Source organism: Pristiophorus japonicus, chromosome 13 (genome assembly GCF_044704955.1).
Source record: "Pristiophorus japonicus isolate sPriJap1 chromosome 13, sPriJap1.hap1, whole genome shotgun sequence".
Lineage (NCBI taxonomy): Eukaryota > Metazoa > Chordata > Chondrichthyes > Pristiophoridae > Pristiophorus > Pristiophorus japonicus.
The window spans coordinates 119,539,733-119,683,911 of record NC_091989.1 but is presented as its reverse complement, the minus strand read 5'-3'; the positions used below and the strand labels follow the sequence as shown (position 1 = coordinate 119,683,911).

The 144,179-nt window shown below is 42.5% G+C and overlaps 1 protein-coding gene, 1 long non-coding RNA gene and 1 pseudogene across 4 annotated transcripts; 1 reads left to right on the top strand and 2 right to left on the bottom strand.

Moving 5' to 3' along the window:
- The first annotated feature begins 41,403 nt into the window (after positions 1-41,403).
- edc4 (enhancer of mRNA decapping 4) lies at positions 41,404-125,657 on the top strand. 3 transcript variants are annotated; one of them, XM_070897936.1, is made up of 30 exons: positions 41,404-41,558; positions 44,886-45,042; positions 45,460-45,568; positions 46,592-46,691; positions 47,401-47,584; positions 52,419-52,563; positions 54,058-54,162; positions 56,682-56,791; positions 58,596-58,679; positions 62,514-62,609; positions 66,033-66,132; positions 69,692-69,872; positions 79,827-79,890; positions 85,161-85,252; positions 85,667-85,863; positions 86,680-86,768; positions 90,853-91,006; positions 93,676-94,133; positions 94,675-94,731; positions 96,899-97,000; positions 98,864-99,016; positions 106,313-106,346; positions 109,492-109,675; positions 111,213-111,368; positions 113,775-113,890; positions 115,346-115,511; positions 116,039-116,225; positions 118,848-119,067; positions 123,595-123,758; positions 124,451-125,657. In XM_070897936.1, the coding sequence occupies exons 1-30, from the start codon at positions 41,465-41,467 to the stop codon at positions 124,638-124,640; spliced, it is 4,248 nt and encodes a 1,415-aa protein (XP_070754037.1). In that variant the 5' UTR covers positions 41,404-41,464; the 3' UTR covers positions 124,641-125,657. The 3 variants fall into 3 exon arrangements, with proteins under 3 accessions (XP_070754037.1, XP_070754036.1, XP_070754038.1); XM_070897935.1 differs by having other exon boundaries at positions 109,489-109,675; XM_070897937.1 differs by lacking the exon at positions 94,675-94,731 and having other exon boundaries at positions 109,489-109,675.
- On the bottom strand, positions 71,301-78,557 carry LOC139278799 (uncharacterized). Its single transcript, XR_011596351.1, has 2 exons — positions 77,991-78,557; positions 71,301-72,671 (listed from the first exon to the last, which is right to left on the bottom strand). It is a non-coding gene; the product is annotated as an uncharacterized lncRNA (long non-coding RNA).
- LOC139279165 (U2 spliceosomal RNA) lies at positions 108,852-109,090 on the bottom strand (annotated as a pseudogene).
- Positions 125,658-144,179: the final 18,522 nt, after the last annotated feature.

Below are 144,179 nucleotides of genomic sequence, written 5' to 3'. Positions count from 1 at the left end.
AAAGATACTGAAGGATTCAGTGTATTGCCTGAAACATATTTCTACTTCGCTGTACCTGCACCAACAGATGTGGCATTGCTCAGTGAGTCAGAGGTTATGTTGTTTTGTCACATGTTATGCAATGTAAGGCAGAACATCAGGGCCACTGATTAAAGGTGACTGAATAAATCACATTATGTTTGTATAATGTGGTATTCTGGGTTTTAGTATTGGTGCTTTGGAAATTGAATTCTATGACCATCCATTATTTTGAGAAAACTATAAATGAGAGCTGCATTCCTTTACCGATATATTTCATTTTTTTTTAATCCTTTACCATTTTAAAATCAAAGGATACACAGCAAGGTGTATATCAGTTGGAGGTAGGTACCTGATATTTAGCAGTACTGGGTAGGGGGAGTGGGGTTTAGCAGCACTGGTGGGGGTGGGGTGTGATCCTGTGCTTTGAATGTACTGGGAGATGGTCTTAGGGTTTGGCTGAATTGGGCGGAGATCCTGCAGCCTGAGACTTCTGTGGGGGGGGAAATCTACAAGTTGGCAGAACAGTGGAGTGAAGTATGTAGTTTGGCTGCTTGGTCAACTCCTACAGTTTGTCAGAAGGGAGGGGAGGATATGGATCTGACAGCAAAAGAGGGGGAGGGTGACTTTGCCTCCCAAAAAATGTCAAGCAGCACTGTGTCTTACATTTTCTAGGAGTTCTCAACAAACGTTGGCACACTTTCTAAAGTAAAACTTTTATCATCCAATCTGATTGCTTTCAAAAACAAACTAAAGTACTGTTATAGAAAGACACATGCTAAAACAAATAATTATTTTAATTCAACATTCGCAAAAGCTACAACATATTCGAATCTGACAAACCAAATATGGTTGCAACGTATTCCTTTTATTGTGTTCTACCAAGTCTTTGACACATGTAATGTCTCTGAACAGCAGAGAAATGAACAATATTACCCGGTATCCCCTCTGGCTAGAGACATAGCCTTTGTCGATTCTGACTACAAATTGTTATGGAAAGCTCAAGATCTTTATAGGCCTCTTGTCATGCACACTGTCCTTGCTTATTCATTGCGATATGACAAGTTTTATTGTGAACAAGACCCCCAGAAATGAGATACTTTCTACAAAACACCAAATGCCAAATTGTTTACCATCCTAGCCTGTTGTCCCACTTCTGATCAAGACTGACTTTTCATAGAATATACAGCACAAAAACAAGCCATTCGGCCCAACTGGTCTGTGCTGGTGTTTACTCCACATGAGTCTCTTCCCATTCCATCTATCTCATCTCAGTCTTTCAGCTTGTCTTTCTGTTTTCTTAATCTTAAAGACTTCTATTGGGTCGCTCCCAAGTCTTCTCTTTTCTAAATAGAAAAAGGCCCAACCTGTTCAATCTTTCCCAATAGCTGTAATTTCCATTCTGGTACCATCCATGTAAATCTTTTTTGCACTTTCTCCAGTGCTTCGATGCCCTTTTGATAGTATGAAGATCAGAACTGTGCTCTGTACTCAAGTGCAGCCTGACCAGAGTTCTATACAGGTTTAACGTAATAAGAACATAAGAAATAGGAGGTAGGAGTAGGCCATTTGGCCCCTCGAGCCTACTTCGCCATTCAGTAAGATCATGGCTGATCTGATCTTGGCCTCAACTCTACTTTCCTGCACGTTCCCCATAACCCTTGACTCCCTTATTCAAAAATCTATCTCTACCTTAAATATATTCAACAACCCAGCCTCAATAGCTTTCTGGGGTAGAGAATTCTAAAGATTCACAATCCTCAGAGAAGAAATTCCTCCTCATCTCAGTTTTAAATGGGCGACCCCTAATTCTGAAACTATGCCCCCTAGTTCTAGATTCCCACACAAGGGGAAACATCATTTCTGCATCAATCCTGTCCTGTCCCCTCAGAATCTTATACATTTCAGTAAGATCACCTTTCATTCTTCTAAACTCCAATGAATATAGGCCCAACCTGCTCAACCTTTCTTCATAAGACAACCTCTTCATCTCAAGAACCTTCTCTGAACTGCCTCCAATGCAATTATATCCCTCCTTAAATAAGGAGACCAAAACTGTACGCAGTACTCCAGGTGTGGTCTCACCAACAGTTGTAGCAAGACTTCCCTACTTTTATATTCCATCCCCCTTGCAATAAAGGCCAACATTCCACTTGCCTTCCTAACTGCACTACTTTTGAATTCTATACCCGTACAAATTAAACGCAGTGCTTTGTTAGCATTTTTAATTGCTTTGCTGACCTGCAATGCTGCTTTTAATTTTTTTAAATCTTTATCCTTGGATCCCTTTGCTCATCTATCTCATTCACTTTCTTATTTTCTAAGGCATAGCGGATGTTTCTGTTTTTCATACCAAAGTGCATCACAAATTTATCTACAGTATGGTAGGTTTATTTGCCACTTAACTGCTCAGTCTGCAAGTTTTCTAATTTATTTTTTGTATTATGTTGCATTCTTCCACAGTGTTAGCAATACCGCCCCCCCCCCCCCCCCAAGGTTGGTATCATCTGCAAGCTTTGACATTGACTTATTTATTTCTAAGTTCAAATCATTAATGTAAATTATGAATAGCAATGTTCCCAGCACTGATCCTTGTGGAACAGCACTTTCTACTTTCTTCCAAGTGGGAACATCTTCTCTATGTCTACCCTATCAAACCCTTTCAAAATCTTAAAGGTCTCTATCAGGTCAACCCCCAGTCTTTCTAGAGAAAAGAGCCCCAACCTGTCCAATCTTTCCTAAGAGGCATAACCTCTCGGTGCTGGAATCATTCCAGTAAATCTTTTTTGGATCTTCTCTAGTGCCTTAATATCCATTTTATAATATGGAGACCAGAAACCGTTCGCAGTACTCCAAGTGTGATCTAACCAAGTTCTGTAGAAGTTTAATGTAACTTCTCTGCTTTTCAATTCTATCCATCTGGAAATTAACCTCAAATCTTTTTATAGCCTTATTAACCTGCATCGCTACTTTTAGTGATTTGTGTATCTGTACCCCCAGATCCTTCTGTACCCCATTTGGACACATTTTCCAAGGGGTATGTGGCCTCATTATTCCTACCAAAATGTACCACTCGCACTTATCTATATTGAAGTTCATTTGCCAATTATATACCCATTCTGCAACTTTATTAAGGTCGTACAATTTGTCACAGTCGTCCTCCTGTATTATTTATACCACCCAATTTGGTATCGTCTGCAAATTTCGAAATTATACTTCTGAGTCCAAATCATTTACGTAAATGGTGAACAATGGTCCCAGCATCAATCCTTGTGGAACACCACATCCCACCATTTGCCTGTATGAGTAATTACCTTTAACGCCTAGTCTCTGTTTTCTGTTTTGGAGGCAGTTGATTACTCAATCTGCTACTTGTTCCCTGACTCCACACGTTCTGAACTTAGTCATGCGTCTACTATGTGGTACCTTATCGAAAGCCTTTTGAAAATCCAAATATATTATGTCTACTGCATTACCCTTGCCTACTCTTTCTGTGACTTCTTCAAAGAATTCAATAAGTTTGGTCAAGTCTTTTGAAGTCCATGCTGACTATATTTTCAGTTTCTAGATTTTTCAATTGCATCTATGAGTAAGGAGTCCATTATATTTCTGGCCACTGACATTAGACTAATTGGTCTTGTTCTATCTCTGGTTTTCAATATAGGAATCACATTAGCTATCCACCAGTCCTCTGGCACTATTGTCCCTTCTGATGAATTTTTGAATATATATAATGGTGCCTCTGCTATCTCTTCCATAACTTCTTCCTTAGTTTATGCGATGGCAATCCATCTGGACCAGGTTTTATCCTCTCTAAATTTTGATTAGTTTATCAATTATCTCCCTCCTTTCTATCTTATATATCTTCTTATCATTTTGATCTCTTCCAGTGTCGTACTCACCATGTTAGTCTCTCTGGTAAATGCTGAGGAAAAGTAATTATTTAATATTTCTACCATTGTGCAGTCATTATCTGTAAATTTATAGTGTGCATCCTGGCTATCTGTTTCACAATGTGCTCACAAAAAGTAGTCAACATGCATGAATCGCATATCCTGCACTTTCAGCAGAAGCTAAACAGCACAGTCAACTAAATTCTATCCTGACATTAAACACTAAAGCATCCTGGTAATGAACAACTTTAACCATTTCATTATTTCTAGTCACAGTGCAAATCCACAATGTATAAGTAAAAAGAAAGCAAAAACCTTAATCCTATTAGAGAATTTTAGCTATGAGGAACTATTATAGGCTGGGGTTGTTTTCTTTGGAACAGAGGCTGAGGGGAGATTTAATTGAGGTGTACAAAATTGAGGGCCTAGATGGAGTGGGTAGGAAGGACCTATTTCCTTTAGCAGAGAGATCAATAACTAGGGGCATAGATTTAAAGTAATTAGTAGAAGGATTCGAGGGGAGTTGAGAACTGTTTTTCACCCAGAGGGTAGTGGGGGTCTGGAACTCTGCCTGAAAGTGTGGTAGAGGCAGAAACACTCATCGCATTTAAAAAGTACTTGGATATGTATTTGAAGTGCCATAATTTACAAGGCTACGGACCAAATGCTGGGATTGGCTAGATAGCTCTTTGGGCCAGCACAGACACGATCGGCCAAATGGCGCCTCTCTGTGCTGTAAATTTATGATCCTCTATCAGATTAAACCAAATCTTAAACCTACGTATATATGTATATATGACTAGGATATCTGACAGTCCCATCTTTGAAGGTGAAGAACTAATTTCCCTTGCTTACGTTTCAATAACCCCACCATTTTTAATTGCACATACTAGAGTTTTTAAGCTCATCACTTGCCTTCAAAACCACCAATCAACATAGCTACACTTGCGACAACAACCTCACCCAAGCAAGTTTTCAGTAATCTGCTTTCTTTTTACTTCCTCTGTGAACCATTTAAGTACACCTAATGCTTTTAAGGCCAAAACTTACAACCACCTGTAAGGCTTCCGTTTAGAGGGTAATCTTTACTTGAATTTCTGTGACATTGTGGCCCTACCGGGCACTAATGTTTTATCCTCAAATTTAGTCATCCCTGTCTTTGTTTTTGTTGGTGCAAGGCAAAACCAAACCATACAATTGGTGTTTAATGCAATATTTTCATTGCTTCGAACATTAATTCTCTGCATTCCATCAATAGACTTGTATAGTGCAGTTGGAAAGTCCTTCATCCAGTATGAAACCACATACGGATGATGAACTCTACCATACATCACAGGCAGGTACCTCTTATCCTGAAACTACATGAAGTGTCTGGTGCAATCCAGAACTCTACTCTTTTTTTGTCTCACTAATATCTTCAGATAGTACACAAATTTCATGAGTATATCATCCTCCAACAAACATTGATTCCACTTTAAATACTCCATCAGTATTGCCATTTTCACAGGAAAAATCACAAGACACCACTTTACTTGCAAGGCAACTAAATTTAAGAAAAGGAGAGGTCTTTCAATAGTCTGTGTCCCTGAAAAGATTCAGTGACGATGTTTTTTTTTTAACACTAGTCACTGAGGCAGCATAGGGCATCTCCAAAATATCTCATTCATGAACGGTTATGCCATTAAAATTCAAGCAACGTTGGTATTTTTAAACACAGTTCTTCTAATTACCATCAAAATACAAGGTACTTTAAGATCTCAGTCTCATTAGTTTAACAATTCTATTTGTTCCTAGTGCACATTTCTTTCGAGCTAGTCCACAAATCATACTTTACTATCACTTGATCACCCAAAATAATAGTTCCACAAGTACTTTTGCAGTAATAAGCATGCTGCTATCACTTTAAGCTAATACTTAAGCAATGTAATGTGAAATGAGAAGTAAAGGTTAATTACTCCTTCATTGAGGAAAAACAATATTGGTATTGGGGAGGAGTTAGCTAGCACATTAACAGTTTCAGAAGTGCTGCTAAAATCAATTTTAAAAACTTTGAAATGTTCAAACTGTAACTTTGTAATTCTGTAAAGCTGCTTTTACCTTTTCCAAAAAACCTTTGTGCATTTGAACAATGGTATAATGTAAAATACATTCAAAATAAATCCATACCTAAAAAGTATACAAAAACACTTTATGAAAGCACAAAGGCTGTCCTTAACTCTTCTCCTGCTTGGGCGACGCAATCTTAAATTAAAATGAAGATACAATATGTTTAACAACGATATTCACACTCTCAATGCTAGGTATCTTAATCACACTCAATCATTCAAGCCTTATTTGTGCTCGTCCACCTGAAAATATTAATTCAATGTTATGCGTTGATTAACTCACAAGTACCAAATTTTATGCAACAATTCCAAGTCATGTGCACAAGGAATATCAACATCGTTTAAGTAACTAGCTGTGTGTAGTGACCACCCACAGAAAACCAGTATTCATAATTTCATTAGACACTGGGTCTATTAATTTCAGTTTTCAAAGCTAAAACCAGAAAAGCTCAATATCTCAAACAGATTTGTATACATAGAGAAAACAATTAGCAAATGTAAGTTAACATTTGCTCATAGAAAAGACACTGATCAAAATGCTTACATTACTGTTAATAGCAACAGGGACGAAAGGGTTGAAAACAGCTTTTAGTTCTGTAAAACGTTACATTTAACAGGACGAACATGCATTTAAAAAGACAGTAGGATCAAAGTACATGCAACACAAAAAGAAAGGCCATGAAATTGGAGCTTTTAGCACCGGCCATTAAGGTTGCTTTGGAAGAAAAAATGGTGGCCATCCCACTGCCACCCACTTCCCATGAGTTCCACGGCGGTCGCCATTTTGGGCAGGTTGACACTGCTGCCGTTGTTTGCGCTTGTTCCAGATATTTAAATGAGTCCCATCGTGACAATGAGTGTGCAACGCTGATTTGACGCACAATCTGCCATTTTTTGACATCGCTGCTTCATTCAACACCCTCGCCTAATCACGACCAGCTGACCATGCGTTTAGCAGCAGGCAGGACCCCCAGCAGCGTTATTTAAAGAGATCAACAACTTGCAGTTGACTTGTTTTTTTCAGTTCTCCTGTCTCTGTGTAAGTTTGTGCAACTGTATAGAACTTTCTAAACTAAATTAAAGTTGCTGAGGTGACTGGGAGTATTGCTACAAGTGGAGAACTCCTTGCTTCTCATTTAAAGGCTTCTGCTCACACCACTTGCTTCCAGTCATGGGGACAGTACTTGCAGTTCCCCTTGTACTTGAGTATGACCGGGAGAACGAGCGGAGGCAGCGAAGAAGAGGACAAGATGCTTTCAGAGGGAGGAGGAGAGGTGCTGGAAGGCTGACCAACCTTGGGTCTTCAGGGAGCACTTCTCCAAGGATCATAGAGTGGTTACTGTACAGAAGGAAGCCATTCGGCCCATCGAGCCCATGCCGGCTCTCTGCCTACCTACACTTAAGCCAGGAGCAGTATTTTAGAAGGCTCTGCTTCACCAAGGAGATGGTCACAGAACTCTGCCACATCCTACAGTCAGACCTGCAACTACATAGCAGGCCGACGATGGCTCTCCAGTGGCTTTTAAGGTCTCCGTGGCCCTGAATTTTTATGCCAGTGGATCCTTCCAGTCTGGAGCAGGAGACAAAGCTAAGATCTCCCAGTTTGCCATCCATTGATGCATCTGGGAGGTTACAGAGGCTCTACTCCAGGAGAAGGGACTTCATTGTCTTCTTTCTAAACGGGGGGAAGCATGAGGAGCGCGCATGTGGCTTTGCTGGGATATCGGGCTTCCCCATGGAGCAAGGCACCATTGACTGCATACATGTGGCTTTGCAGGCACCACATATCAATCCTGAGATGTTCTGTAACCGCAAAGGCTACCATTCACTTAATGGGCAGTTGTGCAACCACTCCCAGTGCATCATGATGGTGAATGCCTGGTATCCTGGCAGCAGTCATGATGCCTTCATCCTGCACCAGTCTGTGCCATCAATCTTCCAACCACCATGTCTAGCCCAAGGGTGGTTGCTCCTAGACAAGGGATCTACATGACTCCCCTTCGCAACCCCACCATTCACGGCCAGCAATCATATAATGACAGCCATGCTGCCACGTGAAACATCATCGAGCAGACCATCGGGGTGCTAAAGCAACAGTTCCACTGCCTTGACCGCTAGAGAGGAGACCTCCAGTACACGGTGGAGTGGATGTTCCATTTTGTGGTCTGCTGCATGCTCCACAACTTGCCCATTATGAATGCGCAGCCCTTGCCACCACTGGTTCTCGAACAACCTGAGGAAAAGGAGCAGAAAGGAGGAAACAGGCAGCAGATCCCCATTCTGGATGGGCTGTCCTTGAGTGCCGCATTGGACTCCGGTTCTAGTTAATGAAACTCCAGATCCCTGTTGCTTACCACTTCCCTATCTTACCATCCCTCTGTCATGGAACATCACAGCATTCACCTGGGCACAAAGCTGAAATGAAAACCACCACAAAATCTTTTCCTTCTCAAGTGCCCCTACGCAGTGCTCCCCCTGCATTTCTGGTGGAAGGCTGCTGACTTTTAGTGGGGGAGTCCTCGAGCAGCTCTGGGCCAAGAAGGCCCAGCTGTAGACTGCACCACACCGTATGGGCGGCAGCAAGTTGGGCTGGCTGGATGACTGGTGGAGTGGCAGTGGTGGGAGTAGGAATGTTGTCATCCTGAGAAGGCAGCAGGTTCTTGCTCCACTGAGCCAATGCCACTCCCCCAGGGTGGCAACTCAGCATTCCTAATCATCAATTGGGGGACAGATTGCTGGAGTGCTGTAAGACCCTCCAAGCCTCTTTACACACTTGTAAATCCAGCCACGATGGCAGCTGTCTGAGCTTCCACTTCAGCACTGAGACATTGGGGCGCTTCCGCCTGTGCTGCAATGGAAGTTGCGACTTTGCGTGCAGCTTGAAGCCTGTGATTTCCAGGATGGAAATGATGGGCAATGGCTGGGTCCACTAGGTCTTTTATGGATTTGCCCATCATTTCCATCCTGGAAATCACAGGCTTCAAGTTGCACACAAAGCCCCATCCAATGTTGGAGCCAGGCTCCTCCATGATCCTTGAAACTCACAAGGCTCTCTGGCAAGCGTGCCATTGCACCAAGCATTTCTGTGCATGCCCTGTGCAGCATTCTGAAGACTGCCCAATCGAGGTTGTCATCTGAGTCTTGTGCAGCAGAATTCGTGCGCGATCTCGCCCTCTGGGGAGCTGGCACCCAGGTTACCTTGTCCTCCTGGCCTGGCTGCAGCCCACTCATGCCCAGAGACTCGCCACGTGCAGATCGTGCCTCTACACAACCCTCTAAAGTACGCACAGTGCTATTTTATGAGATGGTGTCTGCGAGTGTCAAATGCAGTGCCGGTGTGTTTTCTCCTCCATCACTTCAGGGATGGGCTGGGCTGCTGGCAATTCTTGGGTATTTGAAAGGAGAAATGCACAAGGGTTGGGTTGTGGTGAGGGGAGTGGGGGGGAAAGCAAGATATCCACATCAGCAGCTTGTAAGTGAGACGAGATTGTGGGATGGTGAGAAGTGGGATGTGAGAAGATGGATTAGGTATGAGTATACCATCATCATCAGCAATGGTTTCCACTTACCCACTCACCACGGACTCGGTGACTGCCCCTCCAATTATTTCGAGAACTGCTTCCTCCAACTTTGTGAAGTTCTGAAATCTGGCTTGCTCTCTACCTATCTGCTGGTACTCTTGGTGGTGGTGTACCACCTTTGCCTGCAAGAGAAAGGGAAGTGTGTTGGTGAATGTGGTGCACAGGACTTTTGCCATTAAACATTTCGACAGCCCCTTATTTAGAACATTCTCTTGCGTATACATGGCTTTTGATCTGGTTATTCCTGTTAAGTAAATGCCAAGACAAAGTAGCTATTAATCTGAAGAGAAAAAGAAATAACTGGAAATGGTGGGAATCAAATAAAATCAGAAAATCTTGGAAATACACTACAGGCATCTTAAAAAAAAAGTTAATGTTTTGGGTGGAGTGTCCTTCATTGGAAATTGCTTTCACCAAAATGTTAACCTGTCTTTTCTCTTTGTAAAGGTAATCTATCCCTTCTCATTCTTCTCAACCTGTCTTAACACAGTTGACCACAAAAAATTCTGCTCCAACGTCTCTCCACCGTCATCCAGTTGGATGGGACTGCACTCGCCTGTTGCATTCCTATCTATCCAGCCGTTACCATAGAATCACCTGCAATGTCTTCTCTTCCTGATCCCGCGCTGTCAGCTCTGGTGTCCCCCAAGGATCTATGCTTGGCCCCCTCCTATTTCTCATCTACATGCTGCTCCTCGGTGACATTACTCAGCAACACAATGTGAGTTTTCACATGTACACTGATGATACCCAGCTCTACCTCTCCTCCACCTCTCTTAAACCCTTCACCATCTCTATACTATCAGACTGCTTGAGCGACATCCAGCGCTGGTTGAGTATAAATTTCCTCCAATTAAATATTGGGAAGACCGAAGCGATTGTCTTTGGGTCACGTCACGAGCTCCGTTCCCTTTCCACTGGTTTGATCTCTCCGACAACTGTCTAAGGCTAACCAAATCTGTTCCCAAACTTGGTGTTATATTTGATCACAAATTGAGCTTCCTACCTCATCCGTTCGAACACTAAGACCGTCCATTTCCACCAATATCGCCCATCTCCACCCTTGCCTCAACTTATCTGCTGCCGAAACCTTATCCATGTCTTTATCACCTCTAGACTTGACTATTCCAACGAATTCCTGGCAGGCCTCCCTAGTTTGACCCTCCATAAACTTGAAGTCATCCAAAACTCTGCTGCCTGTGTAGTTGTTCCTGTTCACCAATATCTCCTGTGCTTGCTGATCTACATTGGCTTCCAATTAAGCAACCCCTCAATTTTAAAATTCTCGTCCTTAATCTCAAATCCCTCCATGGCCTCGCCCCTCCTTATCACTCTAATCTCCTCCAGTCCTATAATCTCCCTAGACCTCTGCACTCCTGCCTATTCTGGCCTTTTGAGCATTCCCGATTTTTAAACGTTCCACCATTGGCGGTCGTGTCTTTCAGCTGCCTAGGTCCTAAGCTCTGGATTTCCCTCTCATAGGGCCGAAGTTTCCACATGATTTGCGCCTGATTTTTAGGAGCAACTGGTGGAGAACGGACTATCTTAGAAATCGCAATTCTCCACATTTTTTTTTCTGCAGTTCTAGTCAGTTAGAACAGTTTCACTTTGGAACAGAATTTTTTCTTCAAAAGGGGGCGTGTCCGGCCACTGACGCCTGATTTGAAAGTTTCCACAGTGAAAACGTACTCCAAACTAACGTAGAATGGAGCAAGTGAAGATTTTTGTAGAACTGAAAAAACCTTGTCTACGCATTAAAAAATCAGGCGCAGGTTACAAATTAGGCGTCCAGAACGAGGTGGGGGGTGGGGGGGGGAAGGAAAGTCATTAAATTCTAGAATAAATCCTTATTTATACTTATACAAATATTATACAAATAAATCCAACCTGAATAAACATTTATAAGCAAAGAAAAGATTAAATAAACCATCTTCCTACCTGTGTGAAAGTGCTTCAGCCAGGGAGAATTGAGGCAGCCATTCGTTCCCGCGGGGAGAGGGAAGGAGGCAGCCGTTCGTTCCCGCGGGGGGGGGGAAAGGAGGCAACCGTTCATTCCCGCGGGGGGGGGGGGGGGAGGAGGAAGCCGTTCGTTCCCACGGGGGGGGGGAGGGGAGGAGGAAGCCGTTCGTTCCCACGGGGAGAGGGAAGGGGGCAGCCGTTCGTTCCCGCGGGGGGGTGGGGGGGTGTGAAGGAGGCAGCCGTTCGTTCCCGCGGGGGGTGGAGGGGAGGAGGAAGCCGTTCCCGACGGGGGGGGGGGGGGGGGGGGGGGGAGGGAAACGGCTGCCTCAACTTTCTGAGGCTTCCTGTAGCCTTCTCACTGCTGCTAGAAGCCTCAGTGCTGATGTGCTGATGGCAATGTGCTTTTATTAAAAAATGTTACAGCTACAAAGAACTACAAAAATGGCCGAGTGCCAATGATTCCTTCACACTGCGCGTGCGCGAACGCTCCAACGCGCACGCGCAGGGTTGCCGGCAGGAAAAAAACTAATTTAAATGGTACCTGCCCCCTCCCACTTACAAAATCGGCGCGAGTGGTAGGCTCCGCCCTCGGGCGCCGCGCCAAGCAGACATGGAGGTGCAGGGCGCTCCAGAATCGAGCGGTTTTTTTCCGGCGCCGTTTTCGGCGCAAAAAACGGGCGCCCAGCTCGGAGGGGCGCCCGTTTTTTTATCGTGTGGAAACTTGTGCCCTAAATCTCTCCGCCTCTTCACTTCTCTTTTCTCCTTTTAAGATGCTCCTTAAAACCTATGGGCTAGACTTTCCACCTGAGATTGCTGGGCTATCACTCATTTATCGCTCAAAAAGGCAGACTATCACCCATTTCACCTTAAGACATCGCCCAAAGATCGTCGGCCCAACTTTTGTTTCACATCGCCGAGGTGATTGCCCACACATCGCGAAAAGCAACTTTCGGCACATCGCCGGGCTGATCGCTCGCCGAGAACATCACTGGAGAAGAGCTGCTCTTACCTGGCACTCTTCACAGAAACTCAGCAGTACAGACGCCATTTTGAACGTCGGAGGAAGTGAGGCTGCTTAAAGAAGGGGCTTATAATTTGTGAGTTATTTAAGGGCCGTAGTTACTGATTGATCCACTCGCATTTATATTTATATTTATTTTAATACAAAGGGCATTTATAACAATAATGATGGGGTCTGTAACTTCTCTACTATTATTTGTGAATGCTCACATGCTGGAGTCTGAAGTTGGGTTTAGTGAAGGGCCTAATCAAAGAGATGGCAAATTAATGTGGAGGAGGAGACCATACACCCGACGAACTTACAGGGACCAGCAATCATACCTGAACTTGTCTGATAATATGTCTTAGGAGGCTGTGCTTCCGCAAGGAGGTCATCGCTGAGATATGCCAGTTCATCAAGGGAGATCTGCAGCCTACCAGCACCATCAGGACCGCAATGCCTGTTGAGGTAGAAACATAGAAAAATAGGTGCAGGAGTAGGCCATTCGGCCCTGCACTACCATTCAATAAGATCACGGCTGATCATTCACCTCAATACCCTTTTCCTGCTTTCTCTCCATACCCCTTGATCCCTTTAGCCATAAGGGCCATATCTAACTCCCTCTTGAATATATCCATGAACTGGCATCAACAACTCTCTGCGGTAGAGAATTCCACAGGTTAACAACTCTCTGAGTGAAGACGTTTCTCCTCATCTCAGCCTTAAATGGCTTACCCCTTATCCTTAGACTGTGTCCCCTGGTTCTGGACTTCTCCAACATCGGGAACATTCTTCCTGCATCTAACCTGTCCAGTCCCGTCAGAATTTTATATGTTTCTATGCGATCCCCTCTCATCCTTCTAAACTCCAGTGAATACAGGCCCAGGCGATCCAGTCTCTCCTCATATGTCAGTCCGGCCATCCCGGGAATTAGTCTGGTGAACCTTTGCTGCATTCCCTCAATAGCAAAAACGTCCTTCCTCAGGTTAGGAGACCAAAACTGAACACAATATTCCAGGTGAGGCCTCACCAAGGCCCTGTACAACTGCAGTAAGACCTCCCTGCTCCTCTACTCAAAGGTAAAGCTTACTGCGGCACTATCCTTCTACGCATCAGGCTCCTTTCAGGCTTCAGCTGGCGATATCCATGATATCTCTCAACACGCCACACGTTGCTCCATTCGACAGGTGACTCAAGCCCTTTACGCTCGCAGGATGGACTTTATAAGCTTCCCTATAACCAGGGAGGCACAGACCTGGAGGGCATTGGGTTTCTCGAGAATAGCAAACTTCCCCAAAGTGCAGGGAGCAATAGACTGCATGCACATCGCCCTGAAAGCACCTTTACAGGATGCGGAGGTGTTTCGTAACTGAAAGGGATTCCACTCCCTGAATGTGCAGCTCGTTGTCGACCACAACCAAATAATCATGGCAGTAAATTTCTGGACAGCATCCATGATGCGCACATCCTGCATGAGAGCGCTGTCTCTGACCTGTTTAAGAGTCAGCCACAAGGTCATGGTTTAATGCTGGGGGATAAAGGATATGGCCTTGCCAGCTGGCTCATGACCCCTCTGCATAATCCTCAGATAGAAGCCAAGAAGCGTTACAACGAAAGCCATATAGCAATATCGTCGAAAAGAAAATTGAAGTGCTGAAGCAGCGCTTCAGATGCCTGGACTACTCTGGAGACAGCCTACAATACCACCCTGGCCAGGTCACTGAGTTTATTGTGCTGTGCTGCATGTTGCATAACCTACCTATAAGGAGAGGACAACAATTGCCAGATGGGGCTGCCGGTCCACTTCAGGAAGGAGTGGAGGTGGAAGAGGCAGAGGAGGAGGAGGGGGAGGCTGGTGAGGACCTCGGGGAGGACAGTCAGCCTGGCGATGAATCTATGCTCCCATGCCCCGCCACACCCCTCCCCCCACCCCCCCCGCAAGACTGGAAAAACCCCGTGGGAGTTACGCGGCTGCAAAACTATTGCATCAGCAGCTCATTAATGAACGCTTTGCATGAACTTACATTGGGGCAGTCACAGTTACAGTTATGGAAAGACAACAGTTGCAGTTGTGTTGTTTCATCCTTGCCTGGTCTGGCCTTGCCATTGTTTTCCAACAATTGTATTCATGTTTTACCTTACCTTACGTTACTAGAAGAAACTGCACAACAATTGTAAAATTCAATAATTTTTTTTAAAATTTAACAATTCCGCAAAAAATTATTTAAGAAATGTAACAACCCCCACCTCCCCACAATCACCCAACAGCAATAAAAAAAGAACAACAATAACAGTAACAATAAAATACCCTCCATCCCTACCTGCGGCCACGTTTCCCTCCAGGTTCTTTAACCCCCTCCCCCCATGTCTTAACCTCCGACCCCCCCCCGCCGTTTTGGTCCCCAGGTAGCGAGACGAGTCGGGTGTGCAGTGGGCGACGGCAAGACCTCCTGCTCTGGAGGTGTGTGACGTTGGCTCGATCAGTTCTAGGGGTGTTGGAGGGAAAGACGTTCCTGCGGAAACGTATCTGAGCCAGAAGGAAGTGCTTCCTCCTGACTCGCTTGTGTGCTGGTACTGGTGGTTTGTGCGACGGCACTTTGGAGTGCAGTGCTGTGTCCCGCCACTATCGCATGCCGCAAGGCATCGACGGAGGCAGTCTGCGCACGCATCGCCTGGATCATCATCTGCATATCCACCGAATTGCGAGCAGACATCCATGATATGTTCCTCGTGTAAACCACGAGCGCCTGGAGGAGCTCGCGACTTATCACGACGTTCTCCATGCACAGTTTGGTCAAGCCCTCGATGCGATTGGCCAGAGGAGGCGTGTGCTGACCTCGCTGACTCGACCTCTGTGGGGTCGGCGTGAGCATCAAGATGCGCCTTGGTGTCGCCAGCTGCAATCCGCTTGGTCCCGCTACTACTTCTGTCGAATATGACGTTATGGCCGCAGGTCCCACAGGTGAAAGATGAGTCAGAGGGATGCTAGGGGCATCCTCCTCCATTTCAACGATATCCTCCTCAGGCTCAGTTGTCTGTTCATCATCATCTTCCTGCTCCCCACCCGTGGTAAGGACCACCTGCAATGGTACAGGTTTAGGTCCCGCCTCGCTGCACATTGGTGTTGTTGGACCTGCAAAACACTATTGAGCTTATTAGAACGGAAGGGTACACATTCTTGCGCTGCACTGGTATACGAAAGAAGGGCAGCACTGCTGCAACAAATGAGACCAAGAGAGGTTACATAATAATGCATCATATGGTAGTACATCCAAGTTGAAATTCAGTGACCCAGAGAGCTGTGGAGGCTAGATCAGTCGGAGATAGACAGAATGATAAGGGAGTAAAGGTTTATGGGAAGCAGACAGAGAAAGGGACAGATGGCCTGCTCCTGCTCTTATTTCTTATGTTGTCAACCCGTGAGTAGCAGAGGCTGCATGCATAACATGACATCATTCGTATATTATAATTATAATTAAATTACGTTACATTACTTTAACACTGTTTGACACATTACTCAGGTGACACAAGGGAGGGCTCTGCCTCACCACGGGTGGCCGAGCGACTGTGGCTGCCGACCAGTGCCGCAGCGAGTTCCTCTTGGTCGGTCAGTGGTACGAGCTGTGCGGGCCCTCCTCCGGTGCGCCTACGCTCTGAGCGATTCTTAGATAGCTTCCTCTGCAAACGTGACAAGGGCATGGCATAAGCTAATTGACTCGGTACTATCATGGAAAGACAACAGTTTCAAACGTTATATGCTAATAGGGCTTGTATCCACAATTAATGCATGGTTATAACAAAGATCATGTTTAGGATCTAATGCTTGACACAAATATCTTGACTACAATCTCCATTCAAGGGCCCCCAGGTGGTGGTGAGAATCAGGATAGCTGGTGAACTCGGCAATGACAGGAGCTAATGTTCCAAAGTGTCCCAGGGCAGACCGTGAGCAAGGGCAGCTCTCCCCCAGTCCAGGCTGGGTCACTGTAAGTGACAACAGCCAGAGAGACTAACACAGAGAGACTTAAAAAGGGTGCAGGTTCCGAGCCCGATCCAGATCTTAGCAGGGAATATATGCAAGAATAACAAACTTAATTTCAATCCGGGAGATTTATAATTACAATTTGCATCATTACAATTTAAAATCTATACTTACTCTTGCCGAAGCAACCAGGCTGTTCCAGCGCTTCCGGCACTGGTCGGATCCCCTCGCCTCGTGTGACATTGACCACACCACGTTGGCGATCTCGCCTCAGGTTTTACGGTATGCTCGGGGTGGAGGTTTCCCACGGCCACCCCGGGTTAATTATGCCCACTGCAAGTGCACCTCCCCGACGAGGGCCTCGTTGGCTTCATCAGAGAAGGGTTTGGCCCTCCTCCACCTCCCCCCCACCCCCTCCACCTCTTGCACACTGATCAATCAGACATTTTTCTCTCTCTCTCTGCCAGTAATATTCTCTTTCTCTTTTCTCTCTCTTCTCTGACTCTGCTCTGTCTCTCTGTCTCTCTCTCTGTCTCTCTCTCCCCCACCCTTTGCCTTCTGCACATGCGTGGATGACCCCTGATCTCCTGAATCGCAGGAAAACCTGTTCGCCAAAAAGAAAACGCATGCGCAGAAGGCCGTTGTCAGGGAAGCCTTGCCTTCCACATCGTTGAGGCCCATTTCACATCGTTGGGCTATCGCCGCCTCCCCCCCCCCCCAAAAAAAGCCGAAACTAGCGATCCCAAAAATGGGCGATGTTCCAGCGATCCTGAAGGCTGAAACATCGCTCAGGCTGAAACATCGCCCATTTTTGGGCCCTAGCGATCTAAGTGGAAAGTCCAGTCCTTCTCTTCTACCAAGCTTTTTGTAATCTGCCCAAACATCTCCTTAGATGGCTCGGTGTCAAATTTTAAATTTTTTTATATAACACTCCTATGAAGCATCTTCGGACGTTTTATAATGTTAAAGGCGCTATTGGCTAGACTTTCGGCACATATTCGCCCATTTAACGTCCATATAAGCGCCGAGATTCAGTTTATTGGCCATCTTTGATGATAAATGGAAACTAGCGCCCAATTATCACTCATTTATCGCCGGCGCAAGTTTTGGCATACAGGAATGAGCTGAATCGCCCGGCCAAATAAAATCTGATGTCATCACTCGTGCAAGGACCAGAATACTGTTTATAATGGAAACTAGCGCCCAAATAATGCCCAGATTATCGCCGAATGCTACTTTTGGCATTTTGCCTATATTGCGTCCAGATGATCGCTCACCCAAAAAGACGCTCAAGAAAAGCTGCACTCACCTGACCTTAACCCGTCAGTATGGAGGAAGTTTAATAAAAGGCTGCTTGAAGTGGATGGGAGCATTGAAGTAATTCATGGGTGATTTTAAGACCATTTTAGAATCTTGCCAATCATCTAATCACAATGTGGTTAATTTCGAGTTTATATTGTGTTTGTTGAGGACAATTTAAGAATTTTGAAGCCCGATTAGGGCATTTATAGTGATTTATAGTGATGGGGCCTGTAATTTCTCAACCAGTATTGATGACTACTCACATGCTGCAGAATAGAGATGGGAGACGATTCATTGAAGAGCATTATATGCCCAATCAAAGAGGTGGCAGACTGCTGAGGAGGAGGAGATGTTACACCCAACACATTTATAGGGATAAGCGATCAAACTTGGACTTGTCCGATAACATATGCACGCAGGATGAACTTTATAAACTTCCCTATGACTCGGGAAGTACAGAGTGAGAGGGCTTTGGGGTTCTCGCGAATAGCAAACTTCCCCAAGGTGCAGGGAGCAATAGACTGCGAGCACCTTTACAGGATGCAGAGGTGTTTCGGAACCGAAAAGGATTCCACTCCCTGAATTTGCAGCTCGTTGTCGACCACAAGCAAATAATCATGGCAGTAAATGCATTCATGATGCGCACATCTTGCTTGAGAGCACTTTCTCTGACCTGTTTAAGAGTCAGCCACAAGGTCACGGTTGGATGCTGGGGGTTAAAGGACATGGCCTTGCCAGCGGCTCATGGCCCCCTGTGTAAGCCCCAGCTGGATGCCGAAAAGCACTACAACAAAAGCCATATAGCCACACGCAATATCATCGAAAAGACAATTGGAGTTCTGAAGTGCTTGGACTAGGAGTAGGCCATTCGGCCCTTCGATCCTGCACCACTATTTAATAAGATCATGGCTGATCATTCACCTCAGTACCCCATTCCTGCTTTCTCTCCATACTCCTTGATCCCTTTAGCCGTAAGGGCCATATCTAATTCCCTCTTGAATATATCCAATGAACTGGCATCAACAACTCTCTGCGGTTGGGAATTCCACAGGTTAACAACTGTCTGAGTGAAGAAGTCTCTCCTCATCTCAGATGGGATGCCAGATGGGACTGCCGGTTCACCTCAGGAGAGAGGGGAGGAGGACGAGGACTTCTGGGAGATGATCAGCCTGGCGATGAACCCATGAACCCCCTCCCTCCCCACCCCCACCCCCCCCCCCCGCACCATTGGAAAAGCCAGTAGTTACATAGCTGCAAGACTGTTGCGTCAGCAGCTCATAAATGAACGCGATGTGTGAAGTTACGCTGGTGACTGTTACAGTTACCTGGCCTTGCCATTGTTTGCAACCCTTGTATTGACATTTAACCGTACGTTATTAGAAGACACTGCACAACAATTGCAAAGTTCAATAAAAAATTTTAATAATGTAATAATTGATGTAACATTTAAAAAACAAACTATAACACCCATCTCCCCACCACCCCCCCCACCCCTAACAGTCAACAAAATGTTTCAACCAACAATACATTCAAAATAACGATAACACTACAAAAACACTCTCCCACTACCCTTAACATTCAACAAATTTTTAATAACAACAAGCACAGTCAACAATTTTAATAAAAATAGATTAGGCCCCTCCCTGCCTGCAGCAATGCTTCCCTCCTTTATCTTTACCACCCCTCATCATAACTCCCATTTCCCACTTACGCCCCTAGTAATGGGGTCAAGTCATCTTGCAGTAGAGCACCTCGAGGTCTGCTGCCGTGGGGGGGGGGGGGGGGGGGGCGGTAGGGTGACGTTGGCAGATTGACTTCAAGGGGCCGAGGAGAAGAAGCTTCTTATGAGTCAGAAGCAACTCTTTCCTCCTGACCCGCATCTGTCGAAGGTGATGGTGGTACGGTACCTTGGGGTGCATTGCCATATCCCCAAACCATCGCCGGCCGCATGACATTGACGGATTCGGCTGCTCGCTGCATTGCCGGTCGACCCACCAATTGCTTGGAGGAGCTCTCGCCCAATGTCAACACTCACCCTCGACAGAGACACCTAATTCACATCTGCCTGTCGCTGCGCGTGCCTACCTCACCGACCTAACCTCCACGGGGTCGGTGTGGGCACTGAATGACTCAGAGTGCCCTGCTGCAAGTCGCTTGGCCCCTCTACTTTATCCATTGAGGATGATGTGGCCACAGGTACTAACAACGACCCTTCAGGCTCATCATCCTCCTTCTCAGTCGTAACTTGTTCTTCCCCCGTGGTCAACACGGCCTTCAGTGATTGGGGTAATGTTCCAGGGGCCACCCATTGTGCCTGGGGAGCTGGAAAACATAATTGAGGTTAGTAGAAGAGAAGGGGAGATGAGAATGCTTGCGCTGCATAGGCATATGTACGAGGAGCAACACTACTGCAATAAATGTGAATGAGAGACATTAAATATAATTAACATGAGAGTACAGAAGCTGCATGCATAACATTACATCATTCATATATTATAATCAAATGGCATTAAATAAATTACCACTGCTTTACACATTACTCATGTGGCGCAACAACGGGATCTGCAGCACCACGGGTGGCCAAACGATTATGCCTGCCCACTAAGGCTGCGGCACGCTCCAAGATCAGTCAGAGGATGCAGGTCAGCAGGCCCTCCTCCGGTCCACCTCCGCTCCGCCTGATTCTTAGATATCTTCCTCTGCAAACGTGACAAGAGCATGGCATAAGCTAATTGCCTAGGTACTATTACTGAAACACAACAGATATTGTAATCCATAATTAGTCACCCCACATTTATCGTTAACGTTATATGCTAATATGGTTTGTATCCACAATGGATGCATGGTTATAACATCTACGTTCAGAGAAAATATTTAATAAGATCGTGTTTAGGAACTAATGCTTGACACCAAACATCTTGCGTACAATCTCCAGGAAAGGCCCCATCTAAGGGCCGCGCCGTTTGCCGCTTGAGGGGAGGGAGGTGGTTTATTGGAATCGATGGAGGTGCTGGGGGGGAATCAGGACCGCTGGTGAGCTCGGCAATGACAGGACCATAATGGGAGGGGGCACCTTGTCCCTGGGCTGTGCTCGGAGACCTCTGTGTGGCCGGAGCTAATGCCCCAAAGTGTCCCAGGGCAGATAGTGAGCCAGGGCAGCTCTCCCCAGTCCAGGCTGGGTCACTATGTGACTGATAGCAGTCGGAGAGACTCACACAGTCTGGGCAAAGCTGACCGACCCCTCAGTGCTCAGTCGTGCCCCCATCCATCAACCTAACCAGAAAGGAGACGGTGCCCAAGTTAAAGAGTTGCTCACAGCACATAAGCAGCGATATAATTTAATAATTCTTCTTCTAAACTAAAATGGTAGAAATGCCGAGTGTTTGCGGTCTGTCTGTTTCCAGTCATTCCTTTGGCCCCAAGATTACCCAGCTTAATTACAATCCGGCAGATTTACATTCTAATTAATGAGTCAGTGCATCATTATAATTATAAATTATAAATGTAATAATTTAATACTTACTCTTGCCGATGCAACAAGACTGTTCCAGCGCTTGTGGCACTGGTATGCGTCGCGTCTATCGTGGGCCACAGAAGAGACAAGAGCGGCGATAATCCGCCCATATTTTTTGGTAAATCCGGGGTGGAGGTTTCCCATACTTACCCCGGGTTAATTGGCCCCACCGAGTCTCGATCTCGTTCACTAGGGCCTCATTAGTTTCTTCTGAGATGGCTTTCGCCCTCCTTCTCCCTGCAACCCCCTCCAGACTCTCTCCCAAATCCTCGTGGGTCATCTCCATCATGTAAATTGTTCAGCGCTCCTTCAAAATATACCTCGTCGAAAAGCTTCCTTCTCTCTCTCTCTCCCTCCCTCCCTTTGCCATCTGAGGATGCACAGATGACCGCTGACCTCCCGAATCGCGGGAAAAGTTCTTTGCCTGAAAAAAACGAGTCTACGCAGAACGGTCGTTGCTATGGACAGCAGCCCTGCACGACTGAATACATCGCTATCGCCCATTTCACATTGCTAAGGCTATCGCCCAAATTAAAAAGGCGAAACTAGCGGTTTTTAAAATGGGTGATATCCCAGCGATCCTGAAAAATAAAAAAAGCATTAAGGCCAGAAATATCGGTCAAAGGATCATAGTGGAAAGTGTAGCCCCTGGAGTTAGTCAGTTCCCGCCCCGTCAGTCCTGCTGGTTCCGATTGAATCATGCTGCTGCCAATGCAGAAATGATTGAACATGGCTACATACTGATGGGGAAAAGAACACAGTGTCAGTGTGGACTGGAGGTTGGCGGGTTGGGGGGAATGATGGACATGGTGCCACCGTTGATGGGCAGGCGGGGAACAGGGTTCCAGCGTAGACTGGGGGTGGGGAAGCAAAAGAGGGCTTGCTTGCTCTGTCCTGGTTCCCACAGCCTCTCTTTGCAGGATCTCTTTATTGTTTCATGGGATACATTCAACTGATGGTGCAACTGTGCACTCTCTGTTCTAGTCATTGGCTATTGGTTATGGATAGATGGCTTCTGGTAGGTGCTGTTGGGCTGACTGTGGTTTGGTGGGTGGCTAGCCTTCCTGGTCTATATTTGTTAGTTACACATGAGATAAAATAACTGAATCATCAAGGGAGGATGTTTTGTGTATTTTAATCTTAGTTTATTTTTACATAGCAAGAATACATACCTCAGGTATATATGATAAGAAGTATTCTCCATATCACTGGAAAATGCACCAAATAAAGTGTCAAAAAAACACAATTTCTGGTGGCATGGGCCCAAAGCTCGTACACCCCACAGAAAAGAAGTGTGTCTATGATGTACAACAGACCCGTTTGACAGCAGTCACTGCCTGCAATGTTGCTCTTATAGACTCAGCAAGTTTAATTGACAGCCCTGGGACATGCACTCATTACTTTCTGGTTGGGAGTAGAAACATTGGCCGGAATTTTCTGTACCTGGGCGGGGTTGGGTGCAGGTGGTTGCCGTGGCAGGTCGCGACCCCGTTCCTGATCGCTTCCCGCTCCTGAGATTGTCTTTCCGTTAATGGGGCCTATTAAGGCTGCCATGAGTGTTACCCGACCCTATTAAATGGTGTGGGTCTGATGACGCTATCGATGACGTGTCTTCAGCCGGGATATTTAAAGTAGTCATGGCTACATTGCATTTGAAGGTTCATCTAGGATAGTGCAGGTACTGCACTGGACCATTGGAGTGTTACAAAGAGTTTTAAACATGACTGCGCAGAGACAGAGGGCTGCACCCAGCTTCACAGATGACACCCTCCGTATGCTTGTGGAGGGAGTGAAAGCACACAGGGAGGTCCTCTACTCTTCCGATGGGCAGAAGAGACCTCCCCAACGAACCAAAGGAGCCTGGCTCCAAATAGCAGAGGAGGTAAACCACAGAGATGTGGTCAGGAGAACCAGAGGTGGCCCTTCATCATTGGCCACCTTAACAGCAGCAGAGGAGGTTGCTTTGGAAGTGTCTGGAGTCGCAGAGCAGCTAGAGGTGTGAGACAGAGAGAGGGGGCATCTCAGCAACCTGGTGACAGAATTGCATCTGATACAGCATACAGCAGTCACTCATTTGGGGACTGATGACAACAGCCCGTGAATGTTCATTATGTGCATAATGGTATCGGTACTCTTTCTTGATATAAAGGAAGAAAAAAATAAGAAAGTCCGGCATTTCTATTGCGCCTTTCACAACCACCTGACGTCTCAAAGCACTTTACAGCCTATTAAGAACTGTTGGAATGTAGTCACTGTTGTAATGTGGAAAACGTGCCTGCCAACTTGTGCACAGCAAACTCCTACAAATAGCAACGTGATAATGAGCAGATAATCTGTTTTTGTTTTATTGATTGAGGGATGAATATTGGCTAGGTCACCGGCGATAACTCCCTACTCTTCTTCGAAATAGTGCCATGGGATCTTGTACATCCACCTGAACGGGCAGACAGGGCCTCAGTTTAAAACCTCATGCGAACGTCGGCACCTCCGACAGTGCAGCACTCCCTCAGCACTGCACTGGAGTGTCAGCCTAGATTTATGTGCTCATGTTCCTGGAGTGGGATTTGAACCTTTTGATTCAGAGACGAGTGTGCTACCCACTGAGCCACAGTTGACACTGACTGCTGTGACTGATACGACATATCAAACTCATCTTTACTTTCACACAGGTCCATTAAGAGCGCTGCCGCCCCCCCCCCCCCCCCCCCACCACCACTGTCAAGGAGGAGAGCGAGATGACTTCTCAGAGGAGCCTCCAGCCTCTGAGGGCGCACCGTCACCAGACATAAGCACACCCAGCACCAGTGCAGATATGCACACCTCGGCGGGTGCAACGCAAGATAGTGTAATGTGGTCACCTGGAAAGCCAGCCAGTGCAGCAGAGGCCAGCGCCCATTCAGTAACACTGTCTTCATCAGTTGATATAATTGGCTTACTTGTCAAAGAGGGCATCGGTGACCTGTATGATGCATCTGTGGGCAACCGACTGCAAGATGCCACAAATGTCTGCTGCAGATCCCTGGAAGGACTCTGAGGCGAAGAAGTTTAGGGTGATGGTGACTTTGACAGCTATTGGTAAGACGTGTCCTCTGGGCTGCAGGTCTTGCTCCCGCAATGTGGAAATGTCTGCGACGACCTGGCACTGGTATTGGGGTTTGTCGTGGCCCGAATCTGAGGACCAAGGTGAGAGAGTATAAACGGCACCTATTCTAATGTAATAGATGCCAGGTCAAGTCGAGATGACAGGAGATATCTGTGTGATTGGTTCTACCAATGAGGTGACAGTGGTTTCTGGCTTTGCTGGAAACACTTACAATCTCTAGAAAGCTAAATCTGTGCTGACAATGCCCTCAGCAACAGGAGCTGCTTTAGGATAGTAACCAGGTGTCAGCTGGGAGTATTTATTGTACTATTCATGCTGTGCATTAATGAGCTGCATCAATGGCCACTGAACTTCTGCCTCAGGTTCCGAGCTGCGTGATTCCCGTGGTCATCCAGGGAAATTTGAAAAAGACTCTTAAGGGTCTGACAAGAACCTCTTAATGATCTGAATTACCTCGGCTAACTCTGCTGTTCGGGTTGTTGACATGCTGGCAAACGCCGAACCGCTTCAAATTTCCCTGCCAATCCACCTAAAATCGCACCCGCACGCACCCCAGAAAATTCCGGCCTTTATGTCATTTGAGCCACAAGGCTGGCTGCACCAAATTATTGATGATTTGCTGCAAGTTCCTTATTGCCACAGAAGAACACAATTCTTCTGAACAATGCACAGACTATGAAGTCATCAACATGAAAGTCAGAGTCCATTATTTATCTTTCCTTACTTAGAAAATGCAAACAGAAAGAGAAACGGTTTTAACAATCTGAAATGCAAGGCTAAAATTTGGTCTGCAATGACCTATCAAGCTAAAGGTGTCCATCAGAAAATACCCCACTACTATAACTACCATTTGTATTTATACAGCTCCCTTTCATGCAAAAGAAACATTCTTGCATAGAAAGAAAAATGAGGCCTAACCAAAGAAGGATAGATTAAGAGGAGTGACTGAAAGCTTGGTCAGAGGTGGGTCTTAGGGAAAAAGAAAGACTTGGATTTATAGCGCGCCTTTCACGACCACTGGACGTATCAAAGCACTTTGCAGCCAATTAAGTACTTTTGGAGTGTGGTCAAATGCGGCAGTCAATTTGCGCACAGCAAGCTCCCACAAACAGCAATGTGATAATGACCAGGTCATCTGTTATTGTTATATTGATTGAGGTAGATAGAGATGAACTATTTCCTCTGGTGGGGAGAGTCCAGAACAAGAGGGAAAACTCTTAAAATTGTGGCAGGGGGTGGGGGTGGTTGGGGGAGACCAGAACTAGGGGCCATCATTATAAGATAGTCACAAATAAATCCAATTCTGGAGAAACTTCTTTACCCGGAGAGTGGTGAGAATGTGGAACTCGCTACCACAGGGAGTGCTTGAGGCGAATAGCACAGATGCATTTAAGGGGAAGATGGAAAAACACATGAGGGAGAAAGGAATAAAAGGATATGGTGATGGGGTGAGATGAAGTAGGGGTGGAAGGAGGCTCGTGTGGAGCATAAACACCAGCATGGAGCAGTTGGGCCGAATGGCCTGTTTCTGTGCTGTACATTCTGTGTAATTAATCGATAGATTGATTGTTATGAAGAGTCAACAACTCCATTATCGATGGTAGAGGGCAAGATAGAGACCAGCATGGCTATGGAGAGATTTACACATGATAAGAATTAGAAATTTGAGGCATTGGAGGACTGGGAGCCAATGTAGATCAGTGAGGAAAGTAGTGATGGATGGACAACTGGAACTTAGTGTGGGATAAGATACAATCACTATAGTTAGCAGAAGTTTCTGAATTTAGGACAGATGACGTCTGTGATTTACATGTTTGTCACTCAGAGGATAGCATATCTTCAGCCCACCCTGAAAATTGCCAGAATTTATGTTTGGGCGCTTCTGGGTGGATCTGGGGTCTGCCCCAAATTACCCCCCTCTAACCGCCCCTCCCCCCTCAGTCCCCCTGATTACGCCCTCTCCCAACCGAGGGATTCTATCTTCTGGTTCAGAGAGAGTGTGCGTGATCCATCCCAACTGTGCATCCAGTTATCAGACTGAGTATCAGTTGTTAGGGGTCACCTCCGAGTAGTGGACACAAGGCTGTTAACTGAACCCAGGTGACCAGAAGTGGCAACCTCTTGAGAATGGTGAAGATCTAGGCCCAATGTAATGCCACAAGGGAGGACAAGAAAAGAGACATAAATCTGCAATTTGTTCAAAAGTGTGAGTTAATTTTGTTACTACCTTGTTCTCACTTGGAAAATTACTGTTCAAACTTCATTACCATTTAATCCAATTTAATTGTTATATTAATTTGGGAGGTTGAATGTGAGATGTGCCTTATATTTATGTACTAACATTCAATTCCATTCACCAACAAAATATAAATTTTTCTCAGAATGCCTGGAATGTTTTTCAGTGGCCCGTAAGCCAACCGATCAAATCTTCTCTCACTAGGTGGCAGCCTGAGAATAGGATTGCAGCTCTTTCTTCCTCCTCAAGATCACTTTAACATTTCTAGTTTATGTTTCTAGTAACAGTTACAGCATTATTATATTGGATCAAGAACAAGAGGTTATAAGTAAACATTTCGGGATAAACAAAACCAAAACACCAAAAGGACAGGTTAAGTACCATAGACAAAGTAGAACCAAATAGAAATGACTTAAAATGAATATAACGTAGGTCATAGGTTTGGACCAATAATGTATTACAAGAAGAATATAATCTTCCAATTAATAATGGAGCTTGTTTCTGGAATCAAACTTAATTAATGGTACAATTGTACTTGTTATTAAATTACTGACAAAACATATTCTGCGGTGAAATTGCAATAATCTATAAATTATTCAGGTTTAGAAACATTGTATACTGTCGCGGATTTCGATGAGAATTGGCAAAAAGGAAGTTGTTATATACGTTGTAAATTTGTATTTAGACAGTACTCATAAAACTCATATCCCACTTCCTGTTGGTTATTCACTGCTTTTTCCAAAATATGTATGTTCGTGACTTTCTTCGTCTGAATTCATGAATTCAACAATGGCTCAGTCTCCCGCTCCCCAAGGATAAGTATCTCAAGTATTATTCCATTTATACTATCGGAATGCCTGAGCTGGTAAGGACCAGGTGATGACAAGATCTGTCTAAGCAATGTTTAACTACTTGGTTTGTGCAGCAGAGGAATCCAAAGTGCTTACAATCAGTCAGCATTAGACAAATTGAAGCTGATGGGCCATGCGGAAGTATTCAGCATTCAGAAAATACTGAAGACCAATTGTTTGTTTAAATCCAGAAATTCTAGGACTTGACGGAGATGCTTACATTGTAATATTTTTAGCATCCGAGTATGAATTGAACAATTAAGTTTGTACCATGATGCAATACCTGGAGACTCACCAATCATAACTAGCCTGAACTGCTACAGTGTAATCAATTTTAATTACAACTTTTTTTTTACCAGTTTCTAATATCTGTTGATAAAATTTCACAACATTGCACCACCTAGTTTGCTTTTCCACAACCCTACATATTTTAACGGTTACTCGATCTTCCTTGGCAGTACTAACATGGGGAGCTGGTGTAAATGGGATACAATGCACAATACAATCTTATTCGTATCAGTCGTGTCATACTTTCCCATAGCAGTAGTAGCGCTCTGGTTTCCTTCAAAACTCAAAACATTTGACTATTATGTCAGACACGTGTACAGTTGTGCTCCAAGCTTTAGAAGAAACTGACATACTGAGTACACACACTTCATCTATTTATCGATTTGAATCATTTGGTCTAAAGAGGTTTGGACTTTGTGCCAATGAGTAAATTGACAGATTTGAAGGCATGCCTGTTGGATTTTGGGCTGCTATGCTAGCCCAGCTGTTACACTGGAACTGGCACAAGATTCTAACATCAGGCCAGTTATTTGGGCAGCTCATTGGAACTGTGCTAATTTTGTAGAGTTACAAAATGGGAACACCCAATGAAGCTGGTGCCAAAATTATAATACTATAATAGTTTACTCAATGACCTGTTTAAAATCTTTTTTGTAGGACAGTAAGAAAGTTTCAAGCTGTGGTATGAGATGTGCAGCTGGGTGTCATTAATAAACATAGAAACATAGACAATAAGAGCAGTAGTAGGCCATTCGGCACTTCGAGTCTGCACCGCCATTCAATATGATCATGGCTGATCCTCTACCTCAACACCATATTCCCGCTTTTTCCCCATGCCCCTTGATGTCTTTTGTTTCTGGAAATCTATCTTTTTCCCTCTTAAATATATTCAGTGACTTGGCCTCCGCAGCCTTCTGTGGTAGAGAATTCCACAAATTCACCACCCTCTGAGTGAAAAAATTTCTCCTCATCTCGGTCCTAAATTTCCCACCCCGTATCCTGAGACTGTGACTCCTTGTCTAGACTTCCCAGCCAGAGGAAATATCCTCCCCGCATCCAGTCTATCCAACCCCTCTCATTCTTCTAAACTCTAGTGAATACAGGCCTAGTCGACCCAATCTCTCCTCATACGACAGTCCTGCCATCCCATGAATCAGTCTGGTGAAGCTTCGCTGCACTCCCTCTATGGCAAGTATATCCTTTCTTAGGTAAGGAGACCGAAACAGCACACAATACTTCAGGTGCAGTCTCACCAAGGCCCTATATAACTGTAGTAAGACATCCTTGATCCTGTACTCAAATCCTCTTGCAATGAAGGCCATCCTACCATTTGCCTTCCGAACTACTTGCTGCACCTGCATGTTTGCTTTCAATGACTGGTGTACAAGGACACCCAGATCTCTCTGTACATCGACACTTCCCAAGCCATCACCATTTTAATAATACTTTGTCCTTATGTTTTTCCTACCAAAGTGGATAACTTCACATTTATCCACGTTATACTGCATCTGCCATGTGTTTGCCCACTCACTCAACCTATCTAAATCACCTTGCAGCGTCTTTGCATCCTCCTCACAACTCACAATCCCACCTAGTTTTGTGTCATCAGCAAACTTGGAAATATTACATTTGGTTCCCTCATCCAAATCATTTATATATATTGTGAATAGCTGGGGCCCAAACCCTGATCCCTGTGGTACCCCACTAGTCACTGCCCGCCAACTTGAAAAAGACCCATTTATTCCTACTCTCTGTTTCCTATCAGTTAAACAATTTTCAATCCATGCCAAACATTACCCCCAATCCTATGTGTTTTAATTTTGCACACTAACCTCTTATGTGGGACTTTATCAAAGGCCTTCTGAAAATCCAAATACACTACATCCAATGGTTCTCCCTTATCTATTCTATCAGTTACATCCTCAAAAAACTGCAGTAGGTTTGTCAAACGTCATTTTCCTTTCATAAATCCATGTTGACTTTGTTGCTAGGCGTCAGCCGAGGCCACTCCTGCCAGGAGGCTGACAGGCACTGTAGCTGGGGCGATCCACAGGAAGGGCCCAGCACATGTCCAGAGTCGCCACTGACCCGGAGGGCAGGGCCCCTGTCCAGCCACGGCACGTGCCCAGCCCGCTTCACATCCCAGCCCGACCGACCCAGCCCTTAGAGCCACTCCTCATCCAGAAGTACTGGGGTTGAAAATCTATGGCATCCTGGTGTGAGTGCTGGGATGTTCCTTTCCGAGACCACTGGCATTGACCCCACCAAGGTGGCGAGATCCTTTCATTTCAGTGCCTTGGGCTGGCATGTACACCACTCGGGATACATCTGGGGTGCCTGCCCGCCTGTTAAAGGGGCTGCATACTTCAGTTGAAGTGGACTGGACTGGGTGGGGTGAGTGTCCCCTCAGAAAGCAGCCACCAATGTCTCCTCAGCCCCCTTTGCAAGGAGACTGAACCAAGAAAAGAAACCTCACCTCTTCTTGGGTCCAGGTCTTGGGTCCAGCAGATTGGAAAACTGCAAATGTAACGCCCCTATTCAAAAAAGGAGGCAGACAAAAAGCAGGAAACTATAGACCAGTTAGCCTAACATCTGTGGTTGGGAAAATGTTGGAGTCCATCATTAAAGAAGCAGTAACAGGACATTTGGAAAAGCAAAATTTGGTCAGGCAAAGTCAGCATGGATTTATGAAGGGGAAGTCATGTTTGAAAAATTTGCTGGAATTCTTTGAGGATGTAACAAACAGGGTGGATAAAGGGGAACCAGTGGATGTGGTGTATTTGGAATTCCAGAAGGCATTTGACAAGGTGCCACACATAAGGTTACTGCACAAGATAAAAGTTCACGGGGTTGGGGGTAATATATTAGCATGGATAGAAGATTGGCTGACAAACAGAAAACAGAGAGTCGGGATAAATGTTTCATTCTCTGGTTGGCAATCAGTAATGAGTGGGGTACCGCAGGGATCAGTGCTGGGACCCCAACTATTTACAATCTATATTAACGACTTGGAAGAGGGGACTGAGTGTAACATAGCCAAGTTTGCTGATGATACAATGATGGAAGGAAGGGTAATGTGTGAGGAGGACATAAAGAGGCTGCAGGAGGACATAGACAGGCTAAGTGAGTGGGCAAGAATTTGGCAGATGGAGTATAATGTTGGAAAATGTGAGGTCATGCACTTAGGCAGAAAAAAAATCAAAGAGCAAGTTATTATTTAAATGGAGAAAGATTGCAAAGTGCTGCAGTACAGCGGGACCTGGAGGTACTTGTGCATGAAACACGATAGGATATTATGCAGGTACAGCAAGTGATCAGGAAGGCCAATGGAATCTTGGCCTTTATTGCAAAGGGGATGGAGTATAAAAGCAGGGAAGTCTTGTTACAATTGTACAGGGTATTGGTGAGGCCACACCTGGAATACTGCATGCAGTTTTGGTTTCCATATTTACGAAAGGATATACTTGCTGTGGAGGCAGTTCAGAGAAGGTTCACTAGGTTGATCCCGATGATGAGTAGGTTGACTTATAAGGAAAGGTTGAGTAGGTTGGGCCTCTACTCATTGGAATTCAGAAGAATGAGAGGTGATCTTATAGAAACGTATAAGATTATGAGGGGGCTTGACAAGGTGGATGCAGAGAGGATGTTTCCACTGATAAGGGAGACTAGAACTAGAGGGCATGATCTTAGGATAAGGGGTCGCCCATTTAGAACTGAGATGAGGAGAAATTTCTTCTCTCAGAGGGTTGTGAACCTGTGGAATTTGTTGCCTTAGAGCTGGGACATTAAATTAATTTAAGATAGAAATAGACCGTTTCTTAAACAATAAGGGGATAAGGGGCTATGCGGAGCGGGCAGGGAAGTGGACCTGAGTCCATGATCATATCAGCCATGATCTTATTGAATGGTGGAGCAGGCTCGAGGGCCCTTATGGCCTACTCCTGCTCCTATTTCTTACGTTCTTATGTTGATCCAGGCTTGAACCCCCCAGCTAAGTGCCCATTCTTGCCGTTCGATGAGCTGGTATGCCAAGTCTCACAGTGTACTATCCACTGATGATCCACCAGCTGACTGAGGCCGGGGAAGTAGGAATTTCCGGCTTTGGAAGTCCCTAGGCCAATGACCTAATTTGGGGTGGGCAGAGGCTCTGCTGTCTGCCCTGATCTGCCATTAGGAATCTCCCACGCAAGACTGGGATTTGGATATGGCCTAATTTGCAGAAAATCCATTGCACTCCTGCTGGAGTTATGACAGGAATGTGACAAAACGGCTGTGAATTTTCAGCCCAAGTGATCATTGTTTCCTGTAAATTTGAGTTGCCAGTTAGCATAGTTAGGAACAGCAGTGAACCAATGATTCTGCCGTTCTTTGAAAATGTAATGAGCAGGGTGGATAAGGGGGAACCAATGGATGTGGTGTATTTGGATTTCCAGAAGGCATTCAATAAGGTACCACATAAGAGGTTACTGCACAAGATAAAAGCTCACGGGGTTGGGGTTAATATACTAGCATGGATAGAGGATTGGTTAACTAACAGAAAACAGAGAGTCGGGATAAATGGGTAATTTTCCGCAGGGAACGATGCTGGGTCCTCAACTATTTGCAATCTATATTAATGACTTGGATGAAGGGACCGAGTGTAATGTAGCCAAATGTGCTAATGATACAAAGATGGGTGGGAAAGAAAATTGTGAGGAAGACACAAAAAATCTACAAAGGGATATAGACAGGCTAAGTGAATGGGCAAAAATTTGGCAGATGGAGTATAATGTGAGAAAATGTGAGGTTATCCACTTTGGCAATAGATGGCCATTTGGGATTCGATCGGCCGCAGCTATTTTTCAAAGGAACATGGAGAGTCTGCTAAAGTCGGTTCCGCGCACCATGGTTTTCCAGGACGACACACTGGTCACAGGTCGGGACACCATCGAACACTTGCAGAACCTGGAAGAGGTTCTAAGTCGGCTAGATCGTGTGGGACTCAGGTTGAAATGCTCGAAGTTTGTTTTCCTGGCGCCAGAGGTCGAGTTCTTGGGGAGAAGAATCATGGCAGATGGCATCAGACCCACCGACGCCAAGATGGAGGCCATCAAGAACGTGCCGAGACCACAGAATGTGATGGAGCTGCGGTCGTTTCTGGAACTCCTCAATTATTTTGGTAATTTCCTACCCGGGTTAAGCACCTTGCTAGAACCTCTACATGTGTTGCTACGCAAGGAAGATGATTGGGTATGGGGGAAATCACAAGAGACAGCTTTTGAGAAAGAAAGCCCAACAAACTGCTTGTCCTGTATGGTCCTTGTAAACATTTCGTGCTAGCTTGCGATGTGTCTTCGTACAAGGTCGGGTGTGTGTTACAACAAGCAAACGAATCGGGAACATTGCAACCGGTCGCTTATGTGTCCAGGTGCTTGTCCAAGGCCGAAAGGGCCTGCAGCACGATTGAAAAAGAAGCTCTGGCATGCATTTACGGGGTGAAAAAAATGCACCAGTATCTGTTTGGGCTTAAGTTCAAGTTAGAAATTGACCATAAGCCGCTCATATCGCTATTCTCAGAGAGCAAAGGTATCAGTACCAATGTCTCTGCTCGCATCCAAAGATGACTGCTCATGCTGTCTGCATGTAACTATGTAATTCGCCACAGGCTAGGCACAGAGAACTGCGCTGACGCCCTCAGTCGGCTACCATTGCCCACCACCGGGGTGGAAATGGCACAGCCTGCAGACTTGCTCTTGGTGATGGATGCATTTGAAAATGAAAAGTCACCCATTACGGCCCGCCAGATCAGGACCTGGACCAACCAGGATCCTTTACTGTCCCGTATAAAAAAACTGTGTTCTCCATGGGAGCTAGTCCAGCGTCCCAGTGGAGATGCATGAAGAGATCAAGCCATTCCAGTGGCCTAAAGACGAACTGTCCATACAGGCGTACTGTCTTTTGTGGGGTAATCGTGTGGTTTTGCCCGAGAAAGGCAGGGAAATGTTCATACGCGACCTACACAGTACCCACCCAGGCATAGTAATGATGAAAGCTATAGCCAGATCCCATGTGTGGCAGCCCGGCATCGACTCAGGTTTGGAGTTTTGCGCTAATGCAACACTTGCTCTCAACTGAGCAATGCACCCAGGGAGGCACCGCTAAGTTTGTGGTCATGGCCCTCCAAACCGTGGACTAGGATCCACGTTGACTTCGCTGGCCCGTTTCTAGGCAAAATGTTGTTGGTTGTTGTGGATGCTTATTCTAAGTGGATTGAGTGTGTAATAATGTCTGTAAGCACGCCCACTGCCATCATCAAAAACCTACGAGCCATGTTTGCCATGCACGGCCTGCCTCATGTCCTTGTCAGTGACAACTGGCCGTGCTTCACCAGCGCTGAATTCAAGGAATTCATGACCCGCAATGGGATCAAGCACGTCACATCTGCCCCGTTCAAGCCCTCATCCAATGACCAGGCAGAACGAGCAGTCCAAACCATCAAGCAAAGCTTGAAACGCGTGTCGGAAGGCTCCCTGCAGACCCGCCTGTCTCGAGTCCTGCTCAGCTACCGCACAAGACCCCACTCGCTCACCGGGGTTCCCTCAGCCGAGCTGCTCATGAAAAGGGCACTCAAAACAAGGCTCTCTCTCGTCCACCCTGATCTCCATGATCAGTCGAGGACAGGCGACATCAACAAAGCATGTACCATGATCGCGCAAATTTGTCACGCGATACTGAAGTCACGCGACCCTGTATTTCTACTCAACTATGGACATGGTCTCAAATGGCTTGCTGGCACTGTCATAGCCAAAGAAGAGAGTAGGATGCTTCAGGTCAAACTTGCAAATGGACTAACTTGCAGGAAGCATTTGGACCAAACCAAACTGCAATTCACAGACAGCCACGAGCAACCTGAAGAGGACACCACCAACTTTGACCCTCCGACACACACACAAGTAGCAACCGACATCATGGTTGACACGAAGCTGAACTCATCATCCCCAACAGCCCAGTAAGGCCAGCTGCTCAGCAGCCCAGGGAAGAACCAACCAATGCACCTGCACCTGCATTTGTACTGAGACGATCGACTAGGGAGCGAAAAGCCCCAGATCGTCTCACCCTGTAAACAAGTGTACTATTGACTTTGGGAGGGAGTGATGTTATGTATGTAACCAGCATTCTATCACCACCAGAGGGCGTATCTGTTGGAGTCCCAAGGAATCCCAGCATTCCTTGGGAGCACTGCATATAAGCAGGCCTCCCATGCTGTACCACACTCTGGAGTTAGAATAAAGAGACAAAGGTCACACTTACTCACATCTACAGTACTCAATCACATTATTTTATTCTGGACATAACAAACCTCTTATATGGGACTTTATCAAAGGCCTTCTGAAAATCCAAATACACTACATGCACTGGTTCTCCCTTATCTATTCTATCAGTTACATCCTCAAAAAACTCCAGTAAGTTTGTCAAACATGATTTTCCTTTCATAAATCCATGTTGACTTTGTCTAATCCCGTTGATATTTTCTCAGTGTCCCGTTATCACATTTTTTATAATAGATTCTAGCATTTTCCCTACTGATCATCATAGGCACTCCCTTGAAACGAGGATGACTTGCTTCCATGTCGAAAAGGGATGAGTTCACAGGTGTTTCAATGAAGGGCCTAATATTCCAGATCCCGAACTACATCTTGAAGGGTGGAGGATGCCTATGCGTGATTTTTTTTAATGTGTGGTGGCCGTTGCACACCAGCCACCACATGGGCTTGACAGAGATGGGTCATGATCCAGTGGCAAGGATTAACCAAGGCAACTGGAGACCAGCTCTGTTGCACAGACTTAGTGCGCACACATATCACACTGTAGGCTGGCCCGTGCTGCCCCTGGCCCCTCGCCTCTCCTGGGCCCTGATCACATCCCTCTACGAACTCTTGCTGTTATGTATGTAACTATGCAATACTTGCCACCAGAGGGCGCGACTGTTGGAGTCCGAATGGTCACCTGCACAAACGTGCAGGTCCAGTATAAAAGGTTGGCTGCCATGTTGTTTAGGCACTCTGGAGTTGTAATAAAGAAGACTAAGGTCACACTAAGTTTAGCTCACAGTAATCAGCCTCGTGGAGTTCTTCTATACATAACAATTGGCGACGAGGAACAGAATACGAACCTTCATGCAACCATGGCTGCCATTGGAATATTAGAGAGATTCGTAGAGGGTGATGATTGGGAAGCCTTCGTCGAGTGTCTCGACCAGTACTTCGAGGCCAACGAACTAGAAGGAGATACTAATGCAGTCAAGCGCAGGGCGGTTCTCCTCTCCGTTTGTGGGCCTAAAATATACAGCCTCATCAAGAATCTGCTCGCACCGACAAAACCAATGGAGAAGGAATATACAGAGTTGTGCACGCTGGTTCGGGACCACCTCAAGCTGAAGGAGAGTATCCTCATGGCCAGGTATCGTTTTTACACGCACCATCACTCCGGGGGCCAGGACGTGGCGGATTATGTCGCTGATCTGAGACGCCTTGCGGGACCTTGCGATTTTGGAGTTGCGTTGGGGGGAATGCTGGGGAATATTTTGTGCTTGGCATCAGCCACGAGGTAATTCTTCGAAAGCTGCTGGCTGCCGAAACCCTAGACCTGAGCAGGGCAATCATGATCGCCCAGGCATGCATGGCCATGGACGATAACAGCAAACAGATATCTTCTCAACATCGAAGCTCACCGGCAATTACTGTGCATAAAATGACGTTGCTAGCAGGCTGAACTGCGGCTGCAAGACCTGTGATGATTCAGAGTCTGCCATCGGGGGTGAACGTGGATCCATTAGCACCGTTTTCGCGCTGCGGGGGTAATCATCGGACCCATCAATGTCGATTCAAGCACTACATGTGCAAAGGCTGCGCAACAATGGGGCACCTCCAACGAATGTGGAAATGTGCTGCGACATACCACGTGGCAGAGGATGATCGATCCGGCGAGGATCACACAGCACAGGCAACTCAACCCGAGGAAGAAGTCCTCCTATAATGCTGAAAGTTCCAGTATCCATGGAGTTGGGCATGGGTGCGAGTCAGTCAATAATGAGCTAGAAGGCTTTCGAGAAACTGTGGGGCAATAAGGCACAAAGGCCCAAACTGAGCCCGATTAATGCAAAGCTGCATACCTACACTAAAGAGCTCATACCAGTCATTGGAAGTGCGGCAGTGACGGTATCGTATGATGGAACTGTGCATGACCCATCATTGTGGATTGTTCCAGGCAATGGCCCAACACTGTCCGGCAGAAGCTGGCTAGAAAAGATTAGATGGAATTGGAACGACATCAAAGCACTATCTTCAGTGGATGACGCCTCGCGTGCTCAAGTGCTGAGCATGTTTCCCTCGCTATTCGAACCAGGCGTCGGCAACTTCACAGGCGCCAAGGTACAGATCCATCTAGGCCCCGATGCACGGCTCATCCATCACAAGGCTTGGGCGGTATAATACATGATGAGGGAGAAAGTCGAGATCGAACTGGACAGACTCCAATGCGAAGGAATCATATCGGCAGTCAAGTTCAACGAGTGGGCCAGTCCAATTGTTCCGGTGTTGAAAAACGATTAACCGAGTCTCACTACAGGGCCAGTACCTGCTGCCCAAGGTGGATGACCTGTTCGCAACGTTAGCGGGGGGAAGCCGTTCACCAAGTTGGACCTAACCTCCGCCTACAAGGAGTTGGCTGAATCTTCGAAAAGACTGACGTGCATCAACAAACACAAAGGGCTGTTTATATACCACAGGTGCCCTTTCGGGATTTGCTCGGCTGCAGCCATTTTCCAGAGAAACATGGAGAGTTTGCTGAAATCTGTTCCGCGCACTGTTGTGTTTCAAGACAACATCCTGATCACTGGTCGTGACACCATTGAACACCTTCATAACCTGGAAGAGGTTCTAAGTTGCCTAGACAGAGTGGGACTCAGAATGAAAAGCTCCAAGTGTGTTTTTTGTGGCGCCAGAAGTCGAATTTTTGGGGAGAAAGATTGCAGCAGACAGCATCAAGCCCACGGATTCAAAGACAGAGGCCATCAAGAATGCACCCAGACCACAGAATGTGACGGAGCTGTGTTCGTTCCTGGGACTCCTCAACTATTTCGGTAGCTTTCTACCCGGGTTGAGCACGTTGTTAGAGCCTTTGCACATGTTGCTACGTAAGGGTGACGACTGAGTTTGGGGCAAATCTCAAGACACAGCCTTTGAGAAGGCCAGGAACCTGCTATGTTCAAATAAGTTACTTGTACACTATGACCCATGTAAACATTTAGTGCTAGCTTGTGACGCCTCATCATATGGGGTCGGCGGGTGTGTTACAGCAAGCCAATGTATCGGGCAAACTCCAACCGGTTGCATACGCGTCTAGAAGTCTGTCTAAGGCTGAGAGAGCCTATAGTATGGTCGTGAAAGAGGCGTTAACATGTGTATATGGGGTTAAGAAAATGCACCAATACCTATTTGGACTTCGGTTTGAGCTTGAAACTGGCCACAAGCCGCTTATTTCACTGTTTTCAGAGAGCAAAGGTATAAACACCAACGCTTCGTCCCACATCCAAAGATGGGCACTAACATTATCCGTTTATGACTATGTTATCCGCCACAGACCAGGCACTTGAAAACTGTGCCGATGCTCTCAGCCGGCTACCATTACCCACCACCGGGGTTGAAATGGCGTAGCCCGCAGACTTGCTACTGGTCATGGATGCTTTTGAGAGCAAGGGGTCACCCGTCACAGCTCGCCAGATCAGGACCTGGACCAGCCAGGATCCTGTGCTATCATTAGTAAAGGGTTGCGTCCTAAATGGGAACTGGTCGGCTGTTCCCAGGGAAATGCAAGATGAAATTAAGCCGTTTCACCGACGCAAAGATGAAATGTCCATCCAGTCGGATTGTCTCTTTTGGTGTAATCGCGTGGTTTTGCCAAAAAAAAGGCAGGGAAACTTGTATACCCGACCTACACAGTACCCACCCAGGCATTGTCACGATGAAGGCAATTGCCAGGTCGCATGTTTGGTAGCCCGGCATTGACTCGGACTTGGAGTCGTGCGTGCATCAGTGCAACACTCGCTCGCAACTGAGCAATGCACCAAGGGAGGCTCCACTGAGTCTGTGGTCATGGTCCTCCAAACCGTGGTCCAGGATCCACGTTGATTTTGCCGACCTCTTTCTTGGAAAGATGTTTTTAGTAGTAGTGGATGCTTACTCCAAATGGGTTGAATGTGTAATCATGTCATCCAGCACGTCCACAGCCACCATTGAAAGCCTCCAGGCCATGATCGGCACCCATGGCTTGCCCGTCGTCCATGTTTCACCAGCTCGGAATTCAACAAGTTTATGACCCGCAATGGCATCAAGCACATCAGGTCTGCTCCGTTTAATGCCCGCGTGTAACGGTCAAGCGGAGCGGGCAGTCCAAACAATCAAGCAGAGCATGAAACACTTTACGGACAGCTCCCTGCAGACCCGTTTGTCTCGCATTCTGCTCAGTTGCTGGACATGACCCCACTCGCTCACCGGGGTTCCCCCGGCAGAATTGTTAATAAAAAGAGCCCTCAAAACCAGGCTCTCCCTAGTCCACCCAGATCTTAATGATCACATGGAAACCCGGCAACACTGGCAGAACATGTACCACGATCGCGTAGCTGTTTCACGTGATATTGATGTTAACGACCCTGTATTTGTCCTGAATTACGGTCATGGTCCCACGTGGGTTGCTGGCACTATTTTGGCCAAGGAAGGGAATAGGGTGTTTATAATCAAACTGTTAAATGGTGAAACGTGCAGAAAGCATTTAGATCAGACCAAACTGCGATTTACTGACAACCAGGAACGACTTGAGGAGGATATCACCATCAACGATCCACCAACACACACCCAACCAGCAATTGATCTCGCTTTCAATCACGAGGATGAACCCACCGTTCCTGACAGTCTGGTCAGACCAGCTGTGATGCAGTGCAGTAATGATCCGACCAACTCATACATGCCAGGGTTTGAACTTAGACAATCAACCAGGGAGCGAAGGGCTCCGGATCGCTTCAACTTGTAAATAACTTGTACCGAAGACTTTGGGAGGCGGGGAAGCGGTGGGGGAGTGATGTTATGTATGTAACTATGTAATACTTGTCACCAGAGGGCACGACTGTTGCAGGGCCAGTATAAAAGGTTGGCTGCCGTGTTGTTTAGGCACTCCGAAGTTGTAATAAAGAAGGCTAAGGTCACACTACTCAGCCTCGTGGAGTTCTTCTATACATAACACTTGCCGCTCCTTCGGCCCGACCTCGCCACTCCTGCTGTACCTGCCTGCTACTACTGATGTTAGGCTAACCGGTCTGTAGTTCCCTGATTTCTCTCTCCCTCCTTTTTTAAATAGTGGGGTTACATTTGCCACCCTCCAATGTGCAGGAATTATTCCATAATCGATAGAATTTTGGAAGATGACAACCAATGCATGCGCTATTTTCATGGCTACATCTTTTAGTACTCTGGGATGCATTGGGGATTTATTGGCTTTCAGTCGCATTAGTTTCTCCAGCACTATTTCCTTACTAATAATCATTTCCTTTAATTTCTCTTGCTCACTAGACCCTTGGTTCCCTCGCATTTCTGGGACGTTATTTGTGTCCTCTTCCATGAAGACACAAGCGAAGTATTTATATAATTGTTCTTCCATTTCCTTGTTCCCCATTATAAATTCTTCCATTTCTGACTGTAAAGGACCTACATTTGTCTTCACTAATATTTTTCTTTTTACATACTTGTAAAAACATTTGCAGTCGGTTTTTATGTTCCTTGCAAGTTTACTCATGCTCTATTTTCCCCCTCTTAATCAATTTCTTGGTCCTTTTTTGCTGAATTCCAAAGAGAACACAGATTTGAGGTGATTCTCGAAAGAACCAGAGGTGACATGAGGAAATATTTTTTCACACAGCAAGTTATTGTGATCTGCCTGAAAGGGTGGTGGAAGCAGATTTAATACTAACTTTCAAAAGAGAATTGGATAAATACTTGAAGGGAAAACATTTTCAGGACTATGGGGAAAGAGCCGGGTCGTGGTACTATTGGATAGTTCTATCAAAGGCACAGGACAATATGCTCTATCATTCTTTGAAACTGTGGGCTGAAATTGCCCCTTCCCTTCAGGCCTGGAAATCGGCGGCCCTAATTTCTCCTAATGTGGCTTGGTGTAAAATTTTGTCTTATAACACTCCTGTGAAGTGACTTGGAATGTTTTACTACGTTGTTGTTGTGCGGTGTACCTTGATAAACAAATATCCGTGTAACCTTTACGGGTTTGCAATTTGTTCCTTTTCCCCCCCCCCCCCCCCCCCCTTCCCCCCCTTTCGTCCAATCTCATAACTATAATAAAAAACAGAAAATGCTGGAACTCTCAGCGGGTCAGGCAGCATGTGGAGAAAAAGCAGAGTTAACGTTTCGGCTCGCTGACCCTGATGATCGGGGTGGTGAGGGTCCGGGCGGTCATGTTGCGCATGGGTTTGGTGGGGAGGGAGGGAAAGTTCTGGTTACACCGGAAGGGACACTATTACCGGTGGCGCTCTTGGCAGTTCCTTCGGGGGCGGCTGCGCGCGCACCCTCTGGTTCTTGGGCCGCCGCCATGGCGTCGCCACCACCGAACTCCGCTTCCAAGATGGACATTCAGAACGCCACGCAGCACCTGCGGGACATGCTGAAGCTGGACCGGGTCTCCGGTAAGCGGCTGAGCCAGTTAGATGAAAGGCCCCGGACGCATGAACCGAGCCAAGGGAGGGGAAGCGGAGGCTACGCTGGGTCCCGGGGCGGAGGCAGATGGGACGGGATTCACTTTATACCGGGGCCCGGGCCTCGGTTACCGGTACTTACAGCAGCCCCACCCGCCCTTCATCCCTGGGTGGGCCTTACCCGGGACTCAGTTGCCGTGTGAGGGGGTGGTTCCCCCCGGGCCACGCTGCTGCCCCCTCCAGTGTCGGGGAGCCGCTCTCGGCTGCTTGTCGTCCGCTGGAGGGTGGTCGGAGAGCGGCCGTTTGGCGGCGGCGGCGGGATCGCGGCGCGAACTGGCGCTGGGGTAGGGATCGGACCAGGCGAGGCTCCGGGGCGGTGGGAGCAGGGAGACGCTGCTGACTCCGGACAGGCCGCGGGGTTCTCGCTGTTTTCACTCACTTTATATCTGGGAGATGCTGGTTACTGACTGAATACATTTAACTCATTGGAAAGTTAATTTTAGTTTCGTTTCCTTTAATGCAACATATGTCCAGAAATTTCATGATATTCACAATTAATATTTTTGGTACTAAGTTCAAAATGTGTGTACACTAGCAATCGACATTCTTAATCTTGATCATTGTGTTACTAGATGGCTTTGTTAACGAAAAGAGCTAACAAAGTGGTTATTATTGGTTCAGTTTGTTACTTTGGAACAGATCATATACCTGCATTAGCACTGTAGGCTTGTCTGTAAACTCTCAACATTCTGATTTCATGCCTCCGTATTGTAATTTCTGAAAGATGACGGTAGTAGTGCAGAAAATGTTTATTATAACGTGCTCGTAGGTTCACAATTATAAAAAGAATAAAGAATTCTAATGGTTGTTCAAGTTTAATCTTTAGCCCTGCCAAAAATGGTTACAGCCAATAATAGTTTACTTGGTGTTTGAAAGCTTGCAATATTATTAAAATCTGTGGCTGGACCAGACAGTTTGCAAGCTATTTGATCCCGAAGTGAGCTTCCAGCCACATACTGTACCATAACTAAGACCACCTATTTCCACCTACATAATACCGTCAATCTCTGCCCCTACTTAATCTCATCTCATCTGCTGAAACCCTCATCCATGCCTGTTTTACCTCTAGACTTGACTAGTCCAATGCACTCCTGACTGGCCTCGCTCGTTCTACACTATGTAAACTTGAGGTCGTCAAAAACTCGGCTCGTGTCCTAACTCGCACTGAAACCCGTTCATTCATCACCGCTGTGCTCGCTGACCGACATTAGCTCCCGGTTAAGCAGCGCCTCAATTTCAAACTTCTCATCCTTGTTTTCAAATCTTCCCCCCCCCCCCCCCCGAGATATCTGCGTTCCTCTTGCGCATCCCTCATTTTAATTGCTCAACCAGTGGCGGCTGTGCATAGGCCGTAAACTCTTGAATACCTCTCTGTCCTCCTTTTAAGATGCTCGTTAAAACCTACCTCTTTGACCAAGCGTTGGTCACCTGACCTAATTTCTCCTGTGGCTTGGTGTCAAATTTATTTGTCTTATAACACTCCTATTGGGACATCTTGTTATGTTAAAGGTGTGATATAAACACAAGTTGTTATCTCGTGTTACATGCTGTATAATTTTGCCTTTCAAAATGTAACTCTCACTATAAAGCCAAAGCAGTCAATTTGCATTGCAGGTCACGCGATGGATGCCTTTTCTCGTAGGACACAAAATGTTATGTTGCAGGAAAGGAAAATAGTTGCGTGTGTTTTAAATTAATAGCACCCATGAGTATAGTTGCAGCTGTATTTTTAGTAAAATCAGGGCATCAGTTCCTAATCCAGCAAGTCCCTACCCCCCTTCCTAGTAAGGAGGAGTGAGCGATGTAATAGGCTGTTGAGTCTGTCATTGTACCGTGTACTGATGCCAAATGAAATACTGCTACGCTAGTCCCCGACAACCTCTTTTGTCAGCACACGAGGCTCAAATCCCTCCTAAATGTCCCTACAGCTTTCTTATTCCACCCTAAGTATCCTCTGCTCAAGCCGCCATCTCTCACAAGCAACCCGAACTAGCTCATGTCCATTTTCTGGCAAACCTTCTATTAACAAGGAGAAAATCTCTCAAGGCTCCTCTTCATTCCCTGGTCAAATCGTAGATCTCACTGCTGCAGCATTACCCTCCAGAATGTTGGAAATGGGGTCTGCGCTATCCTTTGCAAGACCACTGACATCCTGGGTCTGATGGTCACAGATGATCACTCCCTCGTTATTATGGAAGCTACCCTGTCTGGCTGCATGCCCAACCCATCATTGGTACATTCCATCTGCTCTGCTCCCTCTATGTTATTGTTTGTCTCTAAGCTGAGATCGATATATTTTTAGATTCTGGGGAATCGAGGGTTATGCGGCTCAGGCAGGAAAGTGGAGTTGAGGTCGAAGAGAAGACATCATTTCACTGAATGGTAGAGCAGGCTCGAGGGTCCTTATGGCCTACTCCTCTTATGTTCTTAACTCCCTGTTTGAATATCTCCATTCAGCTTTCCACCCTCTGCCACGGCACTGAAGTAGCCCTAAACAAAATTTCAAATGACATTCTCTGTGACTGGTGTATTATCCCTTCTAGTTTTCGGCCTGTCTGCAATCTTTCACTTGGCTGATTACACCATCCTCCTCCAATACTTCTATGTTTTCCTGCTCACTGGGACTACCCTTGCTCGGTTCGACTCTTGCTGATTCTATCAGCAGCAGAGTACCACCAGCAATGACTTCTCTTCCTGACCCCGCACTATTACCACTTCTGGAGTCTCCCATAGAACCATCCTTGCCTGTCTCTTCCTAATCTACCTGCTTCCTTTGATGACATCAACTTCCGTGTGTATGCTGATGATGCCCAGCTGTACCTCTGCTCCACCCATCTTGTATGGTTTGTGTTGGACTGCCTGTTCGACGTCTTGTTAGTCTTGAATGAGCTGCAACTTTCTCCAGCTAAACATTGGTGAGACTGAAGCCATTGTCTTCAGCCTCATCACAAACTCTATACCTTCGCTACCAATTCCATTGTGGGAACCGTGGCTGGTTTTCCTCTCGCTCCTCTTAAACTGCCAAGTTTTATTTGATAAAATGTATGTTATGTGCTGTTACAATTTATAATAATGTGAATTTTCAAAACTGTTATTACATCCATATTCAATTCCATGTTGTAACTGTAACCCTCTTGATTCATGGCAAAATGGCATTTAAAAAAAAATGCTGCTTTTCATGCTTTGAGGTTTACTAAACAAAACCTTAAGGTGCACAGTGAGTTCTGATCATTTAATGTAATTCCTTCTGTTTCTTAGAGTCAACTGTTGACAGCCAAAAGAAATCTGCATCCTACAATGGAGAACTGAATGGATTGCTGTTACCAGATCCCATTGCAGCTGGAGATGGGCCCATTCTCAGAGAGTCAAACCATGCCAATGTGGACAAACTGAACCTACAGGAAAATCAAGAGATGTAAGATGCTATAGATTTTGCATTTAATGTGCAATGTTCTGTTAGAAAAAGTATATATATTTTTTAAAGTTCCCCACTACTTCCCCCAGAAAATGAGGTACTGTTATATGAATCTCCCTCAGAAGGGACCTATTATTGGGCTTTTGCTAGTGACGTCTTGGGTATGCAAGAGAATTTTGTGCAGGTTCAGGTTCCAATGCTTTGCTACATCCTGCTGGGGAAAGATATTGTCCCTGTCCAGATCTGACTTGGGATCATCCATGTGAAATGAGGAATCACGGGCACAAATGAAAATTCTGCCATTCTGTGGAGAATTTTCTTAATGCATCAGTCAATGCACTGGACCACTGGGAAGCATGTTACTTTTGTTTTAAGGATACAGGGCTGCACTGATGATTTGATTATGTCTTTCTTTAGATACCTCTCCGGTGATGACAGTTCAAATTGTGTTATATCTGCCAAAGAAGTGGAAATTGTGGCGAGCAATGATTCTAGCATCAGTAACAAGGCCAGGGGCAGCAATAAGGTATGGAAGACTGTAACTAAAGGGTACTAAATGTTTAAAATGTTACATGTAGCCTTTATGTCTGTTATCAAATTAAGTAGTGCTGTAATGTGCTTAAACTTTGTAATGAAATATTGTACATGGGCATTAATCTTTGAGGGTGGAATAAAAGGTTCTTTTCACAAATGTGTTAATGTTGCAATCCAATCAATACCAGTCTCAAGCAAGTGGACTTGCATACTGTACATACATGTGTATTTTCAATGTAAAGCTGATATTGCTTAATAGGATGTTTGCATCAATTCAATGCATTATTGGTACAATGCAGCTGTTTTTTTTTAACTGTACACAGCCTGGCAGCCAAAAAGTAGCAATATGTGTTGACAAAAATAAATTGAGGTCAGACATCAAAATCTTATTGTCTGATCTCAACTTGCTTTTGTCAATTGAAGCATTTGCAGAGAATGAAGAGTAGATGTGTAATACTTGGCTTGTACTGCGTGCTGGTGTTGATTCCAGCTGTTGAATGGGGATAGTCCTGCTCACGCAGCTTATATTGCCATTGGGAAATATTTTATTTTATTCATTACAATGAACTTGGAAGAAACTGATTAACTCCTAAGGGAGGTGGCTGTGGAGCGAGATTGGTATCTCCTATTTATCCAGATCTCGTCACTTAAAAAAAAACTTGATGCAGGATGCTATTTAACCAATCACTTTATAACTGATCTGAACTTTAGAGCTTGGGCAAATAAATTATAGCACGTTAAAATTGCATGCCCTTAAGTTGTTGACAAAAAACAAGAATTCAGTCAAATTGTTCTCTACTGCTATGACTAGATCTGTAGATTTTTCACTTCTAAATTTGTGCTGGAGTGCACAGTGTGTTAGATTAGCTCAGTTTTAAACCTATCTATGAGTCTGGTGGTGATGGGAAAAGGCAAGACTAGAAATATTGGAGGGCTGGAAAGATGAGATTGAACAATACGAGGTTGAGAGGTTTTTTTATTGTAACAGACAAACTAACCACTATTATGTTTTTAGGTAAAAATACAACCTGTAGCAAAATATGAATGGGAGCAGAAATACTATTATGGAAATCTCATAGCAGTGTCCAATCAGTATCTGGCATATGCCATTAGAGGTGAGCATTCTTCATATCTAACAAACAAGGCTCTTATGAAAAAAATCTTGCAGGATTTCATGAACTACAGGTCACACTCACTATTTGAGTGGAAACATGTAGGATTGTGTAAAGTAAAATCCCTTTGCTGTTAGAACAAATAGAATAGGACTGATACCTCATGAAGCTATATTTGAAATGTTTTATTTTAGCAAACCATTAGGTAAGAGTTGTATTGTCACTGATCTATTACTGAGGTTCTTTCTACTTGAACTGACATATGTCATGGGTGGTGTGGGGTCTATGACCTTTAGGCATTTCACAAGGAAGAACTCTTGTAAGATGGCAACCACTTCATGTTATAAAGGAATCTCAATTAAGTAGATTCATTCAGTAAGCTGTGTAATATGCAAAATATATTTGAGCAGTTTTTGATAATTAGTTGTTGAATAATTGAGAATTGGGGTAACATTAGGATTTGTCCAAAATGTGTGAAAGTCTGCCTGTTAGTGTGTTGGAATCCGGTGCATACATTTAATTACAGGTGTAATTAAAGCAAATTGCTTTGTGTACTGAATTACTTTTTGAAATTCAATACAGGCAAAGTTTTCATATCAAAGTGCAACTTTTAAAGACATTCAGAATTAATTCATAGATGTTGTATGGTTGAACAGATTTGATTTATACATTTACATGGAACCTAATAACCTTTTTATTTTCCTCTGTGCAGGGGCTAATGGCGTTGGCATGGTACGGGTATTGAGTGTTGGCATGGCTGAACGGACTTTACTGAAAGGATTTACTGGGGGAGTTGCTGATTTGGGCTTTGCACACCTCAACTCTAATCAGCTAGCATGTGTTGACGAAGCAGGCAATTTGTTCGTCTGGCAACTAAATGAAAATGGAAAAATACAGTATCCTTGTAGAGACAATGAACCTCTGTTGCTCGGCTAAAATATTCATCGGCAATGCATTCTTATAAAGTTGATTGCTATCGTTGCCATGCAAAGTTAGTGAAGTATTAATGCTGAAAGTAGATGGGTTCGTAGAGAGGCATTGTGTGACCGTTAGGAAGTTCAGTTGTTGAATACTGAATTGATCTAATTTGTGTGATGACATAAGTAAATTATTAGGTACCATTTGAGAATGGAGACCTGAGACATTGTAAACTACAATCGAGTGCGAAATATTGGTTTTCCGAAATAAAAAGTTAGGAACATAGAACAGTTCAATCAGCATCTGTAGGGAGAACAGATGTTTCAGGTGTGTGCCTTTCTTCAGAACTGAAGCTAGTTGTTGATTGACCTGTGTGTGTCCAGCTTTTTTTGGTTTTCTTTATTTCCATCATCTGCAGTTTTTTGCTTTTTTATTGGTTTTCAGAAGATTGCTTTCAAGATTTTTATTTTCTTCTTTACTTCAATTTTTTTTCCAGATCTGATTATCTTGTGTTTTGGATTTCAACTTCCTATTCTGTTCGTTCGCTCTACAACCAAGGTGGTGACTGAAGTTTGTATGTGGTTCCATGGGCACTGACCACTCTCTAGGAGCTTGCCTAATTGATCATGTTGGCAGGGTTGGCAGGTTATATGACCCTGAATGAGATCCTAGCTGGGCCTGATCTAATTCTCACCTGACATCCACATATGCTCACTTTGCAGTGTTCGCTGGATACCGATTAGGAGTGGGAAGCTGTATTATTTTCTCCCTTCCTCAGTCTGTGGATGCAGAAACTGATTGTAGTGCCATTGTTGCTACCTTGACTGGGAGCAGCTAATTTAGTACAGAGTGGGGATGAAAGCTGTTTCTTTCCTGGTCTTTGTATGTCTACCACACCAGGTAATGCACTTACCTACTGAGCGATCAGGGTAGTTCAAATTTATTTTTAAATGTGAAAATATATATCCTTTATAATATAAATCTGTACATTCAGGAAAGATAGGGAAGGGGAAAAAAAAAGGAGGGGCAGTATTGATCAAAGAAACTATTATAGCACTGGAGAAGGATGATGAAGTTGACGGGAGTCAAAGACGGAATTAATTTGATTATACTGAGGAGCAATAGAGGAACTATTGCGTTACTGGGTCTATACCATAGGCCACCAAATAGTGGGAAAGAGGTAGAGGAGCAAATATGCAGGAAAATTACAGAAAGGTGCAAGAATTAGAGAGTAGTGATAATGAGGGACTTAGATTATGCTACTGTGGACTGGGATAGTAACAGGGCAAAGAGGAGGGAATTCCTGAAATGTGTACAAGAGATCTTGAACAGTGTGTTTCCAGTTCAATGAGAAAGGAAGCAGTATTGGATTTAGTTCTGGGGAATGAAACGGGGCAAGTAGAGCATGTTTCAGTGGGAGAACGTTTGGGGAACATTGATTATAATATCAGGTTTAGAATAGTTATGGACAAGGAAAAGGGACAGTGTAAACATAATTATTGGAGGAGGGCTAATTTCAGTGAGTTAAAAAGGAATCTGGCCCAGAAATCAAAAATTGGTAGGCAAAACAGTAATTGAACAACGGAAGGCTTTCAAAGAAGAGATGGTTCGGGTACAGTGTCGACAAGTTCTCACGAGGGGGAAAGGAAGGGCATCCAAAGCCAGAGCTCTGGATGATTAAAGATAGAGGTTAAAATAAGACAAAAAAAAGGAGGCTTATGCGAACTGTGGTTCATAATACAGTAGAGAGAACCAAGCTGAATATAGAACGTACCGAGGGGATTGAAAAATGGGAATAAAAGAGGTAAAGCGAGCGTAAGAATAGATTAGCAACTAAACAAACAAATAGTAAAAGGGTAGTCAAAGGAAGGGTGGGCTGATTAGGCACCAAAAAATAGATATTCTTGTAGGGGCGGAAAGCAGGGCTGAGGTACTAACTGATTCACTAAAGAAGAGGATGCTATCAATGTAGCAGTAAAGGAAGAGGCAGTTGCAACATTGTAAAGGATAAAAATAGATAAAGCGGAGATACTTAAAATGTTGGCAGTCTTCAAAGTAGAAAAGTCGCCCGGTCTGGATTGGATGCATCCTAGGTAACTGATGGAAAAAAGAGTGGAAGTTGCGGAGGCTCTGGCCACAATCTTCCAATTCTCCTTGGATATGGGGGCAGGGCCAGAGGACTGGAGAATTGTAAACGTTACACCCGTTTAAGAAAGGGGAGAGGGATCAACCTGGTAACTACAGGCCAGTCAGCCTACTGTTGGTGAAACTTTGAGACAATAATGTGGGACAAAATAAATTGGCATTTGAAAAAATATGGGCTAATAAATGAAAGCACAGATTTGTTAAAGGCAAATCGTGTTTGATTAACTTGATTGAATTCTTTGAAATACTGGAGAGGGTTGATGAGAGTAGTGTGGTTAATGTGTATATGGACTTTCAAATGGAGTTTGACAATACTAGATAATTCTCTAGTTTGCAAAATGAAAGCCCATGGGATTAAAGGGATAGTTGCAGCATAGATATTGCTTTGGGGACAGAAAGCAGACTGCAGTGGTGAATGGTTATTTGTCAGACTGGCTGGAGTTACAGAGTGGTGTTCCCCAGGGGTCGGTATTAGGACCAATACTTTTTTGATGTATATCAATGACCTGTACTTGGGTATACAGGGCATAACTTCAAAGTTTGAATATGACACCCAACTCGGAAATGTACAACAACATGCATTTATATTGCCTTTGGCATAGTAAACTGTCCCAAGGTGCTTCACAGAAACGTTATCAAACAAATTTGACACTGAGCCACGTGGGGGATATTAGGGCATTGGCCAAATAGCTAGGTTTTAAGGAGCATCTTAAAGGAGGAAAGAGGCGGAGAGGTTTGTCAGGGAATTCCAGAGATTAGGACGATTTAAAATTCGGGATGTGCACAGAGTTGGAGGAGTGCAGAGATCTGAGTTGTAGGGCTGGAGGAGTTTGCAGATATAGGGATGGGCGAGGCCATGGAGAGATTTGAAAACAAGGATGAGAATTTTAAAATTGAGGCGTTGCTTAACTGGGAGCCAATGTAGGTCAGCGAGCAGAGGGGTGATGGGTGAGTGGGACTTAGTGTGTGTTAGGATAGAGGCAGCAAAGTTTTCGATGAGCTTAAGTGGATGGAGAGTAGAAGACATGGGCTGGCTAGGAGTGCGTTGGAATAGTCAAGTCTAGAGATAACAAAACGCATGGATGAGAGTTTCAGCAACAGATGAGCTGATGCAGTGGCGGAGATGGGCGATATTCCAGACGTGGAAATAGGCGGTCTTACTGATGGCGCAGATGTGTGACCGGAAGCTCATCTTGGGGTCAAATATGACACCAAGGTTGCGAACAATCTGGTTCAGCCTTGGACAGTTGCCAGGGAGTGGGATGGCGTCGGTGGCTAGGGAATGGAGTTTGTGGTTTCGGTCTTCCCAAGTTAGTTGGAGGGAATTTCTGCTCATCCAGTACTGGATGCCAGACAAGCAGCGTGACAATTTAGAGACAGTGAATGGGTCGAGAGAGGTAGAACTGGGTGTCATCAGCATATCTGTGGAGCTTGATGTGTTTTTGGATGATTTTGCCGAGTGGCAACATATAGATGAGATATAGGAGGGGGCCACGTATCGATCCTTGGGGACATCGGAGGTAACGATGTGGGAGAAGCAATGCAGGTGATTCTCTTGCTCTGACTGGATAGATAGGAGTGGAACCTGGCAACTGTAGTCCCACCAGCTGGACGAAGGAGGAGTGGTGTTGGAGGAGGATAGTGTGGTCAACTGTGTCAAAGGCTGCAGACAGGTCGAGAAGAATGTGGAGGGATGGGTTACCACAGTCACATAGAATGTAATTTGTAGTAAACAATGAGAAAGATAGTAACAGACTTCAGGGGGACATAGACTCGTGAAATGTGCAGACACATGGCAGATTAAATTTAATGCAGGAAAGTGTGAAGTGATATATTTTGGTAGGATGAATGAAGAGGCAATATGAACTAAATGGTAAAATTTTAAAAGGTGTAGCAACAGAGAGATCTGTGTATGTTCACAAATCTTTGAAGGTGGCAGGAAAAGTTGAGAAGGCTTTTAAAAATGCCTATGGGATCCTTGGCTTTATTAAGAGGAATAGGGTACAAAAACAAGGAAGTTATGCTAAACCTTTACTAAATATTGGTTAGGCATCAGCTTAAGTATTGTGCTCAATTCTGGGCATCACACTTTAGAAAGAATGTCAAGGCCTTGGAAGGGTGCAGGGGTTTACGAGAATGGTACCAGGGATGAGGGACTTCAATTATGTGGAGAGATTGGAGAATCTGGGGTTGTTCTCCTTGGAGCAGAGTAGGTTTAGATGAGTTTTAATAGAAATGTTCAAAATAAGGATAAACTGTTTCCAGTGACATGGGTCGGTAACCAGAGGACACAGATTTAAGATGATTGACCAAAGAACCAGAGGCAAAATGAGGGAAGATTTTTTTTACTCAGCGACTTGTGATCTGGAATGCATTGGAAGCAGATTCAATAGTAACATTCAAAAGAGAATTGGACACATACCTCAAGGGAAAAAAATTACAGGGCTGTGGAACTAATTGGATAACTCTACCAAAGATCCGGCACTGGCACAATGGTCCTAATGGCGGTCTCCTGTGCTGTATTATTTTGAGTTTGCATTGACAGGGCCCTCTTTTGTAAAATTCTGACTTGTATTTGCTCTGTGATATGAACTTAAGCAAGTTAAGAAGTTATTCGTCAAAATTATCATCCTGCTAAACAAAGTGGTTCCTATACTGAATGTTCAGGGAAAAAATCGTAGTGCACATCAAGAGACCCGAGGGAACCCCTTTAAATACAAACAGGAGGATCATCTGGTGCCCCTTTATTCCAGAGGAAAATGATGAAAATGAAGAAGGAAGTCAAACACTTGCTGTTTTACATGAAGATAGGGTAAGATGAATGGGAATACTTCAAAATCAGTGGGACTTGACTAACTTTAAAAAAAAAAATAACGAGCTGATCTCCCTGCTGTTGCTCATGGGTAGTTTGGGGTCTGGAGTGCAAACTTTTGTGTTAATCAAGATGAGGGAAAAAAATTGTTGGGATTTATTGACTGCTACCCATTCTCTGGGCTCACAATTGGCTAGGAGTTGCTCTTTTTTTTGAGCAACTTGATTTTTCTGGAGTATCTTAAAAATCCACATTTTGCACATTCAACTTGTGCCTGTGTAAGTGAGTTAGTTAGGATTTTTAAAGTTTTTTTTTCAAAAGAAGGTGTTACCAGCCACCTACGCCCGTTTTGGCCATTTAGGCCACTTTGGCCAGCTAATAGTTACTCCAAACTAACTTAGGTCAGCGTTTGTGGCCGCTTGTGAAAACCCTTGCGGAGAGTTAAGAAATCAGCGCAGGTAGGTGCAGCGGAGGCCAGCAGAACTTAATGACTTGACTAAAGAATGTGAATAGGATCAAAGAGCTATACAGGACATCTTATGGCAAACTTTGCAAAGTTAATTTATTATATAACATGGAAGCTTAAACTACAAAAATAAAAGAAGTAAAAGATAGTTGAATTAAATTGCCCTAATCTCTCAACTAATTTAAACAACTATTTGTTTGCAATGATTATACTAGGCCAAAATTGAGCCCATGTTATCTAAATAAAGTCTACTTCAATAAATAAGATATTCTCTGTGTTCCTCCGTCACTTATGTTCTTCTTTCACAATAGCACTAGGTAAATAGGCTTGACAAATAAATGGTCACCAATATTCACAAGAGACAAAACATATTTACATAATTTTTTCAAAATATCCAAATAAAAAATAGAAGTAAGTCAGTCCTCTACCCTATCTGCATCTTCAGCCCAGGAAGGCAGCGGGCCGGCCTCTGCGGTAGGCCACTCGGCCTGGGATCGGGGTGGGACATACCAGCAGCCGGTATGATGATGCAGATTGGGTCCCATGCTGCAGCGCGCACTGAGAGGCAGGGGGCAGGAGCTACTGTGCATGCGCGCACACTCCAACGTGCATGTGCAGACGTCCCGGCACTGTGTTCAGCGCGGGATGCTGGCTCCGAAGCGACTGGCTGCGCTGCGCGAAGACCCGGGAGAAGCCGGACAGCGTCTAAAGTGGGGACCAATTTTTCTCAGAGCACCTTTTCAACGCAGAAAAGCGCCGCATCTCCGGTAAGTGCTCCCAAAAAAGGGTGGGCCAATTTTAAGTTCCTGTTTTGTGGTACTGTAATTTTTACTGAAGTTTTACTGAAGTTTGAACAGATATGAGCCAAGACTTGGGATAGTCCTGATTGTCATGGCTCAGCATCTAGCCATGTGCATTTATCCAATGAGCTTTTGAAACCAAATTAATATTACTGTTTGAATAGATTGGAATAATTTTAATTTCTTGTTTTGAGGATTTAAATATTTTATACTTGTCACTTAATACAGGCTGAGGTTTGGGATCTGGACATACTAAGAAACAGCAATAGTGTCTGGCCCGTTGAAGCAACAGATATAAAAGAAGGCTTTATCATTGTGAAAGGACACACAGCAGTAAGTATAGTCTTTAATGAAAAAATCAAGAAATTGAACCTGTGCACAGTTATCTATTCCATATTGAAAGTTTTGTCAACATGAATGGTTTAGGGTTTTTGCTAACTTTCTGACTACTCAGTGCTAATCATGTGTTGTTGGTTACATGCTTCGCAGCAACAAATCAGATTACAAAAACCCCCCAAAAAATTACACTTGAATGGAGTCCTTTTAATTACAATTACTTTTATATATTGGCATTAATGTCATTTTTGAAAGATCTCGAATCTTGTTTAGCAAAAGAGGCATTTCTTGGGCATTGTTTACAGATCTCACTTGGATGAAACAGTTAAGATAAAACAAAGTTCAGACTCCTTGCACTTGTGACAATTTTTCATGTGTTCTGAGTAAGTAACATAACCACTTGCGTTTATATAGTGCCTTTTAATGTAGTAAAACATCCCAAGATTCTTCACAGGAAGGAGTGTTATCAAATATAAGGAGATATTGGGACAGGTGACCAAAAGGTAGATTTTAAAGGGCGTCTTAAAGGAGGACAGTGTGGTAAAGATACGAAAAGGTTTAAGGAGGAAACATGGAAATAGTTTCAGGCAGGAGAAGACTGTTGGTCCATCTAGCTCATCTATCCACAATATTCCCTTGGTGCATTTCCAATAAAACTGAATCCTATTTGTTGATAACATGTCTAGTTCCTTCTTGGTGTCAGCCATGGCTCAGTTGGTAGCACTCTCGCATCAGAGTCAAGAAATTCAATCCTAATTCAGAACACAGGATCTAGGCTGGCACTCCAGTGCAGTGCTGAAGGAGTGGATGCACCGTCGGAGGTGCTGTCTTTCGGTGAGACGTTAAACTGAGGGCCCCGTCTGCCCCCTCAGGTGGACGCAAAAGATCCCATGGCCCTGTTTTGAAGAAGAGCTGGGAAGTTTTCCCTGGTGTTTGAGACACATTTTTTGTCTCATAATACTCCTGTGAAGTGCCTTGGGACGTTTTACAACATTAAAGGCGCTATATAAATACAAGTTGTTGGTGTCCTGGACAATATTTATCCCTCAACTAATACTTATAAAATAAATAAATAAATCTGGCCATTATCACATTGCTGTTTGTGGGAGCTTGCTGTCTGCAAATTGGCTGCCATGTTCCCCACATTAAAACATACACTTCAAATGTACTTCAATGGCTTTAAAATACTTTTTCCTCATATGTCATTCCCTTAAGTTCTGGGATCAAACTTACAGCCCTTCTCTGTACCCCCTTCAATAATTTAATATAATTTTGGAAATAGGAAGACTAAAACTGCATGCAATAGTCCAGATGTGGTCTCACCAGGGCCTAATGCAGTTTCAAATGACCTTTCTGGATTTGTGTGTTATGTCTCTTGCTATAGAAACATAGAAAATAGGTGCAGGAGTAGGCCATTCGGCCCTTCGAGCCTGCACCGCCATTCAATGAGTTCATGGCTGAACATGCAACTTCAGTACCCCATTCCTGCTTTCTCACCATACCCCTTGATTCCCAACATTCAGTTTGCATTTTTTTGAACAATTATGATGATGGTTCTAGTTATCTTTAAACTGAGTTCAGTCTCTTTTTGTCAAACCCGATTTCATAAGTAACGTGGTACTGAGGTGTGTGCATTAATGATGGATGGCACTGTTGGAAGTATTGAGCTTTGATTACTATACAGGTAGAGCGTCCAAAATCTGGAAACCTCTGGACTGAGGTCGTTCTGGATTTCGGGTATTTCCGGAATGTCTTCCCGACGTCCTAAATCCAGAAACGCCTGGTTCGAGGTAATGTGGTTGGTGGGGATGGGCGGGGGGGGGGGAAGGGGAGGAAGAGAAAGAGAGCAGCAGGAGGGTCGGCGGTGAAGGGGTGGAACCTGCGGTGAAGACCTGCAAAAAAGGTAAGTTAAAGTTTTTTTATTAATTCATTTTCAGCGATTTAGTATTTGAATGTTTTGTGAATTTTTGTGTTTTGGAATTTTTGGGGGTGTTTTTCCCCCTCCCTAGGCCCAACTCACACCGATAACCTTTTTAAAAATAAAAAGTCCAAATTGCGGATCATTTTCCGGATTCCGGATGACCCCGCCTCAGATCGGTTTGGATTCCGGAACACTCTGGATTTCGGCTGCTCAACCTGTAGTAGAGATCATGTGTGCCTTTCTTAGTGAACATATAGCACAGCAAGAATTACTGATCGTGTGTAAATCCACTTTTTTTTTAAGCAGCTATTACCCTGATGACAATCCTCCCAGTAGCCATGAGTCTTAATGAGCTCTTCATTTTTGTTGGGCTGCTGTTAAATATATATTTTTAAATTTTACATATTTCTGATGCAGAATTGTTTGCAGGCACTTGTGCGTCTTCTAGAATGATTATTTAGTGATAATAGAATAAAGTTATGTGTCTCATTTTCCAGTCGTAGTGTTGTCTGTTAATAATTCAAAAGCTGTCAAAGCTTCAGCATTGTACATACACTTTCTAAGTGCACATTTCTAAATAGTTGCTTCTTTCCAGCGCATCAGTGAAGGTGCGTTGTCCCCAGATGGAACAGTCCTTGCAACTGCGAGCCACGATGGCTATGTAAAATTCTGGCAGATCTACATAGAAGGGCAAGATCAACCGAGGTATATCATTTTAGTTAAAGCTATGATCAGATTGTTTCTTTGAATTTAACAGATTGAACTAGTGTGAATTTGTATTAAAAAAATCCACCCAGGCAAACAGAAGTTGTGAAGAAGTAAATAAAGGCGATACAGAAATAAATATCTCAGTTTGAACAAATGCTGTTGCGGATATTTAATTGATTTAAACTCTTTGCGGTTTAATTGAATTCTTTGGCTTGTTTGTAATACAATCGTATTTTACTTTATTTGTGGGAGCGTGAAATATCAGTCTAATTTTAGCAAAAATGTCAGCATGATTATGAAATGAGAAGCCCATTGACCATTATCATGAAGTATGTCTCGGCTACTGAGGTACATCACTGGCAGAGCAATGTTCAGAGCCATCTGATATTAAAAAACATGTTATGGTTAATTTGAGAGGAATGCTCAGCCCTCATTTTATTTACTGTAATGGTTGTGTTGGATCTTCCTAAAATGTATTTTTTAGTAATCTTAGTTTAGATCTGAACACAGTGAGTACATGTTAAGAACAGAGGTTTCTGCATAATAAAACCTAGTGGTGCCAGCAGCATAGTGTGTGAGTGTTTATTTATGGAAAATAAAATCACATAGCTCAATCAGTGCATTCTTTTCATGCATTTTGTAGTATAATTTAGTGTACATAGTAACATTTGAAATTTTTTCCTGTCAATAGCCATTTTCTGTAGGACATAGCTACATGTCCCTTTATGATCAACTGTGACATCATGTAGTGTGGTCCTGTGTTTCTGGAGCTATTGTACTGTTGGTTTGAGACTGGAGTTTAAAGAAAGTTTTGTTAAGCTCTTGCCAGTGATCATTCTACCTTGTTTTTGTGCATGGACACAAATTTAAAGTTGATACCTACCTCACCCAACTTTCCAGATGAGGTGGAAGCATCACTATTTTTTCTCTTATTGCAACTATTAGAGAGGGTGCAGCATTCTGGTGATGGCAAAAAATTTTGCTGTGCTTTCAATATTGTATAAATATTGAATCAAATTGAATTTTGCGGAATTCTTTTGTAGCCTGATTTTAACTTTGATCCTTTAAGAATTGATTGGATACTTTTTGAGAAGCTGATCTTTTTTTCTACTGTCTTTAACCGATATGGAATGCACCCTCCTCGCCATTTCTTTACACACTATTTTTTTCCCGTTTAGGTCCCATTGCACTTTGCATGATACCCTGCTCCAGACTGTGTAGTTAACCTTCTCCCAGACATTTGTTTATAAAATGTGTGTAGTAATCCATGTTGGCTAGAATCACTTACACAATTAATATGGGAACTGGCTCGTTAGTGCAACCTTGTCTCCTTCATCTCTGCTCAATAATACATATCATAAATTTTTAATTGAAGGAGTAAGTGTCTTGAGGAAATTCCTTCATCGGAAAGCACTTGTTTGTGTCCTTCCAGTTGTTTCTCACTGTTGCCCTATTTGTAGAAGGCTACTGCTGAGCTCTGAGCAGACAGCATTTTACAAACATAGATTTGCTGAGGTGAAGTCAAATTTGATTTCTTCAGTGAGCTTATTAGCCAGGTGTAATGGAGATGTTGTAATCTTCATTCCCGAATGCTGATCGGTGGTTGGGATCAATTTCCTCTTGTAGTCGAGATGAGTTGTACACATGCAATTCTAGTATGTATTTGAACTGGAAACCTGATGGAATAATAAGAATTATCCTGTTGGTAAATTGATGCAGCATTGTTATATGAAATGGTTTTGAAATGCATTTCCTCTTTCATTTGTTTCCTAATCATATTGTTCCTTGGACCTTTTGTCAGGTGTCTTCACGAATGGAAGCCTCATGATGGTAGACCATTATCTTGCCTACTTTTTTGTGACAATCACAAAAAGCAGGATCCAGAGTAAGTTTGTAATGCAACTTTATATGTATAAATGTTTATATTCTATTTGACACACACAGCAGCATTTCTATACTATGTGCAAATGTATAGAAATGTAGTGCTGTATGAATGTAATCCTATTGAAGTTATTCCATAAGATAGGCAGCTGCATGAAAGATCAATATTTTAAACCCGTTTTGTTTTGGAGGTGAAATATACTGACTTTTAAAGCAATTCTTTTTATTGGTGTTGCTTATACTCAAACCTGTCCTAGGGAAGGGGGTTGAAACATGTCCTGAACGGATCACCTTTTGTTTGCAGGCTAGTAATGGAACTATATTTTTGTGACTTTATAATGACTGGCTGAGTGACTGTGGAAGAACTGAGAAGCAGTACCTCAATTATTTTGGGATTTTTTTTTCTCTCTCTTCCCGTTACCTCTTTCTAGGTCTGGACCACGTGCCACTTTGAAACTGTCCATTAGGAAGTGCCCGAAAGCAGGTTGGAGTGATTTTCTCCTCTCTTTCCCTGCTTCCTGCAACCCTCTGCTGGAGAGATGTGTAGCTTTTGCTCAGCTCGCTCCTATGACAACGTGGCTGAGATTGGGAGCTGCTATGTGGGGAATCAAGGGCATGAACCCAGATTCTTTGTGTTGGAGCTCCTTTGAGCTACCTCGCTTGGCAATTTATTAAAACTAATAATGAACCAGCTTCTGTTTTATTTTTAAAAAGAAGAAAAACGTTTATTGATTTAATCAAAAACTACAGAAGTGGACCATTAAAGACCTGTTCTACTTTATAACCTTCCCTTGTTAAATGTTTGCAAGATTATTTGCACAGACATTGTATTATGAAGGAAAGATCTGCAAAATGTGACTATTTTTGGTATGCCGAACGAATAATCTTTAAAAGCAAGCCCAAATTTACCTTGGAAAAGTTTGAGTATTGACTTGAGGTCATACTGAAAGGACTTGGACTAACTAGGCTAATTGTTCAAGCTGCTTGGATATTTGTCCATGGTATACAGACAAGAAGGATTAATATATTAGTCATATCACAGTTTTTAAAAGTGAAGAATTGCTATATAAACTAAACAAAATAACTAACCGAGACTACTAAAGTTACAAGACTGCATGATATTAAATTAAGTGATATTTAAGAGGTTAATATCTTAAATGATGCTACACGTTAAGTTCTGCCTTTTCGTGTAATCTGTTCCTCCCAATACGTGGTTGTATAGAAGGCTTTTAGGGCAAAAAGCATCATTGTTTTCATAATGGTATGCCTTGTGGTCATAAATGCTTGGTATGAGGACACAAGGAGGACACAAACAACCTTCTGGATATAAAAGGGGTCAGAGGGTCTAGTAAGAAGGAGGAACTGAGGGAAATCCTTATTAGTCGGGAAATTGTGTTGGGGAAATTGATGGGATTGAAGGCCGATAAATCCCCAGGGCCTGATGGACTGCATCCCAGAGTATTTAAGGAGGTGGCCTTGGAAATAGCGGATGCATTGACAGTCATTTTCCAACATTCCATAGACTCTGGATCAGTTCCTATCGAGTGGAGGGTAGCCAATGTAACCCCACTTTTTAAAAAAGGAGGGAGAGAGAAAACAGGGAATTATAGACCGGTCAGCCTGACATCAGTAGTGGGTAAAATGATGGAATCAATTATTAAGGATGTCATAGCAGCGCATTTGGAAAGAGGTGACATGATAGGTCCAAGTCAGCATGGATTTGTGAAAGGGAAATCATGCTTGACAAATCTTCTGGAATTTTTTGAGGATGTTTCCAGTAGAGTGGACAAGGGAGAACTAGTTGATGTGGTGTATTTGGACTTTCAGAAGGCTTTCGACAAGGTCCCACACAAGAGATTAATGTGCAAAGTTAAAGCACATGGGATTGCGGGTAGTGTGCTGACATGGATTGAGAACTGGTTGTCAGACAGGAAGCAAAGAGTAGGAGTAAATGGACGTTTCAGAATGGCAGGCAGTGACTAGTGGGGTACCGCAAGGTTCTGTGCTGGGGCCCCAGTTGTTTACATTGTACATTAATGATTTGGACGAGGGGATTAAATGTAGTATCTCAAAATTTGCGGATGACACTAAGTTGGGTGGCAGTGTGAGCTGCGAGGAGGATGCTATGAGGCTGCAGAGCGACTTGGATAGGTTAGGTGAGTGGGCAAATGCATGGCAGATGAAGTATAATGTGGATAAATGTGAGGTTATCCACTTTGGTGGTAAAAACAGAGAGACAGACTATTATCTGAATGGTGACAGATTAGGAAAAGGGGAGGTGCAACGAGACCTGGGTGTCATGGTACATCAGTCATTTGAAGGTTGGCATGCAGGTACAGCAGGCGGTTAAGAAAGCAAATGGCATGTTGGCCTTCATAGCGAGGGGATTTGAGTACAGGGGCAGGGAGGTGTTGCTACAGTTGTATAGGGCCTTGGTGAGGCCACACCTGGAGTATTGTGTACAGTTTTGGTCTCCTAACTTGAGGAAGGACATTCTTGCTATTGAGGGAGTGCAGCAAAGGTTCCTGGGATGGTGGGATTGACATATCAAGAAAGACTGGATCAACTGGGCTTGTATTCACTGGAGTTCAGAAGAATGAGAGGGGACCTCATAGAAACGTTTAAAATTCTGACGGGTTTAGACAGTTTAGATGCAGGAAGAATGTTCCCAATGTTGGGGAAATCCAGAACCAGGGGTCACAGTCTAAGGATAAGGGGTAAGCCATTTTAGGACCGAGATGAGGAGAAAATTCTTCACCCAGAGAGTGGTGAACCTGTGGAATTCTCTACCACAGAAAGTTGTTGAGGCCAATTCACTAAATATATTCAAAAAGAAGTTAGATGTAGTCCTTACTACTAGGGGGATCAAGGGGAATGGCGAGAAAGCGGGAATGGGGTACTGAGATTGCATGTTCCGCTATGAACTCATTGAATGGCGGTGCAGGCTCGAAGGGCAGAATGGCCTACTCCTGCACCTATTTTCTATGTTTCTATGATGAAAAAGTAAATTAAATTCCTAAACGGTTGTGTTCAAATGTTATTGTCCTAACTGAAGCAATACTTGTGTTTGTTTAAAATCTCAGCTCTGCTTGCTGGCACTTCACTGCTGGTGAAAGGCCAATTCCCATTTTATGTCAGTAGTGTCAGAATTTGCTTCACAGCAATCCAAAATGTGTAGAATGACTGCCAGGTTAGAGAACACAGAACCACTACGGCAGACAATGATGGTGCATAGGTGAAATCCCTGTGGACCACCTAAGAAAAGAGCCCTTGCAACCATGAGAAAAGTGTTTGGCTGAGGTGGTGCCTTGTGTAGTTTTCGCTAGTTTTCTTTTCCCATCCCTTTCCCTCCCCTAAGTTTTAAGATTATTTTGTTGCCTTGCTTCCTCCAAGCAAACCAAACCTGTTATAGGAACAAAATCTAGGAAAACAAAACCTAAAGAAATCATTTTTTTAAAATGAAGTCAGCACCCAAGGTATTTGTCATGAATAGCGGGCTGCAGACTTTGCATGACTTCTGGTGTTTCTACTTTCCTGCTAAGATATAGAAGTTATGCTTTGTGGGGCTTTTTAAGTAAAGCCGAATGAGAAGAACAAAACACAAAATCAACAACTTAACCTCTGGATTAAAACTATTCAAAAAAAAAGTCACATCACTAACATCCAGCTTTGTGTCAAAAAGTACTTAATTGGCTTTAAAGTGTTTTGGGCTGTCCGGATGTCATGAAAGGCGCTATATAAATGCAAGTCCATGAGTTTTTTTTTGTTTTATTAATATTGACACATGCTAACTCTAGTTTTGTCCACAGCTAAAGCGTCATTTTTTTGTGTTCTGCAGTGTCCCTTTTTGGCGTTTCTTGATTACTGGAGCAGATCAGAACCAGGAGCTGAAGATGTGGTGTACTGTGTCATGGACTTGTTTACAGACTATCAGGTGCAAAATACAAAATTAAAATAGAAAAGCCAAGATAAGATAGTGTATATTTATTGGTTTTAAGCTTCAACAATGTCCTGTTTTTAAGCTGCGTTAACTTTACCCATTTGCTAAATTGTGCAGTTTATAATGCATCATGACTTGACTTAAGTTACATTTAGCGCATTTAAACGTAGCAAAACGTCTCAAGGCACTTGAGCATTATCAATAAAAACATTTTAAACAGCGAGCCACAGAAGGAAATATCAGAACAGATGACCAAAAGCTTCGTCAAAGGCGTAGGTTTTAAGGTGGGGTAGAGAGGCAGAAAGGTTTAGAGAGGGAATTCCAGAGCTTAAGGACAAGGCAGCTGAAAGCACAGCCGTCAGTTGGGTAACGATTAAAATTGGAGGGTGCACAAGAGGTTTGAGGATTTTAAAATTGAGCCGTTGTCGGACCGGGAGCTAGTGTAGGTCAGCAAGCACAGGTGATGAATGAATGAGACTTGGAGCGAGTAAAGATTTGGGCAGCAGAATTTTTGGATGAGCACAAGTTTATGTTGCGTGGAAGATAAGAGGTTGGCTAGGAGAACATTGGAATACTCAAGTTCTGAGGTAACAAAGTAAGCATAAGGGTTTCAGCAGTAGATGAGCTGAGGCAGGGTCGGAATCCCGCAATGTTAGAGGTAGGCAGTCTCAGTGATGGAGCGGACATGTCAGAAGCCCATGTGGGGGTCAAACACAACACCAAGGTTGTGAACTGTCTGGCTCAGTTTCAGACAGTTGTCAGGAATGGAAACGGTGGCTTGGGAACGGAGTTTGTGGTGAGGATCAAAGACACTGGCTTCAGTATTCCCAATATTTAGTTGGGGGAAATTTTTGTTCATCCAATATTGGATGTCAGACAAGCAGTGAGAGAGATGCAGGGAGGTGGTGGTGAGGTAGAGCTGAGTCATCAGTTTACATGTGGAACCTGATGTGTTTTCAGATGATATCGCTGAGGGTTAGCATATGGGGCCCAACTTTCCACATGATTTGCGCCTGATTTTTAGGAGCAACTGGTGGAGAACGGACTATCTTAGAAATCGCAATTCTCCACATTTTTTTTTCTGCAGTTCTAGTCAGGTAGAACAGAATTTTTTCTTCAAAAGGGGACGTGTCCGGCCACTGACGCCTGATTTGAAAGTTTCCACAGTGAAAACGTACTCCAAACTAAAGTAGAATGGAGCAAGTGAAGATTTTTGTAGAACTGAAAAAACCTGTTCTACACATTAAAAAATCAGGCGCAGGTTACAAATTAGGCGTCCAGAACGAGGTGGGAGGGGAGGGGGGGGAAAAGGGAAGTCGTTAAATTCTACAATAAATCCTTATTTATACTTCTACAAATATTATACAAATAAATCCAACCTGAATAAACATTTCTAAGCAAAGAAAAGATTAAATAAACCATCTTCCTACCTGTGTGAAAGTGCTTCAGGCACAGAGTATTCTGCAGTCAGCCTGAGGCGCCCGTTCTTCCCGTGGTGGGGGGGGGGGGTGGGGGAGGGAGGAGGCGCCCATTCTTTCCCGCGGGGGGTGGGGGACGGAGGAGGCGCCCGTTCTTTCCCGCGGGGGGGGGGGGGGGAGGCGTCCGTTCTTCCCGCGGAGGGGGAGGGGAGAGGAGGCGCCCGTTCTTCCTGCGGGTGGGGGGAGGAGACAGTGAGAAGGCTGCAAGTGCTGATGGCAATGTGCTTTTATTTAAAAAATTTTCAAAAATTAAACAGCTACAAAGAACTACAAAAATGGCCGAGTGCCAATGTTTTTTTCACACTGAGCATGCGCGAACGCTCCAACGCGCACGCGCAGCGTTGCCGGCAGGAAAAAAACGAATTTAAATAGTACCCGCCCCCTCCCACTTACAAAATCGGCGCGAGTGTAGGCTCCGCCCCCCTGGGCGCCGCGCCAGGCAGACAAGGAGCTGCAGAACGCTCCAGAATCGCGATTTTTTTTTTTAGGCGCGAAAAACGGGCGCCCAGCTCGGAGGGGCGCCCGTTTTTTATCATGTGGAAACTTGGGCCCATAGAAGGGGGTCAAGGATAGATTCTTGTGGGATTCCAGAGGTAATGGTGTGGTAGTTGGAAGAGAAGCCATTGCAGATGATTGTCTACAACTGGATAGATAAAAATGGAACCGAGTAAGTGCAGTTCCACCCAGCTGGACGACGGAGGAGGTGCGTTGGAGGACGATTGTGCTGTCAACTATGTCGAAGGCTGCTGATCAGTCGAGAAGGATGAGGCGGGATAATTTATCACGGTCGGTCACAAAGAATGTCATTGTGACTTTGATGAGGGCTGTTTCAGTACTGTGGTGGGGCCGGAAATCTGATTTGGAAGGTTTCAAACATGGACTTGCGGGAAAGATGGGCATGGATTTGGGATGCGACAGTATGTTCAAGGACTTTGGAGAGAAAAGGGAGATCGGAGATGAGGCGGAAGTTTGTAAGGACAGGGGGCTGGCTCAAGGGTGTTTTTCTTTTTGAGAGGGGTGATGATGGCAGACTTGAAGGGAGGAGTGTGCAACGGGTGGGGGGAGCAAGGGAACCTGAGGAGAGGAAACCATTAATAATATCAGCTAACATGGGGCCCAGGAAGGAAAGTTGGATGGTCAACAGTTTGACCGAAATAGCTTTAAGGGAGCTGGAGGTGAGTCTCATGGACAAGCTGAAGACAGGACCATGGGGTGCTGATTTCATTAGCTTTAGTTTCCCTAGATGTTGTCCCCATAATAGGTTTCATAACTGCTATCTACCCAAATAGTGGCAGTTCCAGTTTGTGGTTTTACGTCACTGTTAAGAATGCTGTCATTGGCTGCTGGAGTTATAAAACCTTGGTAGACAGACTCGATGTGTTCAGGATTGTTTTCTCATTGCACCTTTTGTTCCTGCTGCTATGACTCATTCCTAGTTTTAAATCTTGGGTACAACAATATAATCAAATGATAAGCCATGGGCAAATGTGGGGGCAGATTGATTAACTAAAAGTGGCTGTTTTGCTGCATGCTTATTAGAGAAACATATCCTAGATATGTGTGCATTTTGTTCATTTATCTGAATGGTCTTTAATAATCCAAAGCAATTATTTATAACAATGAATAAGCCAAGCTTTCTCCTCCCTTTTCCGAGCAGATTACTGGAAAAACTCACTTTGGCACTGATGGGCGTGAATTCTATTAATTTCAGCTTTAGCAGTTAGAGGTTGCAATGCAGTGAGCTTTACCATATCATTCTTGTTTAAAGTTTAGGCTAAAGTACTTTTCCCTTAATTTTTCTCCCTTTTGAGTCGTGTGCACCACCAGTATTTTCCGTGGTAACTTTGGGATCACGAGCTCTACTTTGATGATGGATGAAGGAGAATGGGATTGCTTTTGATTGATGTGCCATAGTTATGTCATTTTTTTAATACTTTAGGTTCATGCCTGACTCTTTTAATACCAATGTACACCCAAGTCTGAAAGCTAGCTTGGATCTATCTGCAGAATACCTAATCCTCAGCGATGTACAGAGAAAGGTAAGTTAATTCAAATCTGTTGCAGTGCATCATTGCAATATTTTTCAAGAATTTTAATTACAATGGTTCACATATAAATTAGAGATTAGTCAGACGAATAGATCTTCACTTACTCGTGGTTAAATCTCATTCGACAATATTCCCACAGGTCCCACAAAAATAGATGGCAGTGTTTACGAATTTAATATATACTGGATAAAGGCTGTAACAAGTGATAGCATAATGGCAGTATGTAGTGAGCAAGCACACTTGTTACTGCTCGTTAATTGATGTCATCGCTTCAAGTTTAATCAACATGGATAATCTCTTGTTTACTGGCAGTCTGCCGTGGTGCTTTCCTCGGGTAAATAAAGACCCGATGCAGAACAAAACTGCTCTGAAGTGTGTTTAATTTTTAAAACACAACAGGGAATGATTTCAGGGTTGGAATCTCCTCTTGGATTTCAAATGATGAGAAGCTATTCGGGCTTCGTTTGCAAGGTTTGTGATTTCCATCCAAAATGCTGCTGAGAGAAGTCATTCCTTGCCAACTATCGCCTCCCTCACACACACACACACATCAAATTATATCTGCAATGTGTTTGATATTTTTGTCTTTACGTTGAGCACTAGCTTTTTAAAAATTGTACTATTAATACTGAATATAAAAGTTGGGTGTGAGGAACTAGTGGATATTTTTGCCTCAAAGATTGAGACTGCGCTCATCTGCCTCAGCTACATCCATCATTGCCACCAATCTAGTCTTGACCTCAAATCACTTTCCAGCTTCTTCCCTGCTTTTCTTCCCCTCCCCAGCTCCCACTTGTCTTCTCTGTGAGCCCCACCTCCTGTTTACTCAATCCCCTGCTGACCACACAACTGGTTTTTATCTCAATACTCACAGATGCAGTCCTTAACAGAATCTGTTCCTCTAGCTTTTAAATCTGCTACCATCACCCAGTCACATTTTCAGTTTTTTTTACACTAAGGGCCCAAGTTTCCACAGGATAAAAAACAGGCGCCCCTCCGAGCTGGGCGCCCGTTTTTGGCGCCAAAAAACGCGCTATTCTCGAGCGCTTTGCAGCTCCTTGTCTACACTCGCCTGCACTCGCGCCGATTTTGTAAGTGGGAGGGGGCGGGTACTATTTAAATTAATTTTTTTCCTGCCGGCAACGCTGCGCATGCGCGTTGGAGCGTTCGCGCACGCGCAGTGTGAAGGAAACATTGGCACTCGGCCACTTTTGTAGTTCTTTGTAGCTGTTTAATTTTTGAACATTTTTTAATAAAAGCACATTGCCATCAGCACAGAGAATACCCTTCTCACTGTCTCCTTCCCTTCCCCTCCCCACCCTCCACGGCAACAAACTGCTGTCTCCTTCCCCTCACTCCCCTCCACGGCAACAAACCGCTGTCTCCTTCCCCTCCCTCCCCTCCATGGCAACAAACTGCTCTCTCCTTCCCCTCCCTCCCCTCCACGGCAACAAACGGCGGTTTCCTCCCCCTCCCCCTCCCTCCCTTCCACGGCAACAAATGCCGGTTTCCTCCTTCTCCCTCCCCTCCACGGCAACAAACCGCTGTCTCCTTCCCCTCCCTCCCCTCCACGGCGGCAACAAACCGTGTCTCCGTCCCCTCCCTCCACTCCACGGCAACAAACGGCGGTTTCCTCCCCCTCCCACCCCTCCGCGGCGGCAACAAACCGCTGTCTCCTTCCCCTCCCACCCCTCCGCGGCAACGAACGATGGCTGAAGCACTTTCACACAGGTAGGAAGATGGTTTATTTAATCTTTTCTTTGCTTAGAAATGTTTATTCAGGTTGGATTTATTTGTATAATATTTGTAGAAGTATAAATAAAGATTTATTGTAGAATTTAATGACTTCCCTTCCTCCCCCCACCCCACCTCGTTCTGGACGCCTAATTTGTAACCCGCGCCTGATTTTTTAATGTGTCGAACAGGTTTTTTCATTTCTACAAAAATCTTCACTTGCTCCATTCTATTTTAGTTTGGAGTACGTTTTCACTGGAAACTTTCAAATCAGGCGTCAGTGGCCGGACACGCCCCCTTCTGAAGAAAAAATTCTGTTCCAAAGTAGAACTGTTCTACCTGACTAGAACTGCAGAAAAAAAAATGTGGAGAATTGCGATTTCTAAGATAGTCCATTCTCCACCAGTTGCTCCTAAAAATCAGGCACAAATCATGTGGAAACTTGGGCCCTAAACGTTTTTCTTATGTTGGTGGAGCTGGCCATTCCAGTAATCAGACCTTGTGTCCCCTACAATCAGGAGGGTACCTTTTCCTGCCCAAAAGGTAAATAATTGTAACTAAGAACCATTACTCCGTACACCAGCTACTGGAATGTGTTGCACCGCCACGTGATTCCTGTCCATCAGTGGACTAAGTATGCACTCATACCCTAATTTGGGGACTCAGACTCTGACAAATGGTTTTATTTACATAAGATAGGTGAATGAACAATAAACAGTATTTCTCTACCCTCATTGATGCATAAAATAGTAAAGATGCCATTAGCTTTCTCTTGAAACATGGTCTCCGTTCTTGCACTATAAAGCCAACTACTTCTGAAAACAAGCTTGGTTGTTCTGCTTAATACTTCAAAAATAGCTTTGGGTTGCTTGCTGATGACGGAGTGTGGTCTGTTCACACCAAGCCCAATATAAACCTGTGACTAGAGAGACCCCAAGCTGTCTAGCAAAGAAGTCTAATACTGGGAAGAATGCAGCCTTCCACCACACCCTGGCCCTTCATTCCATCCTCATCCTCGCCTGCTTGCCCAGGTTGAATCTGGCAGCAGACATTCTAGCTATCCTACTCCACTCTGAGCTGAGCTACAAACTTCATAGCTTTCTATCACCAAAACATCCTATTTCTATCTCTGCAATATTACCTGTCTCTACCCTGCCTCTCACCCACTGCTGTTGACACACTCATCCATGCTTTTGTCACCTCTAGGCTCAATCTCTCCAATGCCTTCCTTGGCCTCCTAATCTGAACCCGACATATCTCCAACTTGTCCAAAACACCACCAACAATACACGAAGGGTCATCGACCTGATACGTTAACTCTGTTCCTCTCTACACATGTTGCCTATCCTGCTGAGTATTTCCAGCATTTTGTGTTTTTATTACTGCCAATATATCGTGTACTAAATCCTGCTCCCCTATTACCACTGCCCTTGCTGATCTCCATTGGCTTCTTTGTCCTTCCAACACCATCAAAATCCTCATAATTATTTACAGATCCCTCCATGGCTTTGGCCTTCCCTATTTCTACAATGTTTTCCACCCTGCATGCCAGCATGAACCACCCGTTCTTCCAACCATGGCCACCTTTGCATCCTCTCCACCCTCATTTTCATATTCTGGTACTCCATAAACTCCTCAATCTTGCTACCTGCCTCCTTAAAATCTCTCTCTAACTATGCCATTTGTCATTATTCTTTCTATTATTTGACCTTTTTTTTGCCTTTGAAACTGCTTGGGATGTTAAAGGTGCTATATAAATGCAAGTTCTCTTTGTATAGTGTTCAGTATGCCATATTGTCCAATTTACCTGTTGCAGGTGTTGTATGTGATGGAGCTACATCAGAACCAGGATGATGGCAAGGCCCATTTTGTCTCCATATCTGAGTTTTTGCTTACTCACCCAGTGCTCAGTTTTGGTATCCAGGATGTCAGCAGATGTCGCCCGAGACACACAGAGGTTCTACCTGCTGAGGAAGAGAGCGACACTTTAAATGCAGGTCAGCAAAACAATTAATGGTATATTCCAATACTGTTTTCAAAGAAAAATTGAATATACCACAACTTAGTACGATCTAATGAATTCAAAAAAAAAACACAGGTGACCAGATACATGCTAGGATTGGGTGCATGTTTCAGCATAGAGTTTATGATCTGTCTAGATTTTACCTTTTCACTGCATACAATTCTCAGACTGAAAAGGCAGGCAGCCTGATCCTAGGATGCTATTAGTGCTGCTCTTGAGTCAGTTGTTGTGCAAAACTAGTGTTATGCATGTTGCTAGTATTTACATTGTCCTCCCCTGGAGAAAATTCCTCACCCAGGTGAGTGGTTGTGATTAGGGATTTCATCACGGGTAGAAAAGCACTAACACCCCTACATCTTTGATTCGTCAGTTTTCACTGAAGTTGTGAAGTCACTAAAATCTATGGGGGATTTAAGTATAAGAAATAAACTCATTCATTCAAAACAGGTGTATGATTCATAACATTTTTGGTAAAATCTCATCCCACAGCTAATTCTGATTGTGTACTTGTTCTCAGAACAGTATTATCTGTCCCTGTTACTGTTTACCTGTATATACTGATTTTTTTTAAATTAACTCTCTTCATTTGAAATCTGAAATGTTTCTGTTTGTACCAGTGTTTTCAGTTCATTATCCCTGATAAATTACAGATCATTCACATAACTGATCCAGCTTCCTTAGCAGCAGTTGAGTTGCCTTGTGCCACTTCTACTTTCTCAAATGTTGGAATCAGTTATTAAAGATGTAATAGCGCATTTGGAAAGCAGTGACCGGATCGGTCCAAGTCAGCATGGATTTATGAAAGGGAAATCATGCTTGACAAATCTTCAAGAATTTTTTGAGGAAGTAACTAGTAGAGTAGACAAGAGAGAACCAGTGGATGTGGTGTATTTGGACTTTCAAAGGGCTTTTGACAAGATCCCACACGAGATTGGTGTGCAAATTTAAAGCACATGGTATTGGGGGTACTGTATTGACATGGATAGAGAACTGGTTGGCAGACAAGGCAGCAAAGAGTAGGAATAAACGGGTACTTTTTAGAATGGCAGGCAGTGACTAGTGGGGTACCGCCAAGGTTCAGTGCTGGGACCCCAGCTATTTACAATATACATTAATGATTTAGACAAAGGAATTGAATGTAATATCTCCAAGTTTGCAGATGACACTAAGCTGGGTGGCAGTGTGACTTGGACAGGTTAGGTGAGTGGGCAAATGCATGGCAGATGCAGTAGATAAATGTGAGGTTATCCACTTTGATGGCAAAAACAGGAAGGCAGAATATTATCTGAATGGTGACAGATTAGGAAAAGGGGAGGTGCAATGAGACCTGGGTGTCCTGGTGTAAATTCCTGGATTCTTTTACCTCAATCTGGTTCAGTAAAATTACTGAGTCGAATACCTCTTGTGCTTTGAACAAAGCAGTCTTTATTACCGGCCAGTAAGACCTATCAGACAGAAGATATACTCTCTGGATAGAGCGTACACACTCCCTACGGATAGGTGAAGTTACATCGTAAAGCGTTAACAGTTATACAGTTTTGAAATCAGATAACAAAATACAAATGGATTGACAGTCTAACTCAGCCACTCATTAGTCAATCTATATGAGATGTTCTTCTTGAAAGCTCAAGCATTGCCTCTAAATGTTTCAATCTAATGGTGTGACTATTAACTGAGACCTTGCAATTCTGCAGATGTATTTCATGTTACAATTATATATTATTGGCAGGATTAGTGACTTGAAACCTTGAGAAAGACTGTTAGCTATGCTGATGTTGCACTATTTGCAATCTGACATTCTCCCAGCTATTCTTCCATGGCTTATACATTTTCATATATCCCGTTTACCTTACTGTCCTTAATTCCATATATTCCGTTCAGATATCCACATCCCCCCTTTTATCATTCTATGATAACATTTAGGATCATTCTATGAGTATTGCATTGTTGAGTAATTCTCTAGTTTGTTGGATCATAACCCGGGAACCCTTGACCACAAGAGGGTCTGCTAACCTTGTCATTACTTTACAGCAGAGGTTAAGGCAACCAACAATCAAACAGCAGGTAATTAGATAGGATCTCCAAGATCCACCCAGAAACCAATCAAACCTGCTAAGTTCTTTTGCTGGTGTGGATAACTTTTTCACCTCCCTCCTTATGTGATCGGCAAGGTGGGTTATGTTTTCTGAACTATCAGGAATGTAAGTGCAACATTCAGATCCTATCAGGGCACACGTTCCCCCTTTCTCAGCTAACAGGTAATCGAGGGCCATTTGGTTTTGTAATGCTACGGTCCTTATCGCTACCATTTCAGCTGTGATGCCCTCCAGAGCCTCAGCAGTGCGGTTAGCTACCTGTTCCAATATCGTTTCTTTGAATCCATCTAACAGTCTCAGTTAGGGTCAGTGGAACGGTGCGCAAAGGAATTCCCCCTTTGGAATGTATAGGGATATGTGAACGCACCCAGCATCTAGTGAAGTGCCCTTTTTCCGCATAAACGTAAGACATATACAAAAAGGTGTTTACATGGAGCTCTCGCCTTTGTCTTCCTTCCCGTGCACCAAAACTGTCATATATCAACACTATTATGCAGACAGTAGCATACAGACACAGTCTCATCTTATAAATAGTCCAATTATTTAGCTGATAAAAAGAGTTCTGTTTTCCCGTTTCCCTTCTTCAGGTCTCCGTCAGTGTATTTGGCTGTCTTACGGGTAAAAGTTCAAACTGATCCTCCTTCAACTGCCTTGTTCAGCTATGGGGAAGAGGAGATCTGGAACAGAAACAGGAATTAGACTAACCAGCAAAATTTGTTTAAATGGTGATTTGCAATGGTGCAGGTGAACCCAGGCACTTTCCCCCTCAACCTTGGCTGCAGTGGGGGTAGTGAGTGACACCTAAAAAGGCCCCTCCCATTGTGGCTCTAATCCCTTCCGAATCCATACTTCCCTGGTGCCACGAGGGACAATTCGGGTAAAACTGGGAGGTCGAGGTGAGCATCTTGAACCTGGTTGTGAACTAGTCGCAGAGCCTGAGTCAGAGAAAGAACATAGGTGGTCATCAGTCTAGCTGAGATCTCATATCTAGGAACAATTTCCCTCATTAACACCTTAACAACAGTCTGAGTCTTATTGTCCAGGTTAGGGTAGGCTTCAATCCATCTGCTAAACACATCTACTATTACTAACACATATTTGTAACACTGAACTTTTTGCAACTCAATGTAGTCCAACTGAAATGTCTCAAAGGGACCTTCAGGTAGGGGCTTTTTACCCCAATCACAGGGGACTCCCTTCCCTAGATTATGTTGCTGGCCAACCAGGCAACGACTACTGATGTTCTGGGTGAGCGCCTGGAGTCTAGGGTGCCACCAAGTAGCCAAAAGCGTATCACTTATTGCCCTTGCTCCACAATGAGTAGCAAAATGCAGACATTCTATAACCCATGAGGCCAACTCGTCAGACATGCAAGTCTGTTCCGTGGGAGTGGTCCAGAGTTTAGAAACATTGTCATAAGTACATGCATAATATTTCCACAACAGTTTATCTTTTTCAGGAGCGTCCTCCTGTGCTTTTATAACATCTTGGATGGTTGGCATTGGTTTTTCCGAGGCTAACTTATCCTTCGCAGGATTTTTAGTCTGACTCATAATTTTGGGCACTACCATCTGTTGGTCACGAAAGGCCTGTTTGGCCTCTTGGTCAGGACAACGATTCCCTATATCAACCAGAGAATTTCCGGTAGTATGGGCGGTACATTTGACAATGGCAATGCGTTTGGGGAACATGAGGGCTTGCAACAAATCAGATACTAACTGTTTGAGATATCTCATTCCCCTGTGAGGTTAGGAATCCCCTATTTTTCCATAATTGTCCGAAATCATGGGCCACCCCAAAGGCATACCTAGAGTCGGTATAGATATTGACTTTGAGATCTTTGGCCAAGATACAGGCTCGGGTGAGGGCGAATAGTTCAGCTTGTTGAGCAGAATAGGCGGTTTCAAAGCGGCAGATTCCAAGACCTGATTCTCCTGGTTTACTATGGCGTATCTTCTGGATTAATAGAAGTACTTCCGTCAACATACATAAACAATCATGACTGGGTTCTTCCTCATCTTGGGGTGGCTCAGTAAGAATACAGTCTGGATCTTCCATTGGTACATCAACTAAATCTTCCCTGACTGATGTGGCCTCTTAAATTAAAGATAAGCAATCATGACTGGGTTCTTCCTCATCTTGGGGTGGCTCAGGAAGGAAACAGGCCGAATTAATTGCAGTACAGTGCCGAAAGGTCAGTTTAGGATTGCCTGTGATTTCAGTGGGTTCTGTCGGATAGAGGGCCAGTCCACACAGCCCTGCACTGGGATCTCAATCGGATCAATGGGAGTATAACCCACTTGGGAGGGGTTCTCTGCCCACACATGAGGATCCACATAGTCAGGTATGCCGGAGCCAGTATGATGCTGTAGAGTCCTTGAGACCTTCTCGGGGTCCCCATGAAATTGGACTGTTCGGCCATGTTTTACGATTTGCACATCCTGGCTGGTAGGGTCAGCCTCATCTATGGCCTTGCGTACCATAACTCCCAAATCTTTAGCATGGTGAGGGGCTAATACTTCACGAGCAATATGCGGTGCCATTGTTAGGGGCTGTTTCCACAGATTCTTATCCACTTCCACAAAATCTTTCCAGTCCAGTCACTTTAGCCCTTGATAGAATTCTCTTCACTTCCCCTTCGTGATCCTGATAAAAGTTCTGCAGGTCCTGATTCTTTCCACTGGGATCGTATGCTAGGGTCACGTGATAGGGTGCCTGCGGCAGGTCCAGAGACCACCACTGAGGGGTTCTAGTGGTATAATACTGCCGCTTAAGGGTTTTCTGTTTTACAATAATCCCATTATCTCCATACTCCAAATGCAACTGGAATTTGTAAAGGAGGTCTCTAGCCATCAAGTTACAGTCCAGATTAGTTGTGATAACAACTCGATGTTCCACCGATTCTTCCTGGTAACCCATTTTAACCGGTTCTGACACTGGGAATGTCGAGATTTGTCCCAGGAATCCTGAAAGTTCCTGTGTTTCAGTAGAGGCAGGGAGTTTAAGCTTTGATTGTACAGAAGACATGAAGGCTCCCGTATCTATCAAAAAGGGTTGCCACTCATTCAGAATGGGTTTGTCGTCCGGGGAGGATCCCTGCACAATCAAGCTGCATAGTCAATTGGGGGACAATTGACCAAAGGGGTTGTTTCTGGGAGAAGTTAGTGTAAGATCCTCCTTGCCCCCCTCCTCTTCCTTTTCCATGCTGACGGTAGGGGCAATTTTTATTCCAATGTCCTTCCTGCCCACAATTAAAACAGTCAATTCCTCTTACCCAGTCCCGGCCTCTTCCCATACCATGCCGGGGACAATAGGGAGGTTTATTAGCAGGGCTCGGGCCGTTTGGTTGTTTAGTATAACCGTATCCTTGCTTATCCATCCAATCCTGTATGCAACACTACGGTTCTATTGATCCTTCCTCCCGAGATGGCTCTTCCTTTCGAGTCTCGTATTCAGTCTTGACCCGGGTTGGGGGCGCACCTCCCCCCTCCCCTTTCTTTTCCTGCCAATAATATCTAACTGTCCTCTCCATCTGTCCGGATAGCGTGAGCAATCAAATAGTTGTTTGAAGATCACAGACATCTATAGAGAGGTGGTCTGCAGCTTGTTGTGCATCAGGGTTTGGCATTGGTCTGACAGGGAATTGGTGTTGGGACTTTGGGATCTTGGAAATCATTTCTAGGTCGGAGGATGTTTCGGAGCTGTCTGACTGCTTGACAGTTCTGCGTCTCGATCGGCGGGGGTGTTTGCTATGTCTTTCACAACTTGGACTGGTAGATTGACTAGAAGATTTACGGGACTGTTTGTGATGTCGAGATATAGTTCTGCCCTTTCGAGTGTGAGATCTGGTCCTTTCGGCTATATTGCTTGTAAACTGGGGATCCGAATCGCTATCAGAGGATGAGGAGTCAGTTCGGGTTTGTTGCTTTGGTGGTATGGGGTTGTTCCTAACTCCTCTCGCCGGAGTGTAAGGTGGAGGGTGTTGGGAAGAGGACTGGAGCAAGAGGCCAGGGGGTGCGGGAGGCGCCGTTGGGCGCTGAGTCAGTGGCCACTCATCAATTTCATCATCAGCCTCGGTTAACACAATGCCAGCCATTTTAACTCGTAGTTGATCAATACCTTTCTTAGAGGTCCCAGAGGATCTCTTAGTAAGTTTCTTGTGCGCACATTCTTTCTTTAAGATGTCTACAGTTTTAACATGTGTTCCCTCTGTCAATGCAAGTCCTAATTTAATAGCATTTGTTTGCCAACTTGACAGAAGTGATGCATCTTTTAATTAATTTTTTTTTTAACAATCCGTGTTTTTTTTACTACCTCTACGCTTCTAGTGCCACCTAGAGGCCATTGATCATCTCCCAATAATTTATTCAGGGCTCCTGATAATTTTCTAAAGTCTTCAGCTCTTTCAGGGAATTCCTCACATAACTTTTGTAGCGGACTATCCGCATCCGTGGTTTTATCTAACTGATTACCCATTTTCACGCTGCCCCTCGTATTACTGTGTCGTTACGAGTTCGTGTCGTCGTGCAATTTAAACAAACTTAAAAATAGACACAGACTTTACAGAAACTAACACTGACTTTAACTAACTCCAAATAAACAAACTTTACTAATGCTAACACTTACCCGCATCGCCGCGCGATTTCAATACAAGATAGACAAAGACTTCTAACACCCGCGTCGCCGCGCGATTTAGGATACTTAAAACTTTACTTAAAACTCTAAACACTTAAGACTTACAAAGACTTACTGACATTAGCACTGACTTTCGCGATTCGCGTTGCTGCGCCTCTGCGTCACTGCGCGTTTACGTCACTGCGCGTTCGCTTCACTGCGCGTTTACGTCACTGCGCGTTCGCTTCGGCCCTTCTCCTCTCGGCCGTGCGCTCGCGCCGCTGCGCGTTCGCGTCGGCCCAACCTTCCGAGTTGCTGCGGGGTTTTTTTTTTTAATTCAATCAGAGCCTAGACGGGCCAAGTGATATTCAAGGTCCCTTCGTCGTACCTGAGTTGAACACCTATCCTCTATTTAAATCCCCATTTTATTCCCTGTGAGCCTAAGTTTCTAAATTTGATTTCTTATGAGCCTCAATTAATTTCTTTCAGTCTCCAAATTTCCCTATCCTTTCGCGTTACTGCGCAGTTTAAATCCAATCAGTCAATGAAAGCCCTAATTTAATGGAGTTTTTCTGCCAACTGGACAGGAGTGATTTTATTTTTTTTTACTGCAGTGGAATTTTTCTCATAATTTAAAATCTCAGAACATTTTTTTTTAGCACCTATTTAGTACGTTTTTTTTTCATAACTAGAGAGAAGTCTGGCACGTAGGCTGTGGACTGCTTTTCGTTATCTCAATTGTTCCAGCCTCAAGGTCGTGTTATTTAATATAATTTTTTTTTTTTGAATCCATCTCAGTTGTTTTGCTGTGCCTTCTCTGAATGTTTTCTTTCAACAAGTTTTTCTCTTTTTTTTTAACCACTGGGACCATGTAATTTTTTTTTTTCTTTTCAACAAACCTATCCTTTGGGCATTTCCTGGCTCCGTAACTTATCATCCGAATATACGTAATTCAATAAGGTTCACACTCTTAAACTTCCCACATACAGGACAACACTACGAAGGGTTAAAACAAACTTTCATTCTGTTTGAGATAAAACAAACCACAACTCCCCGGCTTTTTTTCTACAGTAAAAATCACAGAAGCATTTCTCATTTAAACAGACATTCACAAGAGTCTCTTTTCTTTCCTATTAATTTTTGGATCCATGATTGATCATCTATCCCTATCTAGCTCTAACTATAACCTATCTTTCCAAGTCGCCGCTTGGTTTGCGTCATCGCGCAATTTCCCTATCTCTATCCCTATTCTAAGTTTGAAAGGTATTCACCAGATTGTCCTGGATCTCGTTCAGACACTACCTGAGAACCAGCGAGTGGCTAAACTTTCCTCAGACTTTTGAAACCGGGGGAAACTGGAGCAGTATTGAAATCATACTCACTCCAGTGGCCACTTTCCCCTCGTCTCGTCCAAGGCTAGTCTGGCTCTTAATTCACAAGTTTTCGGCAGTCGTCCGTTGAGATCCCACTTCTGACACCAAATGTAAATTCCTGGATTCTTTTACCTCAATCTGGTTCAGTAAAATTACTGAGTCGAATACCTCTTGTGCTTTGAACAAAGCAGTCTTTATTACCGGCCAGTAAGACCTATCAGACAGAAGATATACTCTCTGGATAGAGCGTACACACTCCCTACGGATAGGTGAAGTTACATCGTAAAGCGTTAACAGTTATACAGTTTTGAAATCAGATAACAAAATACAAATGGATTGACAGTCTAACTCAGCCACTCATTAGTCAATCTATATGAGATGTTCTTCTTGAAAGCTCAAGCATTGCCTCTAAATGTTTCAATCTAATGGTGTGACTATTAACTGAGACCTTGCAATTCTGCAGATGTATTTCATGTTACAATTATATATTATTGGCAGGATTAGTGACTTGAAACCTTGAGAAAGACTGTTAGCTATGCTGATGTTGCACTATTTGCAATCTGACATTCTCCCAGCTATTCTTCCATGGCTTATACATTTTCATATATCCCGTTTACCTTACTGTCCTTAATTCCATATATTCCGTTCAGATATCCACACTGGTACATCAGTCATTGAAAGCTGGCATGCAGGTACAGCAGGCGGTGAAGAAGGAAAATGGCATGTTGGCCTTCATAGTGAGAGGATTTGTACAGGGCCTTGGTGAGGCCACACCTTGAATATTGTGTACAGTTTTGGTCTCCTAATCTGAGGAAGGACATTCTTGCTATTGAGGGAGTGCAGCGAAGGCTCACCAGACTGATTCCCGGGAGGACAGAACTGACATATGAAAAGAGACTGGATTGACTCGGCTTCTATTCACAGGAATTTAGAAGAATGAGAGGGGATCTCATAGAAACATATAAAATTCTGATGGGATTGGACAAGTTAGAAGCAGGAAGAATGTTCCCGATGTTGAGGAAGTCCAGAACCAAGGGTCACAGCCTAAAGATAAGGGGTAAACCATTTAGGACCGAGATGAGGAGAAACTTCTTCACTCAGAGAATTGTGAACCTGTGGAATTCTCTACCAAAGAAAGTTGTTGAGGACAGTTCGTTAGATATATTCAAAAGGGAGTTAGATGTGGCCCTTACGGCTAAAGGGATCAAGGGGTATGGAGAGAAAGCAGGAATGGGGTACTGAAGTTGCATGATCAGCCATGATCATATTGAATGGTGATGCAGGCTCGAAGGGCCGAATGGCCTAATCCTGCACCTATTTTCTATGTTTCTATGTTAACCCACTGTTTCTTGACAGTTGTCTAAATAATAAAGATGGTACAAGTGCAAATGGAAATGCTGCCTGGAGTACAGCTTGTCTAAACCTGAAAATACCTTTAAAACCTGGCTTTAAAGCAGAAGCAGTTGAAACAGAGGTCACATAGCTTGCATTCCTAATGTGAGGAAAATATATTAAAGGAACACGTTCTAAGGATCGGCTTCATTAAGTTGATGCTCTGTCACTTGTTTGTGGAGGATGGACTACATTCAAAGAATAAGCAGGACCATATCCTAGATGAGCAACATTTGCTCACTCGCTATGTAGAATTAGAATGCAAGGAGAGTGAGATTAGACTAGGTGGTTCATGTGGCAAAAAAACACTGGCACAGACTTGATGGGCTAAATGGCTTGTTTCCGTGCTATAATACTCTTATGATTCTATCTGCCTGCATGTCCTCTGCGGTGATGTAAAGGTGTTTTTCCCATCATGCACAATTTCTGATATATTCAACTTTTTCTTGGCAGAAGGAACTCCTGGCCCTGTTGAATCTTCAGTCGTACAGATAAAATTGTACTGTGTACACACCAAGTAAGTGGTAGAGTTGAGGTTTCTCTAACTTTATTGATGCTTTCTGAGATGCACATGGACACCCAGTTTAGAGCTATTTTATGTATATATTTGCATTTACTTGCATTTTAGGCAGATATATTTGTGTCTAAGAATAGATTATGGAGGGCACTAATTAATCTTAAAGCCTGAGAATGCTTTTATTGTGTAAAAAGAGTTTTGTAGTATTTGAAAGGTTTTGGATGTGAGTTTGTAGATAACATGCTTCATCTGCTGGAGCTGTAATCTGGATAGTATCTCTTTGGTGTTCTACATTTGATAGAAGACAATAATCCCCTTTCTGTTGAACAGTAGATTATTTTTTTGCACAATCTTTGTGAGAAATACTTAAATGCAACTGGTCCTGCTCACCTATGGTTGATCATTACTTGCCTCTGTCTAGTCTTGTTCCTGATTCAGGACCTGGCTCAAAGCAGGAATGGGAAAAAAACAACCCACAAACTAGTGGCGTTAATGGGCAATTTTAATGGACGCTTTAATTTGCAACACCTAAACCTGATTTGGGTCCTTCTTGATGATGTGTCTCGATTGCTGATTGGTCCCCTTGGAAGATAAGACACATTCAGCAGTTTCTCTTTGCAAAGTGTAATTCGAGTCTTCTGACTGCCGACTCCAGATAGGACAGAGCTCACCCTTGCGGGCTAAAACCTTCTCCCACACCCCCCCCAAAGAAGCTCCTGCCCCCACTGCCGAAGTTCCTGAACTCTTCCCTCCCTTCCCCCACCCCCCCGTCCCTCCAGCCCAAGTTCCTGACTTCCTGACCTATCCTCTCTTTCCCACCCCCACCTCCACCCGAGTTCCTGACCCTTCTTTCCCCACCCTGCACCCCAAACGGATTCATGACCACCTCACCGCAACAAATTCCTGATCCCCTCCCCCCGGGTATAGTATTGTGACTTCCAACATGATTCAGTCTTATCATATGGATTGCGTTCTCGCTCTTAAATCTCATCCCCCCCCCCCCGACCTGAATCACGTCCTTCCACCAACCCCACTGTGCTCTCTGTAATCTTTACCCCCCACAACCGAGTTCCTGACCTCCTATTCCCCTGATTTCCTCCTCTCTCCTGATCTCCCCCCCCCCCCCCCCATATCCTTCTGACCTCCCTGCCCCCCCCGATCTCTTCCCTTTCCCCCGCCCTTCTGATCCACTGCCCCCTTCCTCCCTCTCTCTCCTTCTGATCCTCCCGTTCCCCCCCCCGCTCCTTCTGATCCTCTCTCTCCCTCTCCTTCTGATTCCCCCCCCCTCCCCCCTTCTCTCCTTCTGATCCTCCCCCTCCCCCCCCTCCTTCTGATCCCCCGCCCTCCCTTCTCGCTCGCTCTCCCTCTCATCTCTCCCCCACCCCCACTCTCTTGACTTGAATGTAGTGTTTATTTTGCGGGCAAATTTTAAGCTTTTAGTACTACCAATTTTGTCCTAAAGACATGAACTTATACTGCAATATGGCTCCAGTTTGGCCCTCAAGCACCTCAGTCAAATAGCCATTCTTTATGACCTGAATTCAAATGAATAAGAAGTAAGCTTAAAAGTACTTCTTTAACCAGAGTGATAAATGTGGGGAATGTTCTGCCAGGCAGACTAGTGGGAGAAAAAATGTTAGGGTTGTTCAAAATGCAGTTAGATATGGAAAGGTAAAGCTAAGAATGATGTGCTTCCATGATCCAAATAGCCTTTCTCGCTGTGGGCTCTCGCACAAGGCAAATGTGTTGACAGGTTCCTTGTCCTTGAAATGGGTGGTGCTTTGCAACCAATCTGGTTCTCACTCGATGCCTGCACAGTTACACTTTATGGCAGAAGTTACTGAGTAGCAATCAGGCGTGTGAACCCAGGCAGATTTTTTTGATCTAGTCTCGCGCACCGAGACCAATTGTGCACACCCTTGTGCTTGACTGTTGAGGTCAAGTTAATTCACAGACTGGGAGTTGAATGTGGGACCTTGTGATCAATATGTGTCAACTCAACTATTGGCAGAGCTTTCATATGATTGGGTGAAACTGGATTGATGTTACTGAGCAGGACAGTGTGGGGCTAGGAAGAATATTGTACCTAATTGTTTAAACATATTTGGAGGAACCCTCAAAGAAAAGAACCTGAGAATGTTGGTTTTTGTTTCAAACATTTTACTGCATGCTACTTTTACTTCCCCTCCTTTTTTGAGGGATTGAATCCTTGATGGGGGGTGCACTTCCACAGGTGTGGGGCACCCTGTGGTACCTCACCTAAGTGACTATTCTTCACTTGTGACCTTAGTATTTATCAGTAAGTTATTTGACTGCAGAAATGTCACGGGTGAACCTGATCCTCTCCACAGGTGTTCACTTCCAGCGGAGGTTTCTGGGTAATTATCTAGAGCAGGAATCCTGGCTGATTTTTTTCCCCTTTCTCCCACTGCTGCTCCAACATTTATCAACCTGGTGATTAAACCTGGGACTTTCCTGGTCTGGCTTCAGCTACCAAAAAGAAAAAGAAAAAGAAAGACTTGCATTTATATAGTGTCTTTCATGACCACCGGGCCTCGCTTTACACCAAATGAAATATTTTTTTGAAGTGTAATCACTGTTGTAATGTGGAAATGCGGCAGCCAATTGGCGCACAGCAAGCTCCCACAACAGATTCAACGACGAAATTCAACACTGCCGCCAGCGCAGCATTCGGTTGCCTGAGGGAAAGTGTGTTCGAAGATCAGGCCCTCAAATCTGCCACAAGCTCATGGTCTACAGAGCTGTAGTAATACCCGCCCTCCTGTATGGCTCAGAAACGTGGACCATATACAGTAGACACTTCAAACCGCTGGAGAAATACGATCAACGATGTCTCCGTAAGATCCTGCAAATCCCCTGGGAGGACAGATGCACCAACGTTAGCGTCCTCGATCAGGCCAACATCCCCAGCATCGAAGCACTGACCACACTCGACCAGCTCTGCTGGGCAGGCCACATTGTTTGCATGCCTGACGCAAGACTCCCAAAGCAAGTGCTCTACTCGGAACTCCTACACGGCAAGCGAGCCCAAGGTGGGCAGAGTAAACATTTCAAGGATACCCTCAAAGCCTCCTTGATAAAATGCAACATCCCCACAGACACCTGGGAATCGCTGGCCAAAAACTGCCCTAAAAGGAGGAAGTACATTTGGGAGGGTGCTGAGCACCTCAAGTCTCATTGCTGAAAGCATGCAGAAACCAAGCGCAGGCAGTGAAAGGAGCGTGCGGCAAACCAGTCCCATCCACCCTTTCCTTCAACGACTGTCTGTCCCACCTGTGACAGACAGTAATTTCCATATTGGACTGTTCAGTCACCTAAGAACTCACTTTTAGAGTGGAAGCAAGTCTTCCTCGATTTTGAGGGGTTGCCTACGATAATTAATGACCAGATAATCTGTTTTTTAATTGTGTTGATTGAGGGATAAATATTGGCCAGGCCACTGCGGATAATTCCGAAATAGTGCCATGGGATCTTTTACGTTCACCTGAGAAAGCAGACGGGGCCTCGGTTTAATGTCTCATCCAAAAAACTCTCAAAGTTACATAGAAATCACAACATGGACACAGGCCATTCAGCCCAAACAGTTTGTGCTGGTGTTTACTCTCCACATGAGCAGTAGTTCTAATCCCCTGTGCGTGCTCAGTTCCCCATCCCTTTAATCCTCTCCTTTAAACTACCTCTGTAACCAGTTGTTCAATGTTGACATTGCACCTGTTTCAATCACTGACTGTGGTAGTCCATTACACAGCTTCTTGTGCTGTTTCTAAAAAAAATGTTTCTCCTGCTCTCTGTCCTAAATCTCTTGCATTAATCTTTTATCTGTGCCTTTGTGCTAGATGTCTCAATCACTAGAAACAGTCTGTTTCTCTCTCCTCTGGTCTCATCCCTTCATAATCTCAAATACCTCTATCAAATTACTCCTTAATCTCCTCATGAAAATAACTCAATCTTTAAGTAAATAGATGAGACATCGTGGAGTGAGTACAAGGAAAAAATTTAGATGCATAGTCCTTTCATAGTAAGAACATGGATGAGCTTCTTGGGGGTTGGGTGCTTTTCGAGAGTTGCAATTTATCCCTAGATTTGGTTGAATGCAAAATGCATTTTCTGGGATGTTTTATTTTGAGTATGATGCAATGTTCAAACACTAGTTTGTAAATTTCCTATATTATGTTTCCATTTTAAATTTATTTTTATTACGAATCTCTAATTGTAAATAATGGCTGATATCTGTGGTACTACTGACAGTTTTGATCTGAAACAATCGATCTTTCAAGCTCATGTATGGTGACAATGAATTATTTTTAATTATGTTGCAATGCAATTCTCAGAGCTTTTCTAATTATTTCTTAAGAGCCCAATTAAGTTTCTAAATTTAAAGTTTTCTTCTACCTTAAGCGTGAGTGTTGAGCATATTCCTTGCATTTTATTTCTATGAATTGCAGTGAATGAAATAATCCACATAGTGAGTTAAGAAACTCAAGTAATTGGGGATGAGAGTCCATTTCCTTCGAAATGAAGGATATATGATAATATTGCTTTCCAAGCATATAAATAGCAATGCGGGCAACAGATACATATACCTTCATTCTGGTTACTTGGAAAATGTCAAAAGTAGATTCCAAGAATCTTGTGCTTCTACTATTCCATTTAAACAGTTTTCTTCTTCAAAACCAGTGTGAACAATAACAATGTTTGTAATTGCCTTTCATAGGATCACTTGACGCAATGGGGTAGGCTTGGCTAGGGATCTTTAGGCAATCTGAGGAAGTGCAGTTACTTCCCTCTAGCATCCCTGGACCTTGAGAGACTCCCATAGTAGATGGAACAGGATTATTAGGCATCCTGTCAAAAAACATTTTTTGACACTTGTACCTGTATGCAATCTGTTCAGAAATTTGCATTGCATAAAACTGGTGCATCTTTGTGTTTTGGAATAACCATGTTAACAGCCTGAGCATCCACCATTCTAGCTACTTGAAAAGTTGTCTTTTTCCTTTATCTCTTTTCTCAAGGAGTCACAGGTTGTAGCACGTTGTTACAGTGGAATTGTCCATTCCATTTCAATTGAATGAAAGGGAATGAACAATTTTCCTTCTGCTTTTATATGAGCTATGAAGTGTGACCAAAGGACCACTTCAAATATTTTTTGTTGTTAGAATCCTTAGGAGGCATTGGGTGCAGGTTATGGGTTACAAATCGCTTCTGCTAACTTCAAAATATGTTCTGAACATTTCATCTTGTTTTAGAACACTTCAGGATGTGCAGATTTATTTCCAACCTCATCAGAATACAGAAGAGCCTATTTTAATGCCATCAGCTGTCTCCCATGAAGACTTCAGTAAGTTGTACACTGTGATCTGTCACCTAACATCAAACTAAAATTGTCAATTTTCATATTAACCATGTGCTGTCCTCTTTAAAATATACATTTATTTTTGATACCTTACATAATCTGCAGTTCTCTTTTATTTTCCGTATGCAGTGAAATGTGAACAACTATGCTCAGACTTGGCATATAGGAGTTGTGCATTTTATCTGGAGAGGCATGTGTGTATAAAGCTTCTCTGTCACCATCAGTGACAAAGTATGATCCTATGGTTGAGGTCATCAGTTGGAAGGGTCAATAGTTGTTGATAAAAGTACTAGCACTGAGTCCTTGCTTCACAACCTAATGGAATGATTAATGCTTAATGTTTCTTTAGCTTTTAAAGTATATTGTATTCTAAAATAAGTTTTATTTGTGATTTTGAAGCATTTACAGATCATCTAACAGATGTGAGCATTGAAGGGCCAGCATCCGACAAAGGCTCTGGTAGAGGTTCTCAGCATGATCTGCGGCGTATAGTGGATCTTCCAACTCCTGCAGACTTTCTTTCTGTCTCTAATGATGTCAAACCAAAGTTAATGACTCCAGATGCTTTCATGACGCCTAGCGCTTCACTTCAACAGGTGTGTGTTTTTGATGTTTGTATCTGAAGATAAATTCTAAAATGTGTATTTTCCGGTGAATCTTTGCTTTTTGTCACTGAAGGATATCTGCTGAGGAATGTGACAGTCTTACTTCCTGCCTCGCCCCCTTCGCTTTGCCACTCGGGCCTGGCCAGATGCAATGTAAAGCTCCGAAACTACTATTTGAGTCCCACTTTGGGAGATAACCCATTGCACCTTGACCCCAACTCCATTAGAGTATATACACCATCGCACCAGTATAATTTATAAATTCCTGTACAGGGTACCAGTCATTCTCTTATTCTCATTCACTAGTTTCTCTGCGTGAGGCACAAGAATTTGGAAAGTATTGACATTCATTCATTTGAAAGTGGGTAGAGGCAACGAGACTGATTTTACATTAGATCTTTACTGTCACCAGAAGGAGATTTTCATTCTATCTGAGCTGGCACCCTCAGTTGGAAGAATAGTGTGCTAACCCAGTCTCCCTATTGCTGAGTAAGCTACTGCTGGTAAAGTCTTTGTTAGAACTTTTGTGCTAACACATTTTGCATTAAAAATACATCTGCTGTGTGCTTCTGCCACTCAGACCTTCTAGCATGCTTCTAATTGCGACCTGTTAGATTTTAATCCTCCTGCGGCATGTTAAATGGCTTGTGTTCTAATGTACTGATTGTAAAATCATTATCATAGTGGCAGAGAATTGTACCAGTCAATTACAAAATGTTTTCATTTACAGTATTTGTTAGGGTTTAGGTGTCTATTTGTCCACTATGAGTGCTGTGCTGCTGTAACTAACTGTTTTACTGCTGACAGATCTCTGTGTCACCAGGGAGCAGTGTAAGCACTTTGACTGCAGTGACTGGATTGAGCAACAGCTCTGCTAATGAGACTGGAGCTTCAAGGTAGGCAACTTGCATTACCTACAGAAAAGTATCGTGCCCATTTCAAAGATCAATTCAGTATAAGTAATTCTGCTTAATGTCTAAAATTTTATTTCTGGATAGTTTCATTTCAATGTTGAATGCTGAGGAGGGTTGAACTGGTTTCTGTCTGTCTCTCATTTCTCTTCCTATCATCCTGGTCCCCACTTTCCTTTTACTCTGCTTCTTGGTCTCTCCGTGAAGTAAAGTTGGACAAAACAGCTTTGCTGTGTATCATAACAAAAATGGATGTTTCATTCCCAAACTTCAATGTGCTTCACAAAGTATGGGAGATAAACAAACCAACAAAAATGCTTTTTTTTTGGCTGAGGAGGAATTTGAATGGGGCTTATTGATTAAAACCCAATTGTGGGAGGAAACCAAATATTACTCTCATCAGGGACAATGTTGTTTCAAGTTGCATGTAGCAACGTTACACCTAGCTCGGAAGTACAATTGGCACCTAACGTGAATGCACTCGAATTGTAAGTCAATTGATCATTATTTTTAGCCTCATTTAGGACGATAACCCATTGCTATAGTCTGTAAGACATGTCCATAGTTTGTTGGGCCTTCTGAATTGAGGTGCTTTTCAACATGTCAAAATAGATTGTTATCAGGATGCATTGTAGCAGTCCTGTAATTTTTTTAAATTGTGTTCTCTAAATATTGGTGACACTGGTGAGGTCACATTAATTGTCCTGAGGTGCTGGTGGATCTTTTATTGTAGTAATTATTTTGTGACTGAGTCACATGCTGGGCCACAGCAGAGGGCTTTGTACGACTGGAATCACAGGGCCAGACTGGGTAAGCTTACAGCGTTCCCTGAGGACATCAGTGAGCCATTTGGGTTATTACAGCAGAACACAGCTTTCATTTTTGTGCTCCCCAAATTTATTGAATTTATTTTCGCAACTTATGGTGGGATCTGAATTCGAGACTTCTAGATTCCTAATTGAATATCATAACCACCACACAAACATACTTCTTAACTTCTGTATATAAAAAGTATTCTGTTTCCTTGCAAAGACAATTGGATGACTGGCTGCTTCTGTATTTCCTTCCTGATTGAGAACAAATGTACATTGAAGTCCCCTGCCCTTGCTTCCCTCAGAGTTTCCTCCAAGTAATGCTCAACATGGAGGAGTACTGATTCGTCAATTGAGGGGGCACAGTAAGCAGTGATCAGTAGGAGGTTACCGTGACTCTGTTTGACCTGAAGCTATGAGACTCCATGGTGTTTGGGGATGACGTTGAGAACTCCTAGAGCCACCCCTAACCAACTGAGCACCCACGTTTGCAGGGTGGATCCTGCCAGTGGGACAGGACATAGCCAAGGATGGTGATGGAGGGGTCCAAGGTTATCTGATGAATTCTGAAAGTACAACAATGTCAGGCTGTAGCTTAACTAATCTGGAATAGCCCACTCAACTTGGGCAGCAGCCTTCAGATATTGGTAGGAGAGCTTTGCAGGGTTAACTGGGCTGAGATTGTCTGTCTAATCCTTGTATGATGCCTAGGTTGTCGATCAGTCCATCCAATTTCCTTATTGCTGTACTTTGTAGTGATTACAATTAGATGGCTTCGGTTTGGGAAAGAAGGTACTCTGAGGTGACTTAATATGAGTTTCAAAATTATGAATGGAATTGATGAAATTGATGCAGATAATTTCAGATTGATGCATTTTAAAAACTAGAGGCATAAGTCAGGATTTTTAACATGGTAGTAGACACTTAGTTACAATTGTAACTAAATACAGGTAGAGCGTACGAAATCCGGAAACCTTGGGACCGAAGCCGTTCTGGATGTCGGGTATTTTTGGATTTCGGAAAGTCTTTCTGACGTCCTGAATCCGGAAACGCCTGGACCGAGGTAAGGCGAGGAGGTGGGGGCGGACGAGGCTGAGGTGGGGCGGGGGCGATTTCGGGCGGTGGGGGCCGGGTGTGAGTTCGGGCAGCCGGGGCGGGGCGAGTTCGCGGGGGGTGGGGGAGGGGGTGGTGGTGCCGGGGCAGGGCAAGGTCAGACGGCTGGAGCGGGGGCGCGGGTCCAGATTTCTAGACATTTTCCGAATTTTGGACGTCCCCGCCACGGATTGGCCTGGTGTCCGGATTCCGGAATATTCCAAATTTCGGAACTTTGGATTTCGGACGCTTAACCTGTAATATCTATGTGTTTAAGGCAACTACATGTCTTCATAAGGATGGGGTTTCAGGGTTAGTGAAAAGGTATTAACTTGGGTTGTGATTAACAAAAGAAAGAGGTAGACACATTGGTCCAGGTGTATTTTCCTGTTGGTAAACTTTCCCTATTTCTAATTGTTGATTGGTATACAAGGCTAAATTCAATTGAATATGTAAGCATCATTTATTTGAATTGCTCGTATACATGCTAGCAAGGAGCCTACTGTATGTTAAGCTTGACTTGTTGGTTGCTGACCAGTAGATGGCAGAGTCCTTTGAAGTGCATAGTTACTGAAATTGTTCATGGAAATTAGATTGCTCGACCCATTTTGCTACTTGCTGCACATTTATTTGTGAAAATCTAAATTACTAAAAGTGACTTTATTGCATTTCATAATCTTAAAGATCTATTAACAGGTCACCCCTTAGCCTTCTCTTTTCTAAAGAAAGGAGCCACAGCCTGATCAACCTTTCCTGATAAGTACATCGTCACAGTTCTGGTATTATCCTTGTAAATCTTTTTTTTCACCTTCTCCAGTGTTTCTATATCCTTTTTTATAATATGTAGACCAGAACTGTACACAGTACTTCAAGTTTGGTCTAACCAATGTTTGATACAAAATTAACAATCTCTGCTTTTCAATTCTATCCCTCGAAGTGAACCCCAGTACTTGGTTTCCTTTTAAATTGCTTTATTGACCTGTCACTATTTTTAGTGATTTGTGCATCTGTACCCCTAGATTCCTTTGCTCCTCTTCTCCACTTACACCTTTAATATCCAAGCAGTTATATGGCCTCTTATTCTTCCTACCAAAATGTAATACTTCAGTTATCTATATTGAAATTAATTTGCCAATTATACGCCCATTTTGCAAGTTTATTAATATCGTCTCATATTTTGTTGCCGTCTTCCTCAGTATTTATTGTACTCCCAATTTGGTGTCGCCTGCAAATTTTGAAGTTGTACTAATCGTTTATGTAAATTGTGAATAACTGATCCCAACACTGATCCTTGTGGAATACCACTTCTCACCTTTTGCCAGTCTGCGTAGCTATCCTGAACTATTCTTTTCTGTTCTGTAGTTAACTTGCCATCAATGCTGCTCTTTGTCCTCTGACTCCATGTGCTCTGAACTTATTCATGAGTCTATGTGGTACCTTATCGAAGGCCTTTTGAAAATCCAAATAAATTGCATCCAATCCAAATATATTGCATCCAATCCATATATATATATATATAGCCTCCAAATCAAATATATTTCTATATATGTGTGTATATATAGAGCCTCCAAACCATATATAGAGCCCCTAAACACCCAAACCATATATATGTATGTGTATATATATATATACCGCCTCCAAACCATATATGTGTGTGTATATAGCCTCCAAACCAAATATATATATTTTTTATATATATATATTTATATATAGCCTCCAAACCAAATATATATATATATATATATATCCTCCAAACCAATATATATCCTCCAAACCAAATATATATATATATATCCATCCAATCCAAATATATATTATATCTCCTCCAAACCAAATATTTTACATCTAAGAATATGCAAAGCCACAATTCTTGAAGTTTACCATTTATTTGGGGCTGTCACATTTGAATAGTACGTTTCGATTTCTAATGGCTCACAATAACAACTTTTATTTATATAGTAGTAGTATTCACAATTCACAGTAGTCAAGGTTTATGATGTTGCAAAAAAAATTGCCCAGAAAGGAAGGTGAAAATCTTCAGAGAATTTGCAAAGATGTTTGTAAGAGATCTCCCCAGAGACAGTGATGATAGTATTTTTCAACTGCTTTTTGGAGGAAAAAAAAGTATCTAATGATTTATCTCCTTGTACAATTTATTTTCTTAGACCTGCTGAAGACCTGTGTCTAAGCCCAAAGATGACATTGGAGAGTGTCACTCTCAGTAGCAGCACAAGCAACAGTGTCCAAGCTAGTCCCAGAAACAACTCTGTTCAGCTTATCCCAGGGCTCTCTGACCAGCTGCCTATAAAACCTCTTCAGGTATGCCCATTATAAAAGAAGGGGTCTAAAAAAATGAGTGTTCGTTTTATTGATCTTCATAGAAGTAACATGTTCTATTTGGACAGTGGGCAGAATGTGAAGCACAACTTGGGACAAAAGTAAACTGAGAAAATACTGATACTAGTGCAAAGGTTAAAAGGGAAGGAAAGTATAGAAAAGGAGCACTTTCCAATATAAATATGCAAAATATCAACTACTTATTACCTTTCTATATTTTTTAATCCATGTTAAAAATTATTTTATTTAAATGTCCATGTAGGTTCCTGGGTGACAGCATTTAATTTAGTGTTCGGGCAGATTATGCTAACAGAAGTGAATGTGAAACATTCCTACTTAATGCACTGAAATCTCACTGACTGCTATTAAAGAACTAAAAGAGCAGTGGACAGAAAAATTATGTTTACTTATCTTAGGATTGTGGCAGGAAATAATAGTGTTCATCCTTTGTACTTAGTTTACCAGACTGTGTTTTTAGACTGTTAATCATCCAGAGTGCTGCCAACTGCTTTGATTTAAATTTTATACATGCTATTATGCTATTCTGGATGTGTAAAACCCCAGACTGCAAAAAGTTAAGTGTGTTCTTTGAGGAACATAGTAATATTTTCATCCATGTCTGAAAAGTCTATATTAGAATAATTTTGTTTTTGTTAGAATTTACTAAAATTGTAGATTTTGTTTATGTGTACTCTCCATAACACCCTTCTCTGACCTGCCTCAGCCCATTTACAGTTGAAACCTCATCTAGCCCTTCAGACTCAACTTTTTCAATTATCTCCTGGCCAGCCTCCAATCCTCCTCCCTGCATAAAAACCAGCTCATCTCAAACTCTGCTCCACATATCCTAGCCCGCACTAAGTCGTTGTGCTTGCTGACCTAGATTGGCTCCCGGTCCCACAACACCCTCAATTTAAAATTCTCATCCTTACGTTAAAATCCCTTTACGACCTCGTCCATCCCTTTACGACCTCGCCCATCTCCATTTCCTCTAATTCCTCTACTTTCACCTAATTCTGGCCTCTTGTGCACCACTCCTTTAGCCTCACTATTGGTGGTTCTGCCTTCAACCGTCTAGGTCCCAAACACTGGAATTCCCATTCTAAACCTCTGCTTCCCTAACCCTAACCCTAATTTTCTCCCCTCCTTTAAGACCGTTTTTTAAACCTACCTCTTTTGACAAAGCTTTTACTTACCCCATCTCATATCTTCTCTTGGCTTGGTGTCAATTTTTGCTTCTGTGAAGTGCCTTGATATGTTTTCCTATGTTAATGGCTCTATCTAAGTGCAAACTGCTGATGTTACATTCTGCTTTAATGTAATCTCTTAACATTTAGCACTGGTTTGCTCAGAATATTGTCAGGGTTTGCCTGGAACAACTCCTAATCTATTTCACAATACAGTTTTCATAAAAAGAAAAATAGATTTGCATTTATATATTGGCATGTAATTTGTCGTCAGTGGCGAAGCGATAGCGATCATCGCTGACTTTGAAGAAAGCTGCCCATTGGTGAAAACTTGGAAGTTTTTTGATGTATAATTGATTGCAGTGCTGTGAATAGGGGATTCCTAGTGTGGTGGAGCAATGACATCATCAAGCTGTCTAAGCAGCCAATCACATTGATGAATTCTCAGACAGCAAACCAGGAAATAAAAAGCAACTTTTATCCTCAATTAAAAAAAAATGTTAGCAAAATAAAGATTGGAAGGTTGGGACATACGCATGGTGTTACGGTAGAAGCTGAAATATCATGAACAAATGTTAAAAAATATATGTACTTTTTTTAAAATTGTAAATTTTATTGCAATGGAGAAATTTGACATTCCACAAATCTAAAAATTCATTTTTTAGGGCCAGAGTGGTTGTTTAGCAGTTAATACGCTGTTAAACCCCCAATTACACCTATTCCAACAAGACTGAACATTTAATGAAGTATTAAACAGTGATAATTAGCGTGGAAAAGTTTTCGTCAGTTCCACTGATTGCTGACTATGGTGTGCGGGGAAGGGGTGGGTGTCCGCAGTGCAGCCTGTGTTAGAGCAGTGAATGACCAACCGCAATTTCTGGATTTCCGCGTTTAGATGCGCATGTTCTAAATCCTGAAATTGTGATCAGTTTGAGGGGTAATGATGACTAACGCTGACAGTTCGCCACCAATTCTCGCTGCAAAGTCAGGACCAGTGTCTGGTCTCATTTCTTAGCACTTCATATGCAATGGTCTACTTTGAAATGCAATAACTTGTACAGATATAAGAAAAGTTGGCAGCCTTTTTGCACACCAACAGCAATGAGCTGATTGGTTGAAGGAGAAATATTAACCAGATACTGGGGAAAATCTTTGATCTTTGAATAGTGCCATGTGATTGACATCATTTAAATGAGCAGGTGGAACCTCAGTTTAAAATATTGTCTGAAGGACAGCATCTCTGACAATGCAGCACTCCTTTAGTACTACACTGGAATATCAGCGTAAGCTATGTGCTGAAACATTGTTGTGAGGCTTGAACCCACACCTTGGGTGCAAGCAGGGTTTCACAATGCAAGTTAATCATTCTGTTCAATTAGAGGTGGGATAGCAGTGAAATAAGATTTAATTTTAGTTGATGTTTAAGCAGAATACATCTGAACTAGTTTTTTTTTTCTCTTTTAGATTACTGGTGCTAACTCATCGCTTCCTTTGGAGCTTCAATCTGTGGACCCACTTTGTGTGCCTCAAAGTTCACCAACACGGGAACGTTCCCCTGACGTAATCTCCTCAGCCTCCACAGCAATGTCACAGGACATTCCTGAAATTGCATCAGAGACCCTTCAGCGTGCATTTGCAGGCTCTGTGTTACCCACTGAGATCCTGGAGCCTACCCATCATATGGATAGCATGGCCTCTGCTGCCTCAGCACTGCATCTATTATCTCCGAGAAGTAGACCGAACTCAGAACATAGCCATCACTCTCTAGATATGCCTCAGGTGGAGGTGGAACGGCTAAATACTCCTTCGCTATTAGAAACTGCCCTGTCTCAGGAGAATACGGCAGGGGATAACATCGCCAGCCAACCTTGGCCAGCAGCACCTGACATTACCAGAGAAACTCGTAACAGCATCAATGACAGGTACAATCAAATATTTTACAATATGACAGTGAGTCAATTAATGTGTTGGTTATTTTAAAAATCCAATCTATTGCATTCAAATTCTTGAATCTGCTCTCTCCCTTCCCCACTTATCTTGCTTTTCCATCTGTCCATGTTGTGTAACATTCCTTGGATGAGACACTGGGAAAGCAATCTACTCTCGGGCCTCTTACCAGTCCAGCTCTAAACAGTCGCTAGACCACGTACAACAAAAGTTTTTCTTTTTTTAGCTGGGGGAGGGCGGGTTGGACTCCTGCTTTCTGCTGGGTTTTTATTTCTTGCAACCTTTGAAAGAGGGTCATCTGAGATATCCGGCACAAGTGATTCTCCCCTGCCCCCCCCCCCCCTGGCCCCTGCTGCCTTCAGCACTGTAGAGGAGAAATTATTGGATGTACTTACCAATCTTAAAAGTTCTGAAAGGAGGTAATGATGTAACTTGTGTTTAATGTGGTGGATGCTACATAAAATCTTCGTAGCTTATCTTCCCCAGTAGACTTTACATTTGCTGTTTGGTGTACAGTTTTCTTCAGATGAAACGGTCTGGGCTGCTGAATACTTTGTCCTCGATTGATAGGAGGTAAGCTGACTGTTAGGAAGCAGCAAGTTGGTGCACCTTATTGAATGGCCTGGCCTTGGACTGAAGTAACTTGTCATTTCAACAATGTTGGGCAGACCTGTGTGCCAAGAAAGTCCCAAGCTTGAGCTGTTGGAGATAAAAAGCGAAACCCCAACTGGAAGTTCGAAACAATAATAGAACATGCTGGAAATATACAGCAGGTTCATTTATATCTGAAAGGAAAGGACACGTTCATGTTTTGGGTGAGAAGTGATCTCAACCCAGCATGACATTGGACTGGTTGGGCTAAATGGCCTGTTTCTGTGCCATATATTCTGTGTAAACCCCAGATGTTAATCTGCCTCTTTTTCTTTCCACAGGCTGGTGGACCAGCTGGGGCATTTCCACCTTGGGTATTTATTTTGGCCTAAACTTATCCCCATCTTGTAAGATGGCAGTTTCTCTGGTGCCCACACAATCCGTTCAACTCCACTAGTGGAACTGTGACTCAAAAATGACTTCATTCAAGTGTTTGGCCTTTTAAAATAGTGCACGCATTTTCATGCCAAAATGTCTGTCAGTAGCAGGTTATCCTAGGATATAAGACTTCTATTTCCGTGCTTGATATGATTTGATTTTTTTTTAATGTTTTGTTCATAACTTGATGCTTCCCATACCAACATTCTCAAACTTTCTGTAGTTTTGTGTTCCATATGCATTTTTTGACCAAAGATGGCAGTACCACAATGCATAATCAAAATGAATTTGAATTGATGAGCAAATTTTCAAGATTTTATTCACCAATTTAAGATGAATGTTACAAATTGTATAACATAATGGTAAATGACATCTTTTTTAAAAAAAAATGTTTGTAGTTATCCTTGTCATTTGAGCTTTAATTGTCATAAAATTGGTTAAAGTGAAGAGGAGCGGGGTGGGAGGGGTGTTGGAAGAAGAGGCGGAGCGGGGGTTGGAGATGGAGGGGCCGGAGGCCTCCAGTTGGAGGGGCAGATAGGAAGCTTCGGGGGGGTGGGGGGCGGGCTGCTGATCGGAGACCTCTGGTGGGAGGAGGAGAGGGGGCAGATTTGGAGGGGGGGTGGGGGGTTGGTATGAAGGCGAGCAGGAGAAGATCAGAGGCCTCGGGAGGATCAGAAGGGTTGCGTGGGAGTCTGAATGCTGGGTCCAGCAGGTTAGTGGAAAGGCAGTTACCTTCTGGATCCAGCAATCCTTGCCTCCCTTTAGCTGAGAGGTTCCCCAAGGCCTGGGAAGCCCACCCAGCCAGTTAAATTTGAAATGGTGGATCACCATAAGGCACGGAGCCTCATTATAATATTTAAATGTTCAACGCACCCGCCTCTTCCATCCCCCCCCCACCCGCCCCGCCATCCTGCCTCCGTTAAACCAGAAGTGGGCAGGTTGGGGTCGGGATTCAGTTTTTTTAACTCTTTAACCTCCCATCCAATCCCAACCCACCCATTTTTTGGTGTTAAAATCCCTCCCATAAACTCCATCACCCTCTTCTGCTTTGAGACCCTCCCTAAAACCCATCTCTGATCAAGCTTTTTGTCACCCCTCCTAATCTCTTCCTTTGGCTTGGCATTTTTTTTTTCCTGAAGTGCGTTGGGATGTTTTTCTACATTAAAGGCACTATATAAATGCAAGCACGAAAGTTTAGCTATGCTAAATGTACAGTATAATGAAAAAGACCATAGAGCGTTGATTGTAATTCAATCATGGCTGGATTAGATGTGAAAGCCTTTAGATTCCATATAAAGGCTTCGTTTTTTGAATTTTTGTAAAACTTTCTATCAGCATATATTAAGTTGGAAGTGAAAGTGTTTTTTATCTATTAATAAGAATTTAGCAGAGTGCAGTCCAGTTTTGAACTCCAGTTCATATGACTGGTACGCATAATCTGTACTATAGAATGAAACAGATTTTCACACCAAAAATTGCTGTTGCCTTTTCAGCCAAGGAAAAAACCCTATTGGATCTTGTGCTCAAAGCATAGTCTGTTTTTTAAATAAATGAAACCAGCATATTCAAACATTATTGCATGCTGTTTTAAGATTTTGACCGAGCTAAATTCCATCGATCTGAACTAATGCTTCTGGATGACGGTTTCCTTTTAATTGCAGAAATATCTGTCCTACCAAAGGTTTCAAGTAGCTGTTGCTTTGTTTTTAAGCTCGAGAGAGGATATGCAGGAGAAGCATAAGAACGCTACCTTCCACCGGCATCCATACCAGCTACACCAGCACGACAGCCAGGATGCCAGTGCTGAACAGAGGTAATGTAGTGCTACATGCAGTTGAGAATCATAGAAGCATAACAGCACAGAAGGAGTCCATTCGGCCCGTTGAGCCCATGCTGGCTCTAGCGCTTCAGCTAGTACCACTCCCCCCCCCCCAGCCTTTTCCCTGTAGCTCTACAAATATTTTTCCTTTGGGTACTTATCCAATTCCCTTTTGAAAGCCACAACTGAGTCTGCCCCCACTATCCTTTCAGGCAATGCATTCCAGATCCTAACATCGCGCTGCATAAAAAAGTTTTTACTCATCTCGCCTTTGGTTCTTTTGCCAGTCAACTTAAATCTCTGTCCTCTGGTTCGCGACCCTTCCACCAATGAGAACAGTTTCTCTATCTATTCTGTCCAGACCCCTCATGCTTTTGAACACTCCTATCAAATCTCCTCTTAACTTTCTCTGCTCTGAGAACAACTCCAGGTGTCCAGTCTATCCACATAACTGAAGTTCCTCATCCCTGGAACCATTCTGTAAATCTTTTCTGCACCCTGTCCATGACCTTCACACCGTTCCTAAAGTGCGGTGCCCAGAATTGGACACTATACTCCAGTTGAGGCCGAACCAGTTTTTTATAAAGGTGGTTCATAACTTCCTTGCTTTTGTACTCGATGCCTCGATTTATGAAGTCCAGGATCCCGTAAGCTTTTTAATCGGTTTCTCAACCTGCCCTGCCACCTTCAACATACACTCCCAGGTGTCTCTGTTCATGCACTCCCTTTAGAATTGTACCCTGCAGTTTACATTGCCTCTCCTCGTTCTTCCAACCAAAATGTATCACTTCGCACTTTTCTGTGTTAAATTTAATTTGCCATATGTCTGCCCATGCCACCAGCCTGTCTCTGTCCTCTTTAAGGCTATCACTATCCTCCTCACTGTTCACTATACTTCCAAGTTTTGTGTCATCTGCAAATTTTGAAATTGTGCCCTGTACACCCAAGAAAAGCAGTGTCCTCGTAGCAACCCCTGGGGAACACCACTATACCATGCTCCGGTCCGAAAAACAACCATTCACCACGACTGTTTCCTGTCACTTAGCCAATTTCATATTCATGCTGCCACCGTCCCTTTTATTCCATGGGCTTCAACTTTGCTGGTAAACCTATTATGTGGCACTTTATCAAACTCCTTTTGGAAGTCCATATACACCATGTCAACCGTATTGCCCTCATCAACCCTCTCTTACCTCATCAAGCAACTCAATCAAGTTACTTAAACATGATTTGCCATTAACAAATCTGTGCTGGCTTTCCTTCATTAATTGACACTTGTCCATGTGACTGTTAACTTTGTCCCAGATTACTGTTTCTAAAAGCTTCCCATGACTGAGATTAAACTGACTGGCCTGTAGTTGCTGGGTTTATCCTTGCACCCTTTTTTAAACAAGGGTGCAACATTTGCAATTCTCCAGTCCTCTAGCACCAACCCTGTATATAGGAAGATTGAAGTTTATAGCCAGCACCTCCGCAATTTACTCCTCAACTTCCCTCAGCATCCTAGGATGCATCCTCTCTGGTCCTGGTGACTTACCAATTGGTCATTTCCCGACCAGGAAAGCAAGTAGGTAAGTGTATGGGAGTGGTAGCAAAGTGACTTGTCTCTAGTGTTTACCCCAATGACCTGACTGAAATTTCATTAACTCCATGGTGAGGTGCCTCATGGAAATGGTGTGTCCCATCTTGCCTCAAGCTATCCCTCATTACAGAATAGCCGAAGCAAAAATGGAGAAGCTATTAAAATGGAGTGACTGCCCTTCTGGTTTAAAAAAGATTGACACTGAGCAAAAGCAGGTGTTAATAAAACACGTTGCATGTGCTTGAAATATGCCAATTATTTTTTTGTTAATGCAGCGATCATGATGATGAAGTAGCGAGTCTTGCTTCCGCGGCATGTAGCTTTGGCTCAAAATCTGCCTCTCATCGACTTCCAGTTAAAGACTGGAAATCAAAAATATCTCCTCGATCGTCTCCCAAATTGAAGAGAAAGAGCAAAAAGGAAGATGGGTAAGAATTTTTCTATTTTCCCAATTAAAATGCTACTGCAAGCAACACAAGATGCAGCTAGTTAGGCAGTTAATATATTTTAAAATAGGTTAGCTTTGACTGTTGTAGTAATGCATGCTATTGATTACCAAATCTAAAGACAACATTTAATATAGTGTGAATTTCGTTATGTATTTTAATTGCTCTGACCACGTGTGATCATAAGAACATAACGGCATACAATATAGCCAAGACTAATGGGAGGCCAGAGGATTGGGAAACTTTTAAAAGCCAGCAAAGAATAACTCAAAAACTGATAGAGAGGGAAGATAGATTATGAAAGTAAACTAGCACAAAATATAAAAACAGATCGTAAGAGTTTCTATAGGTACATAAAAAGGAAAAGTGGCTAAAGTAAATGTTGGTCCCCTAGAGGATGAGACTGGGGAATTAATGGAGAACGGGGAAATGGCAGAGACGTTGAACAAATATTTTGTATTGGTCTTCACGGTAGAAGACACTAAAAACATCCCAATAGTGAATAATCAAGGAGCTATAGGGAGGGAGGAACTTAATACAATCACTATCACTAATGAAGTAGTACTCGGTAACATAATGGGACTAAAGGCGGACCTGATGGCTTACATCCTAGGGTCTTAAAAGAAGTGGCTGCAGAGATAGTGGATGCATTGGTTGTAATCTCCCAAAATTTCCTGGATTCTGGGGCGATCCCAGCAGATTGGAAAACCGCAAATGTAATGCCACTATTTAAAAAAGGAGGCAGACACAAAGTAGGAAACTATAGACCAGTTAGCCTAACATCTGTCGTTGGGAAAATGCTGGAGTCCATTATTCAGTGGGACATTTGGAAAAGCATAATTCAATCAAGCCGAGTCAGCATGGTTTTATGCAAGGGAAATCATGTTTGACAAATTTGCTGGAGTGCTTTGAAGATGTAACGAGCAGGGTGTATAAGGGGGAACCAGTGGATGTGGTGTATTTGGATTTCCAGAAGGCCTTCGATAAGGTGCCACATACAAGAGGTTACTGCACAAGATAAAAGTTCACGGGGTTGGAGGTAATATCTTAGTTCGTCAATCCTCTATCCATGCTAACAGAAAACAGAGTCAGGATAAATGGGTCATTGTCCGTTGGCAAACAATGACTAGTGGGGTGCCGTAGAGATCGGTGCTGGGTCCTCAACTATTTACAATCTATATTAATGACTTGGATGAAGGGACCGAGTGTAATGTAGCCAAGTTTACTGATGATACAAAGATGGGTGGGAAAGCAAATTGTGAGGGCACACAAAACCTGCAAAGGGATATAGACAGGCTAAGTGAGTGGGCAGAAATTTGGCAGATGAAGTATAGTGTGGGAAAATGTGAGGTTATCCACTTTGGCAGAAAAAATAGAAAAGCAAATTATAATTTAAATGGAGAAAATTTGCAAAGTGCTGCAGTACAGAGGGACCTGGGGGTCCTTGTGCATGAAACACACAAAGTTAGTATGTAGGTACAGCAAGTAATCAGGAAGGCAAATAGAATGTTGGCCTTTATTGCAAGGGGGATAGAGTATAAAAGCAGAAAAGTCCTGCTACAACAGTACAAGGTATTGGTAAGGCTACACCTTGAGTACTGCGTTCAGTTTTGGTCTCCATATTTAAGGATGTATTTGCATTGGAGGCTGTTCAGAGAAGCTTCACTAGGTTAATTCTGGAGATGAGGGGGTTAAGTTGCGAAGATAGGTCGAGTAGGTTGGGCCTATACACATTAGAGTTCAGAAGAATGAGAAGCGATCTTATTGAAACGTATAAGATAATGAGGGGGCTCAATAAGGTGGATGCAGAGAGGATATTTCCACTCATGGGGGAAACTAAAACTAGGGGACATTGTCTCAGAATAAGGGGTTGCCCATTTAAAACTGAGAGGAGGAATTTCTTCTCTGAGGGTTGTAACTTTCTGGTATTCTCTGCCCCAAAGAGCTGTGGAGGCTGGGTCATTGAATATATTTAAGGCGGAGAAGGACAGATTTTTGAGCAATAAGGGAGTAAAGGGTTAAGGGGAGCGGGCAGGGAAGTGGAACTGAGTCCATGATCAGATCAGCCATGATCTTATTGAATGGCGGAGCAGGCTCGAGGGGCCAAATGACCTACTCCTGTTCCTATTTCTTATGTTCTTATAAGAAATTTTAACACATGTTGGAATTTGAAAACGAATCATTAAAGAATGTTTGTGTGCTTCACGCACTTGAAATGGTGCTCTCTGGAAAATCAAATGCAATTTAAATACTGATGGGAGGAGTAGGTAGGAGGAGGATTGTGAGAAGCATAAACACTGGCATAGACCTGTTTTGCTGAAAGGTCTGTTTCTGTGCTGTCAAATTCGATGTAATTCTATGAAGTTTTTCACAGCAATTATTCTATAGTACCTCAGTAATGTGACTTTTAATGTTCAGTGGTGAAGGATGCCTGAAATAAATCCCTCCAAGTCCAAATGTAAACTGACTGTCCAGCAGATTGTAATTATTCTCACTATGTAAGAACTATTAAAATGTTACTAAGACTATGAAATGTTACTAGATGGGATGTCATTTTGCACAACATGTTTATAAGATGGATTAAATATATTGGCAGGATTTTCCTTTTTACATTAAAGACAGGGTAGACAGTTTGCATTTAGACAGACATTTTAAACATATATTAAGGTTACTAGCTTCCATAACTTTTATTTTTTTCTGTTAAGGAAGATGTACACTTTTTTGTAGGAATGACAGGTGCCATTGCCTGAGTGGTAAGAACATAAGAAATAGGAGCAGGAATAGAAGGACCCAAATTCTGCATTGCCCAGATCACACTTTTTTTGTTAAATTGTATTAATGTTTGAAGTAGAGTTCTAAATGAGGCAGCAGTAACCTCTAGGGTTATGCACGCAGTGTTGTAAAGTTCAGTAATCACACCACCTCCCAAGAAAAAAATGCAAGGCCAGATCAGGTGCAGTTTTCTCTAACGCTTTGACAACTTTTTTTTATTTGTTAGCAACCTGGGGAAAATATACCTAAAGTTAGGTTTGTGCAGACACTCCAAAATTGATTGATATCTGATATATTGGGTACGAGTCAATCCAATTAAAAGCCATTTGAAAATGAAGTGAGAACTGTGTTGATGGTGGAGGTGGACAGATTTTTGAACGATAAGGGAGTCGAAGGTTATGGGAAGCGGCCGGGAAAGTGGAGTTGAGGCCAGGATCGGATCAGCCACGATCTTATTGAATGGCGGAGCAGGCTCAAGGGGCTAAATGGCCTACTCCTGCTCCTATTTCTTATGTTCTTAGGCCATTTGCCCCTTCCAGCCTGCTCTGCCATTTAATGAGATCATAACTGATTTGATCTTGGCCTCAACTCCCCATAACCCATGACTCCCTTATCATTCAAAAATCTGAATATCTCCACCTTAAATATATCCAATAACCAAGCCTAATTCCACAGATCTTGTACCTCAACTCCATTTGCCTGCACTATCCCCATATCTCTTAATTCCCTTAATAACCAAAAATCTATCGATCTCTGTCTTGAATATGCTCCAACGACTGAACTTCCACAGCCCTCTGGGGTAGAGAATTCCAAAGATTTACAACCATCTGAATGAAGAAATTTCTCCTCATCTCAGTCCTAAATGGCTGATCCCTTATTCTGAGACTGTGGCCCCTGGTTCTGGACTCCCCAGCCAGAACCATGCTCCCTACATTTACCCTGTGACGAATTTTGTATGTTTCAAAGAGATCACCTCTCATTCTTCTAAACTCGAGAATATAGGCCATGTCTACTCAATCTCTCCTCATAGGACAATCCTCCCATCCCAGGGATCAGTCTGGTGAACCTTAGTTGCACTCCCTCTGTGGCAAATATATCCTTCCTTAGGTAAGGAGACCAAAACTGTACACACTACTCCAGGTGTGGTCTCACCAGAGCCCTATACTTTTGCAGTAAGATGTCTTTACTCTTTTATACTCAAATCATCTTGTAATAAAGGCCAACATACCATTTGCTTTCTTAATCGCTTGCTATACCTGCATGTTAACTTTCAGTGATGCGTGTACAAGGATACCCAGGTCCCTCTGAACACCAACATTTCCCAATCTCTCTCCATTTAAAAAATACTCTGCTTTTCTAGACTTGAAACTGAGCCTTTGAATAAACTGAATTGTTACTTGGCATTTGTTTCATGGTTGAAATTATATACATGTTGTAATGCCCATTTATTCGTGCATTGTCAACATGTTTCTGGCTCTGAATGACTAGAATGTCTTGTAGTCTAGTTGTAAGCCTATTTTGTCCTCTTAATGTTCTTTGCTAAACTGTAAATTGTGATTTTTTTTAAAGCTTTCGGTATTGAAGGTTAGGGAGTAGATCATTGAGTGCGCTTTGTTATATATGAATGAATGCATTTTACATTTTGGGCTAACAGATTATAGGGCAGTTCGTGGAAGTCTACCCTCTATGTACAGTGATTCTTAATTCAGAGTTGCTTAATTCAAATTATCTGATCAAGTTTTTTTAAGCACTAACTTTCTACTTTGCTGTTCTATTTACATAGTTCAATTATTGGATTATTCAAACTTTTTAGAGCAAAAATGACTTTGAATTATCATAGTAAAGCTCACATGTTCACGGCCAATTTTTGACGCATAGTCACTATTGTAATGTAGGGAAATGCAGCAGACAATATGTGCACAGCAAGGTCCCACAAAGAGCAATAAGATAAATAATCAGATAATTGGTTTTAGTAATGTTGGTTGAGGGATAAATATTGGCCAGGACACCGAACGTACTCCTTGTTCTTTTTGAATAGTGTCATGGAACCTTTTACGCCCACCTGAGAGGAAAGACAGGGTCTCTGCTTAATGGCTCAATTGAAAGATGGCACTTCCGACTGATGAAGCACTCTCTGTACTACACTAAAATCTGAGCCTAAATGATGTGCATGCATTTTTGGTGAGACACTTCAATTTGTGTCCCACTGATTCCAAAGCGAGAGTGCTACCAGTAATAGTAGCCTCCTTCACTGTCTAGTTTACTGCCACCAGTAGAGTTGCTTATATGACATTAACTTCTCTCTGTACAGGATGATTGTATGAGTACATTTATAGACCTGGGTGTTTAAACTAGTTCGACAGCACCTCGACTATTTTGGGCACCTTTCTGTTTTGTTCAAAATTTGTTGCATTGAATGTGGGTGTGTCAAAGCTTTTAAGCATGTTGCCAATTAAACATTTGTTGTTTAGATGACTAAATGTTACTAATGTAAGAAATAGACTATCTGTATAGGAAACATCGGAAACAACACCTAGATAAATTGAGTATAAGGAAGACCAAAGTTATTGTCTTTGGTCGCCAACAAGCTCCATTGCCTAGATACTGACTCCATCATCCTCCCTGGCCACTGCCTGAGGCTGAACCAGACTATTCGCAACCTCCGTGTCCTATTTGGCCCTGAACTGAGCTTCCGACCCCCATATCCCCTTCATGACTAAGACCACCTACTTCCACCTCCGTAAGATTGCCTGTCTCTGCCACTGCCTCAGCACCTGGACCTTATTGATGTGTTTGCTACCTCCAGATGCGACTATTCCTATGCTGTCTTGGCTGGCCTCCCACTTGCCACCCTCTGTAAAATTGAGCTCATCCAAAACTACTGCCCATATCCTGACTCATAACAAGTCCCGCTCACCCATCACCCTTGTGCTTGCTAACCTACATTGGCTCCTAGTCTGGTAATGTCTCATAGAAACATAGAAAAATAGGTGCAGGAGTAGGCCATTCGGCCCTTCGAGCCTGCACCACCATTCAATAAGATCATGGCTGATCATTCACCTCAGTACCCCTTTCCTGTTTTCTCTCCATCCCCCTTGATCCCTTTAGCCGTAAGGGCCATATCTAACTCTCTCTCGAATATATCCAATGAACTGATATCAACAACTCTGCAGTAGGGAATTCCACAGGTTAACAACTCTGAGTGAAGAAGTTTCTCCTCATCTCAGTCGTAAATAGCTTACTCCTTAACCTTAGACTGTGTCCCTGTGTTCTGGACTTCCCCAACATTGGGAACATTCTTCTTGCATCTAACCTGTCCAATCCCGTCAGAATTTTATATGTTTCTATGAGATCCCCTCTCATCCTTCTAAACTCCAGTGAATACAGGCCCAGTCGATCCAGTCTCTCCTCATATGTCAGTCCAGCCATCCCAGGAATCAGTCTGGTGAACCTTTGCTGCACTCCTTCAATAGCAAGAACGTCCTTCCTCAGATTAGGATTTTAAAATTATCATCCTTGTGTTTAAATCATTCCATTTCCTTACCCCTCCATATCTCTAACCTCCTTCAACCTTATAAACCTCTGAGGTATCTGCGCTCCTCTAATTGTGGTCTCTTGTGCACGCCTGATTTCTTTCACTCCACCATTTATGGCTGTGCCGTCAGCTGCCTAGGCCCTAAGCTCTGGAATTCCTTCCCTAATCCTCTGCACCTCTCCTCCTTTAAGTCGCTCCTTACAACCACCTCTTTGACCAAGCTTTTGGTCACCTGTCATAATATCTCTATGTGGCTCAATGTCAAATGTTGTTTGATTATGCTCCTGTGAAGTGCCTTGGAACATGAAAGGCACTATAAATGCAAATTGTTGTAGTTCATTTGCTCAGATTTCTACATGAAATTTAGAGTACAGAATGTACTGTTGCTAAGCTAAATAATACAGCTTATCTTTTTAATTAAATCTGGTCAAAAATGCCCCTCAATTCAACATTTTGATTCATTATAGTTGTGTTTCTAGAAAAAATATTTTTAAACTAAAGTAGCCAAATTTTAAAATGGCTGGATTTGTTGAAACTGCATTTCTTTTGGGGAAAAAAGAAAAAAATTATGGTTCCCTGGTGACTCAGTTGGTAAAGACATACAGACCACATAGTTCCTATTTTCAGAGAGCTAACCTCAGCTGGCATGCAGGTAAGGTACTGAATTGGTCTCAGTGCTCATAAATTAGGGACAGGAAAATCAGCCAGTGTTGCCTTTCCTGATCACTATCCACTTAATCATGCTGGAAAATACTTGTATGTGTGGGTGATGGCTGAGAATATACTGTGCTGCTTGTCATTCACTGGAAGGTCACATATGAAAGGTTACAGAAAAAAAACCAAAGTTAGCTAGTAATATATGTTGGCAGCTTGTAGGTTCATTGCCACATATCAAGGCTTTACACTGATGAGTTTTATTTTTCAAACAAATTTTAAATGTGGTAGTCATTTTCTTGTTTTTTTTTGTTCAGGGAGACCACACAATCCCCAAGGTCAGAACAGCAGGTTGGTTGGAAATATTTTGCATGTACCATGTACAGTCTACTCCTGATCATAGTAGTTTTTTTTGCACTTAAAAGAATGAATTATCCAATAACTTGAATTAAGCAATGTAAATAGCACAAAGTAGGAATTTAGTGCTTAAAAATTGAATTCGAATAATTTAAGTTAAGCAACTTTGAATGAAGAGGAGTAGTCTGCATTTGGTAAAATTCTAGGAATTTTTAAATCCGTTTTTATTATGCACATTTTTGTGGGGCAAGCTGAGGTTGCAGAAGTTCACTTGGCTTAATTCAAATTCATGCTGTTTGCCATCTATTTAAACAGGAATATTCACACCTGACACCTTAACAATCTGAAAAGTTAAAATCTGAGCTGAGATGTTAAATTAAACATTCTATCGCAATTTCTTATTTCTTATCTCTTATTTTTTTTCATTCATGCTGAGGTCTTTTAGAACATTCTGTTGTATGGTTCCAGGGTGCGTTGACTCGGATCAATTGGGTAAATGATTGAAATTTAGAAATCTTTTGAAGAGATGACTTGAGTTGATGTGATCATTTATATTCCTGCTGTCTTTTCTACATGGTTTTCACCGCATTTATAAATTAGGTTCTTAAACTCTCCATGTTACATAAGAACATAAGAATTAGGAGCAGGAGTAGGCCATTTGGCCCCTCGAGCCTGCTCCGCCATTCATTAAGATCGTGGCTGATCTTCTACCTCAACTCCACTTTCCTGCACTGTCCCCATAATCTCCAGTTACAATAGGGAGTGACTGAGTTACAGTCTTATCGGGGAACTCTCAAGTATGCAACCAGATTGAAGTTAAGAATCATATTTTTAATTACGTAACATGAATTTGAAGAAGCAGAAATATATAATAAACTTATTAAGTCTATATCATGTTTGTGCTAGATTATAAAAAGTGGATCTTTAGATGATTAGAGCATGCTTTTTGCTTCCTCTGTTGGAGAATAGGGAGAAGTAATTTTACATATTGGCCAGTAAGATTACATGATGGTAGTCAGAGGTCTATCTGTTAACTATTAACAGATAGACCTCTGACTACCATCATGTAATCTTACTGGCCAATAGTTGTGTCACTGTTCTGTTGCTCTTTTGGTGATGAACTTTTCAAAGTTGTAAATATTGGTGAAGGGAGTGGCGGAATGCCCTCTGAGCCTTTCTTGTCAAAAGCAGACCAAAGTTGTGCCATCAAGTGCCTTACTTCACCCCGTTCCACACTTATTTTAAATAAATTAAACACTGACAATTTAATGTAAATTGGATGTAGTTTTGAAATCATTCTCGATCTGTTCATTTTTTTAAATTTCCAATCCTTCTCCCATGAGGAGCGGGGATCTGACTAAGTTTCCTTTCCTTACACAAGGATTTTGGGACCATCTGTAGTGCCCCTCCGCTTAAGTTACTGCACAAGATAAAAGTTCACGGGGTTGGGGGTAATATAATAGCATGGATAGAGGATTGGCTAACAGAACAGAGTGTCGAGATAAATGGTTCATTCTAAGGTTGGCAACCAGTAACTAGTGGAGTGCTGCAAGGATCAGTGCTGGGACCCCAACTATTTACAATCTATATTAACGACTTGGAAGAAGGGACTGAGTGTAACGTAGCTAAGTTTGCTGACGATACAAAGATGGGCGGAAAAGCAATTTGTGAGGAGGACACAAAAAATCTGCAAAAGGACATAGACAGGCTAAGTGAGTGGGCAAAAATTTGGCAGATGGAGCATCATGTTAGAAAGTGTGAGGTCCTGCATTTTGGCAGAAAAAAATCAAAGAGCAAGTTATTGTTTAAATGGAAAAAGATTGCAAAGTGCTGCAGTACAGCGGGACCTGGGGGTACATGTGCATGAAACACAAAAGGATAGTATGCAGGTACAGCAAGTGATCAGGAAGAGCAAGTGATCAGGAAGGCCAATGGAATTTTGGCTTTTATTGCAAAGGGGATGGAGTATAAAAACAAGAAAGTCTTGCTACAGCTATACAGGGTATTGGTGAGGCCACACCTGGAATACTGCGTGCAATTTTGGTTTCCATATTTACGAAAGGATATACTTGCTTTGGAGGTAGTTCAGAGAAGGTTCACTAGGTTAATTCTGGGGATGAGGGGGTTGACTTATGAGGAAAGGTTGAGTAGGTTGGGCCTTTACTCATTGGAATTCAGAAGAATGAGAGGTGATCTTATCGAAATGTTTAAGATTATGAGGGGGCTTGACAAGGTGGGTGCAGTGAGGCTTTTTCCACTGATGGGGGAGACTAGAACTAGAGGGCATGATCTTAGAATAAGGGGTCACCCATTTAAAACTGAGATGAGGAGAAATGTCTTCTCTGAGGGTTGTAAATCTGTGGAAGTGAATATATATATATTTTTTTTTGAAATTCGTAGCCAATCGTTCCAATTCTTTGTCAAATCACAAACGCCAGAGGTCACCTTGGGCCTATTCAAGGATCACTCTGCGCCAATGCTCTTAGCCAAAAGGCCTAGAGCCACTGCACCGTTCCTGGAAGTACTGCAATACCAGGTTCGTGCCATGGAGGTGGATGGGTCAGGTCCCCCACACACCTCCGTGGAGGTGGATGGGTCAAGCCACCCCACCCACCTCCTATTTCCAAAAAAGCAAGCATATACCTTCCTGATCCAGGGAGAACCACCTTGGGGTCATAGTGGTTACTCCCCCGTCAGGTCAGCCACGCATGATCTTAGCCAAAAGGCCGAGAAGCGACAGAAGGGGCTGTATGGACTCCTGCTCCTATTTCTTATGTTCTTATGTTCCCTGGCTGAGACCAGCTGATGCCTCACTTCCTGGTCTGCATGGTTTGCCCAAAAAACTATTTTTACTCTTCATATAAAATAATTACATTTGTGTCAGAAGAAAAGCACCTCAGGGCTTCCTTGATGGCATGTAATCGAACCTATGTCTAATTTCACCTTTATTTAACAAAAATACTCGATTTATTTTATTAATTATTTAAAACATGCCTCTTTGACCAAGCTTTTGATCACCTGCGCTAATTTCTACTTGTGTGGCTCGTTGTCAAATTTTTATCTCAATACTCCTGTGAAGCACCTTGGAATGTTTCACTCCGTTCAACTTGCTTTATATAGCACCTTTTTGTTCCAGCAGCAGTTCAACATGGACCAACAGGAAGAGTTGCTGTGTCTGTTACGTAGCCAACAGAGGGAGCTCTGTGAATTGAGACAGAGCCAGTTGGAACTTATACAAAGGCTTACTGATCACATGGATGCAGTGCAAGGCTCCATTATGGGTCATGTGGAACGAATTATGGTCACACAGCAAGAACAAGAACGTATCCTTTTGTCCTACATAGTGTTAAAAGCACACCAATGTTTAGCTTAATAAAGTAAGTGACGTATATCCTGTTGGAAGCAATGGATTTCAGAAATAAATGCATTTGACGATATCCTGGGTATTAAATAAACTGTCTTCTCTGATTAAATTATTCTGTCCAGAAAGCAGAGTATTGGCAATATTAGTAGATTGGATCCTTAACACGACTGACCACATTATAAAGTCCAACAACTGAGTTTGATTTTAGCAAGTGATACAGTCTGAGGTTCCAATAACTGTATATACTGCTAAAAGATAGTTCTCAAGATTTATAATCTCCAAACTCCCATGATTGTGTTACATCAGTAGTGCTTCAGAGAAAGATTCCCCTGTAGTGGTTTTGTAAGCTTGATCCTCCTCCTTGATCGAGACCTCATTGCAGCCATGGTCCAAACATGAACAAAGGAGTTAAAATTCCAGAAGTGAGCTAAGAATGACTGCCCTTGATACCAAGGCAGTGTTTGACCTAGAATGGTACCAAGGAGCCCTAGTAAAATTGAAGTCAACGAGGATCAGGGGGAAAACTCTTCACTGACTGGAACCTTACTTAACACAAAGGACCACATTATAAAGTCCAACTTGCTGTACTTGAAGAATCCGTAGTACAATATCCCATTAAGGTTCAAAACAACAGAAATCAAGAAAAAGTATTGTGGTTGTTGGAGGCCAATAATCTCAGCCCCAGGACATTGCTGCAGGAGTTCCTCAGGGCAGTGTCCTAGGTCCAACCATCTTGCTCCTCCTCATCATGACTTTCCCTCCATCATAAGGTCAGAAGTTGGATGTTGCTGCGCAGTGTTTAGTTAATGAAGCAGTCCGTGTCAACATCCATGCTTGGGCTGATCAGTGACAAATAAAATTAGCGCCTCAAGTGCCAGGCAATGACCATCTCCAACAATGTGCATGAAGTAAATGGTGATGGTTCAGAATCTCCTGTGACCGTGGTATGGCACTGCTCCTCGTATCAAACCTCTTTCCTGTCATTCTAGTGGGGTCTATCTTGATCATAATGTAGGTTGTTTTAATATCTGTTTTTCAAGCAGCACAGCACAGCTGGGTGCAGCTTTTGATACCTCTCTAGGTATAGCCTGATCATGAATCCCATGAACACAGCAGTGTTTGATGTCTTTGATCTTTTGAGTTAATTACTTCTCTTTGAGTTTTAAAGTCTTTGTTTTTTCATTTTCCTTTTTTCAAATGCTTCATTAGCCTTCCCCCTCCTCAATTTGCAGCTTTTAAAACCTGACATTACTTTACTTTTTCTTGATTTCTGCTCTTTTCAACCTTGGTGAGATCCTATACTATGGACTCTTCAAGTACAGCAAGTATGTTTCCCCTTTTTCTGCTTTTTCTTCATTTTATTAAAAGCTTGCTGAATGTCAGTTATCTTGTCTGGTTGTTGTGCTAGTGTGGTGACTCAAAGGTACTACATCACTAGTTTTCTTCACTGTAATACTCTGTCATTTGAAATGGTTTGCCTTAACTTAACCTTTTAGAGAGACGAACAGATAGCATCTTGGCAGAAGGACATGAAAGAAGTGGGCAGTTTCAGGAACAGTTGTCTCATCAGCTCTCTCAGACTTTGGTGAATTCAGTCAGTAATCGTATAGAGAAGACCATTCGGGATGAGATGAAGAAAACTTTACCACAATGTGAGTATGGGCTGAGAACAGCTTTACTAAAAGTTGAAGCATGTGATCTGTAAAATTCACGAAGAATTTGGTCACAATTTCAACATATGTTCCAATTCTGAAATGTATTGGTGTGATACATTAAGTGTCTAGAAAAAATTCAAGGTGTATATCTACTTCTGGTTGGATATTCATAAACTAAACATGGAAACAGTGCTGACCAAACTGACAGGTATGTAGAGTTTCTTTATTGCCACTTAAAGCCCCCATTTATTTGTCTCGATTACCTTGTAAGATGGGTCCTTTATTGATCGTTGATAGTTGGTACTAGTAGTAAATCTCCTTGTTGCTGAAATAGTGCACTCAAAGTTCCATTGGATGATATTGTGCACCGTGCCAGCTGGTGGGGAAATTATTGCAAGTCACTAACACTTCATCTGATGCCTATTTTGAGCATGACTATTTCGAGCACAGTGAGCATAATGGTGCTCGCTGTAGATGTGACCTACATGTAGTTTATACAATCATTTTTTTCATTGCTGGTGTAGAAATCCCTACGTATGTGGATGTCTTTGCAGTCTTGTCACGTAATACAAGTCTGATCTGTTGGGACTCCAGGTTCCTGAGTTGGTCTTATCTGAGATAACAAAGTGAGTCCACATTTTGAATCACTATTGGCAATTAGTTTAATTTGGCTGTTTGACTGCGTCAGCAAATAAGCTGCTCAGCTTGCTGTGTGCTTCCAGTTGAGTTCCAAGATTACTGCAAAGAATGGGTTCAAGGGTTTTAAAGTCTTCAGTCATTTCATTTCCTTGGGGGTGGGGGGGTGGTGTTCTGGTCACATTGTGCTGCACTCAGAGGTTAACTTTAATGGACCTCTCCCTGGAACCTGCTGTTTCACTCCTTGGGTGGCCTGTCAGCAGATGTGTGGATAGGAATGTTTTTTTAAAAATATGTTGCTCTTGTACAAATCCACTATTTAAAACTTGAAATATTTTTTAGAATACAGAAGGCAAGGCTTCAAAAGATATACAGGCATTTATAGTTTGCATGTTTGACATTTGTCACCCAGAGGTGCAAGATGGGGTTCTTGTGCATTAGCTTTCTTTTGTTTTTTTTATGTTGGTGTTATTTACACTGGCCAGTATTTTTCCATAGAAATGTCACTTGTGGTTTGCACAAGTTTGCTGACACTCATGACTAAATAAATGTCCAGCAAAAGTTGAAACAAATTCAGTCAGAACATTTGTGATGGGACAGGTGAATTTCTAGTTATCGCACCAGTGCCAGTTTTTAAAATCTTGGCTGGAATTGACAGTGGTTAGTGATGAAAGCTTTTTGACATATTTCGTGGACAAATTTTTGACATTCATCCTTTATGGAATAATTAACAGAATTGAATGGTAACGTTGTTTGACATTTTCTGAAACTACCTTTGCTCTGCACAATCAGATGAGCAAGCAATTTCAGCAATTAATTTCTTCTGGGCTATCCCACTAGTTTAGGCAGGGGGTAATCGTGCTCAGTCAGAAATTTGTGAAATAAATTTTAGTAGGTGTCTGAATTTGCCAAAAATTGCACACACTGACTCAGAATACTTGAAAATATAGGGAAAGTGCAATTGTGTAAACATCTGCAATTGGGCAACAACTTGAGGCCAATTTGTAATCTTTCTACCAGTGCTCTGTAAACCCAGCTTTTTGACATTTATGCAAGTTCTTAATATTTATAAAAAAAACATAACTCGAAGGTTTTTTGATCCCTCGTTTAATGAGACATCCTGTTGGTTGCAGAGATATACATTTGTGAACAGACATTTAAGCACATTATGTTCTTCTAAATAAAATTGAATCTGAAACTGTATATTATCATAAATGCCTAGTGTCCAAATTCATTCAGTCTATTGAATGGGTAAACTTCCTGGAATAATGAAATGAGCCACAAATTGTGAACTGTTTTGATTGATAGCTGTCCATTACTGTCTAGTAATGGTGCTGTATTTCTCAATTTGCTGGAAACTGACACGTCCGGTTACAAAATACCTGTGATTCGTCGTATATTTGCAGGAGCATCTCCAATACACACATGCTCCTTGTGTTATGACTTTGCCATTTGCAGAGGTTTCTAGTAAACCCACCTGTTGTGGGTCTTTTTGTTCCTTTGGTTTTGCAATTGATATTTGTGAAGCATGGTTCCCAATTAAAGGCAGGTTAACAACTTAAGCTTTGAAGAATTACTCATCCTTGATTTACAAGCCAATTTAACTGAGTTTACTCTAATGGGAGCATTGAACGATGGACCATAACACTCATGGCCTGATTAATCATGAAATGGTGTTGGCAGAAATCCACATTTCTGTGTAGAGGGATTCCAGAATGCATGTTGAAGAATCATTAACACAAGGTTCTTCAATCTTTATTCCAAAAGGTATTTCCAAAAGTTTGGAGCCAGTGTCTGGTCAGCTGAATAACCACATTGCAACCAAGCTTGCAGCAATTGAAGGGATATTAAAAGAGAACATAACAAAAATGGTAAAATCGAAGGTAAGATTTTTGAAGATTTAAACTTCAAAATATTCTCAATTTCTAACATGCTATATATGATATGGCATGGATTAAAACATTTAATTGATTAGTGTTTTTTAGTACTCATATAATCTATTTCCGCCAGTCTACATATTTCACTTCCCGATCATGTTTCCTGTGTTGCCCCCCCATTACATATGCTTCCCTCATTTATTTTCTCTGGGACTCTGTTCCTCTAGCCAATTGCCTCCTCCATATAGGCTGTCTAGGTCATTGACCTCTCCATGGCCGTTGTCAATGCCACCCTGAACTAGGGATCTGTTCTTATAATGCAGGCACCAATTGTATTTCTTTTTCCTCCTGGAAACCACTTGCTGTGCAGTGATTCATCTTCACTACAGCAAGTCCTCCAACTGGAGCAGCTGGCCTGCCTCCGAGTGGTCAAAGCTCTTCAATGAAAACAGGTAAGTTCAAAGCTCAGTCAGGCATAGGATTTGAATGGTCGCCCTTCAGATGCTACAGTCCTGTGTTCTGCTACAAGAGCTGCTAGATTTCCCCTGCTTAGTTGGTGCTGAGTTCATATCATGCATAATGTTTGAATCCATATTTATCATGAGCGGTATTTCTGATTTTACGTTGCCCAGCTGTACTAGTTCCAGCGCCACTTTAGATGAAGATGGCACAATAAATTGATGCCTTTTTCAGATTGGTCTTTTTTTTAAAACCAAATAGAATTACAAAACTCAAACCGCATACAGAGCTTGACAATTTTATTGTAAATTGAGATGTTTCTAAGAGACTTGGTAAAATGCTATATAAGTGCAAGCCTTTATTTCTTTAAAGTGACTGTCCTGCCCCCCCCCCCCCCACCCCCAATCTATTATCTGAACTTTTGATTTTTTTTATTGAAGTACTGATAGCTTAAAGCTATAAATAATCTTCCTGTTGAAAGTAATGTTTGTCACCAATGGCAAAACTTGGTACAAGTAATGAACTAAGAGACTACGGTTGTAGTAGCGTTTAATTTCAATCAGTCATCATTATGGAGTTAATGTTGCATCTATTCCTATTTATTTTATTTTAAGTTCCCAATATTTTGTCCATTCTGAGTGGGGCACAATGCTCAAGCTCTTGCTGGTGTTTCCAACTTCTTTGGATTTGGGGTGCCAAGAGTGACTGGCCAAAATTAATTTCCCCTCTTGGGTGAGGAGGAGGGGAGGAGAATTGTGTTTGTGTGTGTTTGGGGAGGGGGAGGAGAAAGTGCTTGTACTACAAGCTTGTGCATGGGATGGACTAACACCCAGATCTTGATGTGCTGAAACAGCATGTTGGAGCCCCATCACACTACCTTGGAGAACTAGTAGTATTGAATACTTTTAGAACTTTCTGCTGGTTTAAAATGTTATGTGAATGTTTTTGCCATTTGAGAGTATCACACCTGTTGGATTAACATACTTTTGTTTTTGGTTGCAGAACACTGCAGAGAGTATTGGAAGAGCTGCAGCAGATGCTTTGCAAGGACCGATACAATCTACTTACAGAGAGTCATTCCAGAGTATAGTTGTACCTGTATTTGAAAAAGCATGCCAGTCAATGTTCCAGCAAATAAATGACAGCTTCAAGCAGGGGACACAAGAATGTAGGTGTTATTTTGATCCTTTACAGTCACAGTTTTAAAACCTTGATATTTTTAGCAGTGATGATTATGTTTTTTTTGTATTTCAGTGGTTAAGTACACTGGGTGGTGTGGTTTCTGAGCCATACAGGCCAGGAAGGTCCCAAGTTCAATCTGTGGTCTGGACTGAATTAGCTGATCTTTTCCAAGGTGGTGGTTGTGGGAGGGAAGGGCCCACCCTCTGAGCTAGGGCTGGGGGGTGGGGGGGCTGGAAAATGTATCTTACTGAGTAAATGTGAACTGTGCAATTCAGTAGGAAACATTGCAATGAAAATTGTACATAACAGCACTGAAAGCTGCAATATATATTCCATGTCCACAGTTAAACTTTTCAGTAGAATTAGTATGCATTGACTCTCGTGTTCACTGTCTCCTCTTTTATGATTATACAAATATGTAGGTTTCAGGTTGTTGGCTAACTCTTGCATTGACCTCCATCTTACTTTATAAATTATATATAAACCTTTTGAGGCTTTCCATTTCACCCACAGATATCCAGCAACTGGAGATTCACCTTCAGTCCAAAAAGGCCCAAGAGCAAGAAACCCGAGATCCTATGATTAGTCAGCTGCAGCAAATGATTGACCGCTTCCATAATGCCACGGATCACCTTGCTGCCACCATCACAAACGGCATGCGTTCGGAGGTGCAGCATCAGCTTCACATCATTGTCGGCAAGTGAGTAGAAAAACACCCAACTGCTGTGGCACTTGTTAGTGTTATGCCGTAATGTTAGCAATATGAACTTGGGTACCTGGCATACAATGGGTTAACATGCTGTCTTGGAACTTCGGGGACCGAGGCTTGAATTGGGACAAGAAAGGTGAGACATAGATGATCTTTGGTTGTAAAGGCTTTATGTGAAATCAGATTGAGAAGTGCCAACCAGGTTGCTAGGGGTGTATGGGCTAGTATAGAAAATAATTTTGTACTGTTACAGTAGGGAATGCTTTTGAGGTTGGGGATATGGCATTTCAGAGCAGAGGGAGCTTTTACATTGCAGTTGGCTCTGCAAAACTTGACCAGAGAGTGCTTGATTCTGGGGTTAGATTTTCAACATGTGTATCGGGTATAAAACTGGTGTTGCAGATTGACTGTTGTTATAGAAACCACCTGATTTATACCCGTTAATTTCAATGAAATTAAAATTGGACAGCTTCCAACACTAGTTTTATGTCCAGACGGTAAATTGCAAATCTACAGCGATGTGTCTTCCATTTCCCAGCACTAATTCTTACATCTTGATAACTGAAATATTTCACACAAAAAACTTAAAATGCATTACTACAAAGGGGAGCAAAGAATAGGGTTTTAATTCTATGTGCTCTTGGTGTATTGCCACTCTGCACAATCAAAACGGGTGGATTCACACTTGTCTTTCCTTTGTGCACATTCCTCTGTCACTGAGGGGTGCAGAACAAAGTCGTGTTTCTGCGTAGGGCTGAAAATTAGACATGGGGCATAACATGTATGGCCTACAGAAGGGAGAAAAAGTCCATTTAGAATGTAGAAGGGTGAGAAATACTCATCGAACAGAAACTACTAGCTGTTTTCTTGCTTTGTGTAAGCATTTTGTTCTACAACCTGTGTAAAATGCATTTCTATCCGGATGCTGGTGGGTACAAATGTACTACCTACTGTTGGTTATTAGTTGGTAGCATCACCCAAGAGGGGTCACAAGATGGTTGGTGTGGAAATATCAAACCAGTGGCAGGAGGAGGTGCTTTTCTAACATTGAGGCAGATTTGGAGATTTTCTCTTTTATATAACAGAATTGGAAAGATCTGCATTTATAATGGAACAAAAACAGAAAATGCTGGAAATACGCAGCCTCACAAAGGGTTGTACCGAGAATGTTCAGCTTTCTTTGCTCTTTATAGATGCTGACTGACCTGTGAATTTTAAGCAGCAAATTGAGGAGGGGGAAGGCTAATGAAGCATTTTCTGTTTGTTTCAGATTTCCAGCCTTTGCGTTTATTTATTTATTTATTTGTCGTGGAGTTCGTTTTCTAAAGTTAGCGGTTAGAAAACTGAGTGAAAGCAGCTATCGCCATTGGAAGTATTGACATGGTGGCTATATACTTTAATTCGACTAAAACCATATTTACAGCTTATCACTAACTAATTTTCTTTATTTGAAGATACCATTTCTCATGTTAGACACAATTTTCCTGAAAGCATTAATTCATATTAATGTGCAGTATGGGAACTGATTATATTGGGCTTCGTTACTTGATCTATAATCCTGGTTTAAAAATAATGCTAAACAGTAATTCCATTTTTACTATGTAAAGAATGTAAGTCTGAAACAAAATCTATTTGGCCCATCGATTCCTCTTCGATCACACTAGGTACCGTTCACACTATCATGGACTTTAACTGATTTACTTAATTTCTTGAGGGAGTTGAGTTGCCAAAGATGAAGTTTGACAAAAGATAACAATCTTGTGAATTTTCTTCCTGATCATTGTAAATTGAGCAAAAAATTCCATATAAATCTAATATTCCAATCTACCTTCTAACAAGTTGCACGTCACATACTTTTCAAGGGTGCAAGGAGAATGGAAGAAGTTTTCCTTGAGAGGTTTTGTAAATTGTGACAATTTATTTTACAACACTGTGAAAGTTTTTCACAGCCATTTTGATGGCGCATTGGATCTACATAATTTCAGGTATTAAAGTGCAAAACCTATATGGATCAGAGCATGGTAAAATAATGACAAAACCCTCCAGTCTAATAACTGAACAAAATTCCTCTCCAGCCTACCTGTTCTGAACCTAAATAGCATGTGCCACATTTCCTTGGATCATGATTAATTCCCAGTCTGTTAATTTGGATGCACACAGGTGGCGAGCCTGCTTTTTCTGTGTCTGTTATGCAGCCTATTTCTTGCTTATAGAGGTTAGCTGGATAAAGATGAGATAAGACTGAGGTGGAAGGACTGCAGTGCTTAACACAGTAAATGTGTAGTGAGAGGATTTAAAAACAGGATATTTGTAATTATGTATTTGTATTTGTAATTATGTGCCAAGTCTTTTAATGTTCTTCCAGTACATCATTTTAAGACCAATTGAAAAGCATCAGGTTAAAAACTGGGATACCATAACTGCAGATTAAAAGTTGATTTTGGATTGGCCACAAATGAAATACATAGTGTAGCAGACCAACTGTAAAATAAGGTACAGTATAGGGACAATGTTCTTCTCAAATAAGCATAGCATTTTGTGATTGAAGGGCAGTTTATAAATGTAGGGTTTAATGGAAAATTGTTAGTCGAATTAATGAGTGATATCCAACAGTTTGCAGGAATCGATTCTGACTCAAGTGCAGAGAATTGTGAAAGGAGAAGTTGGCCTCGCAATGAAGGGGCAACAGGCTGCTGTTGCTTCCAGTATTATGCAGGCCATGCGATCAGCTGCCGGAACGCCAATTCCATCAACTCACATGGATTTCCAATCCCAGCAGGCCCACATCTTGCAGCTGTTGCAACAGGGGCAACTTAACCAAGCCTTTCAACAGGTATGTATAGGAAGTTAAATAAAGGCCAATAACTTGAGACTTCAAGAAGAGACGTAATTACGATACTGAATAGCTATTTGGTGGTTTATTTCATGAAATATATTGAATTACTTGCACATTAATGCTAAAATGTAAATTTATCACTTGTTTATAACCTTTACACACTTCCCTTTAGATTTTCATGCCACACAGAAATATCTTGGTCAGATACTCTTCCCTATTCCATATGATCTCATTTTGAGTCATTTTTTCTATCAGTAGCAGTCTTTACTGTGCGCACAAAGCATTTCTCCAATCCGTTTCGTCAGTTTAATTACTTGTCAGAGTAATTTTTGTAAGGTTTATTGTTGCAGAAGTTCTAGAAAATGTTTGTAAAAGTTCACTTATTTTTTGTTAAAAGGTTTTGGTGGTCAAATGCCACAATTCTGATTGAGATGAATTTTCTTTTTGATATCGATGGGCTGAGGCTCCTATGTCGGTAATTTCTTTTTGGAATCATCTATGGTTCCGATGGATGCTGCACAATTTTAGGATTTACATTGATTGTCACTTATCCTTCCCAGTGACTGATGTTTATGATTCCTGTATACCTGTCTCTCGAAGTTAGGCAATATCCAGAAGTGTGAAGCCTGTACCAAGCTCAGTAAAGGACCGAGTCCAAAACATTTTACCTATTTGCTACATAAATTAACTTGCAGGTTTTCACAGCACATTACCATGTGATCTAATAATTTAAAACAACAAACCTATTGACATTTCTACATCAAAATTAAATCAAGCTAACCCTACTCTAATGTCATACCTGCAGCATATTTGTATGGATGTTTTGGATTTAACTAAATCATTTTCAAACTCAATATAAAATTCTGTTATTATGGTAACTCTTCTCTAAAGGCCCCTTTACTACAAGGTTATTAATTAGCCCTTATTGCACAAAACTAAATCTAAACTAGCCTGTTCCCTAGTTGGTTCCTCAACATACTGATCTAGAAAACTATCTTGTATATATTCCATGAATTCATACTCCACATAGTTACTGCAAATTTAATTTGCCCAGTCTAAATGTAGATTGGGCAAATCAAATTTGCAGTAACTGTGTGGAGTATGAATACAGATTAAAGATCCCCATGATTACTGTATTACCCTTATTACATGCGCCTCTAATTTCCTGATTTATATTACAACTACTGTTTGGGGGCCTATAAACAACTCTCTCCAATGCTTTCTGCCCCTTGCTGTTTCTTGGCTCCACCCAAACTGATTCTTCTACTTGATTTTCAGAACTAAGATCCTTTCTCTCTACTGTCTTTATCCCATCCTTTATTATCAGGGCTATCCCACCTCCTTTTCCATTTTGCCTATCTCTTCTCTAAAAGTTAAGCATTCTGGAATAGTTAGTTCCCAACCATGTCCATTTTGCAACCACGTCTCCGTAATGGCTATTAGATCAAACCTATTCATTTCTATCTGTGCTATTAATTAATCTATTTTATTCGGATATAGTGCCTTTAGCTTTGACTTATTTCTGTTTTTCCCTGATGTCACCTTAGTCCCTGATGCCTTATTACCTTTCATGCTCTCTCTGTCCCTTTCTGACCCACTCTACTTATTTTTACCCAAAACTCTATTCTGCTCTAGAGCCTTGACATTTCTCTTGCGCATCCCTGATTTTAATCACTCTACTATTGGCGGCCACGCTTTCAGTTTACAAGGCCTTAAGTTCTGGAATTCCTATCGTAAACCTCTCTTTCCTCCTTTTTAAGACGCTCCTTAAAACCGACCTCTTTGACAGTTTTTGGTCATCTGCACTAATATCTCCTCATTGACCGAGATTGTCAGCTGTGGCTCAGTGGATAGCACTCTCGCCTCTCAAGGTTGCGGGTTCAAGTCCCACTTCAGGGACTTGAGCACAAAAAAATCTAGGCTGACACTCCAGTGCAGTGCTGAGGGTTATCCCCAGTGTCCTGGCCAATATTTATCCCTCAATCAACATAACAAAAAAATAGATTATCTGGTCATTATCACATTTCTGTTTGTGGGAGCTTGCTTGTGTGCAAATTGACTGCCATATTTCCCATATTACAACAGTGAGCACAGTCCAAAAGTACTTCATTGGCTGTAAAGCACTTTGAGATGTCCAGTAGGCGTGAAAGGCGCTCTATAAATCCAAGTCTTTTTCTTATGTGGCTCGGTGTCAAATTTTGCTTGATAATATTCCTATGAAGTGCCTTGGAATATTTTACTATGTTAAAGGTGCTATATAAATGCATGTTGGCATCAATTTGGTATTGTACATCTTATTGGGAGAGGAAACAGGCTCCATTCCTTGCCATGGTTCTCAACATCTCTCTCTCATTAGCAAGGCGCACCATTGTAACCTGGTTGAGCTAAAAGAAGCAAGTTTGTATACTCATTACAATTCTAGCTCATAGTAGCAGGCCTCATGTCCTTGCCCAAGATGAGATTGAGTGGCTAACTTGCCTTTGCCTAAACCACGTGATGTGAATATCTGTGACCTGTACAAGCTGTTGATCAGAACGAGATTTATTGATAACAATGGTTTTGAGTATGCAGGAGGCAAGAGTGCTTTTGATTGTGTTAGGTCTTGCATTTGAGGTTGTTACACTGATACTATGAAGGCCATGTTTCCATTACCTAAACCTAGCATTTACAAAGTATTTATAGCACAGAAACAGGCCATTTGACTAGTGTTTATGTCAGTGTTTATGCTTCACAGGAGCCACCTCCCACCCTTTTTCATCTAACCCCATCAATATATCCTATTCCTTTCTCCTTCATGTGCTTATCTAGCTTCTCTTTAAATGCATCTATGCTATTTGCCTCAACTACTCTTCATGGTAACGAGTTCCAGATTCTAACCACTCTCTGGGTAAAGAAGTTTCTCCTGAATTCCCTATTGGATGTATTAATGATTATCTTGTGCTTATGGCCCCGAGTTCTGGTCTTGCCCACAAGTGGAAACATCTTGGAAACTTGAATTTTCTTCGAAACATTACAGAATTGGGATGTTTTGGGCTTTTTCTCCGACCAAATATTTTGATGCCAAGCAGCTAATTTGGAGGTGTGTGATGCAAATTTACATGGTTACAAATTGCCCAAAAGTAATAGAAAGGCAATATGAAAAATTCTACTTTAAATTGCTTTCCTGCAGGACTGTTGCAAAAAATGTTATTGCTGTGCAGCCGCCTACTGGTGGCAGGTTCATTAAGGCTGAATTACTGTGCCTGTATATTGAGTACAGATTACGAAGAGAATTGTTTAACAGTAACTGGCTATCCTGCTAAATTAGTAAACAGGATATTATTTTCCATGAATTGAGCATCCTCTTGGGACCTAAATTTAAACACTAAGCCTTTTTGAAGCAGTTTAATGTTACCACCAACATGATGTGTTGTATTGTACTGATCATCGAGACATTAAAGTTGCATGTAGTTAAGATTATGTAAGGTGGAAAATTAGCACAATGTTGAAAACAAATCTGCCTTTCTTGTGTAATTAACTGGAAGCTGTTTTTATTAAATTACGAGAGCAACATTGGGATGCTGATATGTGGCAGAGTGCAAAATTGAGAACAGCCAGATTTATTTGAGGGACAAAAGTATTCTGTCTTCTGTTGATATACCTATCTACATTTTCCCGACAAAACGTTTATATTACTCACAGTACCGTATTCTGTCAATGTGCTTGCTCCACTTTACGCAAGTAGCATTGGCCATATAATTCGGGCAGAAGCAGTGACAAATGTAAAATGTATAGTATTCCAGTTCAGGAAAAGGGTTAATTGCTTTATGGGCTCTCTGATTGGATATTCTCAGAATACAGTCAATGAAAGTATCAGCCAAGGAATCAATTTAATACATTTAACAATCCCTGGAGAACCAAAGTTTCCTTTCAACTTTTTGCTGATGTATTCTTGTTCTAAAAAATATGTGAAAATATTTTATTGGATTTTATAAAGTAGGTTTTGAAAAAAGGATCACAGATTCTTAGAATACTAACCTTTTTTCCCAAAATGAATTCCAACTGTTGTCTTCAAATGAGTTGCAGTGATGTACTATTCTGGTATAATATGAATTGAAGCTTATTGATGTTTAACTCATTGCATAAATCCAGTTTCCTTTACACCTTTTGAAATATGGATGTGCTTTTGAACATTACAAAAAAAAAGTGCATTTCTTTTTTAATGCTCCCTTGAATTTCCTCCCTTTTCTTGCTGGCTGCCACCCAATGCCATGGTAAGTGGCTATTCTTCATGGGTCAGTGAGTCAAAACAGTGAGTTGGCTGGCTTTTTGACACTGCAGAGCATCATAGCTGAGCACAATTCTTAAACTCCCTATTATGAAGTGTAATTTAAAAGTTTTACAGAATCACAGGTCATTTAGTTTGCAAAAATGACTGAAATTGTTTGTTCTTGTGGTACATTGATTACTGAATGGCTGCCATAAGCTAATAGTAATGGAGCATTGGTTTGAGCAAAAAACATTTATTTCTTTTCTATCAATCAGGCTTTGACTGCAGCAGACCTCAACCTGGTTCTTTATGTCTGTGAAACTGTGGATTCTCAGCTGGTCTTTGGTCAGCCTCCTTGTCCCCTAACCCAGCCAGTTTTGCTTTCGCTTATTCAACAGCTCTCCACCGATCTCAACTCGCGCACAGAACTAAAACTCAGGTAAGGAACAAGAAGACGATTGGTAGAAATGATGAGAACAGCCTTCCATGTTGGAAATCTGAAATACTTAGACAACTGGGAATTCACAGCCTGTCAACCCCCTCCTGGAAAAGGTAGATGGGTTAACATTTCAAGTGGGGCCCTTCCTCAGAGCTATTGTGCTTCAGTGAAAGGCACCATCTGTAGTGGTAACCCACCTCAGGACCTCAGCACACAGTCTGCACTGGCACTCCCATGTAGTGCTGCATTATAAAAGGTGCCATATTTCGGATCAGACATTAAATGAAGGCACACGTCTGTCTGTTCAGCTGGACGTAAAAATTCCTAATGCACTATTTAAAGAAGAGCAAAGAGCTTACCCGGTGTCCTGCCCAACTTTCTTCCCTCAATCAGCACTGCCAAAACCAGATTGACTGGTCATCCATTCAATCACTATTTGTGGGACCTTGTTGTGTGCACATTACATGCCATATTTTCCTACATAAGTGACTACACTTCAAAAGTAAATTCATTGGCTGTGAAGCACTTTTTGGACACCTTGAGGATGCAAAAAAGTTATTTATCTCTATATTTCTCTTTTATTTGCTGACTGTTTGGTTTTTCCAGCATTTTCCATTAGAAATATTATCTCTTCATAATATTTTTTTGTGATGTGTTAAGTATACAGTAACCAACCTCGACCTTCATTTCAGTTACCTGGAGGATGCAGTCATGAATCTAGATCAGACAGACCCAGTTGCTAGGGATCACATGGGCTCTGTATTAAATCAAGTCAGACAGAAACTGTACCAATTCAACCAGGCAGAACCTCACAGTAATGTGAGCAAAAGAGCTCGGAGACTTATGATGATGCTTCAAGGACTGGTGACTCCTCTGAGTTAAGCCATACTCTGGCCGACGGTACTTCCGTGATCTGTAATGATTGTGTTATAATTATACAATTCACATAGCTGTATCTTACTCTAGACATTGTGTCTCCCTCATCTGTGGTAAGAAAATCCACGTTTGGAGCCACAGGTTAGAACAGTAACCTGATGTATAAGCTGCTTCACATATGTTTTTTTTTCAACTTTTCTCTAATCTGGTTAGCTCATTTTGTATGAGTATATACTTGTATGTTGCTCAGGTTAAAAGTAACCTATGTCTGAAAAAAAAAAATAATTTCCCCTATTAGCTACATTTGTGAAGCAGCTGAGGCGAAATAACCATCACAGACTGCAACAATTTGAGATCTGCATGCTAGCGTAAATGCATCAAATACATAATCTCAATTGAAGAACAGGCTTCTGTTCTCCCTGTCCTTGTTGAATTCCTTAAGGCACTAAATAGCATCTCACTGAAATTCTGATCTCAAAGCTGTAGAGCTGAATACAACTGTCGGAAGTTGAATGAGAATCCAAAAATATATTTTCAGAATACTTCATTAGTGTTGGACTGTTAATTCTTGAAATTTCACCAGAGCATAGTTTGTTTCCATCATGTTAGTTTAAAAAAAAAAGAAAAAAAAATCAAAATGGGCAAGTTTGATTCTTCTAAGTTTGTGTTTATTGCATAATGTTTTTCAGCATTTACAATTTTGTTGTCATTTTACATTTGCTTCCTTTTTATCTTGAATATGGAAACTCCCTGTTTTGGATAATGTTTCAAAAATGTTGAATAAAAATACTTTTTGGAAATTATCTGGATTGGTTTATCCTTAAATCATTAGCACAGATTTACTTATTTTTAACATTGCAGAATGTTTCCAGATTTGTTTTACCAATCCAATTGTCAGGGTAACCTACTGTCTTGTATATGACACTTTTGTAACTTTTTTTGTTGTGTTTTTAATGATGGTTCAAAAAAAAAATGTTATAACTTTGGGAAAACTGTTCTGTAATCACAATTTTAGAACTGTAATGTTTAAAATAAATGCAAAATTTCAAACAAAACTTGTGAATATAATATATTAACTGTAAACGGGTGGTATGAAAACTTGGCTTAATGGTTATTTAAGCTGTTCGTTCAAAGAGATTGATTAGATTGACTTGGCCCTTTGTACAGTGTTGTATTACCTGCAAACCCTTCAGTGTCCTGAATATTGTGCTGTTCAGTTCCCAGGAGTATAAATAACAACTAATGCAATCCATAACTCTAACTTGAACCTTTTTAAATCAGCACAATGGATAATACTCTAAAGTCACAGCTGCCAGACAAAAAATGAAATTTATCTGCCTTCAGTTGCTGCAATACGAGCTCCATGAAGTATCTTGCTAAATCGTTGATGCTTTCTGGCAGTAAAGTTTTCATCGCTCTGAAAATGGTGAACCTGCTGCAAGGTTATTGGTTTGATTATTGCCAATGAATCTACTGTTAATGTGCTGCTGTTAATTCTTCCACTCCCCCCAAAACTTGTGTTTTGCAACTAAATGCAGCGGAATTGTTGTAAATTGCTGAGATTAGGGAGCTGGTCTAAAAGGACCCAGTGGGTCCTGCATTCAGGAATAGACATTTTCTTTCTATCCCAGTTTGACATGCCAGTATCTTTGTGAATTTTCCCTACAAATTTCAGAGATTGCAAAAATCCACTACATCAAAATGGTAAAAGATGTTTTTGAATAAATTATTAATTTAAGACTGAACTACAAATAAGTAGTATTCAATAATATAAACATAAACTGGCATCCAGCCCAACATCAGCATCATAGAGGGTGGTACAAATAGTACAGTGGGCTCCAACTGTACTTTAGCATCCGTTCTATATCCAAACATCCCCAAAAGGGAAGGTTTTCTTTAATTTCTACGAAATGTAGACGAGGGACTTGGCTCAGTGTAAGATACTGCCAAAGTTGAAGAGTGTCAGAAAGATGTGGCGTAATAGCGGATAGATGAATCGAAGCTTGGCATTTAAAAGCCTGCAGATTGTAGGGGGAAAGGAAAAGATATGGCGTGAGTCTTTACAAAACAACAATACAATGTGATTTTGTTCTTCCTAGGAAGATAATGCAGAAATGATCAAAAAGAGACCAAGAGCTGTCCAGAGAGATTTGCTACAGTATTACATTTCTCTCATTTACATATATTGCTGGTGTGATCAAAAGAAATGATAGCATGGATGCCATTTGGGACCAAATGCCAGATGGTGTTCTGTAGCAGATTGGCCAGCACAAAGAATGCTGGAGTACAGATGCTTGCTTCAAACACACTTCACCCCTATATTAGTTTTTATGTCTAGCTGGTGATCCTGCATGAACTTAATGCCCGTAGAGTTGGGGAGTATATGAATGCCTGCTCTCGTGTATGTAATGGAATATATTAAAAGGACTGCTTCAATTTGCAATAGAAATTTGAATTTGCACTTGTAAGTGCTTTAAGGCCCATGCTATTTTTGAGCAAATCTGCTCCAGATAAATGGGAGTAGAATAGGAATTTAATGTTGCTGTGTGACAGTGGCATCAAATGTCTGGCATGCTGTTACGTTACCTATTTATTTTTTGTAGTTCATCTGACTATTTTCTCAATGGGACCTCTTTAAATGAATATTAGTTCACATGCTTCAAAGTCCTATTGAGTATTAACTAATGAATCATAGCAAAATTTCAGTCTATTTAAATAACAAAGATTTAGTGAAATTCAATCAGATGGGATACCCCAGCTTTAATTCTGCACCATCATCATCGGCGGTCCCTTGAACGAAGATGACTTGCTTCCACGAGAGTTCACAGATGTTTCAATGAAGGACCAGATGTTCCAGTCCTGAACTCCAGTTGAGTTGGAAAATGCCTGTGCGTGAATTTTTTTTAAACGTGTGGTGACCATTGCATGTCAGTCACCACATGGGCTTGACAGAGCTAGGCCATTATCCAGTGGCGAGGATTAACCAGCACAGACCTGGTGTGCATACATATCGCAGTGTGGGCAGGTCTGTGCTGCCCCTGGACCCTCATTTGCCGCCATGTTCCAGGGCCCGGCGCTCCAGCTCTATAGCCACGACCTGCAGTGGTGTTCTCATACAGGTCGGGGCAGCCCACGATGTTCTAGGGCCTGGCGTTCTACCTCTATAACCAGTCTGACTGCTAAGAAACATTTATCAACAAAATAAATACAGCAATATGTAGAGTTGTCTCCATATACATGTGAAAATGGTATGAAACTCGTCTCCACCCAAATCCATTCAACGTGTTTCCAGGGTATTTACAATGACAGTTTTGTATTAATATATGGGTAGCAGATGGACAAGAGGCGGTTTTAAGCATACTGCCAGGAGTTAAGAGCAACATCTGCATTAAGCTGATAGCTCTATAATGGATACAGTGAAATAGACTTGCAGCGAACTAATGGGAGAAGTAAAAGGGTTGATCGTGCAAGTAGTGAAAGATTATTTCCATTGACTGGTGAATCAATAACCAGGAGGCATACATTTAGGATCTGTACTGGACGCATAGATGGTTAGAATTTATTTTCCATGGAGAGGATTGTTAGAATATGAAATGCATTACCAGATTTTGAAGCTAAGTCAATCATTACCTTTGAGGGAATTACTTGGAAAATATATTAGAGTACAAAGAAATTAGATTAGGGTGGAATGCTCCAGTATAAAGCCAACACAGTCATTATGAACTGAATGGCCTCCTGTGTTAACATTTCTGATACATGGATGTTTGCGGATGGCTTTTGTTAAAATACAAAACAATAAAATCCAATTGAATGGTTTGGGTGACAAGATAAACTAAGAGCAAAGCTTGAGTGGTTTATGTTATCTGAAGGCGTTGGTTGGATTACAATCCAGTATTGATAATTAGTGGATATATGATGGCTAATGGTTTGTAGCAGTCAGTCTGAGGTGGCTGACTTCATTAAAGTAACAGTCTATGCTGTGGTTCCCATGATAAATTAAGTAAATTTTGATGTATAATAACTCATTTGTTTAAAGTAAGAATTAGCCTTTAATGAATTACTTGCTCAGTTATTTATTGTTGCATAGCAATTAGAATCATAAAATTAGTGCAGAAGGCGGCCATTTGACCCGTGCCGGCTCTGAAAGAGCTACCCAAATAGTCCTGCTACCCTGCTCTTTCCCCATACCCTAGATAAAAAATAAAAATTCCCTTCAAGTATTTCTCCAATTCCCTTTTGAAAGTTACTATTGAATCTGCTTCCACTGCCCTTTCAGGCAGTGCATTATAGATCACAACAACTCGCTGCATTTTTTTAAATCCTCAGGTCGCCTCTGGTTCTTTTGCCAATCACCGTAAATCTGTGTTCTCTGGTTACTGACCCTTCTGCCACTGGAAACAGTTTCCTCTTATTTACTCTAAACCGTTTGATTTTGAACACCTCTATCAAATCTCCTCTTCTCTAAGGAGACCAATTCCAGTCTCCACGTAACTGAAGTCCCACATCCCTGGTACCATTCTAGTAAATCTCTTTTGCACCCTCTCTTTAGGCCTTGACATCCTTCCCAAAGTGTGATGCCCAGAATTGAACACCATGCTCCAGCTGAGGCCTAATCAGTGTTTTATAAGGGATTTGCATAAGTTTACTTTGTACTCTGCCTCTGTTCATAAAGCTAAGGACTCCATATGTTTTTTTTAAACTAAGTCTTTTCAACTTGTGTACATATACCCCCAAGTCGCTCTGTTCCTGCACACCCTTTAAAATTGGACCATTTCATTTATATTGCCTCTCCTCATTCTTCCTCCCAAAGTGCATCACTTCACACTCCTCCACGCTAAATTTAATTTGCCATTTATCTGCCCATTTCACCAGTCTGTGTCCTGTTGAAGTCTGTTACTATCCTCATTGTTTACTACATTTCTGAGTTTTGTATCATCTGCAAACTTTGAAATTATACCCTGTATATCCAAGTCCAGGCCATTAATATATACCAAAAGGAATAGTGGTCCTAATACCGATCCTCTATTCTGGTGGGGGGCTGGGGGGGGAACATTCACCACTACTCTTGGCTTTCTGTCCTTCAGCCAATTTCATATCCACGCTGCCACTGTTCTTTTAATTCCATGGGCTTTAATTTTGCTTAAAAGTCTATTATGTGGTTGTTTGTCAAATTATTATTGAAAGTCCATATATAGAACATCAACCAGATTACCTTCATCAACCCCCTCAGTTCAATTGGAAGAAAAATATTTCAAATAGCAATGGTAAAAACCCAACCACTGCTCACCAAATTCCTTCTGGTGTGGAATTAACAGACAATACTGAGAACATTCTGCAGGTTGGTTAGCATCGGTTAAGGCTTCCTGGGAGACCTGTCATTGGAGTTGAGTTCTAGACCGAAAACATTTAACTTGCAATGTTTTTTCTTTCCATATACTAACAAACCTACTGTGTAATTCTACCCACTTTTGTCCTTAATCTAGTGCAAAGTTCACAAACTTTTTTTTGCTGAGCACCCCCTTTCTAAGAAACAAAATTTCTGGGCTAACAACATATTGCTCAATGTAGAATGTTACATAAATAGTGAGTAGGATGAGCATGTTTGCTCGTGGGTTGTGATCTCTATCCCCAGACAGACGAGATCGACAGAGGGACACTCAAAACAAGGACCTTCCCCAGTCCCCATATTTACCAGTATCCATATCCATGCAAGACTGATTTTTTTTTTGGTAGTGTTGAAAGTTTTGTAAACTAATACTTTTGCTTTATTACTAAAGATGGCGTATCATGTGAGCCAGCCACAAGAAAACACGGCCATAAAAAATACTATTTTGCTCGGGAGCTTCAGAATGTCACCAACACAGTGAGGTGTGTCCACCCTGATTCATGACACAGGCTCTCACAAAAGTAACTGCAGACCTTACATCGGCCAAAGAATCTCCGCCCAGCAAGGATTGGGATTTTAAATATATAAATAGGTGCAAACCTTTAGGAAATGTTGATCAAAAATGCAGTGTATAAATTAAATGTACAACCAGTTTGCAACCATGTTTCTGAGAGCTAATTCTTGATCAAACATCACATCTCAGATGAGTGCTTGAATTTCTCCTCCGTCTGAGGAGGGGAGGGCAGGACTGGCCCAGCTCGGCCCTTCACTCTACCCTTCATCTCCTTGGCGATCTCGGTGGCGGTTCTGGACGATCTCTGCGATGATAAAACGCGAGTGATCGCCCCTTGCAAATAGGGCACCCGAGGCACAGCTCGAACTCTTAGACCAGCCCAACCCCGCCGCAAAAGTTTAGATCCAGTAATTTATTGGTGCAAATATATATATATATTTAAAATCAATCGATTAATGGGCGAACTGAAAGAATTGGAGCGGGTGTGTTGTCAGCAGTGCCCCAGGGGACTGGCCGCCTGTTACTGAAAACAAGTGGCTCCAGCCGGCGGTTCCCCCGGTTCCCAGCCGCTCGAAGGCTCAGAGCCCCGGCCGTCCCTCCGACAACTCTCCGCACTCACGTCAGCTCGGCCAAAGCAGCTACAGGAAATTGCAAATCCAGACCTGAGCTAAACCATGACCCAGCCGAGCCGGGTTAAATCCCTTAACAGGGCGGATTTCACAATGTTTTAGCCAAAATCATTCGGAAATGAAATTTTAATCCGCCAGCAGAGCGATATTACGTGTAAGGTCCCTTCCCCGGAGAGTTAAGTGGGAGCCTGCTGTTGGGAGGCGTGGTTCTGGGCTGATCCCTCCTTCCAATCCCAGCTCCTCGCAGCTTTCTGTAGATGATTTTTTAACGTGGCATTTGGCTTCTAGCAAGTTAGCTCCAAAAAGACAAATCGGCTCCTGCTCCTACAATGGGTTACCGTCTGGGATCTGTGTGTTTTTTGCTGTCAGTGTTTCTTCAGCTGGGTAAGTCAAGGAGATCTCCGCAGTTCACTTTGACGGTGTAATTGTGTGAAATAAGTTAGCAAATCCTGACTGCAACTTTTTAGGGCACCGATAGAAAAAGTATTAAGAATTGAAATGAACCGAATTGTTGTTGGAGAGTATTGTTGAAGGAGAGAAAGGTCAGACTGCTGATAATTTGGTTTAAGGGCTGAATCCTGCTACATGGAATAGATCAGGTCAAGGATGCCAATGAGTAGATTAGCTTGCAGCTTTGCCGGTGTTAGTTAGCGTGTGAGAAACTAACTAAAACCCCAAAAAAGAGGGCAGTTAAGTGTCTAGAGTGTCCCCCAGATCGGGGGGCACTCGATCTAATGTTTATTTTGTCTCCCCCAAAAGAGTTGTGAGAAACTAACTGCAGCCACTGAGATTAAATCAGGGTCCCATGCCTGCAGGATGGATTCCTCTTAAGGTTTGTTCTGTGGCGGAAGCGCCCTCTATATAAATTCATCAATGGTTTAACAATCCATTGAAGCGATTGTAAAGGTTAAACCCTCGTGGATCAAACCCCCATGGAACGAAGGACTAACATCATTATAAAAAAGCTGGAAGTACTGAAACGTGTCTGTCATAATATAAAATAACGATGTATTCTCTTTCCCGGCCAGGATGTGAAACAAAACCTTTTACTGGTTACTCTTTACATAGAGGGTATGCTGAAACTTGAAACTTTACCTCGTTAGCCGTCCTTTTCCAACTTAGTAGAAACATAAAGGTACCGAGAGCAGCACATCTGCAAGGAAGCGAGCTGAAGGCGCCAGACCAGAGTCTGATCTATTTGTTGTGTGGCTCACGCAATTTCAAATAAAATGTAACAGTCTCGCCAAACAATTGGCTTGATCTACAAGTACATGGTATTGATCTAATGGTTAGCACAGATTGTTGATGCCAACTCAATCACTTTTGTTTAATGGGCAAACCTAGGGATCTCTCCATGGTGCTGAACTCTCATGCATTGAAACCTGACTAAATGCTGTGGAATGGACTTGCAGTGACATCGGTAGCAGGGTGGCTCCATTTACTTAGGTCTCATTACTTTGTACTTTACACGTGTCTGAATTGAATAGGTTAGTACGCTCCAATTCCATTGCCCTGTGTGGTTTCAGCGGTTAAATCTTGTTCAGCAGCTCCAGAATTTGCAATTCCCAGAAATTTCCCTGATGGTGAATTTGGTGGGAGTGCTCCCAGACCTTTCCATATCCAGGAAACCTTGACCACCGTAAAGTCGCATCTAGTCTGTATCTAATTGCTGGGTTGCAGGTCTCTTCCTCCTTTAATCATTGGCCTGAATACCACAGCTGAGAACTTTGAAGATAGCAATGCCTGAGACCACCATCCGACAGTGATATTGCCTACTGCCCGGCCACTAAGGATCCCTTCTTGGAGTGTGAATGAAGGTGATAATCTTAATTGAAATAACTTAATTTGACAGAAGCATGTGAAATGCATAGTTATATATATGCTATTACAAAATCTTGCTTAGCGAACTTCCAGTCTGCAAACTTTATATACTGTTATGATGATGATCACACTTTTCTGTCAATATGTAAATTGGGATATCAATATTTCCCATTCAATTTTGCTACGTCAACGGTCATGATGTATTGCAGGCTTTGGCCACTAGGTGGCTATATAGAGCAACATTCTCAAATCCCCCAAGACTATTGTCATCTTGCATATTACACAAATTTGTATTCATCAACAGATTGTAGCCAATATCTGGGAAATGTACTTGTATATAATGTTTTATCCTGTTACTGTACCAATTGTGTTTTATTTTCCCCATCTCTGGCTATGCTCTGTTTATATCACCATCACAGAGTACTGAATAATTATCTTGATGGGAAAATAATTGAATGGAGACTGACAGCATTTGTGGAATTAAAAATTATTGATGGGAAATTAAGGAAACAGTTCCAAGTTGCAGAGAGATTGTTTCTGTTAACCATGTGCTGTGTAGGGGAGTCTTCGTGGGTCTACTTGAGAGGGAAGGACTTGTCATAAGAGTTTCATTGTGGGAAATGGTCTAAATACAAGCTGAGAGTAGAAGGTGGTTGAGTGGAATAAGATGACCACAGAAAAAGTTTTGTGAAAGATTAATGTTTTAGAAACCATTGAAGGATAGAATAGATGGCAGCTCAATCTTCAAATAGGAAGAGGATTCTCATTCTAACATGCTTTAATGATAGGTGCCAGTAAGCATGTTTGAACGGCTGGTGTTATTTAATATAAATGTGAGTACATGATCATGGTGAACATAAAAATATTGACTCTCCTGAATTCATTGTAAAAGTGCGTTTCATCCTTGTTCCATCCTTGGGGCCTGATACAATTATAAGAAAAGACTTCAACTGTTCAGTAAATCTGAGAATCAATAAAATACCAGACTCCTCAGCACTGTTTTCAAGAATGATGTTAGTGCTACAATAGCATTTCTGGGAACTGCATTTGGTGGCTATATAGAGATCCATTAATTCTCAGGCATTGGATTTCCCATTCTTCTCAATACTGCCTATTGATCATTCATTCACCTCCATTTCATAACTTGACAATATTGCAAGCTGTAAAATTGGTTGTGTCACCCCCCCCCCCCCCCCCCCCCTCATACTAATCTCCTGTTAGTTTGAATTTTTATATAGTTCAAGTACAGCTTCCTCACAGAGGCAAATATTGGGGGATGTCTGCTTATCACCTCAGGGGTCTTTCAGGGCAATGTTTTTGGCCCTAACCTATTTCTCATCTTCATTTAATGGGCTTCTGGATATTTTCTTTGTTAAATACAGCATCCTCTGCAGAGTGATTAACTCAGCATCCTTGGCCCTCTTCTTCATCTGGAAGCTGCCCCTTGGTGACATCATATGCAGACATGGAGTCAACTTTCACATATTTGTTCAGCCTTGCCTCCACTACTCGGCCACCCTGTGCCTCGGTGTTGTCAGGTTGCTTATCCAACATATAGACTTGGTTGAGCCATAAATGACTCCAGCTAAACATTGGGAGAACTGGTCATTGTTTTCAGTCCACATCAGAAACTGTGTACCTTCACCACTGACCCCATCTGTCTCCTCAGTCACTTTCTCAGGCTGAACTGGACTGTTTGCAACCTCAGCATCCTTTTTGACCCTGAGCTATATTTCTGACCCATATCCTTTCCATCACAAAGACCAGCTGCTTCCACCTCATAACGTCCACTGCCTCTATTCCTACCCCATTTGCTGCTGAAACTCTCATTATTGCCTTTGTCACTTCCAGACTCAGTTACTCCAATGATCTCTTGGTGGGTTTCCATCCTCCACCTTCTGTATATTTCAGCCCATTTGAAACTCTGTTGCCTTTATCCTATTCTATACCTGATCCCACTCGCCCACCACCCCTGTCCTCATGATGTTATTGGGTCCTGGTCCCATAAAGCTGCAAGCGTAAAATTTTCATCCTTTTGTTTAAATCCCTTCATGGTCTCACCACTCCCTGTCTCTATAACTTCATCCAGCCCTACAACCCCCACCCCAAACTCTTAGTTCCTCTGACTGGCCTCATGATGATCATGGCTTTAGCTACTAATGCCCCATGATCTGGAATTCTCTCCATAAACCCCTCTGCCTCTGCACCTCTCACTCCATTTAAGACGCTCTTACAATTCACCTCTTGGACTGGGATTTTGGTTACTACACCTAATAGTTCTTCCTTTGGCTCAGCATCTGTTTCTTCTTATACCTCTGTGAAGCACATTGGGATGTTTTTCTACCTTAAAGGCAGTATGTGAATGCAGTTGTTTGTTTATTGCTGTTATCTCTCACTGTAACTTGTTGTTGCACATAATGTGCAAAACAATCATTCCCCGCCCATTTCCCCCCTCTTCCCCCCCACCCCCCCCACCACAAAAAGAACTCCTAACCAACTTGATCATCTTTTATTGTTAACATTGGGGATCCAGAGTTGTTATCCAGGTGGATATCCTGGTCCAGGTGAGCAGCTTTCATGCTCCTCAATGTAGCCCCTATTGGAACATGCCAAGCCACTTCTTAGAAATGATAATGCAGAAAATGCTGGAAATACTCAGCAGGTCAGGCAACATCTCTGGAGAAAGAAACAGGATTAACTTTTCAGGTCGATGGCCTTTTAACAGTTTCAACTTGATGACCTTTCATCAGAATTGTCAAAAGGCCATTGACCTGAAAAGTTAACCCTGTTTCTATCTCCACAGATGCTGCCTGACCTGCTGAGTATTTCCAGTATTTTCTGTTTTTATTTCAGATTTCCACCATCCTCAGTATTTTGCTTTTGATATCAATGCATATAATTTGGCTCAAAAAAAAGTTTACGATTATGCATTGTTAAATGGCAGCCTCGGCTCAGTGATAGCACTCTTCCCTCTGAGTTAGAAGACCATGGGTTCAAGTTCCAGGCCAGAAACATCAGTACCACACTTGGAGGGTGCTACACTGTTAGAAGTGCAATCTTTTGGATGAGATGTTAAATCTTGGTTGCCCCTTACCTTTTCAGGTGGATGTAAAAGATCCCATGGCACTTTTTGAAGAAGAGCAGGGGTGTTCTCCCCAGTGTCCTGGACAATATTCATCCCTCAATTAACATCACTAAATCGAATGATCTGGTCATTTATTTCCTTGTTGTTTGTGGGACCTTGCTGTGTGCAAATTAGCTGCCACGTTTCCTAACATTTCAAAAGTGACTACACTTCAAAAGTACTTAATTTACTGTAAAGTACTTTGGGACGCTGCAAGTTCTTTCTGTTTTTTCTTTCTTTGTGTACAAAAAACATTTCTGGTTTGAAATATAAAAATATATTATTGTGACCTCTCTTGGTCACTGCAAAACTCACGAAAAGCAAAAGAGAATTGGACATGCCCTTGACTGAGACAACACTGAATAAATGATGAGATTTTCTAATCCAAAGTATTATGAGCAGGAAGATGAGCCTAGGAAGCTCATGGCATACACACAGAGGCATCTGGCAGTCAGCTATCACCTTGGTCTGACTGCCGGATGCATCTCTGCCATCAGACTCAGTCATTCGCCAATTTTAGTATTCCAGAGGTAACTTAGACTCACTGGGAACAATCAAAGGAGAGGAGTAAAAGTGCAAGCAATTTCACATAGGTAATCTGTGCCTGCTTCTTAACGTAATATGTGGAGCAGAGCAGATGCCGCATCATTTCTTGCATTTATCAGAGCAGTACTAATCAGAATCGATTAATTACTACAAAGATGAACATTTGAGTTCTTGTGATCTTTATAATGTTAAATTTGATGTTTGTTTCAATGGATGTACCAGTCTATAAAAGAACAAACTCTGCAAGGAGTTCCAGCAAAGACTAAATCAAAGTGGGACTAACAAACAAAGCAGAAAGAAAAACTGCGCTATTTTAAAACCGTAAAAGAAAGTACAGTTGCTCCCATTTGTTATTTGTTATGAGGTGTCAGGCTTAGTTCAGTGGGTAGCAATATCATCTCTGAACCAGAAGGTTGTGGGCTCAAACCCCACTGCAAAGACTTGAACACATAATCTAAGCTGACATTTCCGTGCAATACTGAGGGAGTGCTGCACTGTCAGAGGTGTCGGCTTTCGGATGAGATGTTAAACTGAGACCCCATCTGCCTTCTCATGTGGATGTAAAGTATTCCAATGCACTATTTGAAGAAAAGCAGAGCAGTTCTCCTAGTGTACTGACCAATATTCATCCCTCTAACTAACACTAAAACAGATTATCTGGGGCTGTTTGTGGGATCTCGCTGTGCCAAAATTGGCTTGTGTTTTCATACAACAGTAACTACACATCAAGAGTTCTTCAAAAGATTGTATGGCTATTCACCAAGAAAACTGAGTTTATTAGTTTGGTATGGTTCACTGAGATATAAGTCAGGTAGCTGGTTGACCAAAATAACTTCACAAATGAAAGCTATGAACAATTTCTAGATAAATTCAAACTGGTTTTAGAATCTATACTCTATATACACTTAGCTCTGATTCTCCAATGGGCAAGCTCAGTGAGTGCAGCTCACCACTGGGGTTGGTGAATTTACGCTTATTTAAGTATTTACAGGACACCTGGATCACATTAGAAACATCTTAATTGCTGGAGGGAATGAGATAGGAAATGGGCAGGCCCTAGTTAATATTTTAGGAGCTCCATAATTACATAAACTGTGTCTAAGGATTGAAGAGTGTTATCCTGATATTTAAATAAGAAGCGGGGCATGAATCGGGGTGTTACAGACAAGTTAGTTTAATAATGGCAGTGGACAAAATGCTCAAGGGCATTTTATGAAATTCTGTTGGTGCTCATCTGAAAAGTACAGAGACCTAAGAAGTAATATGGGTTAAATAGTAGGATAAGGCGATAGGTGCCCCCCACTGAAAAGAGGGGATTTGAAAGGAATTGCTTCAAAAATACAAGGGGCGTCTGTCCCAATTGTTGACTCATACTTGTGCTTGGGCGTTCTGGTCAACTTCAGCCTCAATACAGTCTTCCAGGATCCCAGGCAGACAGATGATTCAGTCTTTTTCAATGATCACAAAATCCCAATGCAAGTTAAGATGTATATAAGATGTATCCGATTCTCTTTCATGGTTTAGAAGTCATAGGCGGGCAACAGAAGAGCTTTCACCAGCCCATGTGCAAGATTTAGGACCAAGCTGGGAGATGGATTAGTGGCAAAAAGGGGAAATTAGCTGCAGGGATGGAGGATTGTGGCCTTCACTGACCTATCACTGAGTATCCTGGAGAGTTATTCAGCCTCACAGTGAGCACAGACCATTGCCAAAGTTCCTCACATGGGTATGTGGATTAAGCGGTTGCTGATGAGTAGGCTTGGTGTGTCACTGGAATTGGACAGCAGGAGCAAGGTGGCTGGCACGACAACAGCTGCCCTGTGTCAGTCCTTCCACCATGCTGAAAGAAGAAGCCTGCCACATAGCTGGTGGAGACATTTCTAAAAGAATAGCTGTTAAAATCATGCTTTGAAACATTTTCTCCATTGGAGCCCCTTAATTTATTCAAGAGTGAGGTCCACATTACAGCCAACAATAAACCCTGGTAATCCTGCCCATGAAGCCCAAGCAACTTAATTGCTAATCACGCTTACAAGGGGTAAATCTGTTGTCAAACTGAGGACTTGAAGAGAATTGGGGGCTATTACACTGTAGCCCTATTTCTGACCCTCGCTCCCTGTGACCAAGATTTGTGGAGTTACCTTCCTATTTCTGGTTCGTCCTGCCTGAATTTTCTGGCTGGAGGTCTGAAACAGGCTGTTTTTACTGCTGTTGCTCCTTGTATGGATAATAAATCAGAACACCTCACCCCTTATTATCATCATCATAGGCAGTCCCTCGAATCAAGAATGACTTGCTTCCATGTCAAAAAGTTCACGGGTATTTCAATGAAGGACATAAAATTCCAGGTCCCAAACTAAATCTTGAAGGATGGAAGATGCCTGTGCGTGGATTTTTTTAATGTGTGGTGACCGTTGCACACCAGCCACCACACGGGCTTGACAGAGCTAGGTCTTGGTCCAGTAGCAAGGATTAACCAAGACGACTGGAGACCAGCTCTGCTGCACGGACCTAGTGCGCGCACATATCGCAGTGTGGGCTGGCCTGTGCTGCCCCAGGGCCCTCGCCTCTTCTGGGTCCCAAATTCACACTTCTTCTGGGCCCCAAACTCATGCCTTTCCTGGGCCCCGATCACGCCCCTCTACAATCTCTCGCTGCTCCTTCGCCCTGACCTTACCGCTCCTGCTTATCTGCCCACGCTCCAATCACCGACCTGGATTTTGGTGGTGTCCCTTTTCACTGCCGTTGCTCTCCTGCTCCAGCATATGCTGCTTCCTGGAGTGGTATCACGCCACGCTGCTCCTTCCGCTCTCTGACCTGCTCCGGTGGTGCTTGCAGGCCGGGGCCCGCTCAGCCTGCCGCTCACCCCTTAATATCTGCAGCTTCAGATACCTGCAAATTCATGGCAACATTGATTTAACTTTATAGGTGGCCTGTCAGGCTGTATGGCCTGCACTCAAATGGCCCACAAAGGCAAAAAGCTGAAATATTCCTGTCCTCAAATGGTGACCATTGGCATATGGTTTAGTTCCATGTTTTAATGGGATATGAACTAGGAGAGCAGTTGTAGTGACTTTGGTTGAACGTGTTCGAGAATCCTGGACACTTGCTACATTATATTTCATCAAATGCAAACAAAACTAGAAACAATGTAAAATTTTCTCTTCCAATTTCTCCTTGTCTCTCCTGAAGATACTGTCTTGAGTCAGAGTGTGGTTCTATGGGCATCACACACTCTCCAGTACCTCACTCAAGTGGCCATACTCCATCTGTGAGGTTAGACAGTGAATGTTGGCAGACTCCTTGACCATGAGAGGTATCACAGCTAAGCCTGGCCTCACTCAACAACCACACAATTGCACCTTCCTGTAGAAGCTACTGGATAGTGATACGGACCAGGATCCCTGCCAGATTTTCTTGCCATTCCTAGCCCGGAGGTGCCGAGGACCATTTTGGTACCCATGCCACTGCCTTAGCTGAGAATAGCTACCTCAGCCTAGGCCAATGCTCAAACCTGGGACTTTCCTGATTGGTTTTGTCTCAGTTCCATACGGCCTGAAAAATATCACTCAGAGAAAATGGGAAGAAAAGCAGAGAAATTATCCTGGAGGAGAAGTGACCACAGATCAGTAGCTCATAATTCAACAGGTTCTATGCTTTTGGAATAGCAAATGAAAACACTTTTATTGTGTATTCTATACTCCAGCCTGCTTCCACAGATGGATCCCAACCCAGATCCCTTTTGGACATCTCTCTGAGTAAACTTGCCTTTTGATATTGGCGGATGGTAGTGGTACTGATTATTTTGGCATCAGATCCAGGAACGAAGTATGAATATCTTGGAAATCTTCTAGGTTAAATAAATAACTTGGATCATACACCTGTGGCTGGGCTGTTCCCTGTCTGGATGGGGTCCCATTATTAGTTAATTGTCACCAGTAAGGGTTTCTTTGAAGCCAACCTTGATGAAATGACACAGAGCAGGCTGGTAGTACTTATTGCAGATACTGTTATTGTGACTTTTTGTTCTGTACAAATATCTACCTGTACCTCAACCGCACCCTATGAAGATGTTAATTGTGTGTTGCCATTTCAAAAACTCAGTAACTTATTATTATACAAGATTGTAGTTCATCTTTCCTGAAACTTGAAAATAAACAGCTTAAGACAAGAATGTCCGCTATAAATAAATCAAAGTCAGTTGTCCAGGTTCGCTAGAAGCTGTCACTTGCACCAGTCAGAATTAATACAATAACATCTCCATCATCAGCTCAAAACTAAGCTAAGTTAATATTCTGATTTCACAATAGTCACACTCAACAGGAACACGGACAATATACATGTATTTCCAAGAAATCTTTCTCTCAAACACATAACGGATTATCAAGTGTATGATTGAGTTTGAGGTGAAAAGCACTTTCTTAATTGCCTATGTTCACTGGGGACTCATTTGAGTAATTAGGGAATTGAAGTAAACAGCAGTAGTTGCACGCAATGTTCAATCCTGCTGCTCCCTTCCTCAATAACACAGCACGCAACTGGGAAATCTGAACTAACCAATTTGTCATTATATTACTTAGTTCTTTTGAGTGTTTTAAAATATATAGTACCTTTTTTCAGGAAAAATATCTGCAAAAACAGGTTATTGGAAATGTCCAACAGGTGTATGTTACAAAGTGGAATCGGAGAGATTGACAAAAGCCAAGATTTCTGAATTTACGGTGCTCAGTGGCAGTGCAGTGTACTGGTGCCCCAATGTGCTGTACCCAACAACAGTGGGAGGCACCAGGTTTGCGGCGATGTCACCCGACCTGAGCTGTGCCATTAAAGGACGATGCATCCTTCAGGAAAGGAGAGGGGAAAATGGCGACAATGGCCCTGGACTGGTCACATGCACCTCCTAGTGGGTGAGCCAAGAGCAGCATCTGCAGAGAGCTGAGAACCCAGCGACGATCAATCCAGCCTCCTGGCTGGGAGTTTGTGCTTGTTACCATGGATCTAAAATGGCTTAAAAGGGAGAAAAATAACTTTCCAGATAGCTCAATGGGTAATTTCTCTGCCTAGAATGATACTCAGGCATACAGATTAGGAGATTCTCAGGTTTGATCCCTAGTCTATGCTCAGTTGGCTGATCTCAGCTGGACAGCACTAGGGTGCAGCCATTTACCTCGGTGCCCTGTGGCTAGTGGGGGACACACCATCATGTAGGGTTATTATTCAGTAATTCATGATGGAAAGAGCACGCATGCAGATATGATGTGAGAATGGGGTTAAGTAGGCCCTGATAATCCCCACAGATAGATAATCTGCTGATACTAAATATTGGCATTCACATGTGAGAACTGGTCAGTTGGGCAAGGTGCCGCAGGACTTCCAGTGGCTGTGGAATCATATCTTAGCATAGGTTAGTGTTAAAAATATTCAGATATCCTTGGGAAACCCATGCAGATTTTCTTCAAAACTGATAATTTTGTTGGTGAACTTAGGGTTGACAAGGTGCTTTTTAGGAGACTGAAGGTTAAAGATATATTATTCTTCCTGAAACATTGTAGTAAACTATTACACATTTATTGCAAACATGCACTATGCTGACATCATTGACACTATAGAATGTCATATTGACATTACAAAATTGATGCTCAGCTCTTACTCTCTTCCCCCACCCTTCCCTCACAGCCCCCTTCCCCCTTCCTGCCAAAAGAAAATGCTATCTACTATTTAAGACAATGATATTCAAACTTCTCTGAAAATATCAACAAACCCCCAGGGACCCTTCCATCCACACTTCCAAAAGACAGTGTCAGTTACCCAAAGGAAAACAGTGCAAAAAGGCTTTTAAATTAGAACAGAGCAACAGAAATAATGTCCTGAGAATAATACAAAGAAAGAGTATTGAATATAGAATTCTGAAGATACTCTGGCCCAGGAAGTCAGAAATTGGATTACTTTGGAGACCCTCAGGATCCCTCGTGGAACCTTTATGGTCCATGGACTCCAAGTTGTAAATGTATGCTTTATGACTACCTTGAATGTTCATCTTATCCATTTGAAAATTATAAGTGGAACACATTCTACTCCAGTGCACATTGCATGTGCGGATATATCCTAGATCCTAGCTGTCAGTGATGTTGTCATCTTTTGTGGGATTGTTCTTCAGTAAAGGAATTCCGGGAAGAAGTAGATGATGTGTGTCCATGAATTTCTCTTCACCTGTGTGCCCCGGAGACCCTCCTTGATCATGGGGACTTGTTCCAGTGACAAAGAATCTTGAACCATACGGTGCGATGAATAGCTTGCTGAAAAAGGTGAAAATTATATTTAATGTGAAGATAGAATAGGATTCGTCCCCTCTAACACCTGTTTGTGGAGACTGCAATGGGATTAGATATTTAAACTGAGGGAAAAGGTGAATGTGGAGGAAATGTCCATGCTAAAACCTCTTTTACAGGAGCAGACATGCAACCATATATAAAGATTGTGGGGGGCAGCACCAGGAGAAATTCTGGAATTTGGAGCAGCTGTTGGGAGGTGGGGAACAGGGAAGTGTGGTCTACACCAAAAAGATTGGGGGGTGGGCAGGGTACATGTCCCCTTTATGATTCCACTGCCCCCCCCCCCCCAAATGGTTGTGCCTCTGTTCCAAATGGATTCACTGTTCTCTCATTATGCATTGGCTGTCCACTTTGTTATAAATTGTACCCTTAATATTGTATGTGTATGAACAACTTTGTTATTGAAGAAATATTTTTGATGATTTCATTGAATATTAATTTAAAACATGTTTTAATGCAGTTTTTGTTAGTGAAGTACAATATTTTATTTATTATATTTTTTGACTAAAATACAATATTTCAAGTGAACACCTTTTACTCCAGAAGTTCACTTTACTCTTGTGCGCTATTTGACATCAATAGACAATTATTAATTTTGGACAGTTTATAATAATGCAAAATGGTCAACTAAAAGTGCGAGCTGACGGCCTCTTCTCAGTAAACGCTTTGCTTCTTCACTTTCTAATGTTCTACAGTGGTTTACATACAACACGACATTGTTTTGTGCATGGATCAACGCAACAAAACTGAAAATTTACAGTGACAATTTGTGTAATGCCATCATTAATTTTGAGTAGTATGATTAGCTAAATTACATTTAGTATGAGATCAGGTAGCAGAGTATGAGCTTCAATGTTATCCGTGTTCTTTTACAAAGTGACCTCTCAAACAAAAGCAACAGTTGAAACAGACGGGAGTAAGTTGATGAAAGTGCACACCAGAATTAGTTTAAACAAGAGGGCCGCATTGCCTGCTGCTCAGTCATGGCCTCTTGTTTAGTGCAATTTCAGTAAAACTCACGTACAAGTTCCATAAATTATTAAAGACCTGAAGGCCCAAACTCACATCTGCCTTACTTTTGAAAGGAAATGTATACGTACATGTTAAAGTGTAATTTTAACCTGTCTCATTCTACATTATCATGACATCCCTTAGTAACAGTCTGATGTATCTTTTCTTTCATGTCTAATGGC

Bases quoted from the DNA above. Each gene is read 5' to 3' on its own strand.
- edc4 (XM_070897935.1), top strand. From the start codon at position 41,465: ATGGCGTCGCCACCACCGAACTCCGCTTCCAAGATGGACATTCAGAAC. The intron at 79,891-85,160 runs GTAAGTGGTAGA...ATCTTGTTTTAG, and splicing joins TTGTACTGTGTACACACCAA to AACACTTCAGGATGTGCAGA. The intron at 97,001-98,863 runs GTAATGTAGTGC...TTGTTAATGCAG, and splicing joins GATGCCAGTGCTGAACAGAG to CGATCATGATGATGAAGTAG.